The following is a 144179-nucleotide window of genomic DNA, read 5'->3' on the forward strand; positions in this document are numbered from 1 at the left end:
TACTATGGTATACAGAAAAGTGGGGTAGAGTGATGCATACACATAAGTCAGTGGCGCATTAGCATTCCCTTTGCTGCACACCATTCACATTCAGAATGTTGCTACATTGGAACCTACGTGCGGCTAGGGCGGGATGTACTATATCAAAGTTAAAAATGTGGTAAAACTTCTAAAATCAACTTTCAGAGGTTTACTGCAACACATATGGCTCACAGAGATATCCACTGCGGAACAGCAGTCCCCATAGAATATTCTTTGGGCTGCACTGAACTGTGGGTCTGAACTGAAGCACAACTTTCCGGAGCTTCTGCGTTATAGGCCATGCCATCTATGGAGAGAGCCTTCTGATCCCCCTCCCTCCCCCTTCTGATGGTACATGCGCAGGTTGATAGTCACATGTACAATAGGACTCCTAGGTTATAACCCAAAAGTCTTCTCAATACAAGTGAGAGCTATTATCGGAAGAGCTGTCATGGCATGTAAGTGTAGCTGCATACTGGCAACCACATATGCCATATGAAGGCGAAAGTGAGTGGGATGCATCATAATTTTCATTTGTGTGAAGGTGATAAAAATATCAAATTCATTGTGGATAACCAAACTTTATCAGAACAGAAAGCATATTCCTTGGCTACATTCCTTCCTATATTCCTAACTACAGTATCTATCAACTTTTCCTATTTGTAGCCGGTCTACTTCCCGTCTATAGGCCATATCTCTCTCCCCTTTATCTCTCTCCAAGGCTTAGTAAATAAATCCCTTTGTACCTTAACCATGAGAATTACTTTATTGGAAACCACATCTGAAAACGTGTACTCTTTCAAATAAACACATTGCAAACAGGAAGCGCACTTGCAGGATATAAATGCTTTAGTGCATATACACATTCCATTATGTCTCCATAGTATAACCTTGTCACGATTGTATCCACACTCAGAACACCTTCTAAGTTGGATGGTCGTGACGTTGGTGCATTGCAAATTATCCTAACAATAAAACATATCGGTCTGCCACCATCAAAGGAATTCTGGGAAGTAACTCCAACAATGGCCTTTCAGTTCTGCTAACAGTATATACGCTTTAAAAATCAGAAGCTTGTGCTTCACAAGGCCATAGGTCTGAGAACACCTTCGAAATGCTTCTCACTAAGGTGAAAAGCATCCTGGGAGATCTATCACATCAAAATCTTGGGATGTTCTCTATGTTGACATCTAACAAGTGATATTGATCTACAACTTGTTAGATTAGCCATCTGAGAGGTAGTTTTTTCCGACTGCAATAGATATGTTAAATAGGACAAATCTTAGGTAATGGAGACATTTTGAAAAGGACGTACTTTTATTCTTATGATTTCTGTACTTGGTCATGTTTAAATTTAATTTGTTGTTCATGCATGTGAACCATTGATGACAATAAAGTATTACAGGTTGAGTATCCCATATCCAAATATTCCGAAATACGGAATATTCCGAAATACGGAATATTCCGAAATACGGGCTTTTTTGAGTGAGAGTGAGATAGTGAAACCTTTGTTTTTTGATGGCTCAATGTACACAAACTTTGTTTATTACACAAAGTTATTAAAAATATTGTATTAAATGACCTTCAGGCTGTGTGTATAAGGTGTATATGAAACCTAAATGAATTGTGTGAATGTACACACACTTTGTTTAATGCACAAAGTTATAAAAAAAATATTGTCTAAAATGACCTTCAGGCTGTGTGTATAAGGTGTATATGAAACATAAATGCATTCTGTGCTTAGATTTAGGTCCCATCACCGTGATATCTCATTATGGTATGCAATTATTCCAAAATACGGAAAAATCCGATATCCAAAATACCTCTGGTCCCAAGCATTTTGGATAAGGGATACTCAACCTGTATTAATAATAATAATAATAATAATAATAATAATACAGTTTTATTATTAACACAGAAAATCAGAACTAGAAATTATGATTTAATATCAAGAATTACTTCAGAGCTTACAGTTACAAAAAAGGATACAAAGAGTATATGAACATTTTAAAAGTACACACAGATTTCAGACAATTTCAGAGAAAATAAAAAAGTATAAAAACAAACCCACACATTACATAAGTTAAGAACTCTTCTTGTGAAGGAGTTAAGTTAGAAGCGGTTTATACATAACCAGTAACTCAGGACTCTCCTCGGGTAATGCACACACAGAGCAAATTCTCCTCAGACTTTATCCCTTAGTCCTGCCCTTGTGGATTTTTAACCCTTGCAAAACCAGAATTGTTTTTGCCTAGATACCTGAAGGTCCTTTGTGTGCTCATAACCTAGGATTTTCTCGTTCAAACAAGCAGGGGCCCTTACTTATCTTGTTTTATTCTGTTTGAAGACTAAGACCTGTGAATTATCAATATACTGTACTTTGCAGTTTTATTAACTTGGTTAGGAAGAAATTCCATGCCAGATGCCTTCTTGAGGAAGTTCTATTACCTTTCTTGAAAAGAATTTGACACCTCTTTGGATGGCCATGAGACAGATACTAGTTACTCAGGCCCTCCTGCTGGGTAGAGTACACATACATTTCCTTTTACAATCCAAATGTCCCCTGACCCAGTTCATACAGTTTCACAAATTACATTTTCCATATAGAAGGTACACTGATACAACATGCAATTTGAATAATCTGATAGTTTGGGATCAGATCATGTGATGGATCCCGACACCTCCCCCTTCAAAATGGTGCACAATGGGGGTGACACATGCACTGTCTCATCTACTGACTACCTGTTTATCTTGCCAAGAGTGCCCATCAGCATTACTGTGCTTTGCTCCCTTTCTGTGCTGCATGGTAAAGTTGTACTGCTCCAAGGTAAGGCTCCATCGTAGAAGTTTACCATTATCTACAGAGACTTTATTAAGCCATATGAGTGGATTGTTATCAGTTACCATGGTGAGGTCTCTTCCATACAGATTTCGCTGTAGTTTTTGGAGAGACCATACAATAGCCAATCTTTTTCAATGGTGACAAAGGCCACTTCTGGGGGAACCAATTTTATACTTAAGAAAATTACAGGATGATCTTCCTGATGCTCATTGAGCTTACTGAGCACAGCGCCTAACCCATAATTAGAGGCGTCAGTATGTACAATGAACCTTCTTCTAAAATCTGGGCCCTGAAGCACAGGAGACTGAGCTGAAGCAGACTTTAGAGGTAGGGAGACCCTCTCACAGTCCTCTGTCCAAATTACCACCTGTGGCAATTTCTTGTCAAACCTGTCAAGTGCTTGACTATGGTGCTGTAGTGAGGTACAAATTTTTGGTAGTACCCTGCAGTACCTAAAAAATACATGACATTGTTTTTAGTCTTAGGGGTATGCCATGCAGCAATAGCTTCTACTTTGTCTGGCTTTGGGTTGAGGGTAACACATCTTATACAGTGCCCTAGATATTGCACCTCTATCATGCCAAGCTGGCATTTCTCGAGTTTGATCATCAGACTTGGCCCAGTGGTTTAGCCTGACATACAGTACTATTCAGACTTCTCCCAGGTCCGGCTGAACACTGCAATGTCATCAAGGTAGGTAACTGCACGGCCTTAATGGCCTTCAAGTAGGTCATTATTCAGGCGCAGGAAGAAATGGCTTTCACAGAAATTGTCCAAAAAGTGAAAAACTCCTAGGGGTAAATTTACTAAGATTCGTATTTTCCCGTTTCAGGTCAAAGTTCAATCACGAATGACATCGAAAGTGTAAAACTGCAACTTTTTGAATTGATTACGACTAATTTACTAAGCTGTCGTATTCGGGTTTTTCTTTTGTTCCGATGTCGATGTCATTCGTGGTTTTTTTTCTATTTTTACGGCAGTGATTAGCAAAACACTGCCGACTTTTTTTACAATCAATCTCGGCCGGATCTGTGTGATCCGTGCTGGGGTTTATTTATTTTTATTTTTTAATTAAACACTGTAAAATAATAAAAAAAAATGCGTGGGGTCCCCCCTCCTAAGCATAACCAGCCTCGGGCTCTTTGAGCCGATCCTGGTTGCAAAAATATGGGGAAAAAAATGACAGGGGTTCCCCCATATTTAAGCAACCAGCATCGGGCTCTGCGCCTGGTCCTGGTCCCAAAAATACGGGGGACAAAAAGAGTAGGGGTCCCCCGTATTTTTAAAACCAGCACCGGGCTCCACTAGCTGGACAGATAATGCCACAGCCGGGGGTCACATTTATATAGTGCCCTGCGGCCGTGGCATCAAAAATCCAACTAGTCACCCCTGGCCGGGGTACCCTGGGGGAGTGGGGACCCCTTCAATCAAGGGGTCCCCCCCCCCAGCCACCCAAGGGCCAGGGGTGAAGCCCGAGGCTGTCCCCCCCATCCAATGGGCTGCGGATGGGGGGGCTGATAGCCTTTGTTGTAAAAGAAAAGATATTGTTTTTAGTAGCAGTACTACAAGTCCCAGCAAGCCTCCCCCGCATGCTGGTACTTGGAGAACCACAAGTACCAGCATGCGGCGGAAAAACTGGCCCGCTGGTACCTGTAGTACTACTACTAAAAAAATACCCAAAAAAAGACAAGACACACACACCGTGAAAGTATAATTTTATTACATACATACACACATACATACATACTTACCTTAAGTTCCCACGCAGGTCGGTCCTCTTCTCCAGTAGAATCCAAGGGGTACCTGTTGAAGAAATTATACTCACGAGATCCAGGGGTCCAGGCTCCTCGGGAAATCCAGGGGTAATCCACGTACTTGAAAAACAAAACAAAACGGTGTCCCGACCACGAACTGAAAGGGGACCCATGTTTGCACATGGGTCACCTTTCCACGAATGCCAGAAACCCACTTTGACTTCTGTCTAAGTGGGTTTCTTCAGCCAATCAGGGAGCGCCACGTTGTAGCACTCTCCTGATCAGCTGTGTGGTCCTGTCCTCACTGACAGGCAGCACACGGCAGTGTTACAATGTAGCGCCTATGCGCTACATTGTAACCAATGATGGGAACTTTCTGCCCTGCGGTTGACCTAAAGTGACGTCACCGCTGAGCAGAAAGTTCCCATCATTGGTTACAATGTAGCGCATAGGCGCTACATTGTAACACTGCCGTGTGCTGCCTGTCAGTGAGGACAGGACCACACAGCTGATCAGGAGAGTGCTACAACGTGGCGCTCCCTGATTGGCTGAAGAAACCCACTTAGACAGAAGTCAAAGTGGGTTTCTGGCATTCGTGGAAAGGTGACCCATGTGCAAACATGGGTCCCCTTTCAGTTCGTGGTCGGGACACCGTTTTTTTTTTCAAGTACGTGGATTACCCCTGGATTTCCCGAGGAGCCTGGACCCCTGGATCTCGTGAATATAATTTCTTCAACAGGTACCCCTTGGATTCTACTGGAGAAGAGGACCGACCTGCGTGGGAACTTAAGGTAAGTATGTATGTATGTGTGTATGTATGTAATAAAATTATACTTTCACGGTGTGTGTGTCTTGTCTTTTTTTGGGTATTTTTTTAGTAGTAGTACTACAGGTACCAGCGGGCCAGTTTTTCCGCCGCATGCTGGTACTTGTGGTTCTCCAAGTACCAGCATGCGGGGGAGGCTTGCTGGGCCTTGTAGTACTGCTACTAAAAACAATATCTTTTCTTTTACAACAAAGGCTATCAGCCTCCCCATCCGCAGCCCATTGGATGGGGGGGGACAGCCTCGGGCTTCACCCCTGGCCCTTGGGTGGCTGGGGGGGGGGACCCCTTGATTGAAGGGGTCCCCACTCCCCCAGGGTACCCCGGCCAGGAGTGACTAGTTGGATTTTTGATGCCACGGCCGCAGGGCACTATATAAAAGTGACCCCCGGCTGTGGCATTATCTGTCCAGCTAGTGGAGCCCGGTGCTGGTTTTAAAAATACGGGGGACCCCTACTCTTTTTGTCCCCCGTATTTTTGGGACCAGGACCAGGCGCAGAGCCCGATGCTGGTTGCTTAAATATGGGGGAACCCCTGTCATTTTTTTCCCCATATTTCTGCAACCAGGATCGGCTCAAAGAGCCCGAGGCTGGTTATGCTTAGGAGGGGGGACCCCACGCAATTTTTTTTGAAAAAATAAGCACTTTCCCACCCCTTCCCACTGATATACATGCACGGATCTCATGGATCCGTGCATGCCTATCCAATCACGAATAAAAAAAAAGGTCTGGTTTTTTTAGCACTTTTTTACGAGTTGTAATTTTTCACGGCAGTGTTTGTTTGGTTTTTGCTTTGCACTTCTTAGTAAATGACCGAGATTCATACTTAAACAGCCGCGTTTTGACCGATGGTGTATTCATTCGTAATTTTTTACTTGGACTTGCAAAAAATTACGAATGCCCTCATCTCTGCCGTGATTAGTGTTTAGTAAATTACCGAGATGACACTTTGATGAAAAAACGGCATTTCGGTCAAAATCGGGAGCTTAGTAAATTTCCCCCCTAGTGTATTTGTTTTTTTGACTAGCATCTGTTTTTTTGACTAGCTTGCGTGGATGTCTATGATTGCTCAGCAAAACTAATTTTACAAAAACAGCAGTGCCATCTAATATTGTGTATATTTTACATTGTACAGATTGTTCACTACAATTATTTGTAAACAATATTTGCAGTTTCTCCTTCAGGGATTAGCACAAAAAGATGCTTGGGGCTACTTACTGAAGCCACATAAAGCTTCCCAAGGGGCAATCAATATCTCAGTCCCGTATAAATTCACTTTAGTCAAACAAATATTATCTTATAGATCAAAAATCTGTTGCTATATTAACTAACACCAAAAGGTTGCAAATAACATGACCAGCGACTCTATGATACAGTATATATCAACTCACATTGTGTGTAACCATAGAGTGTAGTATTTGTCTTGGTGTGTCATCTACTGGATTGACGTGTAAACTGAATCTTCATGAGTCAAGATAACCTGCCTGATTAGTGATTAACATATTGGGATTGAGTACTTCCAGCCAACTTGGACGTTTTAGTAAACCAGCAATCAAGTACAAGGCAAAACCATGCCTTGAGCTATATAAAAAAAAGGAGTTTGGCTGGAAACCGGCACCTCCGGGCAAACTTGTACTTTATTACATCCGGCCCATAATTTGCTTTTCATGCGAAACAGATCTTGTACATTTATAGTATTTATATTTATATATGCACACATATGGTATATATATATATATATATATATATATATATAAAAATATATATATATATATATATATAAAACTCTGTGTTTGGAATGTGCAATGTATGTATATATTGTATGTATAACTATATATATATATATTTATTCACAAGATGAGTATATATATATATATATATATATATATATATATAAAGCCAAATTAAAGGGGCACTCACCAGAAAAAATTTTGCACTTAAAAAAACATTGATTTTAATTCATACTTATCAGGACATCTCAAAAGAATAGTTCAATCGACGTTTCGATCCATCCGGATCATCATCAGGATATACAACAGACACAGCTCTTGCAGCGAACTATATCTGTTAGCATATAAAAATATATTTATAGACACCGCTAAAGCCCGGCACTCTCCATGGGTATTAATGATTACTCGCTGCGGTGCCTTCTGCAGACCATATATATATAAACACTATTCGACGGCACTCACCTTTTCTTAGATTTGGGGTGTAACACGGTTTGTGACCACTTTGTTTAAATATACATCACAGGAGCCCATGATAACTACATGAACTAAAACTCCATTGTTTATTATTGTTAGTTAATATAGTGAGTGCAGAGCTCCTGTGATTTCTATTTAAACAATGTGGTCACAATCTGTGTTGCACCCTTAAATCTAGGAATAGGTGAGTGCCGTGGAATAGTGTTTTTTGTTTATTAGATACATTTTAATTAAGCTTTTTGTGATCACATTTTCTCATGCACCTTGTTTTAACTTAATTAGTGTCAGCTGTTCACCTACAGTAGGTGCTTTACAATAGGTGGTAACTGTCTCGCCTATTTAAGCACAGTTGCTGGGAGCTTTAGACCAGATAGCATACCTAAAGTTTAACACTAATGTGATAGCTGTTTTCATGATAATTATTTTGAGCAATAGAGTAGTACCTGCAGTATAGTGGGGTCCCTTGCCGGTGGCTGCAGGCTTAAATGGATTGATCAATACATAAACTAAAACTCCACTGTTTACCATTGTTAGTTAATATAGCGAGTGCAGAGCCCCTGTGATTAATATAAATATATATATATATATATACACTGTATATATATATATATATATATATATATATATAGAAATATATAATATGTATATATATATATATATATATATATATATATATGGTATTTATCTTCAAGATGAAGCAGTCACAACACCAGGTTTGCCACTCTGGCTCATAGACAGCATGCATAATATTTGTGGACTATCCCGATCCTGGCATCCTAACGCTAGTTACCGCCCCCAGTCTATCGCCTGGCCAGCTAATCCGCTGCAGGAGCCCTGTGCTCTGCTTCCAGCAAAGCCTTAAGCCCAGCTCATAGGTGGTGCTGATTGCTTGGTTGTGAACCCCAGCACACTGCAAAACCTGGACTGGACAACCAGCCTGCACCCAGGTAATAAAGTGGAAAGCATTGCCTCTGCCATGCGGCACTGTGGCCTCCCTGTCACTAAAATAATAAATATATATATATATATATACAGGTTGTGTATCCCATATCCAAATATTCCGAAATACGGAATATTCCGAAATACGGACTTTTTTGAGTGAGAGTGAGATAGTGAAACCTTTGTTTTTTGATGGCTCAATGTACACAAACTTTGTTTAATACACAAAGTTATTCAAGATATTGTATTAAATGACCTTCAGGCTGTGTGTATAAGGTGTATATGAAACATACATGAATTGTGTGAATGTACACACACTTTGTTTAATGCACAAAGTTCTAAAAAATATTGGCTATTATTACCTTCAGGCTGTGTGTATAAGGTGTATATGTAACATAAATGCGTACTGTGCTTAGATTTAGGTCCCATCACCATGATATCTCATTATGGTATGCAATTATTCCAAAATACGGAAAAATCCGATATCCAAAATACCTCTGGTCCCAAGCATTTTGGATAAGGGATACTCTACCTGTATAGTCATTTTGTACTTGAGTAGCCTGCACACTGCACATGATGAAGTCCTTTGCATTGGGACGAAACGCGTCGGGAGTTACCCTGTACCCTCTTTTGATGGACAGATAAGCTTTTATATCTATTGTTTCTTGTACGTGTGATACCTGCTCGTTTTAAACCATGGTTTAATTTATGTGCTAAAGTAAATGTGAAGGGAGATATCCTGGACCCTATTTTTATGGACAGATAAGCTTCTATATCATTTGTTTCTTGTACGTGCGATACCTGCTCATTTTAAACCGTGGATATATTTTATGTACTTAATTAAATGTGAAAAATTATCTTTCTACTACGCTATTGTGGAGTGTGATATTCTGGGAGCATTTCCAATTAACACTCACTAAGTAGAAAAATGCTATAAGTACATATAGGTTTAAACGGTACACACTATTGGTTGTTTCTTTTTCTCTTTTGCATATTACTGTGATGATATTGGTCTGAGGACTGAAGATTCCTATCTGAGATAAGTGCTTGTCCCATTTTTTAATATCATTCTATGTCCCCACCGTCATTTTCTAGGCATTATTAGGCGCTGATTAGTTCTATTTTTTACACATTCTAATCGCCTTAATTTGTTATCAGCTGCCACCCACGTTTGTGAGGAATGCATGTGAAAATATTTTAATTATAAGAAAATATTTTAATATTTTACTACAGATTATATTTGATCCACATGAGCGCACACTTATACATTTTGACGATATATATATAATACTTTTTTCAATATCCATTTCCACTGAGGGCACCGGGGCATGTAATCCTTTAAAGGAGTGCCGGGCTAATCTTCTACAATATCCATTCAGGAGTCATCTTTTTGGCTCACTGCCAGAGCCAAGGCACCCCAGCATTTTTATCAACTATTACCATTTTCCCTGCAGCAGGATGACAGAGTAGCTGCCTCACGCAGTTGCGGAGGAGCCCTTTCCACTATTACCTTCACGGGCTGGTGCACTGGGAACACTTGTTTTAATGGCACAAGGCACTTCTTTATTGCAGTAAGCACTTTACAACACATTTCTGCACTTTATTGGACACTGCACGCCGCAGGTTCAGTGTCTGCAGCCCCGCACGAACTATCAGCACTTTTGAGAATATCATGGAGGATGTCCGTGGATTCAAACACCTTGATATCAAGAAAGGGGACGTCTACAGTTTCACGGACGAGGATGCCGACCGACTACGCTTTAAGGAACAACTCTCCTCCACCGACCAGCAGCAGGGTCCCGATGAGCTGTACCAACAATTATTTAAACTGAAACGGAGAGAGATAGACTTTTTGCTGCACGGTATCTCTCTGTCCGACTATCACAGAGAATGCATGATCCCTAGGGGTTTCAGGGTTAGAAACTCACCCACTATTGGGAGATATAACCCCGACTTCTGCAAGAAGTGGATCGGCATCACCAATAAATGCAGCCTGGACCTAATGCTGCTGGTGATAGAGGAAGCAGGCAGGGAACTCAGGGTGGTCAAAGAAAAAATCACCACCTTCGAAGTGGACCACTTACCCACCCTACAGCAAGATGAATCACATGACTGGCTTCTGAAATTACGCTCTCAATGCGATAACTATCGCAGAGACCTTATTAAATTCAAGAAGAACAAGCTGAGCACAGTCCAAGATGACTACGATAACAACAGAGTCTACAGGTGGTTGATGGGGAGTGGCACCGACAATTCCCAAACCTCTCGTCCCAGACCTAGACAGGGCTGGCGCCGTCGTAGGGAGAATGCATCCAAACCAACAGCATCGTCAAACAGCGACAGCGAATTCGCTGTAGCGGATTCAGATGGGTCGCAGGGAGCCCAGGCTGCCCCTTTAGGTCAAACAGTCGCAACCAGCTCCAAAACCAAAGGGCGCCCACCCGTCGGGGTGGGCAGAACACGAGACTCAATAGAACGAGCTGCAAAAAACAAAACTTGTTCTTTAACCTTTCCAAACGCATCCTTACTCCTGTAGAATTAGATGTGTTGAACTATGGCCTTTCGTTCGTCCCTACTAACCAGCATAAAGAACTTGACTGGAAGATTGATCTCTACCAATTCGCCAGGAAATTACGGAGACAAGAATATTTTGCTCTCCATCCGAAGCAAGTCTCTACACCCAATCTTACTTTTCAACCCTTTTTAAACAAGCGCAGTCAGTCTTCCTTCGATCCTCCATCTACCAATCCATCTATCAAATCTTACATCCGTTTGGTCGATGAAGCTGCAAGCAAATACACCAAAGCTAAACCACAAGTCCATCGTAACCTTTCCAAAAAGGAATGGACAGCTCTCAAGAACTTAGGAACATATACCGACATCGTTATCCGCCCCGCCGACAAAGGGGGCGGGGTAGTTGTTCTTGATATGGAATACTATCGATCGGAGACCCTATCTCAACTGGCAGACACCAATACATACAGCCTTTTGGAAAATGACCCCACTTCAGCATATAAGCAGGAACTCGATGCCATTCTATCGACAGCTCTCTCACAAGATTTAATCTCTGATAAATTACACAAGGCACTCACACAGAAATTTCCATTGGTCCCAGTGTTGTTTACCGTGCCCAAGATTCATAAGAACCCACATACACCCCCCGGACGCCCGATTATTTCAGCTTGCCAGTCACTATACCAACCAGTCTCTCAGTTTTTGGACTGTATATTACAACCCTTAGTGTTAAAACAGCGTACTTGTCTGAAGGACACTACCTCTTTTTTGAAGCTGCTGGATGGATTTGGCACGGTTCCGGAAGGTGCGATCTTGTGCACGGTTGATATCTGTAGTCTTTATACCAGCATCCCACACGCAGGTGGCCTGGAGGCAATGAAGACCTTTTTGACTACAGAGAGGATGTCTGATGTTGATTTGGACCTATTTTTGACCTTACTGGAGCTAACACTAACAAGGAACTACTGCCTATTCGACGGCCGGTTCTACCAACAGAGAACCGGATGTGCGATGGGAAGTAATGTAGCCCCTTCCTACGCCAATATCTACATGCTCCAAGAGGAAGCACAGATGTTCTTCCAAGATCACAATACGGCAAGGCATATAGCCCTTTTTTCAAGATATATTGATGATCTATTTATAATCTGGACCGGAGGAGAATCAACTCTACAAGCACTGCTGGAGTCCATTAACTCCAGGCCCTCTCCAATCAAGATTACTTTTCAGTGGTCCACCATAACCATCCATTATTTGGATGTCCAAGTCACCATCTGCAATGGAAAACTACAGACAGGAGTGTACAGCAAACCCACCGATAGAAACACTCTTCTACGGGCCAATAGTCATCATCCACGCTCATTGAAACTTGGACTCCCTAAGTCACAAATGATCAGAGTTGCCCGGATCAATAGCCAAGCGGAATGCTTAGAGAGCGAACTAGACAAGATGGTGTCAAAGTTCACAGCTAGAGGATACGACTGTACCTCTTTAAAAACCATCAAGCGCGAGGTGCTCCAAATGTCACGCAGCGATTTAATGCATACGAAAGAAAGATCAACTGACAATAGAATTACCTGGAACACGACCTTTGACACCTCCAGTCCGGTGCTCAGCAGAGCCAACAGGGCCCTTTGGCCCATAGTTTCCTCAGATATCCATCTTCCTTTCAAGCAAAAGACCCCAATGATGTGTTACAGGAGGGGACGTAACATCAAGGACATGGTTGTCCATGCAGATATAACCAACATCGTTAGGACTTCTCCTCAATCGCAGACCGATATGTTTTTGAGAAAAAAACCCGGCTGCTACCGTTGTCTGGGCTGCACTACGTGCAGCCACATGATCACGGGAACAGTATTCACCGTACCTCTAACCAACAAGAAGATCTACATTCGCCACACATTAACTTGCACGTCTTCTTTCATCATCTATGTAATTGTTTGTCCTTGTGGCTTGTGCTACGTGGGAAAAACTATTCGAACCCTACGGGAGCGTATGGCCCTGCACCGCTCGGCAATAAAAGCGGCTATCTCTGGCAATTCCTCCGACCAGCCTGTAGCCAGGCACTTTCAGGAATCCCGACACCGGCTCTCTGACCTTAAACACATCATTATAGACCATGTACCCAGATCCTTGCGAGGAGGAGACCGGGAGGGCCTGCTCCTTCGCAGAGAGGCGTCCTGGATATTTAAGCTTAACAGCATACACCCGGCTGGTCTTAATGAGAGGATAACATGGAGCATCTTTGGGTAGCTTACAGTGGAGGACTTTACTACATTTACCGTTCATAGACAATACCATTCCAGATATGCAACCGGGACCACGCTCTCTGTCACATTGCGGCATATGTGGCCAGCAGGTATCTGTGCAGCATAAGTGACAGATAGAGTGCAGGTCCCTAATGTGGACATGGCACGAGGAATACCCATCTGGCGTTTTTTATTACATTTCTGTATTTATGTATCGATATATTTATATTGCATTAGTTGCATGCATTTTCTGTTTCCCTTCAATTTTTTCCTTGACCTCGTTCTTTGTTTCAATGGCTGAATAGGGGTTTGGGTGAGGCTTTTCTTCATGATCTCCATACACATACTTAGCTGCAAGTCTCCTAACAACGCATATGGCTGATTCACTACCTGCTGAACGGCCCCCAATTTAGTATATATAGTAGTACACATGGGGTCGCCCAGTTCATGTAGTCTATATTTGCTCTTTAATGTCCATAGCAGTCTGTCCCGTTAGTGCATGTTTCTTCTGTATAGTTCACTAGCGGTGTTAATACTTTGCTTTTTGATCTGCACAGCCGCACTATTCCGGGTTCTCGCGCTTGGTCCGTTGCCCAGCAACGAGACAACACAGATACTTCCTATGACGCGTATACGCGTCATCAATCAGCGACACGCAGCGCGCACGCCGGGTCCGTAGGCGGCTTTCCTCCTGGTTTGGCGGGTTCTGTCTCTACAAGGGTAAGTAGTTTCTTTCTTACACACACTCTCACATCTTGACAACGGGGCTAGACACCCCGAAACGTTGGTGTTTTATTTTGTGATGCAAATACACATTTGACTGTTTTACAAGACCCTGAGTGCCGCAGCCTACTTTTTTCAATATATATATAATATATATATATATATATATATATAGTATTTTTCTTCAAGATGAAGCAGTCACAATACCAGGTTTGCCACTCTGGCTCATAGACAGTAGAGATGTGCACTTGAAATTTTTCGGGTTTTGTGTTTTGGTTTTGGGTTCGGTTCCGCGGCCGTGTTTTGGGTTCGACCGCGTTTTGGCAAAACCTCACCGAATTTTTTTTGTCGGATTCGGGTGTGTTTTGGATTCGGGTGTTTTTTTCAAAAAACACTAAAAAACAGCTTAAATCATAGAATTTGGGGGTCATTTTGATCCCAAAGTATTATTAACCTCAAAAACCATAATTTCCACTCATTTTCAGTCTATTCTGAATACCTCACACCTCACAATATTATTTTTAGTCCTAAAATTTGCACCGAGGTCGCTGGATGACTAAGCTAAGCGACCCTAGTGGCTGACACAAACACCGGGCCCATCTAGGAGTGGCACTGCAGTGTCACGCAGGATGGCCCTTCCAAAAAACACTCCCCAAACAGCACATGACGCAAAGAAAAAAAGAGGCGCAATGAGGTAGCTGTGTGAGTAAGATAAGCGACCCTAGTGGCCGACACAAACACCGGGCCCATCTAGGAGTGTCACTGCAGTGTCACGCAGGATGGCCCTTCCAAAAAACACTCCCCAAACAGCACATGACGCAAAGAAAAAAAGAGGCGCAATGAGGTAGCTGTGTGAGTAAGCTAAGCGACCCTAGTGGCCGACACAAACACCTGGCCCATCTAGGAGTGGCACTGCAGTGTCACGCAGGATGGCCCTTCCAAAAAACACTCCCCAAACAGCACATGACGCAAAGAAAAAAAGAGGCGCAATGAGGTAGCTGTGTGAGTAAGATAAGCGACCCTAGTGGCCGACACAAACACCGGGCCCATCTAGGAGTGGCACTGCAGTGTCAAGCAGGATGGCCCTTCCAAAAAACACTCCCCAAACAGCACATGACGCAAAGAAAAAAAGAGGCGCAATGAGGTAGCTGTGTGAGTAAGATAAGCGACCCTAGTGGCCGACACAAACACCGGGCCCATCTAGGAGTGGCACTGCAGTGTCACGCAGGATGGCCCTTCCAAAAAACACTCCCCAAACAGCACATGACGCAAAGAAAAAAGAGGCGCAATGAGGTAGCTGTGTGAGTAAGATAAGCGACCCTAGTGGCCGACACAAACACCTGGCCCATCTAGGAGTGGCACTGCAGTGTCACGCAGGATGGCCCTTCCAAAAAACACTCCCCAAACAGCACATGACGCAAAGAAAAAAAGAGGCGCAATGAGGTAGCTGTGTGAGTAAGATAAGCGACCCTAGTGGCCGACACAAACACCGGGCCCATCTAGGAGTGGCACTGCAGTGTCACGCAGGATGGCCCTTCCAAAAAACACTCCCCAAACAGCACATGACGCAAAGAAAAAAAGAGGCGCAATGAGGTAGCTGTGTGAGTAAGATAAGCGACCCTAGTGGCCGACACAAACACCGGGCCCATCTAGGAGTGGCACTGCAGTGTCACGCAGGATGGCCCTTCCAAAAAACACTCCCCAAACAGCACATGACGCAAAGAAAAAAAGAGGCGCAATGAGGTAGCTGTGTGAGTAAGATAAGCGACCCTAGTGGCCGACACAAACACCTGGCCCATCTAGGAGTGGCACTGCAGTGTCACGCAGGATGGCCCTTCCAAAAAACACTCCCCAAACAGCACATGACGCAAAGAAAAAAAGAGGCGCAATGAGGTAGCTGTGTGAGTAAGATAAGCGACCCTAGTGGCCGACACAAACACCGGGCCCATCTAGGAGTGGCACTGCAGTGTCACGCAGGATGGCCCTTCCAAAAAACACTCCCCAAACAGCACATGACGCAAAGAAAAAAAGAGGCGCAATGAGGTAGCTGTGTGAGTAAGATAAGCGACCCTAGTGGCCGACACAAACACCGGGCCCATCTAGGAGTGGCACTGCAGTGTCACGCAGGATGGCCCTTCCAAAAAACACTCCCCAAACAGCACATGACGCAAAGAAAAAAAGAGGCGCAATGAGGTAGCTGTGTGAGTAAGATAAGCGACCCTAGTGGCCGACACAAACACCTGGCCCATCTAGGAGTGGCACTGCAGTGTCACGCAGGATGGCCCTTCCAAAAAACACTCCCCAACAGCACATGACGCAAAGAAAAATTAAAGAAAAAAGAGGTGCAAGATGGAATTGTCCTTGGGCCCTCCCACCCACCCTTATGTTGTATAAACAGGACATGCACACTTTAACCAACCCATCATTTCAGTGACAGGGTCTGCCACACGACTGTGACTGAAATGACGGGTTGGTTTGGACCCCCACCAAAAAAGAAGCAATTAATCTCTCCTTGCACAAACTGACTCTACAGAGGCAAGATGTCCACCTCATCATCATCCTCCGATATATCACCGTGTACATCCCCCTCCTCACAGATTATCAATTCGTCCCCACTGGAATCCACCATCTCAGCTCCCTGTGTACTTTGTGGAGGCAATTGCTGCTGGTCAATGTCTCCACGGAGGAATTGATTATAATTCATTTTAATGAACATCATCTTCTCCACATTTTCTGGAAGTAACCTCGTGCGCCGATTGCTGACAAGGTGAGCGGCGGCACTAAACACTCTTTCGGAGTACAGACTTGTGGGAGGGCAACTTAGGTAGAATAAAGCCAGTTTGAGCAAGGGCCTCCAAATTGCCTCTTTTTCCTGCCAGTATAAGTACGGACTGTGTGACGTGCCTACTTGGATGCGGTCACTCATATAATCCTCCACCATTCTTTCAATGGGGAGAGAATCATATGCAGTGACAGTAGACGACATGTCCGTAATCGTTGACAGGTCCTTCAGTCCGGACCAGATGTCAGCATCAGCAGTCGCTCCAGACTGCCCTGCATCACCGCCAGCGGGTGGGCTCGGAATTCTGAGCCTTTTCCTCGCACCCCCAGTTGCGGGAGAATGTGAAGGAGGAGATGTTGACAGGTCGCGTTCCGCCTGACTTGACAATTTTCTCACCAGCAGGTCTTTGAACCCCAGCAGACTTGTGTCTGCCGGAAAGAGAGATCCAAGGTAGGTTTTAAATCTAGGATCGAGCACGGTGGCCAAAATGTAGTGCTCTGATTTCAACAGATTGACCACCCGTGAATCCTTGTTAAGCGAATTAAGGGCTCCATCCACAAGTCCCACATGCCTAGCGGAATCGCTCCGTGTTAGCTCCTCCTTCAATGTCTCCAGCTTCTTCTGCAAAAGCCTGATGAGGGGAATGACCTGACTCAGGCTGGCAGTGTCTGAACTGACTTCACGTGTGGCAAGTTCAAAGGGCAGCAGAACCTTGCACAACGTTGAAATCATTCTCCACTGCGCTTGAGACAGGTGCATTCCACCTCCTATATCGTGCTGAATTGTATAGGCTTGAATGGCCTTTTGCTGCTCCTCCAACCTCTGAAGCATATATAGGGTTGAATTCCACCTCGTTACCACTTCTTGCTTCAGATGATGGCAGGGCAGGTTCAGGCGTTTTTGGTGTTGCTCCAGTCTTCTGTACGTGGTGCCTGTACGCCGAAAGTGTCCCGCAATTCTTCTGGCCACCGACAGCATCTCTTGCACGCCCCTGTCGTTTTTTAAAAAATTCTGCACCACCAAATTCAAGGTATGTGCAAAACATGGGACGTGCTGGAATTTGCCCAGATTTAATGCACACACAATATTGCTGGCGTTGTCCGATGCCACAAATCCACAGGAGAGTCCAATTGGGGTAAGCCATTCCGCGATGATCTTCCTCAGTTGCCGTAAGAGGTTTTCAGCTGTGTGCGTATTCTGGAAAGCGGTGATACAAAGCGTAGCCTGCCTAGGAAAGAGTTGGCGTTTGCGAGAGTCCATACATCTACCCAGTGGGCTGTTACAGTCATATAGTCCTGACCCTGCCCTGCTCCACTTGTCCACATGTCCGTGGTTAAGTGGAAATTGGGTACAGCTGCATTTTTTAGGACACTGGTGACTCTTTTTCTGAGGTCTGTGTACATTTTCGGTATCGCCTGCCTAGAGAAATGGAACCTAGATGGTATTTGGTACCGGGGACACAGTACCTCCAACAAGTCTCTAGTTGGCTCTGCAGTAATGATGGATACCGGAACCACGTTTATCACCACCCAGGATGCCAAGTCCTGAGTTATCCGCTTTGCAGCAGATAAGTTATTATTTAACTGGTTCCAGCCAGTATCCACTCCGTACCAACAACAGTCTGGTTCCAGCCAGTATCCACAGCAGCCGTTTTACCTTCAGCAGCCCAGCCTTTCCTGGAACATCAGCTGGTACGATCCTGGGTTCTCTCCATTGCTACAGTCAGGCCTGGTAAGGACTTTCCATCTAGAAGATTATAAGAACTGTCTCACTCTACCAGTGCCTGTGGCCCTTGCCACCCTGTAGTACCCAGGAATTGTATTTATCCTCTGTTGACTTTTATGTTTCCTTTTACTGCTGCTGTGTTACGGAGTTTGTCATAATAAACATCATTGACTTTTATCCTGGTTGTCGTGGTCACGCCTTCGGGCAGTTATTCTACATGTTACTTACATGTCTAGGGGTCTGATACAACCTCCCAGGTTCCGTTACATCTCAGCCCCTACAACTGAGGCTGCCTCCCGTCAGCTCAGGCCCTCAGTTGTGACACCTCCTTGTCAATTTCCTCCCCAGCGCCAGCAACACCCATATCCTCCTCATCCTGGTGTACTTCAACACTGACATCTTCAATCTGACTATCAGGAACTGGACTGCGGGTGCTCCTTCCAGCACTTGCAGGGGGCGTGCAAATGGTGGAAGGCGCATGCTCTTCACGTCCAGTGTTGGGAAGGTCAGGCATCGCAACCGACACAATTGGACTCTCCTTGTGGATTTGGGATTTCGAAGAACGCACAGTTCTTTGCGGTGCTTTTGCCAGCTTGAGTCTTTTCATTTTTCTAGCGAGAGGCTGAGTGCTTCCATCCTCATGTGAAGCTGAACCACTAGCCATGAACATAGGCCAGGGCCTCAGCCGTTCCTTGCCACTCCGTGTGGTAAATGGCATATTGGCAAGTTTACGCTACTCCTCCGACAATTTTATTTTAGATTTTGGAGTCCTTTTTTTACTGATATTTGGTGTTTTGGATTTTACATGCTCTGTACTATGACATTGGGCATCGGCCTTGGCAGACGACGTTGCTGGCATTTCATCGTCTCGGCCATGACTAGTGGCAGCAGCTTCAGCATGAGGTGGAAGTGGATCTTGATCTTTCCCTAATTTTGGAACCTCAACATTTTTGTTCTCCATATTTTAATAGGCACAACTAAAAGGCACCTCAGGTAAACAATGGAGATGGATGGATACTAGTATACTTATGGATGGACGAGCGACTGCCGACACAGAGGTAGCTACAGCCGTGGACTACCGTACTGTGTCTGCTGCTAATATAGACTGGATGATAATGAGATGAAATCAATATATATATATATATATAATATCACACTAGTACTGCATCCGGACAGGTAGATATATTTATTATGTAATGACTGATGACGGACCTGCTGGACACTGTCAGCTCAGCAGCACCGCAGACTGCTACAGTAAGCTACTATAGTAGTATGTATAAAGAAGAAAAAAAAAAAAAAAAAACACGGGTAGGTGGTATACAATTATGGATGGACGAGCGACTGCCGACACAGAGGTAGCTACAGCCGTGGACTACCGTACTGTGTCTGCTGCTAATATAGACTGGATGATAATGAGATGAAATCAATATATATATATATAATATCACACTAGTACTGCAGCCGGACAGGTATATATATTTATTATGTAATGACTGATGACGGACCTGCTGGACACTGTCAGCTCAGCAGCACCGCAGACTGCTACAGTAAGCTACTATAGTAGTATGTATAAAGAAGAAAAAAAAAAAACCACGGGTAGGTGGTATACAATTATGGATGGACGAGCGACTGCCGACACAGAGGTAGCTACAGCCGTGGACTACCGTACTGTGTCTGCTGCTAATATAGACTGGATGATAATGAGATGAAATCAATATATATATATATAATATCACACTAGTACTGCAGCCGGACAGGTAGATATATTTATTATGTAATGACTGATGACGGACCTGCTGGACACTGTCAGCTCAGCAGCACCGCAGACTGCTACAGTAAGCTACTATAGTAGTATGTATAAAGAAGAAAAAAAAAAAAAAAAAAACACTGGTAGGTGGTATACAATTATGGATGGACGAGCGACTGCCGACACAGAGGTAGCTACAGCCGTGGACTACCGTACTGTGTCTGCTGCTAATATAGACTGGATGATAATGAGATGAAATCAATATATATATATATAATATCACACTAGTACTGCAGCCGGACAGGTAGATATATTTATTATGTAATGACTGATGACGGACCTGCTGGACACTGTCAGCTCAGCAGCACCGCAGACTGCTACAGTAAGCTACTATAGTAGTATGTATAAAGAAGAAAGAAAAGAAAAAAAACCACGGGTAGGTGGTATACAATTATGGATGGACGAGCGACTGCCGACACAGAGGTAGCTACAGCCGTGGACTACCGTACTGTGTCTGCTGCTAATATAGACTGGATGATAATGAGATGAAATCAATATATATATATATATATATATATAATATCACTAGTACTGCAGCCGGACAGGTATATATATTTATTATGTAATGACTGATGACGGACCTGCTGGACACTGTCAGCTCAGCAGCACCGCAGACTGCTACAGTAAGCTACTATAGTAGTATGTATAAAGAAGAAGAAAGAAAAAAAAAAAAAACGGGTAGGTGGTATACAATATTATATATATATTATATACAATTATATATATATATATATATTAAACTGGTGGTGATTATTAAACTGGTGGTCAGGTCACTGGTCACACTATCAGCAACTTGCAAGTAGTACTCCTAAGCAGACAATCACAATATATATTATACTGGTGGTCAGTGTGGTCACAATGGCAGTGTGGCACTGTGGCAGCAAAAGTGTGCACTGTACGTTATATGTACTCCTGAGTCCTGCTCTCAGACTCTAACTGCTCCCCACTGTCAGTGTCTCCCCCACAAGTCAGATATACATTATACAGTCACACTATCTATCTATCTATCTATCACTTCAGCAAGTAGTAGTACTCCTCCTAATGCTCCCCAAAATTACTACTGTGTCTCTCTCTACTCTAGTCTCTCTTCTCTATAAACGGAGAGGACGCCAGCCACGTCCTCTCCCTATGAATCTCAATGCACGTGTGAAAATGGCGGCGACGCGCGGCTCCTTATATAGAATCCGAGTCTCGCGATAGAATCCGAGCCTCGCGAGAATCCGACAGCGGGATGATGACGTTCGGGCGCGCTCGGGTTAACCGATCAAGGCGGGAAGATCCGAGTCGCTCGGCCCCGTGTAAAAAAAAATGAAGTTCGGGCGGGTTCGGATTCCGAGGAACCGAACCCGCTCATCTCTAATAGACAGCATGCATAATATTTGTGGACTATCCCGATCCTGGCACCCTAACGCTAGTTACCGCCCCCAGTCTATCGCCTGGCCAGCTAATCCGCTGCAGGAGCCCTGTGCTCTGCTTCAAGCAAAGCCTTAAGCCCAGCTCATAGGTGGTGCTGATTGCTTGGTTGTGAACCCCAGCACACTGCAAAACCTGGACTGGACAACCAGCCTACACCCAGGTAATAAAGTGGAAAGCATTGCCTCTGCCATGCGGCACTGTGGCCTCCCTGTCACTAAAATAATAAATATATATATATATATATATATATATATATATAGTCATTTTGTACTTGAGTATAGGGAGGCCAATCCCGGGATCGGGATTGGCGGGATCCCGGGATTTGGGCCCAAAAATGCCGGGATTTGAATCCCGGGATTGGAGCATCCAATCCCGGGATTCACGGGATTATACTGCGCATGCGCGGCGGCAGGAGGGTGGTTGTGTAAGTAATAGTACTTACTAATATTAGGCGGGCGGCAGCCATGAAGAAGTTGAACGCGGCGGCATTTCAATTGTAGCGCCGGCCGCCAGCCAATCAGAGCTGGTGGACCGGCAGCCAATCAGGGAAGCTGCAGCGGCAGCCAATCAGGAGCGACTGCTGCGGCTGCTTCCCTGATTGGCTGCCGGTCCGCCAGCTCTGGTTAGCTGGCGGCCGGCGCTTCATTTGAAATGCCGCCGCGTTTAGTGTGTTAATGGTTGCCGCCCGTCTAATAGTAAGTACTATTACTTACACCCACCCTCTCTCTATCCGTGCAGTCAGTGCTCCCTATACGGCCTTCCTCCCTCCCGTGCCGCTACCAACCCTCCCTGCCGTGACCTACACCCTCCCTCCTGAGTCCTGCATCGCTACCTACACTCTTCCTTCCTCCCGCACCGCTACCTGCACCTTCCCTACCTCCCGCACCGCTACCTACACCCTCCCTACCTCCCGCACCGCTACCTACACCCTCCCTCCAACGCTGCTCCCTACAACTTTCTCTGATCCCTACTGCAATCCCGGGAACCCGGGAATCCCGGGATTGACCATTTTTCAATCCCGAATCCTGGGATTGAAAAAATGGCCCGGGATTGGCCTCCCTACTTGAGTAGCCTGCACACTGCACGTGATGGGAGTCAATCATCAGTTTTTTTCCTTTATTGCTCCTCTCCCTGGTATCAATTGGAGATAATGCTGTACATACCTCCATTTCTTTCTAGGTCACTAAGCTATACAGTGAAAACGCAATCCAAAAAAACCCAAAACATTTATTTGTAGACACGACCCTTACAGTTTTATTATATGTATAGATATTTATTTTTCAAATAAATAAAATTACACTTACAATAAAAAATTTAACATTATCGGTATATCAATAAAAAATTCATGTATCTGATCACAGATGACTTCTTAACTGATTCAAATGAAAAGACCCCTATTGCTACAAAGCATTTCATCAAGACAGCATAGCAAATAATGACCAAAGTGGTTGAAATGTGCCAGAGGGGAGTGACTCAAACTAGCATGTTGCAGGCTCAATCTAGCAGGTTGCTCACTTCAGCGTTGTGTGAAGTGAGCGGCTTCCTGTCCCCCACCCCCCACCACTCGCTCAGCACGCATTGCGCTGTGCTGAGCGTGGGGAGAGATGTGTGCTGAGCGTTCCGTGACAGATCCCTCAGCACACATCTCTAGGTGTGTACCCCCCTTAAGAAATTCCCAACTGCTTCTCCTCATGTTAGCAGCCAGCACATTCAGGGACGTATTAACAGCAGTGTTGGCCCCTGGGCAAAGCAATGCACTGGGACCCCTACCCATTCTCCAGTGGTAGGGATGGGGTAGGGATGGGGGGTGCTGTCAGCGGCAGCTTTGATGTCCCATGGGCGGTAGGGGGTATTCTATCTTCTATCCAGCATGTACAGATGGAGCTAAGCGATCAGGCGCCTAGCCCCGCTATGGGAGTGCACAGAGACACTCCCATTATTGTGAATTGGACACGTGCGCAGATGGAGCTACAATTAGCATCGCTAAATCTGAAGGACCTGGGGCAGTAATTTCTGCTAATTATTCCTTTACTGCACAGATGGTGGGAGATTGGGCTGGAGGGAGAACACTAAACTGTAGAAGGGTGCATTGGGCTGAATAAAGGGGCCCTGGTACATGATTTCCAGGGTGGTTCGGGGTGTTTAATATACAGGGGAGGGGTGGATAGTGGAGTGGGCTTAATATTCATCATTTTCTGGTGGGTGGGCAGATTGCTTGAATGCAGATAGCTCCAGTTCCTGGAAATAGATTTCTTAGTTTTCAATGGTATAAAGAACTAGAGAGTGCCACCTTTCAGGAGATACTGGGGACTTGGGGACCAGAGTTCAGGAGCCAGAGCAATCCACCGATGAAAATCATTTTGAATGCAGCTGCGAGGCTAATCTTCCTTGCCAGACGTTCATCGTCTGCAGATCCGCTCTGTCAGTCCCTCCATTGGTTACCGGTATTCTACCGTATTAAATATAAAATACTTTTACTCACATACAAGGCTATTAACCAAACTGCACCAACATACATCTCTTCACTCATCTCAAAATATCTCCCTACCCGACCTCTCCGCTCTGCACAAGATCTACGTCTCTCATCCACACGCATTACTTGTTCACACTCAAAATTAAAGGACTTTATCCGGGCTTCACCCACTCTGTGGAATGCCCTCCCACGCACAGTAAGACTCGCCTCAAGTCTCCAAACCTTTAAATGTTCCCTGAAAACTCACCTCTTCAGACAAGCCTATCAAATTCCAGACCCACCCACATAACCTTCAGTGCTTCCCTATCTAATTACATCCTCTGTAGAGTATTTATAACATCACATATCTTGTCTTTCTTTAGTCTCACACCCTCCTGACACTTGGATAACTTTGTGGGGTATCATCATACAACCCATTAAGAACCTAGCAATCTGGTGGACCATTATGCAATAGGTAGCATCTATCCTTGTGTATCTATGCCTATTTCCCTATAGATTGTAAGCTTGCGAGCAGGGCCTTCCTACCTCTATGTCTGTCTGTTTTTACCCAGTTTTGTTCTATTACTGTTGTTCTAATTGTAAAGCGCAACAGAATATGCTGCGCTATATAAGAAACTGTTAATAAAAAAATAAAAAAATAAATAAAATATAAAACTGTATACCAGACGTGTGGAGCTGGAGAAGGGACCAGCTATTGGTAGACTGATATCTCTAGTTCTGGCCATAGTAAAAACAAGCTGCCAATGTCCACTGAAAGGGGAGAGTCCCGACTTTTTGGAGTATACCTTCAGAACCCAAGATATCTGGCTGGGAAGAGCAATTAACAGGCTCAGATGGGGACCACTGCTTTGAAGTCAGATATCTCTGGTTCCCCAGGGCCGGGACCCTCAGCTATCAGCCTGGTGCCCTTATACTCCTGGGGCCCTTGGGTAAGAGCCCATTGAGCCCATACGAAAAGACGGCCCTGAGCACATTGCTACATAGTGGATCAGTGACTCAATCAGTATTTTAGGCGCATCCTAACCAATAGGTGGCAGTGTAGATTCACCTAATGGTATCACTGGTGCTGCTCTTAGGGGGTCATTCCGAGTTGTTTGTTCGCTAGCAATATTTTGCAGCACAGCGATCATCTCAACCGCAGCAAAACTGCGCATATGTATGCACCGCAACGCGCAGTACAAAGCGGTTTGTTGCTGAGCGATGGATTTAACGAAGAATCCATTCGCACAGCTGACTGCACGGTGATTGTCAGGAGGAGGGCGTTTATGGGTGTCAACTGACCGTTTTCAGGGAGTGGTTGGAATAACGCAGGCGTGTCCAGGCATTTGCAGGGCGGGTGTCTGACGTCAAATCTGAACCAGACATGCTGAAATGATCGCAAGAGCTGAGTAAGTCTAGAGCTACTTAGAATCTGCACAAAATTTTTCAGCCTGCTCGGCAGCACACGCGTTCGCACACTTACAAAGATAACACTCCCCCATAGATAGCGACTATTTGATTGCAAGCCAGCAAAAAGTTGCTAGCGAGCGATCAACTCGGAATGACCCCCGTAGCCCTCTTTGTTTCATCATTGTTTTATGTTTGTTATCGCACCACGCATTCAGGGGGCAGCTCGTTCCCCCAAAACTTGAAAGAGGCGCCAATTCACCCGGACCTGCATGCCAGTGTGTAGCCGCAGTGTCCAGCTTTAGCGCTGCCCGCGCTGCTGTATTAGTATCGTGCATCCGGCACTGTTACTGTAACGTTACACGGAGGGCAGCGCTGAAGCTGCCTTTCCCGTAGAGCCGATCTGCGGTGCTGCACTCCCATCCCCACTGCAGCGGCGTGCGGATAGGCACAGCAGAGAGCACAGCCAAAGACAGGTAGCTGAGCGATGCCGTCAGTATTTTTGCGGCTGGCAGGACTCCGGTGTCGGTATTACGGCTGCCGGGATCCTGAATGCATACTGTATGTATGTGTGTACATGTGTCAGGGCCGGTTCTTGCCCTTGCGGCGCCCCGGGCAAAAGTTAGGGGCGTGGCTTAACATGGGGGCGTGGTCAGTCACGCCCCCCATTTGTAGCGCCGCTGAAAAAAAAGAGAAAAAAAAAAAAGTATACTTACTGTACCCCGCTCCTGTTTCCAGACCCTGCAGACCGGCGCCGCTCTTCTCCTCAGATCTATGGGAGAGACGTCAGTCATGACGTCTCTCCCATAGCACAGCATAAGCGCTAGAGGTCAATTATGACCCCTAGCGTCTATGCCACAATGCTGTGCGGTGCGCGATGACGTCATCGCGCACCGCACACCAAAGGTCCTCTCCATGAAGGGAAACTAGACGCTTAGCGTCTGATTCCCTTGAGAGCGGGGGAGGACCAGCGCCACGAAGGGAAACCAGACGCATAGCGTCTGGTTCCCTTCTCACAGCGGGAGGGGGGGCACAGCGGGGGGACACTGCTGGGGCGCACACTGACAGTGGAGGATCTTGCCATGGTGCAGCGCCCTCCGGATGGCGCCGGCGCCCTCCGGAAGGCGGCGCCCCGGGCAAAAGTCCTGCTTGCCCGTGGCAAGATCCGCCACTGACATGTGTATATATATTTATATATATATATAGTCCCAGAAGAAAAGAAACCAGCACCTCCAAATTACTGCATAATAAAATCTTTATCAAAAAATAAGATCTTAAAAGCACCAGAGGCAAGAAACATTAGTAGAAGCACATGGGGTGTCAAAAAACTGCATAATATCATATCACCATTTCAACGTGGTAAGTAGTGCAAGCCTCCAGCAACAAACAGGTAGGTCGACAGCTGTTTCGGTGCTCAGAGGCACCTTCCTCATGGACCAATGGTGGGAACTTTGTGGTCAGCGGTGAGGTCACTTTTGGTCAACCGCTGACTACAAAGTTCCCACCATTGGTTACAATGGAGCGCATAGGCGCTACATTGTAACACTGCCGTGTGCCGCCTGTCAGACAGTACAGGAGCACACAGCCGATCAGGAGGGTGCCACAACGTGGCGCTCCCTGATTGGCTGAAGAAACCCACTTAGACATCAGTCAGAGGGGGTTTCTGGCATTCGGGGAAAGGGGTCCCATGTGAAAACATGGGTCCCCTTTCAGTTCGTGGTCGGGTGTCCCGTTTTTTTATTTTTACAAGTACGTGGATTACAAATGGATTATCCGAGGAGCCCTCTACACTGGATTTGGTGAGTAGGATTTTTTCAACAGGTACACCATGGATTCTACTGGAGAAGGGGACCGACCCTCGTGTGAACATAAGGTAAGTATGTGTATATGGTGGTGTGTATGTATGCATTAAAGTTATACTTTCAAGGTGTGTGTGTAATGTCTTTATTGGGGTATTTTTTTAGTAGTAGTACTACAGGTACCAGCGGGCCCGGTTTTCTGCCGCATGCTGGTACTTGTGGTTCTCCAAGTACCAGCTTGCGGGGACTTGTAGTACTGCTACTAAAAACAATATTCATTACTTTCAACAAAGGCTATCAGCCCCCCATCCGCAGCCCATTGGATGGGGGGACAGCCTCGGGCTTCACCCCTGGCCCTTGGGTGGCTGGGGGGGGACACCCCCTGATTGAAGGGGTCCCCACTCCCCCAGGGTACCCCGGCCAGGGGTGACTAGTTGGATATTTGATGCCATGGCCGCAAGGCACTGTATAAAAGTGACCCCCGGCTGTGGCATTATCTGTCCAGCTAGTGGAGCCCGGTGCTGGTTTCAAAAATATGGGGGACCCCTACGCTTTTTGTCCCCCGTATTTTTGGAACCAGGACCAGGCGCAGAGCCCGGTGCTGGTTGCTTAAATATGGGGGAACCCCTGTCAATTTTTTCCCCATATTTTTGCAACCAGGGCCGGCTCAAAGAGCCCGAGGCTGGTTTGGCTTAGGAGGGGGGACCCCACGCAATTTTTTTTTAAATTGTAAACATTTTTTTTCTCTGACGTCCTAGTGGATGCTGGGGACTCCGTAAGGACCATGGGGAATAGCGGCTCCGCAGGAGACTGGGCACAAAAGTAAAGCTTTAGGACTACCTGGTGTGCACTGGCTCCTCCCCCTATGACCCTCCTCCAAGCCTCAGTTAGAATTTTGTGCCCGAACGAGAAGGGTGCACACTAGGTGGCTCTCCTGAGCTGCTTAGTGAAAAGTTTAGTTTTAGGTTTTTTATGTTCAGTGAGACCAGCTGGCAACAGGCTCACTGCATCGAGGGACTAAGGGGAGAAGAAGCGAACTCACCTGCGTGCAGAGTGGATTGGGCTTCTTAGGCTACTGGACACCATTAGCTCCAGAGGGATCGAACACAGGCCCAGCCATGGAGTCCGGTCCCAGAGCCGCGCCGCCGGCCCCCTTACAGAGCCAGAAGCAAGAAGAGGTCCGGAAAATCGGCGGCAGAAGACATCCTGTCTTCACCAAGGTAGCGCACAGCACTGCAGCTGTGCGCCATTGCTCCTCAGCACACTTCACACTTCGGTCACTGAGGGTGCAGGGCGCTAGGGGGGGGGGCGCCCTGAGCAGCAATAAAAACACCTTGGCTGGCGAAAATACATCACATATAGCCCCCAGGGCTATATGGATGAATTTTAACCCCTGCCAGAATACACAGAAAAACGGGAGATAAGGCCGCCGAGAAGGGGGCGGAGCCTATCTCCTCAGCACACTGGCGCCATTTTCCCTCACAGCTCCGTTGGAGGGAAGCTCCCTGGCTCTCCCCTGCAGTCACTACACTACAGAAAGGGTTAAAAAAGAGAGGGGGGCACTAATTAGGCGCAGTATTAAAAATACAGCAGCTATAAGGGGAAAAACACTTATATAAGGTTATCCCTGTATATATATAGCGCTCTGGTGTGTGCTGGCAAACTCTCCCTCTGTCTCCCCAAAGGGCTAGTGGGGTCCTATCCTCTATCAGAGCATTCCCTGTGTGTGTGCTGTGTGTTGGTACGTTTGTGTCGACATGCATGAGGAGGAAAATGATGTGGAGACGGAGCAAATTGCCTGTAATAGTGATGTCACCCCCTAGGGGGTCGACAGCTGAGTGGATGAACTGTTGGAAGGAATTACGTGACAGTGTCAGCTCTGAAGACAGTGGTTGACATGAGACAGCCGGCTACTCAGCTTGTGCCTGTCCAGACGTCTCATAGGCCGTCAGGGGCTCTAAAGCGCCCGTTACCTCAGATGGCAGATACAGACGCCGACACGGATACTGACTCCAGTGTCGACGGTGAAGAGACAAATGTGACTTCCAGTAGGGCCACACGTTACATGATTGAGGCAATGAAAAATGTTTTACACATTTCTGATAATACGAGTACCACCAAAAAGGGGTATTATGTTCGGTGAGGAAAAACTACCTGTAGTTTTCCTGAATCTGAGAAATTAAATGAGGTGTGTGATGATGCGTGGGTTTCCCCCGATAACAACTGATAATTTCTAAAATGTTATTGGCATTATATCCTTTCCCGCCAGAGGTTAGGGTGCGTTGGGAAACACCCCCTAGGGTGGGTAAAGCGCTCACACGCTTGTAAGAACAAGGGCTCTACCCTCTCCTGAGATGGCCGCCCTTAAGGATCCTGCTGATAGAAAGCAGGAGGGTATCCTAAAATGTATTTACACACATACTGGTGTTATACTGCGACCAGCAATCGCCTCAGCCTGGATGTGCAGTGCTGGGTTGGCGTGGTCGGATTCCCTGACTGAAAATATTGATACCCTAGATAGGGACAGTATATTATTGCCTATAGAGCATTTAAAAGATGCATTTCTATATATGCGTGATGCACAGCGGAACATTTGCCGACTGGCATCAAGTGTAAGTGCGTTGTCCATTTCTGCCAGAAGAGGGTTATGAACACGACAGTGGTCAGGTGATGCGGATTCCAAGCGGCATTTGGAAGTATTGCCTTATAAAGGGGAGGAGTTATTTGGGGTCGGTCTTTCAGACCTGGTGGCCACGGCAACAGCTGGGAAATCCACGTTTGTACCCCAGGTCGCCTCTCAACATAAGAAGACGCCGTATTATCAGGCGCAGTCCTTTCGTTCCCAGAAGGGCAAGCGGGCAAAAGGTTCCTCATTTCTGCCCCGTGACAGAGGGAGAGGAAAAAGGCTGCAGAAATCAGCCAGTTCCAAGGAACAGAAGCCCTCTCCCGCCTCTGCCAAGCCCTCAGCATGACGCTGGGGCTTTACAAGCAGACTCAGGCACGGTGGGGGCCCGTCTCAATGAATTTCAGCGCGCAGTGGGCTCACTCGCAAGTAGACCCCTGGATCCTTCAGGTGATATCTCAGGGGTACAAATTGGAATTCGAGACGTCTCCCCCTCGCCATTTTCCTAAAGTCGGCTTTACCGACGTCTCCCTCTGACAGGGAGGCAGTTTTGGAAGCCATTCACAAGCTGTATTCCCAGCAGGTGATAATCAAGGTACCCCTCCTGCAACAGGGAACGGGGTATTATTCCACACTGTTGTGGTACCGAAGCCGGACGGCTCAGTGAGACCGATTCTAAATCTAAAATCTTTGAACACTTACATACGGAGGTTCAAATTCAAGATGGAGTCACTCAGAGCAGTGATTGCGAACCTGGAAGAAGGGGACTACATGATGTCTCGGGACATTAAGGATGCTTACTTTCATGTCCCAATTTACCCTTCTCACCAAGGGTACCTCAGGTTTGTGGTACAGAACTGTCACTATCAGTTTCAGACGCTGCCGTTTGGATGGTCCACGGCACCCCGGGTCTTTACCAAGGTAACGGCCGAAATGATGATACTCCTTCGTAGGAAGGGAGTTTTAGTTATCCCTTACTTGGACGATCTCCTGATAAGGGTAAGATCCAGAGAACAGTTGGAGGTCAGTGTAGCACTATCTCAGGTAGTGTTGCGGCAGCACGGTTGGATTCTCAATATTCCAAAATCGCAGCTGGTTCCGACGACTCGTCTTCTGTTCCTAGGGATGATCCTGGACACAGTCCAGAAAAAGGTGTTTCTCCCGGAGGAGAAAGCCAGGGAGTTATCCGAGCTAGTCAGGAACCTCCTAAAACCGAGCCAAGTCTCAGTGCATCAATGCACAAGGGTTCTGGGAAAAATGATGGCTTCCTACGAAGCAATCCCATTCGGCAGATTCCACGCAAGAACTTTCCAGTGGGACCTGCTGGACAAATGGTCCGGGTCGCATCTTCAGATGCATCAGCGGATAACCCTGTCACCAAGGACAAGGGTGTCCCTCCTGTGGTGGTTGCAGAGTGCTCATCTTCTAGAGGGCCGCAGATTCGGCATTCAGGACTGGGTCCTGGTGACCACGGATGCCAGCCTGCGAGGCTGGGGAGCAGTCACACAGGGAAGGAATTTCCAGGGCTTATGGTCAAGCCTGGAGACATCACTTCACATAAATATCCTGAAGCTAAGGGCCATTTACAATGCTCTAAGCTTAGCAAGACCTCTGCTTCAAGGTCAGCCGGTGTTGATCCAGTCGGACAACATCACGGCAGTCACCCACGTAAACAGACAGGGTGGCACAAGAAGCAGGAGGTCAATGGCAGAAGCTGCAAGGATTCTTCGCTGGGCGGAAAATCATGTGATAGCACTGTCAGCAGTGTTCATTCCGGGAATGGACAACTGGGAAGCAGACTTCCTCAGCAGACAGTAGACGCTCTGGTAACACCGTGGGTGTACCGGTCAGTGTATGTGTTCCATCCTCTGCCTCTCATACACAAGGTACTGAGAATTATAAGATGGAGAGGAGTAAGCACTATATTCGTGGCTCCGGATTGGCCAAGAAGGACTTGGTAACCGGAACTTCAAGAGATGCTCACGGAGGATCCGTGGCCTCTACCTCTAAGAAGGGACCTGCTCCAGCAAGGACCCTGTCTGTTCCAAGACTTACCGCGGCTGCGTTTGACGGCATGGCGGTTGAACGCCGGTTCCTGAAGGAAAAAGGCATTCCGGATGAAGTCATCCCTATCCTGATCAAAGCCAGGAAGGATGTAACCGCAAAACATTATCACCGCATTTGGCGAAAATATGTTGCGTGGTGCGAGGCCAGTAAGGCCCGACGGAGGAATTTCAACTGGGTCGATTCCTACATTTCCTGCAAACAGGAGTGTCTATGGGCCTGAAATTGGGGTCCATTAAGGTTCAAATTTCGGCCCTGTCAAATTTTCTTCCAAAAAGAACTAGCTTCAGTCCCTGAAGTTCAGACGTTTGTAAAAGGGGCACTGTATATACAGCCTCCTTTTGTGCCTCCAGTGGCACCTTGGGATCTCAATGTAGTTTTTGGGTTCCAAAAGTCACATTGGTTTGAACCACTTAAATCTGTGGAGTTAAAATATCTCACATGGAAGGTGGTCATGCTGTTGGCCCTGGCCTGGGCCAGGCGCGTGTCAGAATTGGCGGCTTTATCCTGTAAAAGCCCTTATCTGATTTTCCATTCGGACAGGGCGGAATTGAGGACTCGTCCTCAGTTTCTCCCTAAGGTGGTTTCAGCGTTTCACCTGAACCAACTTATGGTGGTGCCTGCGGCTACTAGGGACTTGGAGGACTCCAAGTTGCTAGACGTTGTCAGGGCCCTGAAAATATATGTTTCCAGGACGGCTGGAGTCAGAAAATCTGACTCGCTGTTTATCCTGTATGCACCCAACAAGCTGGGTGCTCCTGCTTCTAAGCAGACTATTGCTCGTTGGATTTGTAGTACAATTCAGCTTGCACATTCTGTGGCAGGCCTGCCACAGCCAAAAATCTGTAAATGCCCACTCCACAAGGGAGGTGGGCTCATCTTGGGCGGCTGCCCGAGGGGTCTCGGCTTTACAACTTTGCCGAGCAGCTACTTGGTCAGGAGCAAATACGTTTGTAAAATTCTACAAATTTGATACCCTGGCTGAGGAGGACCTGGAGTTCTCTCATTTGGTGCTGCAGAGTCATCCGCACTCTCCCGCCCGTTTTGTGAGCTTTGGTATAATCCCCATGGTCCTTACGGAGTCCCCAGCATCCACTAGGACGTCAGAGAAAATAAGAATTTACTTACCGATAATTCTATTTCTCGTAGTCCGTAGTGGATGCTGGGCGCCCATCCCAAGTGCGGATTGTCTGCAATACTGGTACATAGTTATTGTTACCAAAAATCGGGTTATTGCTGTAGTGAGCCATCTTTTCAGAGGCTCCTCTGTTATCATGCTGTTAACTGGGTTTAGATCACAAGTTATACGGTGTGATTGGTGTGGCTGGTATGAGTCTTACCCGGGATTCAAAATCCTTCCTTATTGTGTACGCTCGTCCGGGCACAGTATCCTAACTGAGGCTTGGAGGAGGGTCATAGGGGGAGGAGCCAGTGCACACCAGGTAGTCCTAAAGCTTTACTTTTGTGCCCAGTCTCCTGCGGAGCCGCTATTCCCCATGGTCCTTACGGAGTCCCCAGCATCCACTACGGACTACGAGAAATAGAATTATCGGTAAGTAAATTCTTATTTATTTTTTTACAAGGTGCACAATGAAGCCCTGCACGGATCTCTCAGATCCGGCCTAGATTCATTGTATTAAAGTCGGCAGTGTTTTACAAGTCACTCACGTAAAACACTGCCTAAAAAAACGAATGACATCGACATCGGAAAAAACGAAAATACAGAATACGGCAGCTTAGTAAATTAGTCGTAGTCAATTCAAAAAGTTGCATATTTACACTTTCGATGTCATTCGTGATTGAACTTTGACCTCAAACGGAAAAATACGATACTTAGTAAATTTACCCCATAGTGTCCCTTTACACATATGTTGCACATTATTAATGCATTTTTACATGACACACATAATGCTCCTTACACATATTCTGAACACTACTGCACAACCAACCCACTCACATGCACACAGCACTCACACTGCCACTAACACTGTTACCTCTGCCTCTGCTTAAATACAGATGTGTCCTGATAAATTTTGCCTCAATGCTAACGTCGGGCACCTTTTTTTTATGAAAATGCATCTTATTTGCATTGCTATGTGGCTAGGATGCACAAGCAGCTTCTGCTGATTAAACTGATATGCAGCATGCCTATATACTGTGTATGACTGTTGCTGTATCTGTATATGAAATGTTACATACAGAATATAGGCATGCCGCATATCATTTTAATCAGCAGAAGCTGCTGATGCCCCTAGGCATATCAAATGCCCTCGACAATTGCCTAGTTTGCCTATGCCTATGACCGGCTCTGTGTACCACGGATTTACCTGAGGGGGAAGTTTTAGCTACTGGTTCAGGCACTATGTGTCATACATTTCCAGCGAGCCCGCAGCACCTGTGGCTACTCAGGAACCACCCTGGGAAGCATTTTCAAATATGCTATCTGCATTGTATCACGTCTCACGCCCCCTGTGGGCCCTCCTGTGCCATTACAGCCACATATTGTCCCTGTGGTGAACCCGCCATGGGCGGATTCACTATCTACACAGGTGCAAAAATGATATCAATCTTTGATTGATCAACCTACCCCTCGCCCCTCGAAAGGGGCCAAGGGGTCCTCTAAGCAGGCCATTTCTTCCTCCCAATTCACTAATATGTCGGATAATTCTTCTGATGAAGATGGTGAATAAACTGATCCGTCAGACACTGATACAGTTGCTTCTGATGAGGATTCTATAACACAGGTTGATGTTCCTGTCCTAGTGGAGGCTATTAAGCTGAATCTCCAAATGGAGGATGACGCTGAACCCACTTCTATGTCTAAGAAACCTGATAAATTCAAATGTCAGAAGGTTGCTAAGGTAGTCTTACCACATTCTGACCATTTAATTGACATACGTCAGGAATCCTGGGCATCTCCAGGAAAGAAGTTTTCCCTGCCCAAGAAGATGCTAGCTCATTACCCTATCCCTGCGGAGTTGAGTAACAGATGGGTGACTCCACTGCCGGTGGACTGTCATGTCGCCCGTCATGTGGTGTCCTCGACTCTGCCTGTCACCACCATCACCTCAGTGAAGGAACCGATGGATAAGCGTGTGGGGGGTTGCCTGAAGTCTATTTACACTCATAACGATGCTGTGCATAGACACACTATGGCAGCCTCTTGGGATGCAAAAGGAATTGAAGCTTGGGTTCAGGTAATTAAGGATAAGCTGCCCCTGGATTTTTCTGTCACTGCCAGACAATATCGGTCATATTACCACAGCCTCCTATTATATTCAGAAGGCGGCCTCTGGCTGCCAAGGCATCTACTACGTCTATCCTGGCTCGTCGAATTATGTGGTTGAGGTCCTAGAAGGTGGACCTGGACTCCAAAAAGACCTTGGAGGTGCTCCCTTTTAAAGAAGACATCCTATTTGGGGAGAATCTGAACAAGATCGTAACTGACTTGGCTACGGCCAAGACTGTGTGTCTCTCAAATATTAATCCTTCTGCTCTGTAGGCTAAAATCACCACCTTTCATTCCTTTCGACCTCCAGGGAAAGCAAAGGGTCAAGTGTATCGGCGAGAGGCTCGTGCTTCCAAAACCACTAAGCCTAAATCTAAACAATCCTGGGCCGCCCGTCAGCCTGCTTCCAAACAAGACAAGCCTGCTGCATGAGGGGGCGGGCCTCCTTCTGGGGGACACCAAGGTGAGAGGCTGACTTCTGGAATTCTTCCAAGCCTGTTTAAAGACCACTTCAGACACCTGGGTGTGGGAAGTTGTCTCTCACGGGTACGCAATCTCTTTCAAGAGATGTCCCCCTTGCCAGTTCTGTGCAACGGTATTCCCCTTAGATCCGTTGAAAGCGCAAGCTCTACACCTGGTTGTACAATCCCTGATATAAACAGGAGTGGGGAGTGATAGTACCGGTACCTCTGTCCCAGAGAGGCAGGGGATACTATTCGACCATGTTTATAGTCCCGAAACCAAATGGTTCTTTCCAGCCTATCATCAACCTCAAATCATTGAACAATTTTGTGAGAATGTACAAATTCCATATGGAAACCCTGCACTCTATTGTGCTGCCCATGGAACCCGAGGACTATATGGTATCCCTGGACATACAGGATGCTTACCTGAACATACCTATTGCCATTTCGCATCAACAATATCTGCGATTTGCTATTGGCAACCTTCATTTTCAATTCCAGGCTCTGCCATTTGGACTGGCCACGGCACCTCAGATTTTCACCAAAGTCATGGCCGTGATGACGGCTTTCCTCCATTGTTAAGGAATCAGGATCCTGCCGTATCTGGATGACTTGCTGATTCTTGCAAACTCCCAAGATGTCCTCCTCAGTCAACTGGAGATGTTGGTCCAATTCCTACAAGCCCACGGGTGGCTCATCAATTGGAAGAAGTCCTCGCTGGTCCCTACTCGGAGCATGGTGCACCTGGGGGCGCTGCTGGACACACACAGCCAAAGACTGTTTCTGTCTCCAGAGAAGATACTGAAACTTCAGGACAAGATCAGATACTTCCTCTCTTGCCAGAGAGTGTTGATACACTCGGCGATGCAAGTACTAGGCCTCATGATGTCGGCTTTCGACATGGTAGAGTACGCTCAATTTCATTCCCGCCCTCTGCAGAGGTTAATCCTTTCCAAGTGGGACGGTCTGCCTCATCGGATCAGATCTCAAATCATTTTCTTGACTCCGGAGTTTCGTCTGTCACTGAGCTGGTGGCTACAGGACCAACAGTTGAGCAGTGGCCGTACCTTCTGGATCTCCATCTTGGTTCTTCTGACAATGGACGCCAGTCTGCGAGATTGGGGCGCGGTGTTGGAGCAACACTCTCTCCAGGTTTTGTGGACCAGGGAGGAACCTCTCCTCCCGATAAACATTCTGGAATTGCGGGCAGTGTTCAATGCGTTGACACTGGCCCTGCCACTGATACAGAACAGGCCTGTTCAAGTACAAGCGGACAACGCCACCACGGTGGCGTACATAAATCATCAAGGCGGCACTCGAAGCCGCATGGCAATGATGGAAGTGTTAAAAATCCTCCAATGGGCGGAACGCCATCTATCAGCCTTATCGGCAGTGTTCATTCTGGGAGTCCTCAACTGGGAAGCGAACTTCCTCAGTCGTCAGGACGTGCATGCCAGATAGTGGAGTCTTTATCCAGAAGTCTTTCAACTCCAAGTGACCAAGTGGGGCCTACCAGATGTAGACCTGATGGCATCTCGACACAGTCACAATGTTCCGGTCTTTGGAGCAAGGACAAGGGATCCTCAAGCAGCATTCGTGGACGCACTGGCAATTCCATGGAACATTCGGCTTCCATACGTGTTCCCTCCAGTGTCACTCCTGCCCAGGGTAATACAGAAGTCCATGCTAGAAGGAGGAAAATTACTTCTAGTCGCTCCAGCGTGGCCCAGACGGCATTGGTGCTCAGACCTGCAGGGTCTCTTGATAGAGCATCATCTTCTACTTCCTCAATGCCCAGACCTCCTCGTTCAGGGCCCTTGTGTCTACCCGGTCCTGGCCAGACTGGCTTTGATGGCATGGCTCTTGAAGCATCACTCCTGAGAGCAAAAGGTTTCTCTGAGGCGGTCATTCAAACTGTTGAAAGCCCGTAAACCAGCTTCGGCTCGGATTTATTACAGGGTCTGGAATTCTTACTTTACCTGGTGTGCTGCTAAGAATTATGATGCATTTACTTTCAAAACTTCCAGACTTTTGGCTTTTCTACAACAAGGCCTAGACTTGGACCTTCATCTGGCCTCCCTGAAGGTCCATAAATCTGCCTTGTCGGTTCACACTTTCACTCAGAGTGTTCTCCGTATTCAGCCTCCCTATGTCCCTCCTGTGGCTCCATGGGATCTGTCTGTTGTTTTCAATGCCCTACAAGAGTCTCCATTTTAACCTTTTGAGTCTGTGGACCTTAAATGCCTTAAGCTTAAGGTCGTGTTTCTGTTGGCTATTGCCTCTGCTAGGAGGGTGTCGGACTTAGGCGCTTTGTCCTGTCGTCCACCCTTTCTGATTTTTCACCGTGACCGGGCAGTTCTTCGAACTCGCCCAGGTTATTTACCTAAGGTGGTATCTTCTTTTCACCTTAACTAGGAAATTGTGGTTCCGGCCTTCATCTCTTCTGGTTTGTCCTCCAAAGAAAGATCTTTGGATGTGGTACGGGCTCTCCGTATTACATGGAAAGGACTGCCTCTATCAGTAGGTCAGACTCCCTTTTTGTACTTTTTGGCTTTCACAAACGTGGCTGGCCTGCGAATAGGCAAACCTTGGCCAGATGGATTAGAATGATGATTGCACAAGCCTAAGTGCAGGCTGGGCTCCCAGCTCCTGCTGCTATCTAAAGCCATTCTACTCAGTCTGTTGGACCTTCTTGGGCGGCCCGCCATGGTGCGTCAGCAGAACAATTGTGCAAGGCGGCTACGTGGTCCTCAGTGAACACTTTCATCAGGTTCTATGCCTTTGATACTTCCGCCTCCCAGGATGCTTCCTTTGGACGCCGGATTCTTGCGCCCGCTACAGTGCATCCCCTCCCATAAGGAACTGCTTTTCGACATCCCCGATGTTATTCCCTGTGGAATACCAGTTACCCCGCTGCAGAAAAGGAGATTTATGGTAGACTTACCATTATTAAATCTGTTTCTGCGAGGTACACTGGATTCCACAGGGCATCCACCCTGATGCACTTAGCTTCTTTGGGTTTGTATGGCATTAGCTGCTAGTCCCTTCTCCTGTCGTGAGAATGTGGTTCTATGTGACTAAAATCTACCGTCTCTCTTACCTGCTACTGCTTGCAATGGTTAACATTCCAGTGCCAGTAGGCGGGGCTATAGAGGAGGCGGTGCAGTGCATCCTGGGAACAGTCAAAGCCTGTTGGTGCCTCGGATAAAGATCCAACTCCACACCCCAATGTTATTTCCTGTGGAATCCAGTGTACCTCGCAGAAAGAGATTTAACAATGGAAAGCCTACCATAAATCTACTTTTATATATATATATATATATATATATATACTGTATTTATTGCTATATATATATATATATATATATATATATATAAAAATAATACATCTGCCTGCTCTTTATTAGGGGCCGTCCTGTCTAAAGTGCCATGGGCCCCCCATTGCCTTAATCCGGCTTTGCTTCCCCATGTGCTCCGCTTCCCCACCTCGTAAACCTGCAGTGTCTGCGCTCTGCTTCCCATGACAGCAGAGGTAAGCAGCAGCATAGCTGCTGGCTGTGGGTAAGGAGTAAGGGGAGGAGCAATGAGGAGGAGGTGCTCTATCTAGCAGATGTGCATAATGGGCTTTACCAGGCATAATGTGTAACGTGTAATGTGTAATGTGCTCTACCAGGCGTAATGTATAACATGTGTAATGGGCTCTACCAGGCGTAATATGTAACATGAGTTATGGGCTCTACCAGGCGTAATGTGTGTAATGGGCTCTACCAGGGATATTGTGTAACATATGTAATGGGCTCTATGAGGCATAATGTGTAACATATATAATGGGCTCTACCAGGCGTAATGTGTATAATGGTCTCTACCAGGTGTAATGTGTATAATGGTCTCTACCAGGCGTATTGTGTGTAATGGGCTCTACCAGTTGTAATGTGTGTAATGGGTTCTACCAGGCGTATTTTGTAACATGATAATGGGCGCTACCAGGCGCAATGTGTATAATGTGCTCTACCAGGTGCAATCTGTATAGTGTGCTCTACCAGCATAATGTATATAATGGGCTCTACCAGGCGTAATTTTTATAATTGGATCTACCAGGCGTAATGTGTATAATGTGCTCTACCAGGCGTATTGTATAACATGTGTAATGTGCTCTACTAGGCGTATTGTGTAATGTGTAATGGGCTCTACCAGGCGTATTGTGTAACATGTGAAATGGATTCGAACAGGCGTAATGTGTAACATGTGTAATGGGCTCTACCAGGCGTAATGTGTAACATGTGTAATGGGCTCTACCAGGCGTAATGTGTAACAAGTTTAATGGGCTCTACCAGGCATAATGTGTATAATGGGCTCTACCAGGCGTAATGTGTAACATGTGTAATGGGCTCCACCAGGCATAATGTGTATAATGGGCTCTACCAGGCATAATGTGTATCAAGTGTAATGGGCTCTACCAGGTGTAATGTGTATAATGGGCTCTACCAGGCTTAATGTGTAACATGTGTAATGGGCTCTACCAGACGTAATGTGTATAATGAGCTCTACCATACGTAATGTGTAACATGTGTAATGGGCTCCACCAGGCGTAATGTGTATAATGGTCTCTACCAGGCATAATGTGTATCAGGTTTAATGGGCTCTACCAGGCGTAATGTGTATAATGGGCTCTACCAGGCGTAATGTGTAACATGTGTAATGGGCTCTACCAGGCATAATGTGTATAATGGGCTCTACCACGCATATTGTGTAACATGTGTAATGGGCTCTACCAGACATAATGTGTATGATGGGCTCTACCAGGCGTAATATGTATAATGGGCTTTACCAAGTGTAATGTGTATAACGGGATCTACCAGGCATAATGTGTATAGGGGCTCTACCAGGCGCAATGTGTAACATGTGTAATGGGCTCTACCAGGCGTAATGTGTATAATGGTCTCTACCAGGCGTAATATGTACAAGTGGCTATACCAGGTGTAATGTGTACAAGCAGCTTTACCAGGCATAATGTGTATAATGTGCTCGACCTAGTATAATGTGTGTAATGGGCTCTACCTGACATAATGTTTATAATGGACTCTACCAGGCATAATGTGTATATTGGGCTATATCTGGCGTATTATGTTAAAGGGCTCTACCTGGCATAATGTGTATGGGGCTCTACCAGGCATAATGTGTACAATTGGCTCTACCAGGTGTAATATGTACAAGTGGCTCTACCAGGCGTAATGTGTATAATGGGCTCTACCTGGCATAATGTGTGTAATCTGCTCTACTTGGCATAATGTGTATAAGGGGCTCTATCAGGTGTAATGTGTACAAGGGGCCACTCCCAGCTACTCTATAGAGTTCCATACAGGTGCAAGAGACCTGTCTAAGGTGGCCACGAGCTAGGGCCGCCAAACTGAGATTTATCTTGGCCGCCCAACCAAACAACGTTCTGATGCCCCTGAATATGTATATGAGGTTTGGTGGTCCAGACAGAGAAGGGAAATAATTAGCAATCAGTTCACTACTTACAGATCACAGAGATGGAGTCCCTGCCCCTGTGTGTGATTAATAATACATTCAGGTGATTCATAATTTCTTATTGCTGTGAATAGCAGCAATAAGAAACTATAATTCTCAGGTTTAATACACAATAATAATAATAAATAATATAGCCCATTTATGGTTTATATAGTGACGATAGTACAAAAAGTGGCTTCACTGTGTAAAGTATGGGTGTTCAGTGCTGTGTATATTATTACTGATGTAGAAAGAATGTATTATAGTATGTTCAGATCAAGCAATGTTTGTGGAATTATTGTTTTATGTAAGGCTGTTATTGTTTTAGTGAGGTTTAGTGGTATAGGCCACTAAGACATTTCCTGGGCACCAGTACTAGAGAGTGGGCATAACCAAATACAGTGGCATGGGCATGCCTATTTGTGAAAGTGTCAGTCGAGGACAACAGTGTGTAGTACTATGCACCAATTTGTTAGTAAGCAGAGAATGAGGATCAAAGAGTTGTGTTTATGTGCGCAGGAAGTAGCAGAGGTGATGGGATGGCATTGTTAATAATAGAGGACACAGTATACAGTGTGGTATAATAAGGGATTTATAAAAAGTTTTAAAAGGGATTTAAACTTTCTTTAAATGTTAATGTATAAGCTTTATTATACACAGTACATATAAATAATGATTTTATGGGCTGTATAAGGACATTCATGTAAACAGTAGGTGAACTAACATATGGTTGTAGGGATGCGGTCTATTTACCTACAATTAAAGTCAAAATCCAGACAAGATCAAAATCCTGACATGGTCAAAATACGACATTTAAAATGTCGACAGGTCAAAAAGTTGACATGAGTTTTCTTGATTTTTTCATTGAAACCGACTTGTTCATACTTTACCATCCCAGTGGACCTGGAGGGGGAATACAATAGCGCAGCAAGCCATGTGAGGTGAAACGGTACACTTATACAGTGTCCATATCGACCTATGTTGACATACCCCCTCCCAAAAGAGAAAAATGTGTCGACTTTTTGGCCTGTCGACATTTTAAATGTTGGTATTTTGACCTTGTCAGTATTTTAAATGTCGGTATTTTGTCCGTCGGTCAGTTGTCGGAATTTTGACAGTTGGGATTTTGATTGTAGATGTTTCATACTAAGCCCCCAACAGCACAATTTAACATGCCCGCTCCATACTAAGATGCCTAAATGTACCATAAAACCATACACGTGATATTGGTGGTCATTCCGAGTTGTTTGCTCGTTGACGTTTTTCACAATGGAGCGATTAGGTGGAAAATGGGCATGCGCATGGTACGCAGCGCGCATACGTTCACTAATTTAACACAAAACTTTGGAGATTTACACAAGCTCGAGCGACGTTTTTTCAACGCTCGAGTGATCGTAGTGTGATTGACAGGAAGTGGGTGTTTCTGGGCGGCAACTTGGCGTTTTCAGGGAGTGTGCTAAAAAACGCAGGCGTGCCAGGTAAAAACGCAGGAGTGGCTGGAGAAACAGGGGAGTGGCTAGCCGAACGCAGGGCGTGTTTGTGACGTCAAACCAGGAACTAAACAGACCGAGGTGATCGCAATCTAGGAGTAGGTCTGGAGCTACTCAGAAACTGCAAGGAATTATTTATTAGCAGTTCTGCTAACCTTTCGTTCGCTATTCTGCTAAGCTAATATACACTCCCAGAGGGCGGCGGCCTAGCGTTTGCAATGCTGCTAAAAGCAGCTAGCGAGCGAACAACTCGGACTGAGGGCCATTGTGTTTAACATTTTCTATACTAATACTTCAAGATATACTGTTAGACTTCAAGCATTGCACTGACTTCCATGTTGCCTAAAATTATATATTTAAAGCAATAAACTACAACCATGGGTATACAATATCACGTGTATGGTTTTGTGGTATATTTAGGCATCTTAGTATGGAGCAGGCATGTTAAATTGTGCTGTGGGTGCTAGATTCATCTTTTAAGACTTCCAACCAAATGCATCCCTAAACTGTGCTATCTACTGTATGTAGTATGAAGGGACTTCCTTACACAAATGTGCTTAATACTACACTAATAGGCATATGAAGGCTGATTCAGAGGTGTGTCTATTAGCGCTCGTCCGCCTGCAACTTCATGCAAATGCCACTACAGAGCCCTTCCCTGGTGTTCAACCATACATCTGAATGGTCTGAGGCACCCACAGTCAATATCCATAGGCAGTGAAATACTGATTGATACATTATTAGGTGCATCATTGGTTGTACCATCAAAATTTGCCTCAGCCCTATGCAGGTGTAGTTTCTCAATCTGCGTGTAACCTCCCAGAGAAATTGCACATTACTTTTCCTAGACATTTCTGATACTGTGCATCCCGATTGCCTCATGTGTTGTATGAGTCTTTAGGGATTTACACACACACACACACACACACACACACACACACACACACACACTAGCAAGAAATAGCTCAACAATGCATAGTTGCCTACCCTCCCGGAATGGCCGGAAGGCTCTAAAAGTCGGGTAGCACTCCCGCCCCCTGGAAAGTCAGAAAAGTTTCCCACATCCAAATACAGCTCCCGCACCTCCTCTCAGTCGCCCACAATAGAGCACAAGTGGGCGGGCCGAGTGGACCCGATGATGCAATTCATGCTGAATCCTGCCATCGTAGCTATGCAGTGTCTGTCTTCTCAGAACTGTAGAGTTGAGGGTGGAGCCACGATGATGCAATTGTGCCACCATACCCCTGGGCAGCCCATCTGTGGTCTTTAATACTCTCTGCGTAAAGGGGACCCCATATGGCACCTGGAATAACTAATAACGACTTGCTGCCCTCTCCAGATCACCAATCTCCAGTCCCTGGGTGCAGGTAAGTATTACTTTTTTTATAACTTTCGTTTTTACACAGTGATCAGCCTTCACTGTCAGCAGGCAGTGAAGGCTGTGCAGGAGTCAGGGAACCTGGATAACACTATCTCAAGATAGTGTTATTATCACAGGGCTCCCTCCAATTTTTTTATTTTTTATTATTGTTTTAGTAAATTCAAGCACTTTGTATTTCCCATTACAAGTATTGGAAATGCAATATGGTTACTAAAAAAATGTGAATTTAAAGACTTTGGGAAATTCTCCTCCAAATGTCCATTAGTACATTCGGGTGGTACTAAAATAATGTGAAAAGTGTGTAACGCTGAATATAATGACATGTCAAAAAGTGAAAGTAGCAGAATGTTGTTTTAATATATTCCACATATTGATGAATACTAATGAAGGATATTACATACTATTGTGTATTAAAGTATATAAGATAGCATTAATTTCAAAGAATGTAGATGTACATCACCTGGTAACAATGTAAGAGGTTTGTTACCAATACTGTAAGTGCATGTTTTGCATTATATTCAACCTAATTCACACAATGTTCCAGTGTACTCCCAAACTGTACCATGCCCTGAACCACACTGGATGCCATCTATTTGTCATAAATCCTTCCATCATGACATTACCTATCTCTAGTAAACTGCTCCTGTTATCTCCTCCCTGTCTGACAGCTCAGTGTCTCTCCAAGCTTTCTACACCCCTACACACAAGGGCAACTTAGAGTGCCAGAAATGACTGCAATCCTGATGTTTGGCAGTTGTATAGAGAGGAACGCAGGGTCTGGCATGAGATTGATGATAACATTACATGGCAATAACAACAGTACTTTATCCACATGCATTCTGGGCACATTTTTTGTGTTCATCAGAACAATAAAACCTTTGTGCCTAACAGCTTACAATCTAATCGGCTGTAATGGAACGATGCCTTGTTCAAACACTCATCTTCAAAACCATTATTTAAAGTGATGTATGGCCTTATTGTCCATTACCCTTTACGTCAGGCATGTCCAAACTGCGGCCCTCCAGCTGTTGAGAAACTACACATCCCAGCATGCCATGACACAGCTTTAGCATTCTCTGACAGCAAAACTCGGTCAGGGCATGCTGGGATATGTAGTTTCACAACAGCTGGAGGGCCGCAGTTTGGACATGCCTGCTTTACGTGCTCTTTCTAGTGTTAAAGCTATTTCACCTCCATTATTTCTATTAATTTTAAATTGTTTAACTTTCCTCAATGAAATCTAACCTTCCCTTTATTATTACCCTATGTATAGCTTTTATTGTAAAATACTATCATCTATCCAGTGTGCAGGGTTAACAAGTATACTTTTGAAAAAAAAAAAGTTGGTCAGCATTGTTATCTAATTCTAATAATAAACAAATGTTTAAATATATGTATTGGTTATAAATTAGAGATGAGCGCCTGAAATTTTTCGGGTTTTGTGTTTTGGTTTTGGGTTCGGTTCCGCGGCCGTGTTTTGGGTTCGACCGCGTTTTGGCAAAACCTCACCGAATTTTTTTTGTCGGATTCGGGTGTGTTTTGGATTCGGGTGTTTTTTTCAAAAAACACTAAAAAACAGCTTAAATCATAGAATTTGGGGGTCATTTTGATCCCAAAGTATTATTAACCTCAAAAACCATAATTTACACTCATTTTCAGTCTATTCTGAATACCTCACACCTCACAATATTATTTTTAGTCCTAAAATTTGCACCGAGGTCGCTGTGTGAGTAAGATAAGCGACCCTAGTGGCCGACACAAACACCGGGCCCATCTAGGAGTGGCACTGCAGTGTCACGCAGGATGTCCCTTCCAAAAAACCCTCCCCAAACAGCACATGACGCAAAGAAAAAAAGAGGCGCAATGAGGTAGCTGTGTGAGTAAGATTAGCGACCCTAGTGGCCGACACAAACACCGGGCCCATCTAGGAGTGGCATTTTTGTTCTCCATATTTTAATAGGCACAACTAAAAGGCACCTCAGGTAAACAATGGAGATGGATGGATTGGATACTAGTATACAATTATGGACGGGCTGCCGAGTGCCGACACAGAGGTAGCCACAGCCGTGAACTACCGCACTGTACTGTGTCTGCTGCTAATATATAGACTGGTTGATAAAGAGATAGTATACTCGTAACTAGTATGTATGTATAAAGAAAAAAAAAAAAACCACGGTTAGGTGGTATATACAATTATGGACGGGCTGCCGAGTGCCGACACAGAGGTAGCCACAGCCGTGAACTACCGCACTGTACTGTGTCTGCTGCTAATATATAGACTGGTTGATAAAGAGATAGTATACTCGTAACTAGTATGTATGTATAAAGAAAGAAAAAAAAACCACGGTTAGGTGGTATATACAATTATGGACGGGCTGCCGAGTGCCGACACAGAGGTAGCCACAGCCGTGAACTACCGCACTGTACTGTGTCTGCTGCTAATATATAGACTGGTTGATAAAGAGATAGTATACTCGTAACTAGTATGTATGTATAAAGAAAGAAAAAAAAAACACGGTTAGGTGGTATATACAATTATGGACGGGCTGCCGAGTGCCGACACAGAGGTAGCCACAGCCGTGAACTACCGCACTGTACTGTGTCTGCTGCTAATATAGACTGGTTGATAAAGAGATAGTATACTCGTAACTAGTATGTATGTATAAAGAAAGAAAAAAAAACCACGGTTAGGTGGTATATACAATTATGGACGGGCTGCCGAGTGCCGACACAGAGGTAGCCACAGCCGTGAACTACCGCACTGTACTGTGTCTGCTGCTAATATATAGACTGGTTGATAAAGAGATAGTATACTCGTAACTAGTATGTATGTATAAAGAAAGAAAAAAAAACCACGGTTAGGTGGTATATACAATTATGGACGGGCTGCCGAGTGCCGACACAGAGGTAGCCACAGCCGTGAACTACCGCACTGTACTGTGTCTGCTGCTAATATAGACTGGTTGATAAAGAGATAGTATACTACTAATATTATATACTGGTGGTCAGGTCACTGGTCACTAGTCACACTGGCAGTGGCACTCCTGCAGCAAAAGTGTGCACTGTTTAATTTTAATATAATATTATGTACTCCTGGCTCCTGCTATAACCTATAACTGGCACTGCAGTAGTGCTCCCCAGTCTCCCCCACAATTATAAGCTGTGTGAGCTGAGCAGTCAGACAGATATATAATATATATATTATATAGATGATGCAGCACACTGGCCTGAGCCTGAGCAGTGCACACAGATATGGTATGTGACTGACTGAGTCACTGTGTGTATCGCTTTTTTCAGGCAGAGAACGGATATATTAAATAAACTGCACTGTGTGTCTGGTGGTCACTCACTATATAATATATTATGTACTCCTGGCTCCTGCTATAACCTATAACTGGCACTGCAGTAGTGCTCCCCAGTCTCCCCCACAATTATAAGCTGTGTGAGCTGAGCAGTCAGACAGATATATATAATATTATATATAGATAATAGATGATGCAGCACACTGGCCTGAGCCTGAGCAGTGCACACAGATATGGTATGTGACTGAGTCACTGTGTGCTGTGTATCGCTTTTTTCAGGCAGAGAACGGATTATAAATAAAAGTGGTGGTCACTGGTCACTATCAGCAAAACTCTGCACTGTACACTACTGAGTACTCCTAATGCTCCCCAAAATTAGTAAATCAAGTGTCTCTCTAATCTATTCTAATTCTAAACGGAGAGGACGCCAGCCACGTCCTCTCCCTATCAATCTCAATGCACGTGTGAAAATGGCGGCGACGCGCGGCTCCTTATATAGAATCCGAGTCTCGCGATAGAATCCGAGCCTCGCGAGAATCCGACAGCGTCATGATGACGTTCGGGCGCGCTCGGGTTAACCGAGCAAGGCGGGAAGATCCGAGTCGCTCGGACCCGTGAAAAAAAACATGAAGTTCTGGCGGGTTCGGATTCAGAGAAACCGAACCCGCTCATCTCTATTATAAATATAACAATTTTTTAATCATCTTATTCAAAGTGTATAGGTAAGTCTATGTAAACGAGATCTCCACCAACAGAGAACTCCCTCCTTATGTTTGTATTCCTCTGTATACAAGTGTCGATTGTTTTGTTCCTTGGACCCTCGCTGTCCCCTTGACTGCTCGAAAGTTCTTAAAGCAAAAATGCATGAGGCAGTGCCACACTAGGGAGTAAATTTACTAAAGTGGAGATGTTGCCCATGGCAACCAATCAGATTCTACTCATCATTCATCTAGCACCTTTTAGAAGATAATAGCTAGATTCTGATTGGTTGCTATGGGCAACATCTCCACTTCTATAAAACTCCCACCTTAGTAAATTTACCCCTGAGTATCCATAGCAAATGTCTGATCAAATGTTGTTTGGACTTAAGTATTAATTTAACTAATTTTGGAGAGGGCTATACATTATTTAATGACCAGTTGTCCCCTTCATCTGTAGGAGGAAATATTCTACACTGTTAAGATAAAACCGATAGAGGGATATCTAGCGTTCTACTAGAGGTAGCTGACGAACAATATATACATCAACCCTTATCACTTTTAAATCATTTATTACCAAATGTTGACAAAATAAACTTATATCACATAGAAAGATTAAATTATTATACAGCTATGATTACCCAGATCTTGCAGCAAGGATAAGCCCAAAAGTATAGCAGTCATTCATAGTGATCCTAGCAAAATTGGGATGATCATTATTTTGTTTGCAGGAAAATGCACCACTGATAACCTTTCTGAGCAGTCAGGTCAGCTGCAAATGGACTTGGAAGTCATCTGGATTTTTGGCTTGTGGCACCAATGCCAGATATTGTCTGATTTTGCCAACCATGTGTGGAATGATGTTCCCATTGCTTGGCCCTGTGTAATACATCACAATGGGAAGGCAATGTTGATGGAGACAATGTAATAGCTGATCATCTTAATAATTATTTTTGTTCAGTGTTCACTACTGAAAGAGAGGGGAAGGGGCCACAGTTAAGTTGCAGGGATATTCAGGAAAATGTAACAAGTACATTTACAGAAGAGAAGGTCCTAACAGAACTCTCAAAGCTGAAAGTAGACAGATCTATGGGGCCAGATGGGATACATCCAAGGATACTAAAAAGAACTAAAAAAACTTTTAAGAGCTGCTGGTAGCACCATTGACAGAATTGTTGAACCAGTCATTAGCTACAGGAGTAATTCCAAAAGGACTGGAAAAGAGCGAACGTAGTCCCATTGCACAAAAGTGGAAGCAAAAGAAACAGTTGTAGATTATCTCAAATCCAGCAATTTACAGGATCCCAAACAGCATGGATTCACCTGGGAAGAGGGGGGGGGAGATCATGTCAAACAAACCTTATTGACTTTTTTGACTGTGTGACTAAAGTGATGGATAAAGGTGAAGCCGTGGATACAGCTTATCTAGACTTTAGTAAAGCTTTTGACACTGTTCAACATCGCAGACTGCGAAATAAACTTGAGATTTTAGGATTGGATACTAGGATTATTGAATGGATAAGATCTTGGTTGCAGGATAGAAATCCAAGGGTTGTGGTGAATGGAGTGCATTCACAGGAGGGAAATGTTACCAGTGAAGTACCCCAGGGATCTGTACTTGACCAGTGCTTTTTGATATCTTTATTGATGTCATTGCAAATGGAAAAGTATGCCTTTTTACAGATGACACAAAGGTATGCAACAGGGTAGACCCACCAGGTGGGGTAAAACAAATGATTGATCTAGGTAGACTAGAGGAATGGGCAGGAGTGTGGCAATTACAGTTCAATGCCAAAAAATGCAAAATCATGCACTTGGGTCTCAAAAATCCAAAGGCTAAATATAGTATTAATGGCACTATACTGGAAACTACTGAGGAGGAAAGGAATCTAGACGTCGCTATTTCAGGTGACTTAAAGGCAGGTAAGCAATGTAACAAAGCAATGAGGAAGGCTAGTCAGATGCTTGGCTGCATTGGGAGAGGAATCAGCAGCAGAAAGAAAGAAGTAACAATGCCACTGTATAGGTCATTGGTAAGGCCTCATCTAGAATACTACTGTATGTTCAATTCTAGAGGCCATATCTTCAAAAGGATATTAATACTGTACATTAGAGACTGTACAAATAAGGGCAACTAAAATGGTGCATGGTCTAAATCACAAAATATACCCAGAAAGACTAAAAAAATCTCAATATTTATTGTTTGGAGCAGAGAAGGGAAAAGGGGGACATTATCGAAACTTTCAAATATATCAAGGGTTTTAACAAAGTCCAGGAGGGAAACATTCTTCAAATAAAGAGAAGCAATAGGACACGAGGACATGCACTGAGACTGTAGGGGAGAGGTTCAGGGAAAATTTGAGGAAAAATTACTTCACAGAAAGAGTAGTGGACAAATGGAATAGCCTCCCATCAGAGGCCATTGAGGCTGAGACAGTAGAGCAATTTAAACATACATGGCGGTGAGGAACCCAGGTCCAGAAGCCGGAAGTAAGCCGCGGCTAGCGGCTTACAAGGTAGGGTTAGCAGGGTCAGTTAGGACGGGACTGCTGCACGGAACACTAACATCTGTTCCCGGACTCTTTACATTTTGGAATCCTCAATACTCCACAATCTAATCCTCCACTAACACAACCTCAAAAAGGGGCTGTAAACATTTTAATTAACCTATAATTTTTATTCACAGGTATGAGCGGTACAGTTTACATTAAGCGTTTCTATGTTTAATTCCTAAACATACATGGGATAGACATAAGGATATCCTTACAAATAAATAAGGATCAAATAAGGTTTGAGATAAAAATATGGTAAAAAAAAGGTCCAGACTAGATGGGCCAAGCGGTTCTTATCTGCCGTCAAATTCTATGTTTCTATATTTCATGCATGATTTTTCTAAAGATGGAATTATCCTTCACAAATATTTAACAGAATTCCAATTTTGTATTAAAAAGTACAATATATACAGTTGCATAAAACATGCAAGTGTTCTGGGCCTCTTCATGAATATTTGTTAAATACTTCACAATGGTCAATCTTACAACCTACAGTTATCACTATACTTCTGATGTTTTTTATGGTCAGCAGGAGCTGATTCAAAGTTGCACAAATGGTGGCGCAATTAAATTTGAAAAGCATACGAGGAACGAAGGGGCAGATGTATTAAGCCTGGATAAGTTATAAAGCGGTATGTGGAAGGTGATAACGCACCAGCCAATCAGCTCCTAACTGTCATTTTCCAAACATGTAATGATTGGCTGCTGCGTTATCACCTTCCACTTATCACTGCTTTATCACTTCTCCAGGCTTGATACATCTGCCCCTAAATGCAGATATTTGACTGTATGCTGAGTTGTGTGAGTCCATGCTGCCACACTGCCACTAGCCTCACAGCTGGATCAAGGCTATGGGAGGCCAGGGGTAATAAAAATAAGGAGGGCCTTATAATTTATACATACAATGTGAGATATCTCACTGTGTAATGCGCATGATATCTGATGGTGTCAGGCTGTCAGATAAAATGTCTGTCGGTCTGATAGGAATTTCTTTATGACAGTGTATGTTTAGCTTTCAAGATAAAGCATTAATCCATATTAACAATCATAAAGTGGATTAGCAAGAGCTACTGTTTTATCTATTGCTGTCAGCCATTATTATTCTAACATCAGTCTGAGTCTCCAAACCAGCTCATACATTTTCTCCGGTCATATAATCATTGTGTAAAGCTGTCTAAAGTACTGGCAGAAAGGTAAATGATAAAAATAAACACTGAGAGCAAACAAGGCAAAACAGGCAGCAAATTAAATTCTGCCTTACTGCAAACAGATGGAGTAATCATATAAGATTTGGACAATAGAAAAGACAACAAAACACATGAGCACTTGACTGAGATATGTCCCAGATTGATCTCGAAGCAATACCACAGTCATTGTACAGATTATATACATACAATGGACATATTGCACCATACATTGCATATGGGGTGTGAAGTCTTTTATATGTTTACAAATATACAGTAAACTCAAATATTACCTGTATTTGAATATTTCAGATGTTGGATAATGTACCCCTAGTACTGTATATATTACAAGTCACCAAAAACTTACATGACCATATAATGAATGGAAGCTGAAACCCATTAACAATAACTTCCCACTAAAGAAATGGACCCACTGGGTATAAGTTAATGGGAGACTTCCCTTACCTCACAATGCGCCTAATTCAGATCTGATCGCAGCAGCAAATTTGTTAGCTAATGGGCAAAACCATGTACACTGCAGGGGTGGGGGTGGGGGGGGCAGATATAACATGTGCAGAGAGAGTTAGATTTGGGTGGGTTATTTTGTTTCTGTGCAGGGTGAATACTGGCTGCTTTATTTTTACACTGCAATTTAGATTTCAGTTTGAACACACCCCACCCAAATCTAACTCTCTCTGCACATGTTATATCTGCCCCCCTGCAGTGCACATGGTTTTGCCCATTAGCTAACAAATTTGCGGCTGCGATCAGATCTGAATTAGGCCCAATGACCATAGGAACTATGTGATTTACTCGTATGTCCCAATAACCAACGTAGTCAAAAAGGGTTTGGGGGCCTGTCTGTGTTGTTTGTGTGTGAGCCGGAAGGAGAAGTGTAGTGGCCCAAGGCGAGCCTGGTAACACACACGCTTTTTAGTCCACATGTGGGTCAGTTAGTATTATGAGCACATCTCTGAAGAGATGATTGAAATTGTAAAAAAATATCTTCCTCATTCTGCATACAAACACAACATTTTGCACAACGTGTGCAAATTCCGTAAATTGTAAAATAAAGGGCAGAATGGCATTCCATTGAATGATAACACAAAAGCAGAACTAGAACATTGTGTTGCTGGAACATCACACCTTTGCAAACATTAGTGTGAAATATCACAGTAACTTCCCTCATTTCTATATAATAAAGGTGTAAGGTACAAATCAAGCAAAGCCAAATGTCCTTTTCAATTTGCATATAAAATACTACAAACTATTCAAAACAGTTCGCAATATTACTTAGCCATACTGTAAACCATCATCATCATCATTTACTTGTAAAGTGTCACAGACTCTATAGTGCCAAAAAGTTAGCATACATAACATATGGATAAGTTCAAATATTTAAACCAATAAATACAATAACAAAATGCGGGAGTAGCGATTGTAAATAAAACTAGATACTTGGACCCTCCCTTGGTGGACCGCACCCATACTTAATTTTATAGGTTTTGCTATATTTGTTTTTGTCTATTTGTACTTTTGTATATGATTATTGAATCTGTTACTGTCACATTAGTCTGTTATGTACTCATATGTTCATTATACAGGGGTATATCAGAGCTGGATTAAGGGGGGTGGGGTCCTGGGGATAAGTACCAGCGTTTAGGTCTGAATCACTCCCTTAGAACTTTGCTTCCGGGATTGTTCTGCAAAATGATTCATGTTTCTCCTATTGCTTCTACAATAAAAAAAAAAAAAAAAAAAATATATATATATATATATATATATATATATATATTAAAAAAAACATATCAAACAGAAAATAAACATAAATAGGCTGATTGAGTTGGGAGTAAAGCAGAAAGTAACTGTGCGCTTCGGTAAAACCAGTATATTTATTTTTTGCATATAGGATAAATATTGGCTGCTACTCAACGTAGTCACCAAATCCTGAACAGCTCTGTTTACAGTACACTACTATTTAGATTTGAATTTGGAAACACCTTCCCAAATCTCTGTACCATACATCTGCCCCCCTGCAGTGCAGCATGGTTTGGGTGTGTTTTCTTAGATCTATTATTATTATTATTATTATTATTATTATTATCCTTTATTTATATGGTACCACAAGGGTTCCGCAGCGCCCAATTACATAGTACATATGCACATATTCAAAACAGGAAAACAGTGACTTACAGTTGAAGACAATATAGGACAAGTACATGGTAACTAAGCATAACTACACCAGTTAACGACATAGAGAAGTTCCAAGGTAGCCAAAAAACTGCGTGATTTGGGCAATTGAGGATTATTAAAGTAAGAAAAGGATAAGCACATGAGGGAAGAGGGCCCTACTCGTGAGAGCTTACATTCTAAGGGGAGGGTTAGACAGACAGGGGTGACACAGATGGGGTAAACTAGATCTACACTAAAAAGGTCTACAGTCAATAGGTCTACCACTAATGGAAGACATGTATTAGGTCGACAGGGTCAAAAGGTTGACATAGAATAGGTAGATAGTAGAAAATGTTGACAGGGTCAAAAGGTCAACATGGAAATGGTCAACACAAAAAAGGTAGAAACAATTATTTTTATTTTTACAAGCCCCAATAGTGTACCAAGTCCCCTCGCATAGCTCGCGGGCGAGGTGCCTCACTCTGCTACCACTGTGCTCAGCACAAGTTACTGTTCCCAATCATTCCCAGCCCATCATGTGGATGTTAAAGTATGAAAAAGTAGAATTTGTAAAAAAAAAAAAAACTTGTGTCGACCACTGTCATGTCGACCTTTTGACTAGGGAAGCCAATCCCGGGCCATTTTTTCAATCCTGGGTATCGGGATTGAAAAATGGCCAATTCCGGGATTCCCGGAATACCCAGGACTTGCTTTGAACTGTGTGGCCACCCCTTTGCCCCACCCTGCCCGCTCCGCACACATTACTAACCATATACCGAGGACGAATGGGTGGGGATCTCTTCCTGCACTCACTCAGTACACGGCTGATGGCACAGAGTCACCTCACGCTGCGCTGGAGGAGCCGGAAGGAGGAAGCCGGGCAGTGTCTGAGCGTGTCTGAGCGTCCTGTGGACGCTCAACGCTGATCCCTCAATCCCTGGGATTGGACCTTCCAATCCCGGGATTGAATCCCGGACATTTTTGGTCCTAAATCCCGGGATCCCGCCGATCACGATCCCGGTATTGGCCACCATACTTTTGACCCTGTCGACTTTTTGAATTGTCTATCTTTTGACCCTGTCAACCTTTAAACCTTGTAGACCTTCTTAGTGTAGATCTATAGACCAGATACCTATATACAGTATATGCATGCATTGAATTGAAACATGGTTCATAAGAAGCTGCAAAGTTGCTTTTTTTTTTAACACATGTAACAGCTCAATAATTTGTATGTTAGCATAGATTTTATTTTTCTATTGTAAGTTAGACAATTATATTAAATGTGTGGCTGGTTGTTATGGTTATGTGAAGATTTGCTTACTCACCATCAGTGTACTATATAAAAAAATAATAATAATAATTACTTTCAAAAACAGTGTAGTTTTGCAATGTGTTTTTTGTGATATTTGAAAAATGTGATAATAAGATGGTCTTATTGCATTTTGATTATCTGTATTCCGCATGCAGAGTTTCTACTTTCTATTGATCAAATACATTTTACGCCTTCTACAGCTACCATTAAATATATATTATATTTTGCGATAAAAATGTGCCTGGAGTACTTTATACATTCAGTATGATTTATATGGCATTCAATATACTCCAATGGGTCTGGAATGCTTTCTGTGATAAAAATTAGATAAAAATCTAATTTACAGCTTGTTACGTAAGACCCCAAAAAATATTACATTAAGCATGCTTACCGTGAAAAATTACTGCGGAAACACCTCGATACATCAGCCCTTTAGACTGGCGCACAGGTGTACAGGGGAAATCCCTGGTGAGCCCCACTGTCTGGGAGCCCCACCCCCTCCTTTAGGGGTGGAGCAGGATCATGGATGCATGGAGTGTACTTATGTGCTTGGTTTGTTTCTTTGGAAATGACACCAATTTTAGTCCTCCTGCTTATCAAAGTGGGTTGTCCTCAAACACCCCTGTCACCACATTGAAAGTGACATTCAATGGGGGAGATGTACTAACTACTAAGCCTTGAAAATTGATACATTTCACGGTGATAAAGTACCAACCAATCAGCTCCTAACTATCATTTTTTCAAACCCAGCCTGTACCATGGGAGTTAGGAGCTGATTGGCTGGTACTTTATCACCGTGAACTGTATCACTTTTCAAAGCTTAGTACATCTCTCCCATTGTTCTTGGTTCCCTATAGTATGAATTCCATTTCTGACAACAGAATGTCAGCCCTACTTACATTCCACAGGAGTGTATGGTATAGAAGATCTACAGTAATTAGATAGACAGTCAATAAGTCAACACCATATGGTCAACAGGAATTAGGTTGACATGGTCAAAAGATCAAGAGGTAAAAGGCAGACAGTACAAATGGTTGACGTGGAAATTGTCGACACAAAAAAGTCAAAACAGTTGGTCAATTTTTTTATGTATGTATGTTTCATCACCTGTGACCCCAATTAGTGGTAACGTAGACCCTCGTGGTCTCGCTATACTCACCTTGCTTCAGGCATGGTGCCTCGTTCCGCTGCAGTTTACTACTAGTAATCGTAGTCTACGTGGATTGTAAACCAAGCAAAAATGTCAGAAATAATGATAAAAAAACCCTTGTGTCAACCATACTTGTGTTGATCATTGTCATGTGGACCTTATTGAATATTTCGACCTTGTGACCTGTCTACCTTTTACCTTTGGACCCTGTAGAGCTTTTCAACCCTGTCTACCTAATGCCTGTCGACCATATTGTGTCGACCTACCGACTGTCTATTTAGATGATGTCTACCCATAGTCAGGATACCCCAGAGGATGCTCTGTAATACTCTTATTTATACAATTTATAGTTTTCATTTTGTGCAATGGTATAACTGCTTTTTGCTTCACTTGCTTAGACATTTTTGGCAACAGAACAGTTAAGCTGACATCCCAGATCAATGAAAAGATTGTTTTGGCCAGGGGATTTACCACATCTGACCCTCAAATTGCAGGTTTACACTTGTTCTAACAAGCTGTCCAAATATGGTCCTGCTGGGGATTAACTCCCTGAACCACGTCATACTTCCACAACATGCATTAATCTGACGTACTGGACAATTCCCTAATCTTCTGAACAGCCCCAAACCTGATACAAATAGCAACTCTTAACTCCTCCACTGCTGGTGAAATTTTTTCAGTCAGTAGATTTTAGATCATTTTCTATAGATCAGGGATGGGTAAAGTACAGTACCACATTTTTATGATATAACTGGAACATATACCAGCATGCATGGGTATCCTGTTGTCAGTAGCGGATCTTGCTATGGGCACACAGGATTTTTGCCCGGGTCGCCGCCTTCCGGAGGGCTCCGCCGCCGTGGCAAGATCTGCTACTGGTGGTGCCCCACAGTGCTGTGCTATCACTGCTGTGCGGTGCGTGATGATGTCATCGCGCACTGCACGGCATTGTGGGACCGGCACATAGACGCTAGTGGTCATAATTGACCTCTAGTGTTTATGCTGTGCTATGGGAGAGACGTCATGACGTCTCTCCCATAGACCAGAGGAGCGGCGTCGGGGATCGAGACGGAGACGAAGGTCAGCAGCGGTCGGGAATCAGGAGCGAGGATGGTGAGTATTAAGTAATATTTTATTATATTTTATTTTTGGTAAGCGGCACAAACTAGGGGGCACAGTACTGGGGGCAGAAACGGGAGCACAGTACTGGGGCAAAAATGGGGGCACAACTCTACAGTGGGCATACCTGACCATGCCCCTTTATGAAGCCACGCCCCTATTTTCACCCAGGGCGCCACAAGGGCTAGAACCGGCCCTGCCTGTTGTATAGATGAACAAATAAAAACAGGATACAACTGCACAAAACCAAATATTTTGATAGGTAGGTAGTGAGGATAAATAGTGAAGATTAATGCCGGGTACACACTAGAGCTACGGGGATTCGTTCCGTCATCGGAACAAATCCCTGTCAGGCCAGATCGTGTGTACACACTGAGGCGATGCTAATGAAGGTCGGAGCAAACATGTTCAGTCCTTCATTAGCATACTACAGGATGCTAGTTGCAGCACATCCAACCAAGCGTCCATCGCTAGCGGCTGCGGGATCGTGAAATCTCCCGAACACACTGAGCGATGTAGGCAATATGTCATTATGAAACTGCATATCGTGCCAACATCACTCTAGTACAGTGTTTTTCAACCGCTGTGCCGCTGCACACTAGTGTGCCATTAGCGGTTGCCAGGTGTGCCGCTGTCCGTCAGGGATGCCCGCTGCCACCCACCAGAGGGACCTGCGCCGCCCACCGGAGATGCCTGCATGGCTGCCGCTGCAATCAGTACCTGGCTCGGGCAGCGCTGACACTTACACAGGCCACCCATGACCTATGGTGAGTCATAGGTCACGCACGATACATCTTATTCCCGCCTGGAGTGCCCGCCCAACCACTACTGCTCTATGCTGCTGCTGCCTGGTCCATCCCTTTTCAGTGCTCCTCACTTCTCCAACCACTAAAAGGAAAAGATTTCACAGCTACAGGTTATATATATATATATATATATATATATATATATATGTGTATTTTTTAATTATGTATGTGTGGAATTACTGTGGGGTGGGGGCAGACATTGCGTGGAATTACTATGGGGGGACAGTATGTGGAATTACTAGGGGGGCAGTGAGTGGAATTACACAGGGGGGGGGGTTTAGTGTGGCATTACTGTGGGGGACAATGTTTATGTAATATGGAGTTATGCATATATGAAGTGGCAATTTTTTACTGCTGGTGGGGAATTTTATAAATAAGGAGTAAATAGTGACCAGGTTAAGTTTGAGGTGAAATTGTTTAGGGGGTGGTGTGGGGTGGGGGGCAGTGTGGGGTGGAATTACTGTAAGGACAGTGTGGGGCATTATTGTAAATCTGTTTTATTACTGTGGGGACGAAAACATTAATTTGATTACCATGGGGTCCAATGTGTTTGTGTGTTTGTACTTCTGTGGGGCCAATGTGTTTGTACTTCTGTGGGGGCCAATGTGTTTGTACTTCTGTGGGGGCCAATGTGTTTGCACTACTGTGGGGGCCAGTGTGTTTGTTTAATTGCTGTGTGTATTAGTTTTTTTTATTTTACTGTGGGGCACTGATGGTGTGGCTTGGCAATTTAAAAGTCTTGTCGGTATATCGTGAGTTGAAAAAGGTTGAAAATCACTGCTCTAGTGTGTACCTAAGGGATGGGATTAGAAATTAATCTACTACAATTTACTGAACTCATTTAGCATGAATCTAGGAACAATGACAAAGTAGAGAAACATATTAAGTACTAACTTAAACCCCTTTCACATCTCCAGTGCCGGATCTCACCCTGGATTTGGAAACGGGTCCTTCCTGGGTGGGATCCAGCATTGGACCCTAACAGCAGGCTTCCCGACCCAGCAATATGCCGGGTCGGTTGCCATAGCAGCTGAGGTGGAGGTGGCGCTGGGAGATGATCTCATCCCTGTGTTGCCTCTCCCTATGTAGTGAACAGGTGCTGGGTCAATGTGACTCGGGAACCCGTTCACACTGCCACTGACCCGGTATTCAACTCGGGAAAATAACCCTTCTTATTACCCTTGTTGAATTACCAGGTCAGGCGACCCGGGAATTCTCCTTGGCCCCTTTCACATCACACAGCGACCCGTGTCGACCCGGAAATATACCTGGTTGATACCGGGTTATTTGTGCGATGTGAAAGGGGTATTAGCCAAGCAGCAACTGTATGTGATGTTTTGTTTTTATTGAACATGAAGACATGTCTCATTTATGCTTTGACATCGATTAAGTGTGTGGCACCTTAAGATCATTATTAGTAAATGATGGGTCTGGGGAAACTGTGGAAGTTATATCCTTATGAATGTATAGGCTTACCATACTATCCCTTTAAACCAGGACACTCATGAATTACACAGGTTCTGTGGCTGGCTGACTTTAAGCCTGCATTTCACCTGGTTTTAATCAGTCACAGAACCTGTGTAATTCATGAGCATCTTGGTTTAAATGGAAGCCTGGTTTAAAGGTAAGCCTATGAATGCATAATAATATAGTAATTCTTTTTTTTTACATCTTTATGTTCCTATTAGCATACCTCCCAACTGTCCCGATTTTCGCGGGACAGTCCCGTTTTTTGGGGACTGTCCCACCCGCGGGCCACAGTGTCCCGCGGTGGGGGGGTCAGTTGGGAGGCTCTGTCAATCGCTGCTCTGTGGTGAATAGACGCTGTGCGCATGCGCACAGCGTCTATTCAGTGGAGTCAGAGGGAGAGGGAGCATGCCAGCGGCTCACAGAGCGCTGGGCATGCCCCCTCAGTGACGAAAACAGGGGCGTGGCTCGCGATCGCAAGTCCTCCGTGAAGACATGCCCCCTTTTCACAGGCCACGCCCCCTTTTCGGGAGCGCGCCGCGAGTGTCCCGCTCCACAACACAGCAAAGTTGGGAGGTATGCCTATTAGTAACCAGCCCATCAAAATGACGGAACAACATAACAGTAATGTCAGCTCCGGCGCCTGAATGGAGCAACACTTGAATTGCTCTGTCGGGCGCCATCGAATGGCCGCCAGCACGCCAACACTTGAATTCCCCCCATGGAGGTGAGGAGAAGTGTTAGCCTTTTATTATATAGGATTACTACAGACTCTAGCAAGGCCATTTATGACATATCTGTGCCTTTTTGTAAATCAATCTGCATGGCATAAAGGGGCAGATGAGCTAAGCCTTGGAGAGTGATCAAGTGGAGAGAGAGATAAAGTAAAGACTAATCAGCTCCTAGCTGTCATTTTCCAAACAGAGCCTCTAACATGGCAGTTAGGATCTGATTGACTTTATCTCTCTCCACTTTATCACCATCCAAGGCTTAGTATATTTCCCCCACTACCCCTTAGACACATAAGGCATTCTTCAATTGTTTTGCGCCCCCGATCTCCCGCCTGAATTGACAATTAAATTGTTTGTTTTTTCACGCTGATCGCACCCCATAAAGTCGGGTTCAGCCGCGTAAAGCAGTTAAACCCAACCAAAGTGCTTGGCGTGATCGCAAAAAGTGCCATTTGGGCACCCAAACGGGTCACTTTTTGTGTATTTCAGCTGGAAAATATACATACGCTCATTATTTTGTTTTTTACTAAATAGAAAACTGAACAATTATATTAAATGTGTGGCTGGTTGTTATGGTTATGTGAAGATTTGCTTACTCACCATCAGTGTATTTAAAAAAAAAATTTTTTTAATTACTTTCAAAAACAGTGTAGTTTTGCAATATGTTTTTTGCAATACTTGAAAAATGTGATAATTAATAAGATGGTCTTAAAAATAAAAAAATAAGAATTTACTTACCGATAATTCTATTTCTCGTAGTCCGTAGTGGATGCTGGGAACTCCGTAAGGACCATGGGGAATAGCGGCTCCGCAGGAGACTGGGCACAAAGTAAAGCTTTAGGACTACCTGGTGTGCACTGGCTCCTCCCCCTATGACCCTCCTCCAAGCCTCAGTTAGGATACTGTGCCCGGACGAGCGTACACAATAAGGAAGGATTTTGAATCCCGGGTAAGACTCATACCAGCCACACCAATCACACCGTACAACCTGTGATCTGAACCCAGTTAACAGCATGATAACAGAGGAGCCTCTGAAAAGATGGCTCACAACAACAAAAACCCGATTTTTGTAACAGCAACTATGTACAAGTATTGCAGACAATCCGCACTTGGGATGGGCGCCCAGCATCCACTACGGACTACGAGAAATAGAATTATCGGTAAGTAAATTCTTATTTTCTATGACGTCCTAGTGGATGCTGGGAACTCCGTAAGGACCATGGGGATTATACCAAAGCTCCCAAACGGGCGGGAGAGTGCGGATGACTCTGCAGCACCGAATGAGAGAACTCCAGGTCCTCCTCAGCCAGGGTATCAAATTTGTAGAATTTAGCAAACGTGTTTGCCCCTGACCAAGTAGCTGCTCGGCAAAGGTGTAAAGCCGAGACCCCTCGGGCAGCCGCCCAAGATGAGCCCACCTTCCTTGTGGAATGGGCTTTTACAGATTTAGGCTGTGGCAGGCCTGCCACAGAATGTGCAAGCTGAATTGTACTACAAATCCAACGAGCAATAGTCTGCTTAGAAGCAGGAGCACCCAGCTTGTTGGGTGCATACAGGATAAACAGCGAGTCAGATTTTCTAACTCCAGCCGTCCTGGAAACATATATTTTCAGGGCCCTGACTACATCCAGCAACTTGGAGTCCTCCAAGTCCCTAGTAGCCGCAGGTACCACAATAGGCTTGTTTAGGTGAAACGCTGAAACAACCTTAGCGAGAAATTGAGGACGAGTCCTCAATTCTGCCCTGTCCGTATGAAAAATTAGGTAAGGGCTTTTATAGGATAAAGCCGCCAATTCTGACACACGCCTGGCCGAAGCCAGGGCCAACAGCATTACCACTTTCCATGTGAGATATTTTAAGTCCACAGTGGTGAGTGGTTCAAACCAATGTGATTTTAGGAACCCCAAAACTACATTGAGATCCCAAGGTGCCACTGGAGGCACAAAAGGAGGCTGTATATGCAGTACCCCCTTGACAAACGTCTGAACTTCAGGAACTGAAGCCAGTTCTTTCTGGAAGAAAATCGACAGGGCCGAAATTTTAACCTTAATGGACCCTAATTTTAGGCCCATAGACAGTCCTGTTTGCAGGAAATGCAGGAAACGACCCAGTTGAAATTCCTCTGTAGGGGCCTTCCTGGCCTCGCACCACGCAACATATTTACGCCAAATACGGTGATAATGTTGTGCGGTTACATCCTTCCTGGCTTTGATCAGGGTAGGGATGACTTCATCCGGAATGCCTTTTTCCTTCAGGATCCGGCGTTCAACCGCCATGCCGTCAAACGCAGCCGCGGTAAGTCTTGGAACAGACAGGGTCCCTGCTGGAGCAGGTCCCTTCTTAGAGGTAGAGGCCACGGGTCCTCCGTGAGCATCTCTTGAAGTTCCGGGTACCAAGTCCTTCTTGGCCAATCCGGAGCAACGAGTATAGTTCTTACTCCTCTCCGTCTTATAATGCTCAGTACCTTGGGTATGAGAGGCAGAGGAGGGAACACATACACTGACTGGTACACCCATGGTGTTACCAGAGCGTCCACAGCTATTGCCTGAGGGTCCCTTGACCTGGCGCAATACCTGTCTAGTTTTTTGTTGAGGCGGGACGCCATCATGTTCACCTTTGGTTTTTCCCAACGGTTCACAATCATGTGGAAGACTTCTGGATGAAGTCCCCACTCTCCCGGGTGGAGGTCGTGTCTGCTGAGGAAGTCTGCTTCCCAGTTGTCCACTCCCGGAATGAACACTGCTGACAGTGCTATCACATGATTTTCCGCCCAGCGAAGAATCCTTGCAGCTTCTGCCATTGCCCTCCTGCTTCTTGTGCCGCCCTGTCTGTTTACGTGGGCGACTGCCGTGATGTTGTCTGACTGGATCAGCACCGGCTGACCTTGAAGCAGAGGTCTTGCTAGGCTTAGAGCATTGTAGATGGCCCTTAGCTCCAGGATATTTATGTGAAGTGATGTCTCCAGGCTTGACCACAAGCCCTGGAAATTTCTTCTCTGTGTGACTGCTCCCCAGCCTCTCAGGCTGGCATCCGTGGTCACCAGGACCCAGTCCTGAATGCCGAATCTGCGGCCCTCTAGAAGATGAGCACTCTGCAACCACCACAGGAGAGACACCCTTGTCTTTGGTGACAAGATTATCCGCTGATGCATCTGAAGATGCGATCCGGACCATTTGTCTAGCAGATCCCACTGGAAGGTTCTTGCGTGGAATCTGCCGAATGGGATTGCTTCGTAGGAAGCCACCATTTTTCCCAGGACCCTTGTGCATTGATGCACTGAGACTTGGCCTGGTTTTAGGAGATTTCTGACTAGCTCGGATAACTCCCTGGCTTTCTCCTCCGGGAGAAAAACCTTTTTCTGGACTGTGTCCAGGATCATCCCTAGGAATAGAAGGCGTGTCGTCGGGATCAGCTGCGATTTTGGAATATTGAGAATCCAACCGTGCTGCCGCAACCCTATCTGAGATAGTGCTACCCCGACTTCCAACTGTTCCCTGGATCTTGCCCTTATCAGGAGATCGTCCAAGTAAGGGATAACTAAAACTCCCTTCCTTCAAAGGAGTATCATCATTTCGGCCATTACCTTGGTAAAGACCCGGGGTGCCGTGGACAAGCCAAACGGCAGCGTCTGAAACTGATAGTGACAATTCTGTACCACAAACCTGAGGTACCCTTGGTGAGAAGGGTAAATTGGGACATGTAGGTAAGCATCTTTGATGTCCAGAGACACCATATAATCCCCTTCTTCCAGGTTTGCAATCACTGCTCTGAGTGACTCCATCTTGAATTTGAACCTCTGTATGTAAGTGTTCAAGGATTTTAGATTTAAAATTGGTCTCACCGAGCCGTCCGGCTTCGGTACCACAAACAGTGTGGAATAATACCCCTTTCCCTGTTGCAGGAGGGGTACCTTGTGCTGCAGCCTTTTTCCTCTCCCTCTGCCACGGGGCAGAAATGAGGAGCCTTTTGCCCGCTTGCCCTTATGGGGCCGAAAGGACTGCGCCTGATAATACAGCGTCTTCTTATGTTGAGAGGCTACCTGGGGTAAAAATGTGGATTTTCCAGCAGTTGCCATGGCTACCAGGTCTGATAGACCTACCCCAAATAACTCCTCCCCCTTATAAGGCAATACTTCCATATGCCTTTTGGAATCCGCATCACCTGACCACTGCTGCGTCCATAACCCTCTTCTTGCAGAAATGGACAGCGTGCTAACTCTTGATGCCAGTCGGCAAATATCCCTCTGCGCATCACGCATATATAAAAATGCATCTTTTAAATGCTCTATAGTCAGTAATATACTGTCCCTATCTAGGGTATCAATATTTTCAGTCAGGGAATCCGACCACGCCACCCCAGCACTGCACATCCAGGCTGAGGCGATTGCCGGTCGCAGTATAACACCCGTGTGAGTGTATATACATTTTAGGATATTCTCCTGCTTTCTGTCGGCAGGTTCCTTTAGGGCGGCCGTATCAGGAGAGGGTAGTGCCACCTGTTTAGACAAGCGTGTGAGCGCTTTATCCACCCTAGGGGGTGTTTCCCAACGTGCCCTATCCTCTGGCGGGAAAGGGTATGATGCCAATAACCTTTTAGGAATTATCAGTTTTTTATCGGGGGAAACCCACGCCTCTTCACACACTTCATTTAATTCCTCGGATACAGGAAAAACTACAGGCAGTTTTTTCTCACCAAACATAATACCCTTTTTAGTGGTACTTGTATTATCAGAAATATGCAAAACATTTTTCATTGCCTCAATCATGTAACGTGTGGCCCTACTGGAAGTCACATTTGTCTCATCATCGTCGACACTGGAGTCAGTATCCGTGTCTGTGTCTGCCATCTGAGGTAACGGGCGTTTTAGAGCCCCTGATGGCGTTTGAGACCCCTGGACAGGCACAAGCTGAGTAGCCGGCTGTCTCATATCGTCAACTGTCTTTCGTAAAGAGCTGACATTGTCACGCAATTCCTTCCATAAGCTCATCCACTCAGGTGTCGACTCCCTAGGGGGTGACAACTCTATTATAGGCAATTGCTCCGCCTCCATCTCATCTTCCTCCTCAAACATGTCGACACAATCATACCGACACACCGCACACACACAGGGAATGCTCTGATAGAGGACAGGACCCCACTAGCCCTTTGGGGAGACAGAGGGAGAGTATGCCAGCACACACCAGAGCGCTATATATAGACAGGAATACCACTATATAACGTGCTTTTCCCTTTATAGCTGCTGTTATTATCAAAACTGCGCCAAATTAGTGCCCCCTCTCTCTTTTTTACCCTTTTCTGTAGTGCAGGACTGCAGGGGAGAGTCAGGGAGACGTCCTTCCAGCGGAGCTGTGATGGAAAATGGCGCCCGTGTGCTGAGGAGATAGGCTCCGCCCCCTTCTCGGCGGCCTTTTCTCCCGCTTTTTGGTGAATTCTGGCAGGGGTTAAAATACATCCATATAGCCCTGGGGGTTATATGTGGTGTATTTTCGCCAGCCAAGGTGTTTTACATTGCTGCTCAGGGCGCCCCCCCCCCTAGCGCCCTGCACCCTCAGTGACCGGAGTGTGAAGTGTGCCTGAGGAGCAATGGTGCACAGCTGCAGTGCTGTGCGCTACCTTGTTGAAGACTGATGTCTTCTGCCGCCGATTTTTCCGGACCTCTTCTTGCTTCTGGCTCTGTAAGGGGGCCGGCGGCGCGGCTCTGGGACCGGACTCCGAGGCTGGGCCTGTGTTCGGTCCCTCTGGAGCTAATGGTGTCCAGTAGCCTAAGAAGCCCAAGCTGGCTGCAAGCAGGCAGGTTCGCTTCTTCTCCCCTTAGTCCCTCGATGCAGTGAGCCTGTTGCCAGCAGGTCTCACTGAAAATAAAAAAACCTAAAACTAAACTTTCACTAAGAAGCTCAGGAGAGCCCCTAGTGTGCACCCTTCTCGGCCGGGCACAAAAATCTAACTGAGGCTTGGAGGAGGGTCATAGGGGGAGGAGCCAGTGCACACCAGGTAGTCCTAAAGCTTTACTTTTGTGCCCAGTCTCCTGCGGAGCCGCTATTCCCCATGGTCCTTACGGAGTTCCCAGCATCCACTAGGACGTCAGAGAAATGAATAAATCTTAACGCTCAATAAAAATTCTAATTCTAAATTGTCACCTAAATATTGGTGTAATATATTGGCTTTGTGTACTACAATTCCATACCTTCTGTGAGGGGGTACGACTGAGGCACCACCCAGGGTACAAGGCAAAGGCACTGCTGCCAGTCTCCGGTACCTGAAGGCTCCTGACACCCTGCTCCCCGCAGTTCACAAGTCCCAATGCTTTCCACACAGAGGGTCAACAGAGTTAAATAATTATAGGAAAAACAGTGGGCAAGTATAGGGTGTGAAGATGCGGGGGCACTGGGAGTTATAGGCGGCAGAGGTGGGGGTGGTATTCTTGGTGGCAAAAAGAAGAAAAGGAGGTGTATTGCACGCCTGGCGGGGGTCACAAATCTGTACAGAAACAACACTGCCTCTAGTGCAGTTTGTGGCCTGTGCTGTGCATTCTCTAACTTAGACCAAAGAATGACAATTCTGCAAAACTACGCAAGCCGAGAGAGGAGGATAGGACTTCAGTGCTGATGGGCTAGTGCCTGCCAGCAAATGCTGCCCAGGGGCTGGCCATCGCTGGGTTATCTGGAATGGATCCATCTATGGTTTACGCATCGATGGTCATCCCTGATTTACGTTACAAATGCAAACCAGGAGGCATGGCTTAGTGGGTATCAGGGGGCGGAGCTAAGCTCTATGCCCTGACACTTTGATAAAAAATAAATAATTGGTAGCACTGAACCATAGATGGCGGGAAACCATCTGGTTCTCCCCCATCGATGGTAAAAGTATTCAACATCGGTCATAGGCCATCAATGATTTTGAATCATTAATGGTCGATGGCCATCTCTAGCTACCCCTAGGCAACAAGCAGTCCCTAAGGCAACGAGCATTCCCCGTGGCAACGAGCATGGATCCCAGAGCAGAAACCCCTGGCAACGCGCAAGAAAACCCGGGGAACGTGCATGAAAGCCATGGCAATGCGCAGTTAAAAAAATGTAAAACCTGCCCTGGGAGGTGTGACGAAATTCCAAAAACCCGCCACTGAAGGGGTTAAAGGACCCCTCTGTACTTCCAGAGGGGAAAAATGTATATAACACATGTTTCTGTGACAAGGAAGGAGTCAGCTGTGGGCTCCATACTCCCTGCACCTATAGTAGCTACGCCCTTGCCCCTGATGTTTACTGTCAAAGGCTGCGGCTGTTTGGTAATTTATTGCACAAACATAATTTATCACATGGGGACCTGTAGCAGGGTAGAAGGTAAATGAGAAAGAAAATGCAGATCAAACATTACTACCTTTGCACTATTATATGCAACCTGCTGTTATCACAGTATATTCCCTTCTAAAAGAAAAAATACTACAGAGTTTTATCAGTTTTACAAGTCATAAAGAAATGGGTGCTCCATGCAGATTGGGATATTAATGTGTACAAAGAAAGAAAAAATACAGTGCTGATGCACAATCTACAATAGCAAGCACTGCTAGTCAGAATAATTAAATATAAATAAACTCTGCACTCTAAGGGGCCCTACACATTTGACGATGCGCCGCCGAGGTGCCCGACGGCCGAAACGGCCGACGAGCGACCCGGCGGCGGGGGGGCAGTGACGGGGGGAGTGAAGTTTCTTCACTCCCCCCGTCACTCGGCTGCATTGAAGTGCAGGCAAATATGGACGAGATCGTCCATATTGGCCTGCATGCACAGCCGACGGGAGACCAGCGATGAACGAGCGCGGGGCCGCGCATCGTTCATCGCTGGAGTCTCCACACTGAAAGATATGAACGAGTTCTCGTTCATTTATGAACGAGATCGTTCATATCTTTCAGAAAATCGGCCAGTGTGTAGGGCCTATAACAGAGAGCAAAATCGAGGTTCTTGGTATACTTTTTGGCAAAAAAATACCGTCCACCAACCAACGTCTAAGTAACCTCATCTCTTGTGAGTCCCTAATACTAGGTTTAAGTCTGGGGCAAGGAACCCCACAAAGCTGGCAAAGGCCAGCCACCCCAGGGCAGCATACTAGTGAGAGGCTAAAGTGTTAATTAGTTTTAAATAGAAAGAAGAAAAATCTGTGTGTTAAAAAGTGTTACAGAGGTGAAAGGTGTTAATTAAAATGCTAAAAAGAGTAGTATTAGTAAAAAAAAAAAATCAACCCATTTGAAAGTGTTAGAAAGTGCTAAATTAAATGTTATAGTGTACCACCCGCAAGCAGCCCAGCCGCACCAACCTAGGGGTGCTGCACCCTAAACTCATACCTAAAACTGACAAATTGTACAAATTTGTAAGAATAATCTTCATTGTGCCTTTCAATATGCAGTTGGGAAATTAGGGACCAATACTAGTTCAGGGCAGGTGGGAGGGGTGCCACTTCAAGCTAAAGGAGCCCCGGCTCTCAGATGTAACTATGCACACAATATAGAGTATGGCGGAGGGGGAACTTGGACTGCATATAGTAAGAGGTGCTATCATGCTGAGGCTTGTAGTTTCACAAAGAAAGAAAAAATATAGTGCTGATGCACACTCTACAATACCAAGCACTGCTAGTCAGCAGGCCCGACGACAGGACGGGTCAAAGGGGACACCCGTATCGGGCCTTGAAGTTCAAGAGGGCCCCGAGAATCAGGAGCACAAAAACGGGGCTGACACGCTTAATATTGGTTTTAAATTGTATGCTCCAGCATTCTGCAAATTAGGTTGAAAAAAACTTACTAATAACGAAACTGCGGAGACTCAGAACACCGGAAACAGAAACTGGAAGTAGCACACAGCGGCGCCGGGCAGAGTGAAAGCAGCGGCAGCTGTACCAATATGCAGATGTGTCCGCTCCCAGCGCCAGGCGATCAACGGCATGTGGAGGAAGTGTGGTGGTCATTCCGAGTTGATCGCTAGCTGCATTTGTTCGCAGCGCAGCGATCAGGCTAAAAAACTGCAGTTCTGCGCATGCGTATGTGGCGCAATGTGCATGCGCACCGCACGGCCACAACAAACGATGTAGTTTTGCACAGGGTCTAGCGAAGCATTTCAGTCGCACTGGTGGCCGCAGAGTGATTGACATGAAGTGGGTGTTTCTGGGTGTCAACTGACCGTTTTCAGAGGGTGTTCAGAAAAACGTAGGCGTGCCAGTAAAAACGCAGGCGTGGCTGGGCGAACGCTGGGCGGGTTTGTGACGTCAAAACAGGAACTGAACAGTCTGAAGTGATCGCAAGCGCTGAGTAGGTTTTGAGCTACTCTGAAACTGCACAAAAAAACTTTTTAGCTGCTCTGAGATCTTTACGTTCGTACTTCTGCTAAACTAAAATACACTCTCAGTGGGCGGCGGCATAGCGTTTGCACGGCTACTAAAAACTGCTAGCGAGTGATCAACTCGGAATGACCACCTGTGTCCGCTGCAGGACACGACGGAGGACAGTGCTGGGATCAGACACCTGATCCCAGCACTGTCCTCTGCTGTGTCCTGCAGGACACAGTTCATCTGCATGCCGCTGGTCTCCCGGTGCTGGGAGTGGACACACCATCCCAGCACCAGAGTATATCTCCTCACAATTACGACTTCACAACGGACCATAAACGACTGCAGAGAAGACATCAGCAAAGTTTACCTATTAATCGTCCCAGCTAGATATATATATATATATATATATATATAAATTATTTTTTTGCCCAATATCACGTTCCCCCCCCCCCCCCCCCACCCATATCATTTGCACTTTGATCTAACCACATCTTCTAATGAACAGGCTTGGTGCCTTCAAACATTGACGACTTGCAGTATGGCAATATTTTGTTGATTACTTTGCAATACACTTTGCATTTTCTAATTTCTAGAGGGAGCTGTCTAGCTTTATCTTGGAGCAATACACCTGTACGAACACACACACACATATAGTTGTATGTGCTGCCTGACGACGGGCGAATGCAGCCCGAAACATTACAGAAATCCGTGATGTGATTATTTGAACTCTAGATAAGACGCCTTAGTGCCGGTAATCACAAGTGTATGACACTACAAGTATCAGGCACCGCGTCTATAATTTATTACCATGAGAGTGCCAGCTAATCAGTGTTTATACATACATTATATATATATATATATATATTTATTTTGTATGTGTGTGTGTGTATATATATGTGTATATATGTATATGTGTGTGTGTGTTTTTATATATATATATATATATATATATATATAACTATCTATCTATCTATCTATCTATCTATCTATCTATCTATCTATCTATCTATCTATCTATCTGTCTGTCTATCTATCTATCGAAAAAATAATAATACATACACACACACACACACACACACACACACACACACACACACACACACACACACACACTATTTTTTAAAGCCACCTTCTGCTTTAAAAGTGGGGGGTTGAAAGTGGCCCAGAGATATCAGTGTACTGGGCCCCAAGATTTCTGTTGCCGGCCCTGCTAGTTAGAATAATTATATCAAGTACTGCAATCTTACACTGAGGTTTTTCGCATGCTTTTTGGCCAAAAAATTAGAGATGAGCGGGTTCGGTTTCTCTGAATCCGAACCCGCCAGAACTTCATGTTTTTTTTCACGGGTCCGAGCGACTCGGATCTTCCCGCCTTGCTCGGTTAACCCGAGCGCGCCCGAACGTCATCATGACGCTGTCGGATTCTCGCGAGGCTCGGATTCTATCGCGAGACTCGGATTCTATATAAGGAGCCGCGCGTCGCCGCCATTTTCACACGTGCATTGAGATTGATAGGGAGAGGACGTGGCTGGCGTCCTCTCCGTTTAGAATTAGAATAGATTAGAGAGACACTTGATTTACTAATTTTGGGGAGCATTAGGAGTACTCAGTAGTGTACAGTGCAGAGTTTTGCTGATAGTGACCAGTGACCACCACTTTTATTTATAATCCGTTCTCTGCCTGAAAAAAGCGATACACAGCACACAGTGACTCAGTCACATACCATATCTGTGTGCACTGCTCAGGCTCAGGCCAGTGTGCTGCATCATCTATTATCTATATATAATATTATATATATCTGTCTGGCTGCTCAGCTCACACAGCTTATAATTGTGGGGGAGACTGGGGAGCACTACTGCAGTGCCAGTTATAGGTTATAGCAGGAGCCAGGAGTACATAATATATTATATAGTGAGTGACCACCAGACACACAGTGCAGTTTATTTAATATATCCGTTCTCTGCCTGAAAAAAGCGATACACACAGTGACTCAGTCAGTCACATACCATATCTGTGTGCACTGCTCAGGCTCAGGCCAGTGTGCTGCATCATCTATATATATATTATATATCTGTCTGACTGCTCAGCTCACACAGCTTATAATTGTGGGGGAGACTGGGGAGCACTACTGCAGTGCCAGTTATAGGTTATAGCAGGAGCCAGGAGTACATAATATTATATTAAAATTAAACAGTGCACACTTTTGCTGCAGGAGTGCCACTGCCAGTGTGACTAGTGACCAGTGACCTGACCACCAGTATATAATATTAGTAGTATACTATCTCTTTATCAACCAGTCTATATTAGCAGCAGACACAGTACAGTGCGGTAGTTCACGGCTGTGGCTACCTCTGTGTCGGCACTCGCAGCCCGTCCATAATTGTATATACCACCTAACCGTGTTTTTTTTTTCTTTCTTTATACATACATACTAGTTACGAGTATACTATCTCTTTATCAACCAGTCTATATATTAGCAGCAGACACAGTACAGTGCGGTAGTTCACGGCTGTGGCTACCTCTGTGTCGGCACTCGGCAGCCCGTCCATAATTGTATATACCACCTAACCGTGTTTTTTTTTTCTTTCTTTATACATACATACTAGTTACGAGTATACTATCTCTTTATCAACCAGTCTATATATTAGCAGCAGACACAGTACAGTGCGGTAGTTCACGGCTGTGGCTACCTCTGTGTCGGCACTCGGCAGCCCGTCCATAATTGTATATACCACCTAACCGTGGTTTTTTTTTCTTTCTTTATACATACATACTAGTTACGAGTATACTATCTCTTTATCAACCAGTCTATATATTAGCAGCAGACACAGTACAGTGCGGTAGTTCACGGCTGTGGCTACCTCTGTGTCGGCACTCGGCAGCCCGTCCATAATTGTATATACCACCTAACCGTGGTTTTTTTTTCTTTCTTTATACATACATACTAGTTACGAGTATACTATCTCTTTATCAACCAGTCTATATATTAGCAGCAGACACAGTACAGTGCGGTAGTTCACGGCTGTGGCTACCTCTGTGTCGGCACTCGGCAGCCCGTCCATAATTGTATATACCACCTAACCGTGGTTTTTTTTTCTTTCTTTATACATACATACTAGTTACGAGTATACTATCTCTTTATCAACCAGTCTATATATTAGCAGCAGACACAGTACAGTGCGGTAGTTCACGGCTGTGGCTACCTCTGTGTCGGCACTCGGCAGCCCGTCCATAATTGTATATACCACCTAACCGTGGTTTTTTTTTCTTTCTTTATACATACATACTAGTTACGAGTATACTATCTCTTTATCAACCAGTCTATATTAGCAGCAGACACAGTACAGTGCGGTAGTTCACGGCTGTGGCTACCTCTGTGTCGGCACTCGGCAGCCCGTCCATAATTGTATATACCACCTAACCGTGGTTTTTTTTTCTTTCTTTATACATACATACTAGTTACGAGTATACTATCTCTTTTTCTTTGCGTCATGTGCTGTTTGGGGAGGGTTTTTTGGAAGGGACATCCTACGTGACACTGCAGTGCCACTCCTAAATGGGCCCGGTGTTTGTGTCGGCCACTACGGTCGCTAATCTTACTCACACAGCTACCTCATTGCGCCTCTTTTTTTCTTTGCGTCATGTGCTGTTTGGGGAGGGTTTTTTGGAAGGGACATCCTACGTGACACTGCAGTGCCACTCCTAGATGGGCCCGGTGTTTGTGTCGGCCACTAGGGTCGCTAATCTTACTCACACAGCTACCTCATTGCGCCTCTTTTTTTCTTTGCGTCATGTGCTGTTTGGGGAGGGTTTTTTGGAAGGGCCATCCTGCGTGACACTGCAGTGCCACTCCTAGATGGGCCCGGTGTTTGTGTCGGCCACTAGGGTCGCTAATCTTACTCACACAGCTACCTCATTGCGCCTCTTTTTTTCTTTGCGTCATGTGCTGTTTGGGGAGGGTTTTTTGGAAGGGCCATCCTGCGTGACACTGCAGTGCCACTCCTAGATGGGCCCGGTGTTTGTGTCGGCCACTAGGGTCGCTTATCTTACTCACACAGCGACCTCGGTGCAAATTTTAGGACTAAAAATAATATTGTGAGGTGTGAGGTATTCAGAATAGACTGAAAATGAGTGTAAATTATGGTTTTTGAGGTTAATAATACTTTGGGATCAAAATGACCCCCAAATTCTATGATTTAAGCTGTTTTTTAGTGTTTTTTGAAAAAAACACCCGAATCCAAAACACACCCGAATCCGACAAAAAAAATTCGGTGAGGTTTTGCCAAAACGCGGTCGAACCCAAAACACGGCCGCGGAACCGAACCCAAAACCAAAACACAAAACCCGAAAAATTTCAGGCGCTCATCTCTACAAAAAATACCAGCCCACCAGCCAACATCTGGCGCAAGGCCAGAAGTCTGGCGCCGGAATCTTGACATCAGTCAAAATGCTGATGATGGAATCCCAACAGCTGGCATCCTGATCATAAGTATGATTGGGACTTTTAGGGTTAGGCAACGGGGTGGGAGAGTAGGTTTAGGCTTGGGGGGAGGTTAGGCTTAGGCTGCAGTAGGGGGGTTTAGGGTTAGACTGCGGGGAGGGGGGTTTAGGTTCAGACTCCACTGGGGAGGGTCAGAGATAGGCTGCAGGGGGGGTGGGAGGATTAGGGTTAGGCTGGGGGAAGGGAGGGTTGGGAGGAGGGTAAGTATACTTTCCGAACTCCTCCTGGTATTCTCACCATTTGAATGCCGCTGTCGGTCTTCTGACCGTTGACATACCGACCACCGGTCATGTGTATGTATTCCGTTACCACAGTATATTCCCTCTCAAGAGAATTTTTTTTAATCAGTTTTACAAGTCTTAAAAAAATGGGTACTCCATGCAGATTGGGATATTAATATGTAGACAGAGCAGTATGAGATCACCTATGATCACTTTACAAGAAGAGATAATTATGTTCATAAGGGAATCTGATGAATTAATCACTGTCAGTTGGACTTTTGCAGACTGTAGTCTGATGAGTAAGTTTACCATTGATAAAGAGACTATGGGGGTGAAAATTCCTTCTGCTAATGAAAACAGATATTTTCACAGTGCTTCTTTCTAAATTCCAGTCTGATTGCTTTCTATAGCACAGGCCTGCTACAATGTAATTTCTGTTATTGCAATTGTTTTAATGAATAAAGATTTGTAAGTATTTTTTCAAATAAATAAAATATTGTTAAATAATATTATTTGGAGGATATCTCATGTTTTGTGAGTGCCACAAAAACGCCCTTATTGAGTGCATCTAGCGTGTGCCACAATTTACAGCCCTGGCACTGAATTTTACTTGCTTTATTTACTTTAGCGGGTGGTGATAAATAAGGGGTGTAAAACTAGAAACTACAGTTAGCATTCCCAGAATAATCAGTAATCAGGAAATAATTAGTTACAAATACACAAGTTTTTTAAACGACAAACAGGCATCCTAGATGTGTTGAACTGAGTGTATGAGCTAAGGAACGTTCTATACCCCATCCAACATGTTCTGTTGGCATTTGTATCTTATGTAAAGTGAAGTCAGTTATCTGTCTGTCTACCTAGCACATTTTGGACATCTGTTGGTACACTGGTTTGCACAACAAAGATTGTTTCCTTAGTGCACAGCAACTCATTTGCTTGTCTTTTTGTTTGGGGTACTTCCCTATGCTACATTCTCCTGGGAGCGGCTCCTATTTCTGGATTACTGAAATGTTTCCCAATATAACACAAGTGTTCTCTTGTAACCAGCTCACTCAGCTCCATGACGTTATTCCTTAATTTACACTTAAAGTACAGTAAGATTACTTCAAGTATTCAAAGGATGCTTGTCCAAGTAAAATACTGGACTGAAGAATTAAAATACCTTAAGATTAGAGTACCACCCACTAAAATAGTAAATTAATATATTTTTTAAAGACATCACAAGTATAATTTGAAATCACGTGGCATGCACTATCATTGGCCTCTCAGTTAAAGGTGATTTTCAACTACTGAATTAGCATGTCGACATTCACAATGTTGACACTGTCAGAATGTTGACATTGGAAATGTAAACAGCTAATTTTAGTTAGATCTAAGTTACAGTAAGTGTAGCGTTAGTTCAAATGCCTCAGGGAAAAAAACACTGTCAACGTGCCAACTGTCGACAGTCAAAATGTTGACCTTATACACACAGAATTTAATAGCAGATAAGAACCACATCCAGTCTTCCATTTAGGGTTAGAGTGCTAGGTAGAGATGTGTGCTTGACCATTTTTGCTGGTTTTGGTTCTAATTCATCATCCGGGTTTGGTTTTGCCTAAACGCTGTGACTAGTTTTGGTTTTGCAATTGTTTTTTAAAAATGACAAAAAAGCTAAAATCACATTTGGGCCTTTTTTTTGTTTCTACAGTATTATTAATCTCAATAACATTAATATCCAGTCAATTTTGACCACCTCATAGCTCACAATATTGTTTTCATCCAGTTTAGGCTAAAGGCTGCAGCGAGCTGGCTGGTTACTAAGCGACAGAGAGGCGGCACGAAAACACGGCAGTTTATAGCACATCTGTGAAACTGCCACAAATCAGTGCCAGATGGAATGGTCCTTGGATCCTCCCACACACCCGTATGTTGGATATTAAAACAGACATGCACAGTTTAACAATCAAAGCACTTCAGCAACAGTGACTGCCACTTTTGTACCTAAAGTGGCAGTCACTGTCGCTGAAGTGCTTGGATTGTTGGTTAGGGCCCCAACATAACAATTTTTTGGAAGGCCTACCTCTGATCACTAATGAGAAGGTTGATGATGAGGATGTTAATTACATTATAATCTTGTAAAATAAATTTCATGAAATGAAATGACGTAACATGGAGGAGGTGTCTAGTGTCCCTACATTTACTTACTTTGGCCTCACAAATAGAGCCGATGCCTTCACAAAAGTTGTCAGGATTTGGGTAAAAATAATTCCACACCCATGAGGTGGCTTTTTTGGTCTTATACCCAGGCATCACAATGGCTTTCTTTTTCTCACAGGCTGTAACCGCAGCCACTGGTAGCTGAATTACACAAACAACACCATCAACATCATCATCCTCAGTGACAGATAGTAATGTACACACATATCCCTCTCATCTTCCTGTTCCACTTCCAACAAGCATCCTCAATTTCTATTATGTCTTTACTTGTACTGCTCCCCAGATGTGCAGATAGGGCAGAAATAGTGGAGGACAGTGGGAGAAATGTCAGACTCACACATAGCTAACATGGACACCCCTACACATTCCTCAGGAATGTGTAGCCGTTCTGAACGCACAGTTTGTTCTACTGCCTTAGTGGTTTTCATTTGACACCAGTTCTACACTCGGAGTGAAAAGTGCTTGCATCGTCATATGCAGAAGATGCCTCACTGACAATTGTAGAACCGCCACTTATAAATAAAGGACAGACCTGAGTCTTTCCTTGCCACTGCATGTGGTGAATGGCATGTTGCCAATTATATGTTTTTCTGCATTACACTTTCCCTGTAATAGAGATGTTTTTGGCTTTACTCTGTAAAAATAAAATATCTATTTTTTTTTTTATTTCAGATGCCCTGCCTTAAACCCTCTATGGCTTGATCATCAGCTTTAGATGAGATTGAAGGACCAGTATCGTCATTGTGTGGATATGGGGCTCTTCAATCACCCAGACATCAAGCAAATGAAACCAAAATAATGGTTTATTTTTCACAGCACAATAAATTATTATCTAGAAATAGATAATATATAGGAAAAATAAGTATATGTAGTGCAAAAGCAATATGCAGGTAGCAGTACAAATGGCCTGCTCTTCGCAGCTTTGCATAAAGATCTTTAGCAATGCAAATGCAGGAGGACGTGCATGCCACCTCCTTCCTCAATTTGCGATTACTAAAAACTGCGATGTTATTGCAGTTCAGGATGAACATCGCGATCATCAGTTGCGATGTTCATCTGCGACGGCAGTCTGAGTAAGTCTAACCTTACCAAAAGGGTTAATGGTCGCACAAGCTACTTGATACTAATTATATGACAAAAATAATGTGCCCCCCAAATTTGTCATCATACTATATGTATATCACTTATAATAAGTGAGGGTTGCTACCACGGACATATGTAAAGTACATCAAATAATTGAGAGAGAAGAAGAAATATCCAATGTGTGGTGCACCAAGTAATTCTCATGTTTAAAATATAACTTTTAGTAGAACTTCATTTTTAAAAAAAAAAGCAAAAATTGAGTTTAAAAATATAGACGTGTTAAAAAGAATAGAATAAGTGTAATAAAAATTGTACTTTGTTTGAAATGTACACACATAGGGGGTCATTCCAACCCGATCGCACGCTGTGCTTCATCGCAGCTGTGCGATCTGGTCGGAACTGCGCATGGCTGCATTACGCAGGCGTGTCGACACTTGTTGACGGCCGTAGCCAGGCAGTGATGCCGCTAGCGAGTAAAGTGGTCACATGGCGACTGCAAGAAGATTGCCAGGAGGAAGGCGTTCTGGGACGTCAACTGACCGTTTTCTGGAAGTGATGTAGTGAACGCAGGCGGTTCCAGGCGTTTGGAGGGTGGATGTCTGACTTCAATTCCGGGACCTTCAACGCTGGATTCATCGCACAGGGTAAGTAACTCATACCCTGGTCTTGTTCTGCAAAAAACTTTTTTTTGCATAGCAGGGCTGCACAAGCGATTGCAGTGATAGACCCTTTCAATACACAAATCATACAAATTGTGTCAGTCTGAATTATGAAGGGTATTTTCTCTCCTCAACCCTGACGCGTTTCGTCCTATAAGTACTTCTTCAGAGGGATGGTCTGTGCAGCTATACAATCAATCCAAATGACAATCACAGGAATAATCACTCATAGCCTGGTTTGTGGAACAGTTTATGAACTTATAAAACCTCAACCCATAATGTGTGAAGATCCATTCATAATAAAAAAATTAAATACCCCACTCCAGGTGAGCATCAGAATAGTTCAGACAGGTAGAATATGCAAGTTCCTGTGTGAAACTGTGAAAATGGATCACTAGGAATCGAAGATGCAAGCCTAATGAGAAGGGAACTCTGAAGTTGCTGAGCAAATGGTTAATATTTATATTAGTGCACTACTACCGTATGTTGCCACTGGTCATCAAGATGTGTGGCTGGAATTATAAATTGTAAAGACCGACGCTGGAATCCCGACAGCTGGCGAAATGCCACCAGTTGGAATCCTGACCAAAGCCCCAAGTTCCCATTTGGGTGGAATATAATAGTGTGGCGAGCAAAGCTTGCCACTAAGCCTGAAGCATGGCGACCGTAATGAGCCCGTGAGTGGACTCGCTGCACTCGCCACCGGTATTCCGGATGTCGGGATTCCAGCGTCGATCTCCTGACATACCGGACCCATTGTAAAATATTTTAGAACAAATAAAGGGCTGATCTGGTATGCTGAAGGAAGTCGGAGCACATAGTGATAGGTGCAAGACATGTAGGAAACACCAGTGCATATTTACACTGAATTATTCTTGTAACAAAATTCCATATACTATTATGCCACTTATTAAAGAACAACCACCCTCATTAACTACTCATGGGCTCATGTAGAGTAGGATAAAAAGGGATACAGTCATTAGGTTGATCACACTCAGGTCGACAGTCATTAGGTCAACCACTATTGGTCGACATGCATTAGGTCGACATGATCACTAGGCCGACGTGGTCATTAGGTTGACATGGAAAAATGTCGACATGAGTTTTTCAAAATTTTTTTTTACTTTTCAATACTTTACGATCCACGTGGACTACGATTGGGAATGGTAACCTGTGCCGAGCGGAGCGGTAGCGGAGCAAAGCACCTTGCCTGAAACATGCGAGGGAACATGGTGCACTAATTGGGGTTCCCCGTCACTTTACGAAGAAAACGACAGCAAAAAAGTAAAAAAACTCATGTCGACCTTGATCATTACGATCTAATGCATGTCGACCAATAGAGGTCGACCTAATGACTGTCAACCTAATGACCTATACCTGGATAAAAATGCTTTTGCTAAGTGTTTCCATGTGTGCATCAGAATGGAGTACTCCTCCGCATGCCACTCTCTGCGCTTAAAGAGGCGGAACGGAGAGGGAAGGAGTGGGCTGCCGTAGCAATTTGGTGCAGATGCGCAAAATGTGTTTGTGTCCATCTCTGCATGGGTCATGCTGTGGACAAGCTTAGGATACATTGGGGGTCATTCCGAGTTGATCGCTAGCTGCCGTTGTTCGCAGCGTAGCGATCAGGCTAAAAATTGGCATTTCTGCGCATGCGTACGGGCCGCAGTACGCACGCGCAAAGTACTTTCACACAAAACTATGCTGTTTTACACAAGGTCGAGCTACGCTTTTCATTCGCTCTGCTGATCGTTGAGTGATTGACAGGAAAGGGGCGTTTCTGGGAGGTAACTGAGCGTTTTCTGGGAGTGTGCTAAAAAACGCAGGCGTGTCAGGTAAAAACGCAGGCGTGCCTGGGTAAACGGGGAGTGGCTGGCCGATTGCAGGGCGTGTATGTGACGTCAAAGCAGGAAATAAACTGTCTGCAGTGATCGCAAGGAAGGAGTAGGTTTGGAGCTACTCAGAAACGGCATGAAAATTTTTCCGAGCAGTTCTGCTAACCTTTTGTTCGCACTTCTACTAAGCTAAGATACACTCCCAGAGGGCAGCGGCTTAGCGTTTGCACTGCTGCTAAAAGCAGCTAGCGTGTGATCAACTCGGAATGAGGGCCATTGTGTAAAGTGATGCACACCCCTTGCTTTAATCAGCTGTCAAAAGGAATATACTAGTACTGTAGATTCACTGAGGGGCAATTTCAATTAGCAATAAGTGAAAACTTAAAACTTTAAATTAGTGCATCTTCCACATTTTTAAACTTATTGCACCTAAAGTCTCACCAAATACAACTGCACAAAATTAGATGTTCAGTTATGTGTTCAATTCAAAGACCCATTATAAATTTCCTGGTAACAAGACAGCCATGTATACATTCCTGGCAGTTCAGCCCTGCAAATCAGCCCTTTAGCACAGCAATGCAGACTCATCAAAATCAGCCGACTACATTATTTACAGAAAGCAACATGGAGAACCTTGTGATCTTTGCTATCACTGATAAGCCAAAATGTCATACTATGGCATTATGGTTTAGTCACTGAAGTGTTAAAGCTTCTTTTCCATATCATATCAGTCCTATCAGTTTGTTCCACAGTAATGTGAGTGTTTTGCTCCTTGATAACATTGAGTCATGTTTAGAAGTCACTTTGAGAGAGGCCTTCCTAGAAAATAGTTTTGCTAAACTATCAAAGGGTAGAGGAGGCAACCTGTATGTGTATGGATTTCTGTGTCCTCGGTTTTCTGCATTAGAAAGAGGAAAGAGATCTGAATTCTGATGTGTGCATACTAGAAGGAGGTGAGAGGTCTCTGTCCTGATGCCTACAAATTAGGCGGGAAGAGATTTATTCCCTAATGTCTGTATATTAGGAATTAGTGACTTGTCTGGGCCCTGATGTTCATGTTTGAGCTGTAGGCATATCTGCATACTTTTTACCTCTCCCTTTCAGTAGACCTTAAACGGAAGGTCCAACAGGAAATGCAGGAGGGCATAGTGTTGCAATTTGTCATCCTGGTCCTACACACTGTACAAAATGGAGCAATTTGCTTTGTGCAGTGTGTCTATCGTGTTATGATGGCCCTGACCACTTGATATGGTAAGTGGATGGGTTTCAGAAAGGGTGGTTTAATCTCAGGGCCGTCTTAACAGCATTGTGTGCCCTGGGCAAAGCGATGCTCTGGGGCCTCCATCCACCCGTTGACGGGAATAAATAATAATAAAATAAAATCATAACTTACCCCTCCTGCAGCCAAGCGCCACTTCTCCACGTTTCCATACAGTGATTGGCTGTCAGCACTCTGATTGGTGCATAGATCCAGCCACCCATCAAGAAATGTTGGGCCCTGGGCAGTTGCCCAGTATTCCCATACATTAAGAAGGCCCTGTCTACTATCATGGGAGTCCAGGAGAACATCCTGAAATTTGTGAATCTCCCTCGCTTTCCGAGAGAGTAGGTAGGTGAGAGGTCTGTAGAGCTATTGTATACTTTTTAACAAGAAGGTGATGACAGGTATGTGTCCTAATGTCAATGTATTAGAGAGGACTTTGGAGCTGATCTATTCCTGGGTGAAAAGCCTTATTGCAATGAAAATTTGTGATAGGATTGCGGTGGTACTGTCAGGGCTGTCTTAACAACAGTATAGGCCCCTGGGCAAAGCAATGCACTGGGGCCCCTACCCATCCTCCAGTGCTATGGATGGGGGGTGCTATCAGTGGCATCTTTGATGCCCTGTGGGCGTTAAGGGGTGTTCTATCTTCTGCTCAGCATGTAGGACCTGGAGCAGTAATTTCTGCTAATTACTCCTTTAATGCACAGATGGTGGGAGATCGGGTGGGAGGAAGAACATTAAAATGTAGAAGGGGGCATTTGGCTGAATAAGGTGGCCCCGGTACATGACTTCCAGGGTGATAAGGGCTTTTAATATGCAGGGGAGAGGTGGATAGTGGAGTGGGCTTAATATTCGTCATTTTCCGGTGGGAGGGCAGCTTGCTTGACTGCAGATATCTCCAGTTCCAGGAAATAGATTTCTTAACTTTTAATGGGAAAAACTAGAGAGTCCCACCTTTCAGGAGGTACTGGGGACTTGGGGATCAGAGTTCAGGAGCCAATGAAAATATAAAACTGCATACCAGGCGTAAGAAGATGGAGCAGGGACCAGCTGCTGAAAGGCTGATATCTCTGGTTCTGGGCATAATAGAGACAAGCTGTCAGTGCTCACCAAAAGAGGAGAGTCACAGCTTTTTGAATATACCTTCAGAAAAACTCTAAGTCAAACAGAACCCAAGATATCTGCCAGGGAAGATTAATTAACAGGCTTGGATGGGGACCGCTGCTTTGAAGTCGTATATCTCTGGTTCCCCAGGGCCAATTTTCAAAAAGCTGGCACCCCTGGAAAAAGGGGGCCCTCAGCTATCAGCCTAGGGCCTTATACTCCTGGGGGCCTTGGGTAACTTCCCAATGAGCCTATATGAATAGACGGCCCTAAGTACTGTGTTTTTATAACCGGTGAGACCCAGTAAAACTTATCGCTGGGGATAACTATGCTTTAGGAGATGAGAGGTAATGTACTGTAAGTGTACTGTATTAGAAAAGGATGGACTTCACAATCCCTAAAGGTCATACAGGTAAGTGTAGTAAAGCAACAGCAAAGGGCAACAAGTGGGTCCATGACTGCAGTGGAGAACCATGTCTATGGACCTACCACTGTTTGATGGTTGGACTAGGAAATCTTACTGTCCTTACAGCTGAACCTCTGAGACTCTGGCGGTTTAGGAGATGGGACATAGTGGCTTTGCATATTTGAGGTCAGGAACTCACAATTGGGACATTTTTTGGAGGCTTCTGGAAGAAGGTCTAATGAGTAATTTGTGTCTATCACTAGATCTGAATGTCATGTGGGGGAACATGTTAACTATAATGCTTTATGAGGATTTGGAATGGGCATGGTATCCATGTCATTACAGTTTGATAATTGCACTGTATCCATGACATGCAGTGATGTGTGCCAACGCCCTTGTTTTGGTTTTAGATCTGAATTAGCTTCGTGTACTGGGTTTGGTTTTGACAAAACTGCTCTCATGTGTTTTGGATCTGCATTTTTTGTTTTCAAAAATGTATAAAAACAGCTCCCATAATTTGATGTCCTTGAAGTTCAGGTGGGCTCGTTTCTCTGAGAACCAAGACCTCTCTTCTCTATTGACTTGGTATCCATATCCCCAGTGGTATTGAGTTGCCACCCTTCCAGTCAAAAGCAATACAATAAAAAGTTATGGTATTTTCTGTACATTTATTGTCAAATATATATATCTTGTAACATTTTACTTTTGGCACAGCACAATCACACCTAAAAAAAGGTGTGATTGCGTCACACTGGAGATAAGCACCAAAGGTCATAGCCTCCAATTTGTCCCGAGGTCCTGTGCGCACAGGACCTCGGGACAAATTGGAGGCTATGCCAAGTTGTTCCAGTAAGGCGAGGATTTAGAGGATTTCCGGGATCCCCTTAAACAAAAACCCGCACGCTGGTTAAGAACTGTTTGACGCAGTTCTTAAAAATGTGGTCATTATTATCCACCACTCTTTCCCTATTTGGGATTCCTGTGCAATAGGATATGCTTCTATAATTTATTACGTTTTTATAAATTTTTTATGAATTTCTGTAATTTTTATGTATATATGTGTTCATTAAATTGTGCTTCACTATATACCTCTTTAACTTTTTTTCATGTTCAAAAAAAGTATATTGAACATATGATAACTTGAATGTTATCAATAAAAAGAACAACAAGCGCATGATAAGTCAAGCTTTCCATTATTTTTCTATTGTTGCACTTACGGTGAAGGGAGAGGGATCCTTCAGGAAAGTGTTGTCTCTTCCAGCTGCTATATTGCGCACAAGTTTTTCCTTATTCTTTCTAATTACCAAGGGTCATATTCATCATGAAAAAAAATGTGAACTGAGAATTTTTAGTTTTCAATTCTCACCCATCTCAATCATAATTTTTTCAATATTCATCATTCCTGTCTAGTAAATTTATCACTTCCGAAAAACTGCTCCTTTTGTTTAGACAGTTTTTCGAAAAGAGATATTTTACTCTTTATTTTGGCGGTCTGTCCCGACTGCAGCCTCCAACCCCCCCTCCTCCTCCCTGCAGTGGCCCCCGCACAACCCGCAGGTATGTTATTGCCGGGGCAGCCGGCGGCTCAGCAGGCACCCCGGGGCAGCACTTTATTGTCTGCCGGAGCTAGTACTGGAGGATCAGGCCAGTCTCCCCCCCCCTCCCCACCACCATATGTAATTTCAGGGGCTTCCCAGCTGCTGCTGGAAGGGTTGTTGCAGCGGTGGCCCCCGCACCCTCCTCACGGCATGTAATTGCCGGGGCTGGGGTTACTGCAGCGGTGGTCCCCCTGCATACGCACCCATGTAAACGCAGCTTGTATAGAGATTCTGGGGCTGTTCCCAATCACAGGAGGCGCACAGATTCACATTAAAACCCTGAAAATAAAGCATTTTCGGAGTTTGATGAATGTCACAATTTCTACATCCCATGGTGAGTGTAGAAATTGTGACATTTTAAGGATGATGAATATGCCCCCAAGTGTGTGATTAGTGCTAGAGTGCACTAACCGACATCCTCTCTCCTCCACTAAATATACCTCTGCACTGACCTGCACATCCATCAGAAGACCTGACAAGAGAACAATGGGATAGTTCAGTGATGGCTAACCTTGACACTCCAGCTGTTGTTGAACTACACATCCCAGCATGCCCTGCATCAGTTTTAGCATGGCCAAATAGCAAAACTGTAGCAGGGCATGTTGGCAGGGCCGTAACTACGTGTGTGGCAAGTGGGCTTGGCACATAGCGCAGTTGCCCTGAGGGCGCACGGCCAGCGGCATGTAAATAGACCGCGCCGTGCGCCGCAGCCGCGCTGAAGGAGAGAGAAGCGCCGGAGGCAGCTGAGAAGGAGGAGGAGGGAGGGGGACTGGAGCCGCAGCAGCGCTATTTCATTGGTAGTAAGCGCCGCTGCAGCATCCCCCTCTCCTTCCGTATAGGCTGCCCGGCGCTGCTGTGGATGCTGGGATGCGGTTCCTCCATCCCAGCATCCACAGCAGCGCCAGGCAACCAATACGGAAGGAGAGGGGGATGCTGCAGCGGCGCTTACTACCAATGACATAGCGCTGCTGCGGCTCCAGTCCCCCTCCCTCCTCCTCCTTGTCCGATGCCTGCACACTGCACAGAGGGAGATGCCAGCACGAGGAGCCTGTCAGCGGGGAGAAGGTAAGTATATCCCTCTCTCTCTCTCTCTCTCTTTCTCGCTCTCTCTCTCTCACACCGTCTGCCATAATGTGTAAAAAGGGGTCCTGGCTGCCGCAATGTGTAAAAAGGGGGGCCTGGCTGCCGCAATGTGTAAAAAGGGGGACTGGCTGCCGCAAAGGGGGACTGGCTGCCGCAATGTGTAAAAAGGGGTCCTGGCTGCCGCAATGTGTAAAAAGGGGGACTGTCTGCTGTAATGTGTAAAAAGGGGGATGCTGTCTGCTGTAATGTATAAAAGGGGCTCTACCTGGTGTAGTGGCGCTACTGTGCAGCGTAATTTGAATAATGGAGACTACTGTGCACCGTAGTATGAATTGCTATTATTTTGTGGCCACGCCCCTTCCCCATGAAGCCACGCCCCTATATATTTTTCACGCACCTACGGAGCGCACTGCCCTTATCTTGCATGGGGGGCGCCAATGTCGTTTCTTGCACACAGCGCTAAAATGGCTAGTTACGGCACTGCATGCTGGGATGTGTAGTTCAACAACAGCTGGATTGTCAAGGTTAGCCATCACTGGGATAGTTCATTACCTATGGAATTGTCTTCTCTAAATCTAGATATTTGGGAGCTATGGATATATCAGATATGTGTATCAATGTATTTGAATTTGAGTATGTATCATGTACGTATCATGATTTATGTGCTTTAAGACAAAAATAAAGTAATGCCTTTCACACATGCGGTCATTCAGGTCAAACAGCATTATCAGTGCATGTGTGGCTTGCACTTCTGTTAACTATGAATTTAGATGGATACTAATACTAATGTCTGCGTTTTACATTTGGCAAAGGTGGTACTGTTATATATAGACACACCGGAGGTATATATAATGATGATAGTTTGTTATGTGTTTGTTTTAATGTAGGTAAAAGGTGTATGCTTTGATACCCATACATTAGAAGGAGGTAAAAGGTCTGTGATCAGATATCTGTTAATTTTAAATCGTTTATATATTTGTGTCCAGGGGTGTAGGTGTAGGGAGGGTGGAGCACTCAGAGCAGGTGCTCTGGGCATCTACAACAATAGAGGGCGCTGCCCATAGTCCGGGCGGGTGCACAGGTGGCCGCTGAACACAAACACCCACACTGACTGCTATCAGTGTGCATCATTAAAAAGTAATCCTGGTGAGTGGTGTCAGAGTCGTTGACCTGATGCTGGCCACCAGGATCACCGCGGCTCAAGTTACAAGTTGGGCTACTTTTCAGGTAAGTGACACACATTGCCTTCTGAAGCCTGTGGGGCAGCTGTCTCCTCTCCTCGACAGCCTTCCTTCTAAGCGTAAGTACGAGCTGCCGCTGCTTAGGGGTGTGGCCATCAACCACAGAGGCTTGGCTAATGATTAGAGATTGTATGATTTGAGTCCCTTTATAAATAAATATAGTAAATACTGCTAGTGCATGCATGACACTGTAGCAGATTAATAACAGCAATGCAGTGTAGTGAATACACCATAGTCCTGTGCAGTATAAAGTAACTTATGCATAATGTATAATCAAGTGCACAGTATAAAAGCTGATCCCTAGAGGAGGGGGTGGGCCCCTATGGGCCAGTCTGACCCTGCCTGGCAGTGAGGTTGGGCACTGGCTCTAGGATAAATAATAACTGGGGGGAGGACGGACCACTGGCTATAGGATAAATGTATCAGGGGGGGGGGGGGGGGGGGCGGTAGAGGAGGCACTTTTTCTAGGATAAACAACTGGGGGGGGGGGGGGGCTACTGGCTATAAAATAAATGTATGTGGGGGAGAGAGGCTACTAGCTATAGAATAAATGTAACTTAGGGCTCGGTACCTGTCAGTTGACTGTTTTAATCATTTTAACATGTAGGGGTAAATTTACTAAAGCTTCTAAAACAGAATTGGTGATGTTGCCCATAGCAACCAATCAGATGCTGTCTGTCATTTCTTTATTGCCTTTTAGATAATGATAGACAACATCTGATTAGTTGCTATGGGCAACATCACCAATTCTCTGTTTTAAAAGTTTTAGTAAATTTACCACGTAGATTCCTTCTGCCACAAATTAACTATTTGTTATCTCCTCTGTGGCTGACTCTCCCTCCAGTGTCTGTACGTTCAGTCAGATTCTCTGTATTTAAGACACACACAATACTATCATACTCACGTTTCAAAACCCACCACCTGTTATACTGGAGGTAGACAACTTACAGATGGAGCTATTTGCTCCTGAATAGGAAACATGAAAATTCTAAAGGGGGGTACTCACGGAGCGATATTCTAAGCAATCTGACTAGATTGCTTAGAATATCGGCAGGATCGCTCCGTGTGTAGCCCCCTCGGCGATAGCGATGCGCGGCCCCGCACATCGCTATCGCCGCTGCTAGATTGGCCTGCATGCAGGCCAATCTAGCGGGTCGCTCACTTCACCCGCTGGGTGAAGTGAGCGGCCCCCCCGTCTCCCCCCGCACGCTCAGCACAGATCGCGCTGTGCTGAGCGGCAGGAGAGATGTGTGCTGAGCGGTTCGCTCAGCACGCATCTCTCCTTGATCGGCCCGTGAGTACTGGGCTTTACTGTATGAAAGTACTAGTTGTAATTGTTAGAGAAATGATCAGCATTGTGACTGAGAAGATCTATGTAGTGTGTGGCTGTAGGGCAGGCATGTCCAAACTGTGGCCCTCCAGCTGTTGTGAAACTACACATCCCAGCATGCCCTGACACAGCTTTAGCATTCACTGACAGCAAAACTGTGTCAGGGCATGCTGCGATATGTAGTTTCACAACAGCTGGAGGGCCGCAGTTTGGACATGCCTGCTGTAGGGTATTAGATGTGTGTCTGCATACTACATATTGTAGCTCTGCCTAGTTGCAATGGTTTTGAACTGAAAATTTAAGTAGCTTCATACAGTTACAATTTGTAGGCTTCCTATGCTAGAGTAAATAGTTCAATCACTAAGATGTGCGCCTACAATGTAACAGGCGATGTGTTCAAATCCTGACTATGATAGAATTTTGAAGAGCATGACTGCTAAGAAATGTGTGATTTAAAATAAAGGAAAATGTAAATGAATGTGGTATTAACAGGATTGGTTTCCAAAAACATTTTTTTGGAGTACACCAAAGTATTGTTAATATAGTCAAAATACTTACATGGATATGTATTATATGTCTGTAAGTTTCTATGACTAAATTACGGGTGGTCTTCAGTATGCCGGCTGTCGGGATCCCGGCGCACAGTATACCGGCGCCGGGATCCCGACAGCCGGCATACCGACACTTATTCTCCCTCGTGGGGGTCCACGACCCCCCTGGAGGGAGAATAAAATAGTGGCGAGTTCAGCGAACCTGCAAGGGGCTCATTTGCGCTCACCACACTGTCGGTAAGCCAGCGGTCGGGCTCCCGGTGCCGGTATGCTGGGCGCCGGGAGCCCGACCGCCGGCATATCGTAGAGAACCCCTAAATAACAAATGCTCTATATATAAGCCTTTTGTCACACGACAGATAACAATTGTAATCCAATTCAATCCATGCAGAAAGAATGACGGAAATTTGCTGTCATTACTTAAACTTTGCAGCAACTGTACCTTATATGGAAACATTTGTAAATGCTTCTGCAAAATATTCCATACAGTCTGTGGTGAAATCTGGAATTCTAAACTTGCATGTGTTGTCGATTTCTTAGGGCTAATCACGTAGATCTCTGAGACACGAGCCCACCACCCAAGTGGGAATTCCAGCCGGTGGTCAGGAATCCGACTGCCGGAATTTCACCGGATGGCGGGATTCCGACTTCGGTATCCTGACAGCCGGTAAATTGATTGCCTCCCATAGAAACTTAGATATATCCATGTAAGTATTTTGACTATATCAATAATACTTTGGTTTATAGAAAACGTTCAAAGTGTCTTTCTCTTTTGTAGTAACTGTGTGTATCGCTGTCTATCTATCTATCTATCTATCTATCTATCTATCTATCTATCTATCTATCTATCTATCGGTATCTGGACTCTAGGTCGACACCAATTAGGTCGATGCCCATTGGTCGACAGTGGATATGTCGACATACCCATTAGGTTGATATGAACAAGGCCGACATGAGAAAAGGTCGACATAAGTTTTTCCCTTTTTTTGTGTGACTTTTTCATACTTTACGATCCACATGGACTACGATTGGGAACAGTAACCTTGCACGCAGCATGGCAAGCGAAGCGAACCAATGCAACGGGACGCTGTGCACTAATTGGGGTTCCCGGTCACTTGATGGAAAAAAACGACACAAACCCCCCCATAAAAAACTCATGTCGACCTTATTTCATGTCGATCTTGTTCATGTCGACCTATTTCTAGTGTCAACCTACCCGCTGTCGACCAATGAGTGTCAACCTAATTGGTGTCGACCTTGAGTACCATATATCTATTTATCTATCTATCTATCTATCTATCTATCTATCTATCTATCTATCTATCTATCTATCTATCTATCTAAGCTTGGTTATAGGATAAAGGCAACAGGGGAGGCGGAAGGGGCACTGGCTATAGGATAAATATATCTGGGGAGGAGAAGGGGCACTGGCTATAAGATAAATGTATCTAGGGGAGAGTAGGCACTGGATATGGGATAATTGCAACTGGTGGGAGGAGGTACTGGCTTTAGGATAAAAGTATCTTAGGGAATTGGGGCACTGGCTACAGGATAAATGCAACTGGAGGGGAGGGGGCACTGGCTATAGGATACATGTGTCTGGGGGAAGAGGGGACAATGGCTCTAAGATAAATGTAATTGGGAGAGAGTAGGCATTAGATATGGGATAAATGCAACTGGGGGGAGGGGGCACTGGCTATAGGATAAATGTCTCTCAGGAATAGGGGGCACTGGCTATAGGATAAATGCAACTGGAGGGGAGGGGGCACTAGCTATAGGATAAATGTTTCTGGGGGAAAGGGGGCACTGGCTTTAAGATAAATGTAACTGGGAGAGAGTAGGCACTGGATATGGGATAAATGCACCTGGGGGGGGGAGGAGAGGAGGCACCAGCTAAAAGATAAATGTATCTGGGGAATAGGAGCACTGGCTATAGGATAAATGCAACTGGGGGTAGGGGGCACTGGCTATAGGATAAATGTATCTGGAGAATAGGGGGCACCTGCTATAGGATAAATGCAACTGGGGGGTGGGGGCACTGGCTTTAGGATAAATGTATCCGGAGAATAGGGGGCACCTGCTATAGGATAAATGCAACTGGGGGGAGGGTGCACTAGCTATAGGATAAATTAATCTGGAGAACAGGGGCACTGGCTATAGGATAAATGCATCTGGGTGAAGGGGGCACTGGCTATAGGATAAATGTATCCGGAGAATAAGGGGCACTGGCTATAGGATAAATGCAACTGGGAGCCACTGGCTATAGGATAAATGTATCTGACGGGAAAGGGAGCACTGGTTATAGGACACATGTAACTCGGGGTAACAGGGGGCTTTGGCTATAGGATAAATGTAACTGGGCGTTTCAACAGAGGAGGGGGCCCATGTGCAGGCTCCCGGTGGGCCCCCTCCTCTTAGCGGCGCAGTAGACGCTGCCATTATCCCAAAGTCTACTGCGCATGTGCGGACTCCGGAAATATGGTGCCCGCCATGTTCCGGAGTCTTAATTTCTACTGCGCATGCACGGTGGCCATTTTGGTGTCAATTTTTGCACCACGGCTGCAGCTCCGATGCAGGTCTCCGGAAAAGTAAGTAATAAAAACAGGGATGCAATGTGTGTGGTGTGTACACCTCCTGGACCCGGTGTGCACTGGACACATTGCACCCATTATAGAAATGCCAATGATTGCGTGGAAGAGGTGGGTTATTACCCAGGGAGCTGTGATCTAATGGTGCACTCAATCATGTTGCAGCTAAGGGGTGCAGCCACGGTCACCCCACAGGCACCATCTAGTCTGGTGTAGCTGCACTTAATAAATGATTGATTGCTCAGATAGCACACTCCCATCCAATGACCGGCCGTACTGCTCAACGGGGGCCAGGAAGTCTTCATCCAAAGATGCAGGCCCCGGGATCAGCGTGCCTACAAAACTGAGGTGACATGGCCCCATTTTGTATAACGGTTCCCATTGCAACCCCTGCTCCCTCCCTAAATGCCGCAGCATGTCAGTCATATTGCGGCTAAGTGGGGACTGCAAGAGTACAGATCCTGCTTACGTGCTGATCTCTAACAATCGGAGATGTAGGCAAACCATCTCTGAACGAGGCCCTGTATACTGATGAAGTGCAGCAATGAAGGAAGTCAATTTATTTTTCAGTGACAGCCATAATTAGCAAGAAAAGCAGAGTGATTAAAGAGTTATTTGTCACCTTACTGCTCTACCCTAATCACCAGTGTGTTCATGGCTTTCACCACACATTATTTTGTCTACAACTTCCAGGACTGTGTTAGTGTTACATGATAAAATTCCAAGATAGTATAGTGTGGCCTGCCTTTCACTCTTTTGTTGTTGTATGTGTCCGTATGTATATATTTATACAGGGTAATTCAAAAGTCGCAGTACACCCTTTTGTTTAAAAAACTGTGCAGGAAATGTGAAAACTGAATACTCCAGTAAGGTATGGGTGAGGTAGGCTATCTGTTAGGATATGTACCGAACATGGGCGCCATCTTGACTCTAAGTCAGTTTTCCCATTTTCTGCACAGTGTTTGAAACAAAAGGGTGTACTGCGACTTGAAAGGGGCTGCAGTGGCGACCACATAGTGCTCTGGATGTATTACAAGCACCGTGTGGCACCCGGAACTCAGCATCACACACTCCATCTAAGGGAATACATACTATATCACATTGTATCCCGATATTGAAGATCCCAACATCAGAGGGGGTAAGTATTTCTAGCCCCCCTGCCCCCTACCCTAACCCTTGGGGGTGGCGGCTAGGGCTAACCCTCCGGGGGTGTCAGCTGTGACTAACCCTTGTGGGGTGGCAGCTAGGGCTAAACCCCCTAGTGCATAACCCTAATCCATCCCCTGGGTCCTAACCCAGATGGGCGTGACTTCATGGGAAAGGGGCGTGGCCACATAATAGTACCAATTCACATTACACGACACAGTAGTGTCCGTTATTCACATTACACGACACAGTAGTGTCCGTTATTCACATTACACGACACAGTAGTGCCACTTGTACACATTATGCCAGGTAGAGCACATATACACATTGCACCAAGGACAGCCCCTCAGACACTTTGCGCCAGGTAGAGCCCCTTAGACACACGGCACCAGGTAGAGCCCCTTAGACACACTGCGCCAGGTAGAAAAAGAGAGAGAGGGAGGGAGGGAAGGGGTGGTGTGTATGTGACTGTATGTGTGTCTAATTACCTTGCAGGGGAGAGAGAGTGTGTTAGAGTGTGTGTGTGTCTAATTACCTTGCAGGGGAGAGTGTGTTAGAGTGTGTGTGTGTCTACCTTGCAGGGGAGAGAGAGTGTGTTAGAGTGTGTGTGTGTGTCTAATTACCTTGCAGGGGGAGAGCCCAGAGAACGGGAGAGCCACCACTCTTCTGGGGAGCCGCCACACCTCACTATGCAGCAGCCTGACGCTGATGGAGCAGCAGCCAAGTGCTTCAGCTTGGGAATCCAGCTACCATTGAGCGTGCAGCCAACAAGCTGCAGTGCCCCTCAACCAATCAATGCAACACACCGATAACGAGGTTGCCGGGCGCTGCATTACTTGTGTGGCGTGGCCCTATGTCACATTTTAGGATAAACTGTGGGTGTGGGCACTGAATTTGACCAGGACACTACTTATAGGTTAAATGTGACTGGAAAGGGCACTGTTGATATGAAGAATATTGCTGGGTGCGTTATTGCTAAAAATAAATATACTGTAGGGCCTACTTCAGACCCAATCGCACTATGTCTAGGGCAATCTATGTCTAGTTTCTCTGTCATGCGAAAGCATCTCATTGCTGCAATCAGGCAGAGGCGGTCACGGGGCGGGAGGGGTCGTACCAACAGTGTTAGATCGCCATTAGGGGGCGCGGTCCAGACAACACAGACGTGTCCGTACCTTTGCTGGGGCAGGCCGCGGCGGCTGCGTGTGACATCATTTTAGCACATCTAAGATCAGGTCTGAATCACCCCCATAGTCTGGGATAAATGTAAATGTGGGACACTGCTTATAAATATTGCTAGTATAATGTGGCTGGGAGCACTGCTCTTGTAAAAGCAAATCTGCCTGTGGTACTGCATATGTAATAAAAATATTGATGGGCTGCTACTGGCATAACATTCAACAGGAACATTACATGGTATCCAGATGGTAGATCAACAGTAAGAAAGTAGACAGTCAATAGGTCGACACCAGATGGTCAACAGTAAATAGAGTAGGTCGACAGGACCAAATGGTCAATGTGGACATTAGATCAACAGGTAATTGGCCAATAGTGACTTAGGTTGACAAGGTTAAAAGATCAACAGGTTTAAAAGGTCGATATTCAAACAAAAAAGTTGACCTAGACATCCACGACGTGACCCTAAAATGGATGGACGGGGGCCATGCACAGAAGACTGAAGGGTTGTCACTGATGTCCTGGTGCTGTATGTGGGCCCTGGTCGCCCCGCCATTAGTCTGGCTCTGCGATGTTTCATGATCCATGACTGGACACTAGGGGAGGCATCCTGGTGCAAAGGGCAGGCACAGGCAGACAGCTACTAGGTTGGGCAGACTGTGGGCTACAGCATGGCCATAACTAAGGGGGGGCTAGGGGGGCATGTGACCTGGGCGCCGTCTTGGAGAGGGCGCCGAGACTGGCACTTTAACCCCCCTAACGCCACCTTCCTATACGGCAGCGTTCGCTTAGAAGACAGTGCTGCGCCGCCTATGAAGAAGCCGAGCACCGCATCGCTGAGATGAAACTGTAAATAAACTACATCTCCCAGCAGCCCATGCTGCCGGGAGCTGTAGTTTACTTTCAGTTTAATCTTTGCAGCGTGTGATGATGTGCCCGGCAGAGCAGGATTAAAGACTGAGCACAGGGGATGTTACCCCCCTTCCTCCCACCCCGCCAGTGCATTTAATCATTGCATACAGTGCATTGCTGCACTGGTAAGAAGTATCCTGGGGTCCGAAAAGGGGGCGGGGCTAAACGGCACTTTACACAGTGCCATGCCAGCCAGGTTGTGTCTATGTTACCTTTTGACAGCCAGCCAGCAGCATGGGAAAGAGGAGAGGAAGAGAGCAGCAGCACAGCCTAAATAGTGAGTATGACTCAGGGAAGGGTCACTATATGTGTGTGTGACTACTATATATGTGTGTATGAATGTGTGCTTGCGTGTGACTACATATCTGTATGTGTGCTCATGTGTCAGTGTATGTATACATACATGTCACTATATATGTATGGGATGTAGTTATGTAACCGGGTCACAACAATACCGGCACCTACATCCCGCCCCCTGAACATCCCGACAGTCAGCATGCCGACTAACAGAGACTATTTCCACCCATGGGTGTTCACGACACCCATAGAGTGGTAATAGAACCTGTGTCGAGGGAATAGAACCTGTGGAAATAGAACCTTTGTTGCGCTCATCCCCTCCCACCGCCGCCATCTTACAGCTGGGATCCCGGTGTCGGGATGCTGACCGTCGGTGAAACAGCCCCAACCCATATGTATTTAAACAGGTGTGTGATTGTATGTATGTATGTATGTATGTAAGTGAACGTATGTGTGCGTGTATGTGTTTAGGTGTGTGATTTTATGTATCAATGTATGGATTGTTACTTTATTTTTTCTTCATTGCAGCCCATATAAATTAAAAATAAAAAGTATGAAAATACCTAGCTATCCCCTTTGCCCTTTTATATATATATATATATATAAACACTGACACGGGAGGGGGGCGCCAAGTTAATGCCTCGCCCCGGGTGACAAAACTCCTAGTTTCGGCCCTGCAGTGACATACTGTGTGGGCCCGGGAAGAGAGAGATAGTGTAAAACTATAAAAACAAAGCCACAGGGAGGAGAGGGGCAGGATACAGGTGGCTAAGAGTTGATATGGGTGGGGTAAGGGCAGCACATGGTGGACCGGGTAAGGTTGACCGCAAATAATCTTAGATCAATTAAGCTGCTGCTTTTGTTCTGGATGTTAACCATGCTCTGTAGACCAGTTATGATTTCTCTTACGTCCTAGAGGATACTGGGGTCCATTTAGTACCATGGGGTATAGACGGGTCCACTAGGAGCCATGGGCACTTTAAGAATTTGATAGTGTGGGCTGGCTCCTTCCTCTATGCCCCTCCTACCAGACTCAGTTTAGACAAAGTCCCCGGAGGAGCCGGTCACGCTAAAGGAAGCTTCTGAAGAGTTTTCTGCATTTATTTTATATGTTTTTTATTTTCAGGCAGAGCTGGGTGGCACCAGCCTGCCTGCCTCGTGGGACTTAGGGAGGGGGATGGGGGGGTACACTGAGATGCTCCTGAGGGAACTATTCGCAAGCCTCACCACGGCGAGCGTACATTCCTGCAGCACGCCGCCACCCCTAACAGAGCCAGAAGAATGAAGAGTGGTGAGTACTGAGCCGGCGTCCCAGTTAGCGGGGTGCCGGCCATTATGATGGTATGAGGGTACAGAGACGCACGGCTTCTAAATGGGGTGGAATGCGTCTCCAGACACAGTACACAACTGCATCTCAGTACACTGTACATGGTACACAGCCTTAAAACGGTTTCTGTCCATTTATAGCACCAAATTCCTCAGCGAGTATGAAAAAGCGGGAAGACCGTACGCCATTGAAGGGGCGGGGCTTCACTATGAGAGGATACAGCAGCTCACCAGTGCCATTTTTCCTCTGCAGTGGACACAGACGCTGACTGACAGCTCCTCCAGTGTGACTCCAAATTACCTTAGCGGTACCAGGGAGTCATAGCAGGGGGGGAGTGATTACTAGTGTACTAAGTTCCCTATCAGGGTACTTAGTCTGGGACTTGGCTAAGCTTGGCATTAGCGGTAAGGTTGCGCCCAATTGCTAACTAAATTCCTGCTGCGATCAACTTGGAATTACCCCCTAGAAGCATAAGGTGTGAGAAAAAGGTCTCACAAAGCCTTCGGATAAGAAGCAGGAACGGAGTGGAAGGTACTAAGAAGCCTTTTTATTAGAAGCAGGAGGTGAGAGTAAGGTCTCACAGCTGGCATATAAGAAGCAGGTGTTTAGTGGAAGGTATCAGAAAGCCTGTGTATAAGAAGCAGGAAGTTAGTTGAAGGAATCAGGAAGCCTGTGAATAAGAAGCAGGGGGTGAGAAGAAGGAATCAGGAAATCTGTACATACAGTAAGAAGCAAGAGGTTAGTGGAAGGTATCAGGAAGCCTTTCTCTAAGAAGGAGGAAGTGAGAAGAAGGAATCAGGAAACCTGTCTAAAGGAAGCAGGAGGTGAGAGGAAAGTATCAGGAAGCCTTTATATAAGAAGAAGGAGGCAAGAGGAAGGTATCAGGAAGCTTTTGTATAAGAAGCAGGAGGTGAGAAGACGGATTCAGAAAACCTTTGTATAAGAAGCAGGAGGTGAGTGGAAGGTATCAGGAAGCCCGTATATAAGAATCAGGAAGTTAGTGGAAGTATCAGGCAGTCTTTAAAGGTGCAGGAGGTGAGAGGAAGGTATCAGGAAGCTTTTGTATAAGAAGCAGGAGGTGATAAGAAGGGATCAGGAAATCTTTAAATAAGAAGCAAGAGGTTAGTGGAAGGTATCAGGAAGCCTTTCTCTAAAAAGCAGGAGGTGAGTGGAAGGTATCAGGAAGCCTTTGTATTAGAAGCAGGAGGTGAGAGGAAGGTATCAGGAAGCCTTTGTATTAGAAGCAGGAGGTGAGAGGAAATTATTAGGAAACGTTTGTATTATTTATTTATTTATTTTATTAACTGTTTCTTATATAGCGCAACAAATTCCGTTGCACTTTACAATTGGATAAGAAGCAGGAGGTGAGTGGAAGGTAACAGCAAGACACTGTATAAGAAGCAGGAGGTGAGAGGAAGGTATGAAAAACCTTTGTATACGAAGCAGGAGGTGAGAGGAAGGTATCAGGAAAGCTTTGTATTAGAAGCAGGAGGTGAGTGAAAGGTATCAGGAAACCTTTGTATAAGAAGCAGGAAGTGAGAGGAAGGTATCAGAAATACTTTGTGTAAGAAGCAGTAGGTGAGAGGACGGTATCAGGAAACCTTTGTATAAGAAGCAGGAAGTGAGTGGGAGGTATCAGTAAGACTTTGTATAAGAAGCAGGAGGTGAGTGGAAGGTATCAGGAAGCCTTTGCATAAGAAGCAGGTGGTGAGAAGAAGGTATCAGGAAGCCTTTGTATAAGAAGCAGGTGGTGAGAAGAAGGTATCAGGAAGCCTGTCTATGTATAAGAAGCAGGAGGTGAGAGGAAAGTATCAGGAAACATGCATGTGTATAAGAAGAAGAAGGTGAGAGGAAGGTATCATAAACCCGGGATCTGGGCCCACCGGTCTCCCAGCCTCAACCCATAAAACCTTTGTATAAGATACAAAAGGTGAGTGGAAGGTATCAGGAAGCTTTTGTATAAGAAGCAGAAGGTGAGAGCAAGGTATCAGGAAACCTTTGTATAAGAAGCAGAAAGTTAGTGTTACACAACAGGAAGACTTTGTATAAGAAGCAGGAGGTGAGATGAATGTATCAGGAAGCCTTTATATAGGAAGTGGGAGGTGAAATGAAGGAATCAGGAATCCTTTGTATAAGAAGCAGGAGGTAAGTGGAAGGTACCAGGAAGCTTTTGTATAAGATGCATACAGTGAGTGGAAGGTATGAAAAGCCTGTCTATAAAAAGCAGGTGAGTGGAAGGTATCAGAAAACCTGTGTATAAACAGTAGAAGGTGAGTGGAAAGCATCAGGAAGCCTTTGTATAAGAAGTAGGAGGTGAGATGAAGGAATCAGGAAGCTTGTGTGTAAAAAGCAGGAGGTGAGTGGAACACAACAGAAAGACTCTGTATATGAAGCAGGAGGTGAGAGGAAGGTATCAGTAAACCTTTATATAAGAAGCAGAAGGCGAGAAGAAGGAATCAGGAAACCTCTGTATAAGAAGCAGGAAGTGAGAGGAATGTATCCGTAAGCTTTTCTATAAGATGCAGACAGTGAGTGGAAGGTATCAAGAAGCCTGTCTATAAGAAGCAAGAGGTGAGTGGAAGGTATCAAGAAGCCGGTGTATAATAAGCAGGAGGTGAGATGAAGTTATCAAAAAGCCTGTGTATAAGAACCTGGAGATGAGTGGAAGGTATCAGGAAGCCTGTGTATAAGTAGCAGGAAGTGAGTGGAAGGTATCAGGAAGCCTTTGTATAAGAAGCAGGAAGTTAATTAAATGTATCATTAAGCATTTGCATAAGAAGCAGCAGTTGAGAGTAAGGTCTCAAAGTCATTGTGTTAGAAGCAGGAAGTGAGAGGAAAATATAAGGATGCTGTGTATTAGAAGCAGGAGGTGAGAGAAAAAGGTCTCATGAAGCCTTCAGATAAGAAGCAGGAGGGGAGTGGAAGGTATCAAGAAGACTTTTTATAAGAAGCAGGAGGTGAGAAGAAGGTCTCAAAGCTGGCATATAAGAAGACGGAGGTGAGAGGAAGGTATCAGGAAGCCTTTGAATATTAAGCAGGAGGTGAGTGGAAGGTATCAGGAAGCCTGTGTATAAGAAGCAGGAAGTTAGTGACAGGTATCAGGCAGCCTTTAAAGAAGCTGTACATCAGTGGAAGGTATCAGGAAGCCTGTGTATAAGTAGCAGGAAGTGAGTGGAAGGTATCAGGAAGCCTTTGTATAAGAAGCAGGAGGTGAGAGTAAGGTCTCAAAGTCATTGTGTTAGAAGCAGGAGAAGGGAGGAAAGTATCAGGATGCTGTGTAATAGAAGCAGGAGGTGTGAGAAAAAGGTCTCGCGAATCCTTCGGAACAGAAGCAGGATGGGAGTGAAAGGTATCATGAAGCCTTTTTATTAGAAGCAGGAGGTGAGAGGAAGGTATCAAAGCTGGCGTATAAGAAGCAGGAAGTTAGTGGAAGGTATCAGGCAGCCTTTAAAGTGAGAGGAGGTATCAGGAAGCCCGTGTATAAGAAGCAGGAGGTAAGATGAAGGTTTCATGAAGTCTTTGAATAAGAAGCAGGTGGTGAGAGGAAATGATCAGGAAGCCTTTGGATAAGCAGGAAGCGAGAGTAAGGTTTCTAAACTGGTGTGTTAAAAGCAAGAGGTGAGAGGAAGTTATACAGAAGCTGTGTATTAGAAACAGGAGGTGAGAGTAAGGTTTCATGAAGCCTTTTGTGTAAGAAGCAGGAGATGAGTGGAAGGTATTAAAAAGCCTTTTTATAAGAAACAGGAGGTTAGAGGAAGGTTTCAAAGCTGGCGTGTAAGAAGTAAGAGGTGAGAGGAAAGTCTCATGAAGCATGTTTATTAGAACCAGGAGATGAGAGGAAGGTCTCATAAAGCCTATGTATTAGATGCAGGAGGTGGGAGGACATTTTCACGAAGCCTGTGTATTAGAAGCAGGAGGTGAGAGCAACGTTTTACAAAGCCTGTGTATTGAAAGCAGGAGGTGAGAGGAATGTTTCATGAAGCCTATTTATTAGTAGTAGGAGGTCCCAGGAAGGTCTCATGAAGCCTGTGTAATAGAAGCAGAAGGTTAGAGCAATATTAGAAACAGGCAGTAAGAGGAACATCTCATGAAACCTGGGTACTGGAAGCAGAAGGTCAGTGGAATATTAGATTAGAAGCAGGAGGTGAGAGGAAGGTGTCACAAAGCCTGTGTATTAGTAGCAGGAGGTCACAGGAAGGTCTCATGAAGCCTGTGTATTAGTAGCAGGAGGTCACATGAAGGCCTCATGAAGCCTGTGTATTAGAAGCAGAAGGTCTCTTGAGACATATTTATTTATTATAACCAGTAAGTGAAAAGTTTCCTGAAACATGTGACTTTAGATAAAATGAGAATAAAGTATCCTGAAGTATTAGGAAAAGGTGGCAGGAGTAGTTTTGGGGGCATATCCAACTGAAGGGTAGATACTTTCCCTGAAACATTGATGCGCCTATTGCGCCTATTTTTCAATTACCATGAGTTTGAGTGCTCCTCATTCTCAATCTATCCAATAAAAAAAAAAATGGGTGTGATTTTTACAGGAAAAACAGTGAGAAATATATATTTTTAAAAGCTATAACTATTTAGCTTCTAAAATGCATCATATGGCTAATTAGTGCATTTGAAAAAAAATATATAATAAGCAGACTTTTTCATTTGAAGAAATACTGTAGTTAAATTTGAAGGGGAAAAAAATGAAAAAGTTGATTTTGGTGTAAAAAAAAAAGCTACTTTAAATGTAAAAAACATAAAAATAAAACAGATGTATCTTTCACCTGCAATCTTAAAGATACCTGTCCCATATATATATATATATATATATATATATATATATATTTATTTATTTTCATTTCTTTTTTCTTTCATTTTTTTGTAAACACCCCCATATCCCTGTCACATATTTTTAGACCCATTATTCTGCACTTTGCAGAATTTGACCCCAATAACACCATGTAATTATTGGCCCAATTAACCTAATTGAAAACTTCCAATTGCCTAATTGGTCATTTGGGTAGTGTCCAAGGAGTTCTGAACCATGTCCCAACATTTTTTCTTTAAATTAAAATAACGATTTCTCCTAAGTTTACACTGTTCTGAAGCTGCAATAAAAAGGTTGAACTGAATACCAAAAGTCTGTCTGCCAGAAATTTCCCGTGCCACAGGAATTTTTCTTTTACCGCATTCTATTGAATATGCCCCTTAGTGTCTGTATCTTAAGAAGCAGTCTCAAAAAACATGTTCTGACTTCTTCTAAATATGAAGAGAGTTAGATGCTTATCTACTATGCGGAGATAGAAGTAGGTGTTCTGCAATAGTGAGATATTTTCAAAAGGTTCAAATATTTGGCAGAAACATGAAATCTATAAACCAGCCTTTTATATATTTAAAACATTGTATACTATAGATAAACATAAATCAAAGAATTACAAAAACACAAATTATCCTCATTGTCCATGATTTCAAACAGTCAAAACAATTTACCAGCCTATAAGATTTTGCAGTCACAAAATAAATTTAACAAATCAATCTCTCTTTTTTACTACTTAGCATCCTAAAAACAACAGGTAATTCTCTCCCCAGCACTCAGATGGAAACATGTAATGCGCTGAATATAGAATACATGCTAAATTAAAGAGGACAGATTCTGACAGAATTATAAAGAATAGTTGCAAACAGCAGGAAATTGATTTGTTTCTATAACAATATACTTGAAAAAAAAAAAGGATTTTTAAATTTCCTTATGCATTTACCATGTTGTATCAATGGCAGAGAATCTTACAGAAGTCTGTTGCTGTAAATGTATCACAGAATAATAATGCAGCTGACTGATCTCTTACCTTGGAGCTTGGTATCCAGAGTGTGATCTCACCAATAGGTCTCAAGGTGTGCTAGAGGTAACTGAAGTGGAGGCACTTGAAATAGAGGGAGAAAGTAAATGAAATCACTCTCCTCTCTAATCTCAACTAACTCATTTATAAACAGTGGCAAATAGGGAGGAGGGAGGCAGTGAGAGGCTGTGGATTGGCTGCACATGCAAAGTGATTATAAATGGTACAACAGGGCTTAAGCCAGAAGATAGGAAAAACTGATAAGAAAAGACAGGAGGTGGGATAGTGAACGGAGGGGGGGAAATGGAAAGTACAGAACAGCCCTCTTTTTGTTCCTATTTTAACCCACCCACTCTTTTGCTTCCTTTTCTGCCTTGATCTGTTCTGAAATTTCCTAAATACAATCTAGGACAATAGACCACATTGAGTACTCCAAAGGTTTCCCAAGAATTGAACTCCAAGTAAAGAGAGAGAGCGGTAGGGAAAAAAGCTTAGAGGGGGTGCTGTCAACTAGCTCATCCCCTGCCTCATTTGGCTGTGAATACACTTGAAATTCATCTTAATCTCTCTATAACCAAAAGAAGGCATTGTGGTCAGACCACCCCCAGCCCTGTCATGATGCTAGGAGTCATCTGCAGTGAGTACAGCTACCGAGAGGGGGATGCTGGCTACTGGTGGATAATAGACTGTTACCGTTAAGACATACTGGTCCACCCTGCTGCGTAACACTACTTCTTATTCACATAATTATGCTCAATCTGAGAGTTGTGTGGGTTTTTTCAGGTAGGTCCATAAAAAATCTCACACTTTGTCTAGAATAGATAATAAATGCAATTCTGAGCCCAGTGACAATTCTGTTACCTGACTTTCAATTATCTTGTCTTATTATATAATTATTCATATTATTATTTGTATAATAAGATAGTAAATAGAATACAAGAGCTTAAAAATTAACTTTTGGCATTTCAGGAAAGGTATAATAATATTGTTTCTTCAGAGTTAAGGCCCCCATACATCCACCGCCGTTTCCTCGATTTTCCCGACCTGACCAAAACCACGATCCTCCGATCATATCTTCCAATCAGGGGTCATTGGAGGTTGGGGATCCGCTGGGGGAATTGGAGGAATTCTTAACATTAAAAAATTCACAATTTGCATTAGGTCGACCACTGTTGGTCGACAGTGACTAGATTGACACCTGAAAAAGGTCAACACGGTCATTAGGTCGACATGAACAAGGTTGACATGGAAAAAGGTCGACATGAGTTGTTTTTTTAAAATTTTTGGTGTTGTTTTCTTCATAAAGTGACCGGGAACCCCAATTAGTGCACTGTATCCCCTTGCAGCTTTGGTCAAGGTTTCTATTCCCAATCGTAGTCCACGTGGATCGTAAAGTAGGAAAAAGTTAAAAAAATGAAAAAAAAAGTGAGGAACTCAAGTTGCCCGTTTTCCATGTCGACCTTGTCCATGTTGACCTAGTGACCGTGTCAACCTATAGACCTTGTCCACCTAATGCTTGTTGACCAATAGTGGTCGACTCAATCAGTGTCAACCTAAAGACCGGATCCCACAGCAATTATACACAGGGGGTTTATAATAATGCTATTCACCAATGACTTGTATCATCAAGACACCAGACTGGGGAAGTGGGCAGATCCAGGAGGCAGTGGGCAGATCCAGGAGGTCACTCTGTCTCCTGGACATTACAAAAGAAACCCGGTACGTTAAAGTGCAGTAAGCAAGTAAGAGTATTGATGGCCCTGGCCAAACAAATTCAACTATAATCTAAACAGATTGCCACTCAACTGGGTACTAGTATTTATTTATTTTTACGTTTTTTTCTCCTTTAGGGGCCCATTTATCAATAAAAATTTGCGGCGGATAACCGCAAATATTTAGTATCACCTACATGTACAGTATCACAGAGGGACCACAGCAGATTATCTCCGATATCTGCTCCAATCTCTCCATTCCTGCCTGCAGCTGCAACCTCCTTAGGTTTTTATAGGGGATGCATTGCTGCCAGGTTTACCAAGCTCTGGAACGTGAAGCATTCCCAAGCTCGGCACATGCAGCTAACGCTATGTAAGGATGGCGTTAGCCCACTGTAGTGTATGGGCTACACTTCACATAATTCCTGGGAGAGGGCCCAGACCGCATTGCTAATGCGATTATTACTAATGGGCCCCTTGGTACTATAGTTTTACTGCTTCAGCAGCTTGACAGCAGTAACACTGCATGTGAGTAAAAGACTCACTTTGCCAGGGTTTCCATAGTAACTGCATTTTACGATCCATTACATGAATGGCCACCAACGTGCAGTAAGGAACCCATTTCAAATTTTCAAATCTTCGTGAGAACCATATTATCACACCTGGGACAGTGCTATTAGTGAGAGTGATAATGTATGTTCCCAGGAAAAGCAAGGTTCTAGCCTGCAAACACTGTGATTGATTGACATACCTGCATTTCATATGTGAGTCAAAATATCTTTATACACATTTTATAAAAAAATCCCATTAATAATCTTGATTCCCATTATTAATTATTGATAAAGACCTAATCAGTTGAGAAAGCAGAAGTTTTGAGATATTTCCATATAACACACTTGTGGTATATTGTCTGGTAAACACAATTAATTATACTCTTTAAATATTTATAGCAGAGGTTATGATATTAATTATGGTATCAACATTAAAAGAAAGAGGAATTACCCATAACCAGAAACAGTTATCACAGGTCACCAACCACTCAGGCTCATTAATAATATTAATTATTCTATGTTCCCAAATGTAGAAGAACTGTGTCTAAACTCATTATCCATTACATGCCAGGAGTATAAATCCTATTACAATCATCTTGTTATGTTATTAACTCAATAACCCAACAAAGTGGTCATGCTTTTCTCTACTTATATTCAAGACTTGAAACCATTTTAATGGCAGAACACATTTAGCATGCCTCCCAAACACTTAGGGGTCTATTCATGAGGCTGTGAAAAGTGTGAAGCAGTGAGCCAGTGGAGAAGTTGCCGAAGGCAACCAATCAGCTGCTATGTATAATTTTATAGAATTCATTTTATAAATTTTACCTCAACACTGATTGGATGCCGTGGACAACTACTCCACTGGCTCACTTCTTCACAGTTTTCACAGCTTCTGTACTGCGAGGCCTGGAGCATGACCTCCATACACTCTGCCACCACTGCCTCGGGGCAAAATGGGAGTAGTAGTAGTGGGAATCAGGGGCAATATATGAGCAATAGTGGAAAGCAGGGGGCAAGTTTTGAGTAGTAGTAGTGCAGATCGGGGGGCAGACTGGGAGCACCGGTAGTGTTGAGCAGGAGGACAGGATAGGAGGAGTAGTGTGGAGCAGGGGGTAGCATGGGAGCAGTAGTGCAGAGCACGAGGACAGGATAGGAGGTGGAGTAGAGCAGAACAGTGGGGCAGGATAGGGGGAGGAGTAGTGTGGAGCAGGAGGGTAAGATAGGAAGAGTAGTGGTGCGGGGCAAGGTTGGAGTAGTGGTGCAGAGCAGGGGGGGCAGGGTTGGAGTAGTGATACAGAACTGGGCGACAGGATGGGAGAAGTGGTGTGGAGTGGGGGGAGTGGCAGGATAGGAGTAGTGATGTGGAGCAGGAGTGGTATGATGTGAGTAGTGATGTGGAGCAGAATGGGAGTAGTGGTGTGGAGCAGGGGGGTCAGGTTCGTTAGTAGTGGGGCAGGCTGGGAGTAGTGCTGTGGAGCGGGGGGACAAAATGTTAGTAGTGATGTGGAGGAGAGGGAGGGGAAGGATAGGAGTAGTGGTGTGGAGCAGGGGTGGTAGAATGGGAGTAGTGATGTGGAGCAGGGGTGGTAGGATGGGAGCAGTGATGTAGAGCAGGATGGGAGTAGTGGTGTGGAGCAGGGGGGGTCAGGTTTTAGTAGTGGGGCAGGCTGGGAGTAGTGCTGCGGAGCGGGGGGAACAGGTTGTTAGTAGTGCTGTGGAGGAGAGGGAGGGGATGGATAGGAGTAGTGGTGTGGAGCAGGGGTGGTAGAATGGGAGTAGTGATGTGGAGCAGGGGTGGTAGGATGGGAGCAGTGATGTGGAGCAGGATGGGAGTAGTGGTGTGGAGCAGGGGGGGGTCAGGTTTTAGTAGTGGGGCAGGCTGGGAGTAGTGCTGCGGAGCGGGGGGACAGGTTGTTAGTGCTGTGGAGGAGAGGGAGGGGATGGATAGGAGTAGTGGTGTGGAGCAGGGGTGGTAGAATGGGAGTAGTGGTGTGGAGCAAGATGGGAGTAGTGGTGTGGAGCAGGGGGGTCAGGTTGTTAATAGTGGGGCAGGCTGGGAGTAGTGCTGCGGATCGGGGGACAGGTTGTTAGTAGTGCTGTGGAGGAGAGAGAGGGGATGGATAGGAGTAGTGGTGTGGAGCAGGGGTGGTAGAATGGTAGTGGTATGGAGCAGGGGTGGTAGGATGGGAGTAGTGGTGCGGAGCTGGGGCAGGATGGGAGTTGTGTCGGGAAGCGGGCAGGATGATGAAAGGGACTAACTCAAAATGTCATCTGCTCCCCATAGCTCCCGGGTCCTGGACATGTCGCTTCCTCTGTGAACAGTGCTCCTCGTAGTTCCCAGGTCCCGGCCGCCGTCGCTCTCTCCATGGACTGTGGCAGTATCCTCACACAGGAGCCAGGGCAGACAGCCATAGCAAGTGTACCTAGTTAAAAGCTCCCTGCCATGTCCTGCTCCTCCGGCTACTACTCATGGCTCACATCACGAGTCCATCAGCTCTCCCCTGCTCCAACAGCCTCATACCGGTGAGTGGACAGGTGGAGGCTGGGGAAGGATACACTGCACGAAACACGCACGTGCTGGTTCTGGCGATGACTGATGTGCGTTCCACACAGGCATGCAATTCCAGAAGCACGGCAGCCAGGAGCCGCCACAGAGAAACATGTGAGTCAGGCCTCCAGGTGTAGTTTCAGCCGGTGAAACAAAGACATGCATGCAGGCCTGACCAGGCGCCACGTGGGGGACAGTAATCGGCAGCAGGCGTGTGTGAGTTAGGGGTGCCGAATATTAGGGGGTGCCCACGCCTATGGAGAGGGTTCCATCACAGAACCCTTCCAGCATCCCCTGCGGCCTCTGCTGGTCTGCGCATGTACAGATGGGCTACCGGGTCATAGGCCCAGAAGTCCAGCAGCTGCATTGCATTGCAAAGGACAGCTCTTATCGGGAGAGCTGTCCTTTGCAATACTGATCACATATGTTAGTAAGTCGGGGGATGTACCGCAAACTTTTTGGTACATCCTGCCCTATATATGAGCCAAATGGTGCATGCGGGCATTATACACAGGGGCAGCAGTATATACTGCTGGAAATTTGGTGAGTTTTGATCAGAGATGCGTGGAAAAGAGAGGCACTGCCTCACCTGCCATAGACTTTTTACTCCAGAGTTTTGACTATAAAAATAATTACTATATTACAATGAAGATATTTATAATATATTCTTTGTATTTTTCATATACTTTATAAAGTCAAAACTCTGGCTTGACAGGAAAGGCCCTGCCTCACCGGTATCCAGTCTCTAGGTCGATCACAGACCACACTTAGGTCGATAATGTCTAGGTCGACCACTGTAGGTCGACAGTAAGTAGGTTGTCATGGTTTCTAGGTCGACAGGGACTCGACCGAAGTGTGGTCGACTTTACATACCAGACCCGCCTCACCTCACCACACATCACTGCCGGCTCAGATTGATGAATATTAAACATCTATTTTTACAGCCCCAGTACATTCTGTGTGTTTTAGGAACAAAACACTAGCAAAATGTGACTGGGTAATAACAAACAAACAAACAAACAAAGGACTATAATCAGTGCTGAAAGTAGGGTGGTACGGGGTAATACGGAGTACCATTAAGAAATATGGTGGTACGCAGTACCATCAGCCCACCACTGGCACTGCAGGGCGCAGGGTCTCTGTCTGCAATGAGCATGCAACCCTTGGCAATGAGCAAGAAACACCTGACAATGAGCATGTAACACCTGGCAACGAGCAAGAAACCCCTGGCAACAAGCATGTAGGGCTGTAAGTCCTACTAGTGGCATTATGTGTGTAAGCGGCACTGCAGGGGGCATTATGTGTGTAAGCGGCACTACAGGGGGCATTATGTGTGTAAGCAGCACTGCAGGGAGCATTATGCATGTAAGCGGCACAACATTGCGTATTATGGGTGTAAGCGGCACCAAAATGCCATGGGGGGGCGCAAAATGTATAATTATGCCACTGCATGTATAGCATTACCCAGAAGTGCCAGGAATGCTGGCGCCGCCAGAAGATGCAGAAAGCTGCATCTTTTGCAAAGAAACCCCTGGCAGCAAGTAAATAGAAGCCTTACTGTGGATCATAATTTGTATGGGTATTTTTTTTATGTGGGACATAAAGTGGTGTCAGTGGCATAACTGTGTGTGGCATAATATGTAATAGACATTACGGTGTGTGGTATAATATGTAATAGGCATTACATGTGTGGCATAATGTGTAATGGCATTACGGTGTCTGGCATGTGTAATGGGCATTATGGTGTGTGACATAATGTGTAATAAGCATTACGGTGTGTGGCATAATGTGTTATAAGCATTACGGTGTGTGGCATAATGTGTAATGGGCATTATGGTGTTTGGAATAATGTGTAAGGGGCATAATGTGGCCATGCCCCTATTGTCATGTAGCCACTCCCCTAGTTTTGTGTGACCACTCCCCCTCATGACATATGACTATCAGTACCACTAAGAAAAAATGTCTACTTGCAACACTGGCCATAATATAAATCATCCTAATATGTGTTCATGCAAAAATAGGCACACATGCCAGTTAACTTATAAGCTCCTTAGAGCAGGGCCATCTTCCCTACTGTTCTCACAGCCCTCTTCTCTTGCACGTCAATTACAGCTCTCTCCCACTCAGTGACTGTCTATACCTGCATTACCTCCTTCTCATGACTGTTCATCTCTTCCAACGGCTTCCCCCAGTAGTATGTCAATTATTTCTTTGCTTCCTGACATCTCAGCTGTATTGTGTACTGAGGGGGTCATTCCGACCTGATTGCACGCTGCCATTTTTCCCAGCGCAGTGATCAGGTCACTACTGCGCATGCACATGCACCGCAATGCGCAGGCGCGGCGTACGGGTACAAAGCGGATCGTTGCTGTGCGATGGATTTAATGAAGAATCCATTCGGACAGCCGATCGCAAGGATATTGACAGGAAGAGGGCATTTCTGGGTGGCAACTGACTGTTTTCTGGGAGAGCCGGAGAAAACGCAGGCGTGTCCAGGTGTTTGCAGGGCGGGTGTCTGACGTCAATTTCCGGGACCGGACAGGCTGAAGTGATCGCAGTGGCTGAGCAAGTTCAGAGCTACTCAGAAACTGCACAAAAACTTTTTGCAAACTCCCCTGCACAAGCAATCGCACACTTGCTATGCTAAAATACACTCCCCCATAGGCGGTGATTATCTGATCACATGGCTGCAAAAAAACTGCTACCGTGCGATCAACTCGGAATGACCCGCTGAGAACTGTGGTGTTAATTGTTTATAGTACCTGTGCTCTGTTTTAGTTTTTTGTGATGTTAACTTCTATGTACCCTGTATTGTTCTAATGTGTGTTTTATGTACGGCGCTGCGAAACACTTGTGGCGACTTATTGTAATAATAATAATAATAATAATAATAATAATAATAACTGTTTGATTCAAATGTAAGTACTTATACACAGTGAAAATGCCAACAAGTTGTCATATATCTGTTTGATACTGTATTTACCAAATAGTAGCCAGACACTTTTGTGAGATAATCACGGAACATTAGACATCGAACCCCATAAATTTGGAATTTGGAAAGTGTGATGTGGGTTAAAACCATTAAAAGAGAAGTCAAAGCTGCTGAAATGTCCATATTCAGAGAAGACTGTTTTTGACTGAGGTAAATTTACAGCACCATCTTATCTGAATTACTTTCAAGCAAGAGTCAAAAAAGCCAATTTAATTTGCTGTAACAGTTTTCCATATTTAACGAATATCTGTAATAAACAGTGGTAACTTTTTATTATTATTATTATTATTATTATTATATGAAAGTTAAAACCCTAAAGGGATTTATGTATTGGTATGTAAAATATGGTTAGTGTAGCACTGTTACAGGGCTTACTAGTGCCTTGTGCTGCAGAAGGGGCAGAGCCCCCATCGCTGGTAAGCACTGAATTGCTGGGGGGGCAGGGGGGGCTGTTTCACGCTGCAACCGGAATGTCTGGAGCTCAGGGAAGGCGCTGCAGCAGTGATCCTGGCTACAGGGTGCCATTCCAGCAAGCAGGATGCAAGAACCATGGGGCAGCGATAATGAACCCTGTACTCTGTGTGGCAGCACCCCTTGCACACCCCTAGTTACAGGCAAAGCTGGCGCAAGGGAATGCAAAGCAGGTAGGCGCCAGGATGCAGAGGCGCTCTTCCTGCTCTGCATCCCTATGCTGTACAAGACCGTTGCTGTCGGCTGCTGCTGCGCCTGTCACACTGTATGACAGGCAGCAGCGCCAGCAGCTGTGTGTGTGGACACGGTGCGGCATCAGTTTCCCCCTCCCTCCCCTAATGAGACTGCAGCAAGATGTTCCCCCCTGTCACCCCGCAGCACCTCATATTGCTGCCGCGGCTGCCAGCAATCCTCCGGAGTCATCACAGCCGCGCTCTCCGGCCCAGTGACCAGCTATACATGGCAGCACTGTGGCTGCCATGGGCAAAGACGGGCAGCGCCAAAGCCACAAACACGGCATCCCCAGCGGGAGGGCGCGGTCTTGAGCGCTGCACTTCTCTTCAGGTCACTGGGCAGGGGAGGGCATGGCGGTGCAAGCAACCTGGTTAGCATAACCACAGAGACTCTGGGATCTCGCACTAGGTTACAACGCCAATCTGTACTTCAACATGCACCAGATTGAGGCAGCAGCAGCGGAGAGTGGGACGCAGGAGAGGGATCCATTTAAGTTCCTGGAGGTGAGATCACAAGGGACTTATTGGTAATTCTGTGTTCTGTCCCATGCCCCAATGTTCTGCCAAAGTCAATGTGTCACTCCCCCTGTGTTCTGTCATTGTGTCCCCCTCCATGTTCTTTCATTGTGTCCCCCTGTGTTCTGTCATTGTGACCCCCCCCCGTGTTCTGTCATTGTGTCCCCCCTGTGTTCTGTCATTGCGTCCCTCCCCATGTTCTGTCATTGCGTCCCTCCCCATGTTCTGTCATTGTGCGTCCCTCCCCGTGTTCTGTCATTGCGTCCCCACCCGTGTTCTGTCATTGTGCCCCCCCTGTGTTTTGTCATTGTGTCCCCCCTCCCTGTGTTCTGTCATTGTATGTCTCCCCTCCCTGTGTTCTGTCATTGTATGTCCCCCTCCCTGTGCTCTGTCATTGTATGTCCCCTCCTCTGTGTTCTGTCATTGTGTCCCACCCTCTGTGTTCTGTCATTGTGTCCCCCCCTCTATGTTGTATCATTGTGTCCCCCCCGTGTTCTGTCATTGTGTCCCCCCCCATTGTGCTGTCATTGTGTGTCCCCCCATCTGTGTTCTGTCATTGTGTGTGTGTCCTGTGTTCTGTCACTGTGTCACCTCCCCTCCGTGTTCTGTCACGAAGTATGGGAGGGAGGGCGCAAATTTATAGTTTGCAGGGGGGCTCTGTACACCCTAGCACCGGCCCTGGTTACAGAGTTGGGTTACTGTCCATTAAAAGATGGGTATTGTGACCAGGTGTGCCAGAACGTGTTGTTGTTGGGGGGGTCATATATAAAAATAAATTTTGGCGCTTCCCCCCCACGATTATCCACCCCCAACCCACACTTACCCTCCAGATCACCGTGGAGAATCTGATTCAAAACTCCGGCGCCGCAGCGTGCTGCCCCATGTCCTCCTGTCCTAGCCGGCTCTTAGATGCATTACTGGGACGAGGCGTGGCCATGCTGAGCCTGCTGGGACATCCCCGCCTCCTCCCAGTAATGCCTCTGTGAAGAGCCGGCTGGACAGGACACGAGCAGCACGCTGCGGTGGCGGAGTCTTGAAGTCACAGTCTCCGCGGTGATCTGGGGGTAAGCGCTCCCCCTCCCCATGCCTGCACTTCTGTCATGTTTGGGGGGGGGGGCATGCTGCCCCTCTTGCCCCCCCCCATTCCGACGCCTATGATTGTGACCTAGGGCCTAATTCAGACCTGATCGCTAGCAAGCGACTTTTGCACTGCTGCGATCAGATAGTCGCCGCCTAGAGGGGGAGTGTATTTTAGCTGTGAAAGTGTACAAACGCATGTGTAGCAGAGCTGTACAAACAGCTTACTCAGGACTTACTCAGCCGCTGCGATCACATCAGCCTGTCCTGGACCGGAAATTGACGTCAGGAACCCTCCCTGCAAACGCATGGACATGCCTGCATTTTTCCAGACAGTCCTTGAAAACGGTCAGTTGACACCCACAAACGGCTTCTTCCTGTCAAACTCCTTGCGATCACCCGTGCGAACGGATCCGTTGCTCAAACCCATCGCTGAGCTGCGATCCACTATGTACCCATGGGACACGCCTGCGCATTGCGGTGCATATGCATGTGCAGTTTGGACCTGATCGTCCGCTGTGCGAAAACGCAGCCTAGCGATCAGGTCTGAATTACCCCCCTAATTATAATAGAATATTTTATCAGTTCCCATTAATTGTTGTCTTGGCCCTAAACAGCTCTTGTTAAACTAATATATTGTTAGCTGATTCCAATATTGTGTTAGTTAGTGTTATACACTTCAGTAGTAAAAATTAGGTAGGTATAATACAGTTGTCACGTTAATTATCCAATCAATATTTGTTTAGTTGTTGCTAAAAATACCTCAAAGGTACAATTACCATTCAAAAGTGAAAAAATATCGCCGCTATTAAACAAGGTGTTACAGTATAATTATACAATGTGTACTTGTGCAATCTTATACCCATGCACAATTACAGTACCACTTGGCTGTGAAAAATTGTCAATGCTATTGATTGGAATGTATCCTAGTGTCCCAATGGTCAGCATTGATGAAATATTAATTCCCTCAAGTGTTAATTAGCAGCAGGATTACACATCCTAGATTTAAGCTGGAAGTAATTTATCTGAATTATATTATGTCCTTTACCTATTTAGTAATAGCAGGACCTAACCGACCCTTGTATAATATCTGTTCTTATTGGCTGATGTTACACTCATATAAATTGTATCAGACCATCTATCACTAATATATTTGTGGTGCTTGTGTCGAAGAACATGCCCTGTTCCTTTGGAGTTTAAGAACCATTTGTCTACAGACATGTTAGGATTAAAATCTTTAGTAGGTGGACCATTCATGTTGATCATCATCAGATCACCTAAACTTTCTTCTTGCAGTGAGATAGCTTATTTTTATCAAGATTCATTAGACTGAATCCTTTCTCACAGGACACAGTTGAGACCGGCAACACAGACAGTGCATATCAATCTTCCCAAATCTGGAAATCTCTCATTATCAGTGAGTTCTAGCTTGAGAAGGTCACTCAGATTTTTTTAAATTGCCAATAACTTTAAATATATACCACTTGTTAAGTAGAGAAGTTTCACAGAAATCACATTTTTCTCCTCCTGACAGACATTCTTTTAAAATGAGGCACTATTTTTTTCTAGAACACCTTAACTTACCATCTGCTTTCTCTTGCCATATGAATGTGTCAGAAATTGAAGTGCACTTCTCAATATCTTGCATGGACACTAATCTCTTTTTTAAGTATTTAACTGCATTTTCAATTAAGTTTTCTTTTTCCATTTGGACAGCAGATGATACTGAACTACTTATATTGTGCAGCTGAACAACTTGATACATGCCAGTCAGGAAGGCATTACTGATAAATATATCTTCATATACTCCATGCAGAGGCATCACCGGGTGTGGTGACACCTGGTGTGCACTCTGGATCACTCGCGCACCGGAGCCGCGTCAGTGTGGAAAAGAGAGAGTGGGCACACATGAAGGTGGTGTGTTCATACAAAGGGGGACATGTGTCCTCTTATTAATTAAGATTTTTGAAAAAACAACAACATTTGTTTGTAGTGGCTCAGATTAAGTACTAAATTACACTGTTGTTCGATTTTCTAATTTACCATGTGTTGTATAAATGCGTCACCAACAGGACTAGAGGCAGGGGCTGATCCAGAAGAAAATGATAGGGGGGCACCATGGAAGGGGCAAGTACATTTGCGTGCGGCTTCGGTGTATGTGAGGTGGCGCTTCTTATACAATGCCCACAGTTGTAGCGCTCATTATGCAATGTCCACTGTACTGGTAGTGCCCCTTATATAGACCCCATAGTAGTGGTGCCCCTTATGCAATGCCCGTATTGCACCCAGTAGTAATGTTGCCTGTAGTAATGCCCCCAGTCATTTAGCACCCTAGTAGTTATGCCCCCAGTGGTAATGCCCCTGCAGTTATGACCCCAGTAGTTTACCCCCCCCCTTTAGTTTAGCCTCCCAGTGGTAATGCCCCCAGTAGTTTGCCTGCTTGTAGTTTAGCCACCAGTAGTAATGCCCCCCTGTAGTTTGCCCCATTGTAGTTTAGCCCCTGTAGTTATGCCCCCAATGTAGTTTAGCCCCCAATGTAGTTTAGCCCCCAGTAGTAATGCCCCCAGTAGTTTGGCCCCTGTAGTTATCCCCCAGTAGTTTGGCCCCTGTAGTTATGCCCCCCTGTAGTTTAGCCCCCAAGTAGTAATGCCCCTGTAGTTACGCCGCCAGTAGTAATGCCCCTGTAGGATCGCCGCCAGTAGTAATGCCCTCCTGTTGTTTGCCCCCAGTAGTTAGCCCCTTTGTAGTTGCTCCCCAGTAATAATGTCCCCCAGTAGTGTGCCCCCAGTAGATGCCAGTAATAATGTCCCTAAGTAGTAATGCCCCCTAGGTGTTTGCCCCCAATAGATGACCCCCCCAGTAGTAATGCCCCCAGTAGATGGCCCCCAGTAATAATGCCCCCAGTTGTAATACACCCAGTAGATGCCACCAGTAATAATGTCCCCCAGTAGTTTGCCCCCAGTAGATTATCCCCAGTAAAAATGTCCCCCAGTAGCTGCCACCAGTAGTAATGCCCCCAATAGATGACCCCCCAGTACTAATGCCCCAGTAGATGCCCCCCAGTAATAATGCCACCAGTAGTTTGCCCCCAGTAGTAATGCCCCCCCAGTAGTAATGCCCCCAGTAATAATGCCCCCAGTAGTTTGCCACCAGTAGTAATGCCCTCCCCAGTAGTAATGCCCCTTGTTGATGCCCCCAGCAGTAATGCCCCTTGTTGATGCCCCCCAGTAGTAATGCCCCCAGTAGATGCTCCCCCAGTAATAATGCCCCCCCCCAGTAGTAATGTCCCTTGTTGATGCACCTCAGTAGTAATGTCCCCCCCATAGTTTGCCCCCAGTAGATGCCCCCCACTGCACTGAGGAAGAGAAAACAGAACATACTTACCGATCCCCGTTCCCGCTTCCAGACCGCTGCAGTCCTTCTCCCTGGGCATCCGCTCCTAAGTCAGTTCTATGAGAGAGACATCATGACTGACGTCTCTCCCATAGCACACGCCGCACAGTGACAGCGCCGGAAGCCGGAGCTCAGTACTGAGCTCCTGCCTCCGGCTGCCGCTGTGCAGGGAGACGGGCGCCCGCTGGTAACACAATCTCAGCGGGCTCCCGTCATCTCCCTCTGCGGCGCCGGCGCTGGTGGGGATGGAGGCCACAAATGACAGGGGGGGCACGGGCCCGAGTGCCCCCCCCCCTGGATCCGCCACTGACTACAGGCCCTTCAGTAAAATCTGCCACTGCAGTGAGCCAGTACTGGCTACACTGTGACTGGCACTGACTTCTTATTGGAAGTCCTACCTGCCAGTCAGCTGCAGGACAGACAGCACCATGGGGAGGTGTTTCCTCCCCATGGGACTGCCAGAGCGGCTGCGATTAGCAAAGAGCTGGCTAACTGTAGGAAGCCACTCAATACCTGATCATAAGCCTTAGTCAGTGTCTATGGGATGCAGCCGATGCAGTCCATAGAAGCTGCCAGTTTGCACTTTCGCAATCAAGCCATAGTTTGTGCGCATGCGCCCTATCAGCTCCTTTGTGCAAGTACCGGGACCCAGCCGGCAGCAGGGGCTATTTCTCCTTCTCCTCCTGACCAGGCAGCAAGGCCAGTGGCAGCCCTAGTATATATGGGCTATTCAGTATTAACTATTCAGCGAATAGAAAAGGATCTCTTGAATACATATACTGCACTAATCCTTACAACTGGGCTACTCTACAATATTGGATTTAGATTTTCCTATATGACTTTGTTTAAACCTTGGGTTTGAAATTTTGCCTTTACCAACTCCAGTTTCGGATTTGGTTACTCGCAATGTCCAGTTTCTGCCGTGTACATGACTGGTTATGCTTCGAAACTTTGAAAGCTGCTTTACACCGCTCAACTCAAGTTACCTTGCACTGTTGTGATATTTTTTGTAAATTTACACTGTTATTGTTTGATTAGTTGTACCAGTTTTAGTTCTTTGAACGCATTGTTTCTACATTAGTTCATTGGGTTCTTCCAAGACTGTTTGCACTACTCCATGAGTTGTTTTAAATATATTCAGATATTTGCCTAACTCTCTTAGCAATAGATTTGTTGAGTTAAATTTGTAATTCCTTGTGTTTCTGTTGTTCATATTACCATTGCTCGAAAGATGGGGAAATCTAACAAAATACCCCGTAAATCCAGTTTCACATGTGATGTTCTTCCTGCTTCGATACTAGCCCCCACTGATTCCTCTCCCTCCACCTCCTCCCCTGAAAGCCCCCCTATATATGTATCTACTCGGGAACTCTCCCTGGTTGCAGCACCACAGATAGAGAAAAAACTTGATGCAATTCAGTCATCAATTAACACTATTCCTGCCCATTTGAAATCCAATACAAAACAACTCAATGAAGTTGAATGACGCACGAGTGATAACGAAGATAGAATTGTAGTTCTCCAAAATACTACTTAGGGAACAGCCTCAGCATATCCCATCTATTGAATTTAAGTAGGATGATTTAGATTTTTGGTTCAGTGAAATACCTGAGCATATTAAAGGGGTCAACTTGATGGACCTCCTCAGTATGAATATCATCCAAATTGTTAATGTCCTTACAACTTCTGGTACTGTCTTAATTGAAATGGTCCTGATGGCTCATAATAGACTGGTTATTGACAAGTTTTGAAATTATTATTATTATTTACCTTTATATAGCTCCACAAGGGATCCGCAGCGCCCAGTTACAGAGTACATATATAAAAATGCAAACCAAGAAAACAGTGACTTACAGTTCATGACAATATAGGACAAGTACAGGGTATATAAACATATCTGCACCTGTATACGACACTGAAATAAGTATTAGCGTAAAGGAACCAAGGGATTTGGTGCCTTCAAAGTGAGCATGGAGTAGAAGATGGTTTAAGAAATAGAAGGAAAGGCACATGAGGGAAGAGGGCCCAGCTTGTGAGAGCTTATACTCTAAAAGGGTAGGGGGGAAGGAAAGACACAGATGGGGTTGACAGTGAAACTGGAACAGAGGGTTACGATGAGAGTTGGCTGGGTTTGCTGAAGAAGTGTGTCTTGAGAACCCGTTTAATGTTTAATGTTTTGTAGAGAGGTGGAGAGTCTGATAGAGAGAGGTACACAATTCCAGAGATAGGGAGCAGCACATGAAAAATCTATGAGGTAGGAGTGGAAGGAGGTAATCAGTAGGCAGGAGAGGTAGCATGTGGGAGTGTAAAGAGAGATAAGGTCAGATATGTGAATGGGACAGGAGTGGGTGAGGGCTTTGTAAGTGGGTGTGAGAAGCTTGTGGCAAATTATCGTGGCAAAGAAAATATTTTGTTCTCCTATTGAAAACAATGCACCCTAATGGTGCGATACTTCAACATCCTGATTGTCTGCTCACTGTCATCCAAAAAATGCAAGGAATTCCCTCCTATTTACAAATATTTGAGAATAATAGCAGGGTTGTCTTTCTTTAACCGGCTAAACTGAGAGTTATAAATGGTGGAAAATCCACTGTGTAGATCTTCTCCTGGCCAGAAACCATTTTTGAAATCCCTTCTTCTACACCTTCTAGCAATCTACCCCCAAATAGATTGAAACTTTGTATTCCATTTTTTTACATTATTATTTTTTTTTTTTTTTTTTATTCTGGTTCCACTTCTGTAGTTGAACTTAATATTGGTAACTTATACTGTATTATGTAACCTTATGAAATTTCTCCTACATTATTTTTCTGCATATTTATTTTATTGTTTCTTTTGCTTTTGCTTTCCTTCTTACCTTTTTATATTCCCTTTCCCATTTTTCCTTATCCTATATTGAGCCATGTGCGCTTTTACAGTAACTGTCATTTTGTATTACATACTGTGGCGGGACAGGGTAGTTATTGATAGAGATGTGCACCGGAAATTTTTCGGGTTTTGTGTTTTGGTTTTGGATTCGGCTCCGCGACCTTGTTTCGGATTCGGACGCGTTTTGGCAAAACCTCCCTGAAAATTTTTTGTCGGATTCGGGTGTTTTTTTACAAAACAACCTCAAAAACAGCTTAAATCATAGAATTTGGGGGTAATTTTTATCCCATAGTATTATTAACCTCAATAACCACAATTTCCACTCATTTCCAATCTATTCTGAACACCTCAATATTATTTTTAGTCCTAAAATTTGCACCACGGTCGCTGGATGACTAAGCTAAGCGACCCACGTGGCCGGCACAAACACCTGGCGCATCTAGGAGTGGCATTGCAGTGTCAGACAGGATGGCACTTAAAAAAATTAGCCCCAAACATCACATGATGCAAAGATAAATAATAAAAAAAGAGGTGCAAGATGGAATTGTCCTTGGGCCCTCCCACCCACCCTTATGTTGTATAAACAGGACATGCACACTTTAACAAACCCATCATTTCAGTGACAGGGTCTGCCACACGACTGTGGCTGAAATGACTGGTTGGTTTGGGCCCCCACCAATAAAGAAGCAATCAATCTCTCTTTGCACAAACTGGCTCTACAGAGGCAAGATGTCCACCTCCTCCTCATCCTCCGATTCATCACCCTTTTCACTGTGTACATTCCCCTCCTCACAGAGTATTAATTCGTCCCCACTGGAATCCACCATCTCAGGTCCCTGTGTACTTTCTGGAGGCAATTGCTGGTGAATGTCTCCACGGAGGAATTGATTATAATTCATTTTGATGAACATCATCTTCTCCACATTTTGTGGAAGTAACCTCGTACGCCGATCGCTGACAAGGTGACCGGCTGCACTAAACACTCTTTCAGAGTACACACTGGAGGGAGGGCAACTTAGGTAAAATAAAGTCAGTTTGTGCAAGGGCCTCCAAATTGCCTCTTTTTCCTGCCAGTATACGTACGGACTGTCTGACGTGCCTACTTGGATGCGGTCACTCATATAATCCTCCACCATTCTTTCAATGGTGACAGAATCATATGCAGTGACAGTAGATGACATGTCAGTAATCATTGGCAGGTCCTTCAGTCCGGACCAGATGTCAGCACTCGCTCCAGACTGCCCTGCATCACCGCCAGCGGGTGAGCTCGGAATTCTTAGCCTTTTCCTCGCAGCCCCAGTAGCGGGAGAATGTGAAGGAGGAGCTGTTGGCGGGTCACGTTCCGCTTGACTTGACAAGTGTCTCACCATCAGGTCTTTGAACATCTGCAGACTTGTGTCTGCCGGAATGAGAGATACAACGTAGGCTTTAAACCTAGGATCGAGCACGGTGGCCAAAATGTAGTGCTCTGATTTCAACAGATTGACCACCCGTGAATCCTGGTTAAGCGAATTAAGGGCTCCATCCACAAGTCCCACATGCCTAGCGGAATCGCTCCGTTTTTGCTCCTCCTTCAATCTCTCCGGCTTCTTCTGCAAAAGCCTGATGAGGGGAATGACCTGACTCAGGCTGGCAGCGTCTGAACTGAACGTGTGGCAAGTTCAAAGGGTTGCAGAACCTTGTACAACGTTGAAATCATTCTCCACTGCGCTTGAGTCAGGTGCATTCCCCCTCCTTTGCCTATATCGCAGGTAGATGTATAGGCTTGAATGGCCTTTTGCTGCTCCTCCATCCTCTGAAGCATATAGAGGGTTAAATTCCACTTCGTTACCACCTCTTGCTTCAGCTGATGGCGGGGCAGGTTCAGGAGTGTTTGCTGGTGCTCCAGTCTTCGGCACGCGGTGGCTGAATGCCGAAAGTGGCCCGCAATTCTTCGGGTCACAGACAGCATCTCTTGCACACCCCTGTCGTTTTTATAAAAATTCTGCACCACCAAATTCAATGTATGTGCAAAACATGGGACGTGCTGGAATTTGCCCACATGTAATGCACGCACAATATTGGTGGCGTTGTCCGATGTCACAAATCTCCAGGAGAGTCCAATTGGGGTAAGCCATTCTGCGATGATGTTCCTCAGTTTCCGTAAGAGGTTGTCAGCTGTGTGCCTCTAATGGAAAGCGGTGATACAAAGCGTAGCCTGCCTAGGAACGAGTTGGCGTTTGCGAGATGCTGCTACTGGTGCCGCCGCTGCTGTTCTTGCTGTTCTACCCAGTGGGCTGTCACAGTCATATAGTCCTGAGTCTGCCCTGCTCCACTTGTCCACATGTCCGTGGGTAAGTGGATATTGGGTACAACTGCATTTTTTAGGACACTGGTGACTCTTTTTCTGACATCTGTGTACATTCTCGGTATCGCCTGCCTAGAGAAATGGAACCTAGATGGTATTTGGTACTGGGGACACAGTACCTCAAGCAATTCTCTAATTCCCTGTGAATTAACGGTGGATACCGGACACACGTTTAACACCACCGCAGCTGCCAAGACCTGAGGTATCCGCTTTGCAGAAGGATGACTGCTGTGATATTTCATCTTCCTCGCAAAGGACTGTTGGACAGTCAATTGCTTACAGGAAGTAGTACAAGTGGTCTTCCGACTTTCCCTCTGGGATGGCGATCGACTCCCAGCAGCAACAACAGCAGTGTCAGCAGCAGTAGGCGTTACACTCAAGGATGCATCGGAGGAATCCCAGGAAGGAGAGGACTCATCAGACTTGCCAGTGACATGGCCTGCAGGACTATTGGCTTTCCTGTCTAAGGAGGAAATTGACACTGAGGGAGTTGGTGGTTTGGTTTGCAGGAGCTTGGTTACAAGAGGAAGGGATTTAGTTGTCAGTGGACTGCTTCCGCTGTCATCCAAAGTTTTTGAACTTGTCAATGACATCTGATGAATGCGCTCCAGGTGACGTATAAGGGAGGATGGTCCTAGGTGGTTAACATCCTTACCCCTACTTATTACAGATTGACAAAGGCAACAAACGGCTTGACACCTGTTTTCCGCATTTCTGTTAAAATAATTCCACACCGAAGAGGTGGATTTTTTTTGTAATTTGACCAGGCATGTCAATGGCCATATTCGTCCCACGGACAACAGGTGTCTCCCCGGGTGCCTGACTTAAACAAACCACCTCACCATCAGAATCCTCCTTGTCAATTTCCTCCTCAGCGCCAGCAACACCCATATCCTCATCCTGGTGTACTTCAACAGTGACATCTTCAATTTGTCTATCAGGAACTGGACTGCGGGTGCTCCTCCCAGCACTTGCAGGGGGCGTGCAAATGGTGGAAGGCGCCACCTCTCCCCATCCAGTGTTGGGAAGGTCAGGCATCGCAACCGACACAATTGGACTCTCCTTGGGGATTTGTGATTTAGTAGAACGCACAGTTCTTTGCTGTGCTTTTGCCAGCTTAAGTCTTTTCATTTTTCTAGTGGGAGGATGAGTGTTTCCATCCTCATGTGAAGCTGAACCACTAGCCATGAACATAGGCCAGGGCCTCAGCTGTTCCTTGCCACTCCGTGTCGTAAATGGCATATTGGCAAGTTTACGCTTCTCCTCAGACGCTTTTAATTTAGATTTTTGGGTCATTTTACTGAACTTTTGTTTTTTTGATTTTACATGCTCTCTACTATGACATTGGGCATCGGCCTTGGCAGACGACGTTGATGGCATTTCATCGTCTCGGCCATGACTAGTGGCAGCAGCTTCAGCACGAGGTGGAAGTGGATCTTGATCTTTCCCTATTTTACCCTCCACATTTTTGTTCTCCATCTTTTAATGTGTGGAATTATATGCTGGTAATATATCAATAGCAATGGCCTACTGTACCGTACTGCTATATATATAGAACTGGAGAGATAGGGGTACCGGTGACAAGTGCGGCTAAAAACAGTAGTTTGATGTGCTTAAAAGTAAAAGCCAAAAGATGTTATAAAATTATAAAAACAAGTTTTAATATATATGAGAGTAAATACAGGTTAAAAAATAGTGTAAAATACAAGAAAATGTTTTTTTTTTCCATATAAAAGACCATATGAAAAGTATAAAAGGATAGGAATTCAGACTTAACTTGAAATCAGTGGGTGGTCAGTACAGACCCAACGTGTTTCGTCTCATCATACTTCTTCAAGGGGTAGGGACAGAATGAAGCTGCATGTCTATTTATACCCATATTACTTAGTTAGGGGGTTGTGACATCATAATAGATCATGTGATATAATTATACAATAAGCGTTAAGAAAGCTCATTTGCAACATAGCTGGGGTGAGAACCAGGTCAGATATAACTATTAGCAGTAAAAATGAGTTGTTTACAAAGGTTTAAAAACGTTTAAAACAGTCCAGAGTGTGATTAGGAGTCACTTCTGCCACACTTCCGGTGACGTAGGACTCCGCTCGGCACTTCCGCCCCACTTCCGGCGGCGACTGCGCATGCGCCAGCGGCGGCTCCAGGCTTCACAGGTCCCCTTGCGCATGCGCCCACGGCCGTTCTGAGCTGCTCCTAAAACAGAGGGAGGTGTTCTGACTTCTTGAGCTCCATCAAAAAGGATCCATTTTGTGTGGGATTCTTTGTATACTTTTGAGTGAGGCTGCGGCGGCCATCTTTAAGTGGATAAGCAGACAATCCTAGGATCCAGGCACATCGGTTTCCATAGCAACGGGATTACATACATGGAGTAATAGAAACAAATGGTAATGTCAAAGTATAGTGGTATATATGCATATTAAAGGCACAGTTTCCATGGCAACAACTCTAAAATCAAATAATAATAATAATAATAGTAATAATTTTATTTATATAGCGCTCTTTCTCCAATAGGACTCAAGGCGCTTAACAGATACATAGCATAATATAGTACAGAAAATAATGAAGTACAGAACAGATTTTCATAAAATACAGAAGCATGGAGATACTAAAGGGATAATTATGGGAATGCTTGAGTAAAAAGGAAAGTCTTGAGTCTACTTTTGAAGGATTCTATAGTTGGGGCCTCTCGCACTGTCCGGGGAAGTGAGTTCCATAGAGTCGGAGCCGCATGACTAAAAGCTCGACCCCCAGATGAATTACGGGAGATTCAAGGTACTGCTAAAAGTCCTTCATCTACAGATCGCAGTAATCGAGTGGGGCAGTATGGGGTCAGTAGCTGCTAAAAGTCCTTCATCTACAGATCGCAGTAATCGAGTGGGGCAGTATGGGGTCAGTAGCTGCTAAAAGTCCTTCATCTACAGATCGCAGTAATCGAGTGGGGCAGTATGGGGTCAGTATATTATATTTAACCCTTGCCAGTGTGCTAAAATTGCTAGTGCAATATACTGGGTGAATCTATAAGTGGCCTAAATTATTAAAAGAAAAATCAACAATGATAATAATAATAATAATAATAGTGCAAATGTGACCATTAGGCTTATCTACATGATAAGGCCCGTGACTATTGTTTATTGTATTAAGAATATGTAACAGGTATATGAGAACAGGTGTGTGTAAAAGTACGTCAAAAAGACCAGTGCGTCCGAATATTATTATTCAGTGATATTAAAAAACTACCAAAATACGTGATTCTATTGGTGCTGTTATTTGGTCAGTATTCATTGGAAATCGTCTGTCATCATTACTGTACCTGATCTTCCCAGGTAGTCTCCCTCCCTGGTACTGGTCAGGCCCGGACACTGCTTAGCTTCCAAGATCAGGCGAGATTGGGCGTACCAGTGTGGTTTGACTGTACGTGAGTTTTAACAGACACCATGACACCAAAGACCAGGTTATCACCAAAATATGTGATTCTGTTTTGGTGCTGCTATTTGGTCAATGTTTATTAGACATCGACTGTCATCCTTACAGTACCCGATCTTCCCAGGTAGTCTCCCTCCCTGGTACTGGTCAGGCCCAGACACTGCTATATATATATATATATATATATATATATAAAGAAATGAAGTGCATGAGAGCGCCTAATAGTGTTTGAAAATTGTCAAATCAATTCACCATGTGAAAAAGTGCAAAGTGTAAATTTAAAAAAGAAACGACTTAGCTTCCTTGGGAAACTGCTTCAGTCTGATGACACTTTTGAGACATGTAAAATAGAAAAATCCAACATAGTGTGTACTGTTTAAATGGTATACAATGCTCCAAAAGTTTAGGGGCCTTGCTGGTCCCAATATAAATAAAAGAACTGGATGAGCAATTCCAATTCAAATAGATAGGAGCTATACACAATTATAATACATAAACAATAATTTTAATATATAATATCTCCTGAAGCCAATGTAGGTATCAAACGTACAAGATAAAAATGAATGAACAGCTTATCTATCCATAGATAAAAATTCACAAGGTGAGCAGCAGCCCAATCCTGTTAGCACGTAAACAAATGTCCTGAAGCAAATGCAGGTAGCATACGTACAGAATAAATAGTTTAAAATGGCTTATCTGTCCATTCAAGGAAGTCAAGGGTGAGTAGTGAGTCCCGGTCCCGACGCGTTTCGTCCTGTAGCATAGGACTTCATCAAGGGGATACTCAGTGGGAGAGCAGCAGGATATTTATAAGGTAGACAATTGATCACATGTCTACCAGGAAGTGGACATCACTTCCTGTGAGTACTGGAGAGTGTTTCTTATTACATTATTCCGCATAAACTGACTCTAATAAATATCATTGCAATACATGTATATACATAGGGACAAACATATATATTAACATCACACAAAAATTTTATAAATTATGGTCCCTGGAGTGGTAACGGCTCAAATGCGGTCGTGAACCGCATCTTGAACCGCAGAGACGTCACTTCCGCCCGGCGTCATGGAGGACAAAAGTACGACATGTGACCTGCGGCGTGAACCGCAGACGTCACTTCCGCCGGACACTGTGAGGAATCTTTCGGCGGTGACGCGCAGTCTTTCGCGTCACTGATGTTACACAGAGAGTTCAGGGTTCATGTGGGTGACACGCACGTTACTTCCGTTATAGCTGGAACGCACAGCCATCTTCCATCTGATTGATTCAGTAATATCTTGCTGGTATTTTCGCCGTGGAACGCACGACCATTTTAGCTCTAGCTTAACAGAGACTCAGTATTATACAGATGGTAGTACATGGATAAAAGTAGAAACTTTTTAAAAGTATATATTTGTTGAAGAGTGAATTGGTATAAATAAATAACACATAAATAGCTTAGTAAATGATCTCTGGTAGGTGGAAGGTGAAACAGTGATGGTGAATGAAGTGCAAAGATATAAATATAAAATTAAATAAATATGAACAGAAAATGACTATAAAAAGGGTGCGATCTCAAACCCCTCATTAAATCCAAGGGGAGCCATTGTCTTTAATTCAAAAATCCAGAACATTTCTCTTTTGGATAGTTTATTTAGAATGTCTCCACCCCTTTCGCCAAGATTGACAATTTCAATGCCTTTGAAGGTCATGTCTTCAGGGTTGGAGTGATGGAATTCATGAAAATGTCTATAAATTGCATGTGTGGTGATTTTATTTTTAATGTTCCTTACATGTTCTTGTATGCGTAGTTTAAGGACTCTCTTCGTTTTTCCAACGTACTTCAGTCCGCACGGACATTCCAAAAGATAAATCACCATTAAAGAGTTGCAGTTTATGAAGTGTTTAATGGTGTATTCGCGAGAATTGTCATTATTGGAAAACTTCTTCCGATTGCGGTGCACCAATTTGCAGATATTACAACTCCCACATTTATAACAGCCTTGGCACGGCTTGCTTTGTATTGATGTGGTAGATTTCAAGAGACTGGGTGCCAGAATCTCTTTGAGACTACTGGTTTTCCTAAAGACCACTTGGGGTTTTGGAGGCAAGACTTCTCTTAAGACTGGGTCCATCATTAGAATATTCCAGTGTTTATTCAGGGATTGTCGGATGATTTTTTCGTGACAGTTATATGTAGTGATGAATGGTACCGTGATAGTTCTCTCTACTCCTTCTGCTTCTGTCTTTCGTGGAGGCTTATGTGTAGTCCTGGTTTTCACAAGGGCTTTTTCAATAACATCCTCTGGATATTCCCTTTCTTTGAAACGTTCAGCATAAATTTTCAGTTGTGAGTCTTGATCCTCTTTTTGGCTACAGTTTCTTTGGACCCGGTTAAATTGTGAGTACGGAATATTGGTTTTCCAGCTCTGCTGATGGCAACTCTTAAAGTGTAAGTAGTCTGTTGACAGACCAGACTATGTGAAAGAGGCATTACGCCTCCTGAATGATACCAATTCATATAAGAAACTACAACATGATCCCACCACACAATATGTAGATGAACTAAGAACTATGCTAGTACACTATCTACGTTGTAATGTACTTAATAAAGAAGAATATCAATTTCTGATGACATCTTCCCCGGTCATTCCAATCTTCTATTTCCTACTCAAAATACATAAGAACCTTCAAAACCCTCCTGGAAGACCGATCATAGCAGGAATCGACTCACTCACGTCGCATCTGTCCGAATATATAGATGTTTTCCTAAGTAAATATGTCTCTAAACTTCCATCCTACCTTAAGGATACTAAAAGTATACTGGACGCTCTTAAAGATGGCGTATGGAAGGAGACATATTGGTGGGTGACAATAGATGTCGAAAGCCTCTACACCTGTATTGTCCATGACATTGGAGTTCAAGCTTGCAAGAAATACCTTGATAGAGATACAGAGATGACACAGGTCCACAAAGAAGCCATTTGTGACTTTATAAGGTTTATTTTAAGTCATAACTATTTCAGATTCCAAGATTCCTTTTTTCTGCAGACATGTGGGACAGCTATGGGGACAATTTTTGCCCCCAGCTTCGCTAATTTACTGATGGGGAGCTGGGAAGAAGAACACATTTACACTAACAACCCATTCCTGAGCCAACTGATAATATATAAAAGATATATAGATGATATTATCATTATCTGGGACGGCACCGAATCATCCTTTTTGGAATTCTTCAGGAAAATGTCTTTCAACCAATTTAATCTAAAATTCACTGAGAAACATGACCAAATCCAAATTGAGTTCCTTGATTTGATACTTTCTTCAAAGGAATCTAAAATCACTACATGTAACCATATCAAAAAGGTCGACACCAACAGCTACTTACACTTTAAGAGTTGCCATCAGCAGAGCTGGAAAACCAATATTCCGTACTCACAATTTAACCGGGTCCAAAGAAACTGTAGCCAAAAAGAGGATCAAGACTCACAACTGAAAATTTATGCTGAACGTTTCAAAGAAAGGGAATATCCAGAGGATGTTATTGAAAAAGCCCTTGTGAAAACCAGGACTACACATAAGCCTCCACGAAAGACAGAAGCAGAAGGAGTAGAGAGAACTATCACGGTACCATTCATCACTACATATAACTGTCACGAAAAAATCATCCGACAATCCCTGAATAAACACTGGAATATTCTAATGATGGACCCAGTCTTAAGAGAAGTCTTGCCTCCAAAACCCCAAGTGGTCTTTAGGAAAACCAGTAGTCTCAAAGAGATTCTGGCACCCAGTCTCTTGAAATCTACCACATCAATACAAAGCAAGCCGTGCCAAGGCTGTTATAAATGTGGGAGTTGTAATATCTGCAAATTGGTGCACCGCAATCGGAAGAAGTTTTCCAATAATGACAATTCTCGCGAATACACCATTAAACACTTCATAAACTGCAACTCTTTAATGGTGATTTATCTTTTGGAATGTCCGTGCGGACTGAAGTACGTTGGAAAAACGAAGAGAGTCCTTAAACTACGCATACAAGAACATGTAAGGAACATTAAAAATAAAATCACCACACATGCAATTTATAGACATTTTCATGAATTCCATCACTCCAACCCTGAAGACATGACCTTCAAAGGCATTGAAATTGTCAATCTTGGCGAAAGGGGTGGAGACATTCTAAATAAACTATCCAAAAGAGAAATGTTCTGGATTTTTGAATTAAAGACAATGGCTCCCCTTGGATTTAATGAGGGGTTTGAGATCGCACCCTTTTTATAGTCATTTTCTGTTCATATTTATTTAATTTTATATTTATATCTTTGCACTTCATTCACCATCACTGTTTCACCTTCCACCTACCAGAGATCATTTACTAAGCTATTTATGTGTTATTTATTTATACCAATTCACTCTTCAACAAATATATACTTTTAAAAAGTTTCTACTTTTATCCATGTACTACCATCTGTATAATACTGAGTCTCTGTTAAGCTAGAGCTAAAATGGTCGTGCGTTCCACGGCGAAAATACCAGCAAGATATTACTGAATCAATCAGATGGAAGATGGCTGTGCGTTCCAGCTATAACGGAAGTAACGTGCGTGTCACCCACATGAACCCTGAACTCTCTGTGTAACATCAGTGACGCGAAAGACTGCGCGTCACCGCCGAAAGATTCCTCACAGTGTCCGGCGGAAGTGACGTCTGCGGTTCACGCCGCAGGTCACATGTCGTACTTTTGTCCTCCATGACGCCGGGCGGAAGTGACGTCTCTGCGGTTCAAGATGCGGTTCACGACCGCATTTGAGCCGTTACCACTCCAGGGACCATAATTTATAAAATTTTTGTGTGATGTTAATATATATGTTTGTCCCTATGTATATACATGTATTGCAATGATATTTATTAGAGTCAGTTTATGCGGAATAATGTAATAAGAAACACTCTCCAGTACTCACAGGAAGTGATGTCCACTTCCTGGTAGACATGTGATCAATTGTCTACCTTATAAATATCCTGCTGCTCTCCCACTGAGTATCCCCTTGATGAAGTCCTATGCTACAGGACGAAACGCGTCGGGACCGGGACTCACTACTCACCCTTGACTTCCTTGAATGGACAGATAAGCCATTTTAAACTATTTATTCTGTACGTATGCTACCTGCATTTGCTTCAGGACATTTGTTTACGTGCTAACAGGATTGGGCTGCTGCTCACCTTGTGAATTTTTATCTATGGATAGATAAGCTGTTTATTCATTTTTATCTTGTACGTTTGATACCTACATTGGCTTCAGGAGATATTATATATTAAAATTATTGTTTATGTATTATAATTGTGTATAGCTCCTATCTATTTGAATTGGAATTGCTCATCCAGTTCTTTTATTTATATTGGGACCAGCAAGGCCCCTAAACTTTTGGAGCATTGTATACCATTTAAACAGTACACACTATGTTGGCTTTTTCTATTTTACATGTCTCAAAAGTGTCATCAGACTGAAGCAGTTTCCCAAGGAAGCTAAGTCGTTTCTTTTTTAAATTTACACTTTGCACTTTTTCACATGGTGAGTTGATTTGACAATTTTCAAACACTATTAGGCGCTCTCATGCACTTCATTTCTTTACATTTTATCCATATACTGGGCACGAGCTGCCACCCATAAATTCATGGGGGTGTTAAAACATTTTTCTTTCAATCAAATATTTTGTCACCTAAGCACATCCATTATACTTTAGCTTGTGTGTCATTTAGGATCAGCATTGGCGCTATTCTCTATTTTTTATATATATATATATATATATATATATATATATATAGACGCCTCGTTCAAACAGCAGCGGCACTCGTGGGATTTGTAGTCAAAACAAACGTGTATTTCACATCAAATAGGCTATTTGATGTGAAATACACGTTTGTTTTGACTACAAATCCCACGAGTGCCGCTGCTGTTTGAACGAGGCGCCTACATCATTTATTCCAGAAGGCACCGGGGTGTCATTTACTGAGGGGCGAGTGCCGGTCCGTCCAAAGTCTCTCTCTCTCTCTCTCTCTCTCTATATATATATATATATATATATATATATATATACTCGTGGTCAGCAAAATTCTGCACTGTCCTCCTACTATATACTGCGCACAACTACAATGCAGCACAGATATGGATAGTATACTTGACGACACAGAGGTAGAGCAATGGACTACTGTACCGTACTGCTATGTATATATATATATATATATATATATATATATATATATACTGGTGGTCAGCAAAATTCTGCACTGTCATCCTACTATATACTGCGCACAACTACAATGCAGCACAGATATGGATAGTATACTTGACAACACAGAGGTAGAGCAATGGACTACTGTACCGTACTGCTATATATATACTGGTGGTCAGCAAAATTCTGCACTGTCCTCCTACTATATATTGCGCACAACAACAATGCAGCACAGATGTGGATAGTATACTTGACGACACAGAGGTAGAGCAATGGACTACTGTACCGTACTGCTATATATATACTGGTGGTCAGCAAAATTCTGTACTGTCCTCCTACTATATACTGTGCACAACTACAATGCAGCACAGATATGGATAGTATACTTGACGACACAGAGGTAGAGCAATGGACTACTGTACCATACTGATATATATATATATATATATATATATATATACTGGTGGTCAGCAAAATTCAGCACTGTCCTACTATATACTGCGCACAACTACAATGCAGCACAGATATGGATAGTATACTTGACGACACAGAGGTAGAGCAATGGACTACTGTACCGTACTGATATATATATAGTGGTGGTCAGCAAAATTCTGCACTGGCCTCCTACTATATACTGCGCACAACTACAATGCAGCACAGATATGGATAGTATACTTGACGACACGGAGGTAGAGCAATGGACTACTATACTGTACTGCTATATATATACTGGTGGTCAGCAAAATTCTGCACTGTCCTACTATATACTGCGCACAACTACAATGCAGCACAGATATGGATAGTATACTTGACGACACAGAGGTAGAGCAATGGACTACTGTACCGTACTGCTATATATATACTGGTGGCCAGCAAAATTCTGCACTGTCCTCCTACTATATACTGCGCACAACTACAATGCAGCACAGATATGGAGCGTTTTCAGGCAGAGAACGTAGATATTTGCAGCACACTGAGTACAGATATTTGCAGCACACTGAACACAGAAACTGAGAGAACGCAGCCACGTCCTCTCGCTATCATCTCCAATGCACAAGTGGAAATGGCGGCGACGCGCGGCTCTTTTTAGGCAATACGAATCTCGCAAGAATACGACAATGGGATGATGACGTTCGGGCGCCTTCGTGTTAACCGAGCAAAGCGGGAAGATCCGAGGCTGCCTCGGAACCGTGTAAAATGGGTGAAGTTCGGGGGGGTTCGAATCTCGAGGAACCGAACCCGGTCATCTCTAGTTATTGATTATATGAATTTGATTTATTTTGTTCAGATGTCTAGGGATGGTAAAGGAGTGTTTGATGCCTACGTTACATCAGCCTAGGTTACATCAGCCTATTTTATAACTTACCTTCAATTTTCTTATATTTATGTCTTGGAACTTAGTGGGGTTAAACTTTGCTATTAAAAGACATAAGGTACTCAGTCATGTAAAAGGTTTCCACCCTGATATTGTTCTATTTCAAGAAACACACTGGTTGAAGGGTCCCCACGCCACTTTAAAAAGCCCATGGATACAGGAATGCATGTGTGCCCTCTATAGTAATAAGGCAAGGGAAGCAGCTGTTTTATTTAAGAAACAATTACTCTACTCTATTACTGACATGATAGCCTATCTGGAGTGCAGGTATTCATATCATAATTTAGGGTGAGAAAGTATCACTCCTCAACTTACTGTATATGGTCTTATTATCCCAATTTTTTTAATCTTTACATAACCATTATAATTTACTCATGAAATATGACACTCTTATTTAATCCTAGGTAGTAACTTTAATCGTCTGCATGACATCACCCTTAGCCAATCAAACCCGCCATTGCCTTCCATCCCCTCACCTAAGAAAGGTACAGTATACTCTTTCTCTGATCACATCATGCAGGGGTTAATGCTTGGAGATTACAAAACGCTTCCAGCTAAGCAGTTACTTTTCCTTCTAGGGTACATGACTTATTTACCAGAATGGATTATATGTTAGCATTAATCATATCTTTATAGAAAACGTTTTTTTATTTCCGACCGTGCCCCTGTGTGCATAGATTTGAAATGTCATAAACTCTTACACAGTTTCTATCTTTGACACTTCCCTTCATATCTTTCGCAAAATGACAATATTTGGACATATCTGAAACTTAAGTGAGAAGAATACTTAGATGATACATCAACCACTGTGATGATCCAGTATTATATTGCAAAGCCTCGAAGGCAGAAATGAGCAAAACGTAACTAAAAGAAAAAAAAAATCATGTAATAATATAATACCTGCTGATTATCACCACTATCTTACTTTTACAACAACTACCAGTAAATCTGCTTATCTTTAACATAAACAAGTATTGGAGGCATTTCTTATACAAAAGCTTTGCTTAAGATGGATTTCATAAAAAATAACTTATTTCTTCAGGGTCCATAGGGCTCCACAGGGGAGACATTGGAGGTGTAGGTGGTGGATAGGACTGAGCATCAAACAGTTAAAGCTTTAAAATATCCCAGTATGCTCTGGTCCTTCCCCCCCATACCCCACACACAACCTGAGGCTAATCAGTTTTGTTTGGGTGCCAGCAGGAACAGGTTCACCGTTAAACCATTCCTCCCAACATTCTTCCTCATGAAAGAGGGACACACGCGCGGCTAAGCCGCGTGCGTTCCCCCAAAGGGTGTGTGGCCTATTAAAAGGGAGCATGGCTCTGCGGGGGACCCACAATCGCGAGCCACACCCCGTTTTCATCAGTGAGGGGGTATGCCCAGCGCTCCGTGAGCTGCTGGCATGCCCCCTCTCCTCCTGTCTCCACTGAATAGACGTTGTGCGCATGCACACAGCGTCTATTCACCGCTGCTCTGCTAAGCAGAGAAGCGAGTCCAGGAGCCTCCCAACTGCCCACCCCCCCACCGCGGGACACTGGGGCCCGCGGGTGGGACAGCGGGACAGTCACAAAAAAACGGGACTGTCCCGCGAAAGTCGGGACAGTTGGGAGGTATGGTTAAACAGTGGGGCCGCTATTAAGCAGTCCAAGCTTTATTTTATGTTTTATTTTATTTATTTTTCTTATTAAACAGAGCTAGCAGTGCTAGGCAGTCCTCTGGACGCCAGCACTGTTGCTCCATCAACCCCCAGCCAGTGCTGCATCTCCAGGCTGCGGTGGGGACCTGGCTAGCATGGCTCAATGGGAGGACCCCGGACTGCAGCCAGAGCATAGGGGGACAGGTACGACGGGTTTGCTGCAGTCCTACCTCCTGTACTGGGAGACAGACGCCACTAGACCACCAGTGCTAACATACTGGCACAGGGTGTTTTCACTTGAGGCCAGGGAACCTGTTGTTGATGCCAGCATAAGGAGGTTAGCCATCTCCCTGCAGCCTCTCCCCCAGCTCAGGGCCCCATTCCACTGTGATCTTCCCACCTCTGAGCTGCTTCTCCCTCACAATCTTACCGCACAGAGACCCACGGCAGCCATTTTTTTTAAGCAGTTACAGGTCTCTGGGAACACTGGGTCCAGTCTCCCTGTATACCTCCCCTAGGAACCAGGTTATACAGTGCTATATGCTACCAACTACTGCTTTCTGTGCAGTTGATTTAGTGCCCATTGCAGTTATTTATATTCTGCATTGTCTGTTGTCTGATATTTTTCTACTGCTAGCTTCCCTTTTGCTTCTCAAACAACCCTAAGAACAGGTTTTTAGGGACTTCACAGCTACCAGTTTTTGTGAAGGTGGCCACAGTACTGTAATTGTTGCACACTGCATAGTGCCATATTGTGTGTTATACTATTCTTGTAGCTATGTCTAGCAAAGGCAAGGGCCACAAGGAGGCTGCTGCTCCTATGCTGGCCTCATGCAAGTTCTGTTTGGTGGTATTTTCCCCTCAGGACATTGTACAGGATGGTGTGCACCCTGCTATATCCCACCTAACCAGCCAGCCCCTCCAGTTCCTGTGTAGAATCCCCCATGGGCTTCTTTTCACAGTTACTAGCACAGTAAGCTGACCCCCTAGAAACCCCTGCAGTGGCTGCCCCTATGGGATTCCCCTAGCTGGTGCACCTTACTATATCAGTCACAGTTATGCCCCTTCCCTGTGATGTTAGTGTATTAGAATGCTTAATATTTGTAGACACTCCCTTACTAATCTGTGTAAGCCTGAATCTTCAGTGATGGTCCCTGGGACCAGGGGGATGCTGGGAAGTGGGTGGTCCAGTGTGCAGTGTGTCTGGAGTTGGTGATGGAATAAACAGCACAGGAGTGAACTCACATGTCTCTGTGTCCTAATGACTGGATTTACAAACACATGAACAAAACATGGTGTCAGAAGAAGTTTAACTTGGACTGTTAGTGCTCTCAGAGTGTGAAAGAATCCTGCAGCAGTCTGTGGCTGTGATAGTGTCTGCAAAGCCTGCCGTGTGCTCCTCTCTTCAAACAGTGAGTAACCATGGATAAACTAGCTCCTCCAACCGGCATGCTGATATCTGGTAACTTGTCTGAAAACTGGAAAAGATTTAAGCAAAGGTTTAATATATATCTTGCTGCATGTGGAGCTGATACAGAGGCTGACAAAACAAAGGCATCCATTTTCCTCCATGTGATAGGAGAGGATGTGCTGGACATTTATAATAGTTTTCAGTTTGATGAGGGGCAGAATATGGTGCTATCTTCTATAATGCAAAAGTTTGAAGATTACTTTGTGCCAAGGAAAAATGTGACATATGAAAGATATAAGTTTTTCACATGTGATCAGAAGTCTGGAGATGGATTTGATCAGTATGTTACAGAGCTGCAATCACTCAGTAAAACCTGTGAGTTTGGTGATTTAAAGGATTCACTGATTAGAGATCGTATTGTCTGTGGAATACCTGATAATGGACTCAGAGAGAGATTGCTGAGAGAGCAAGACCTAACACTAGACAAGGCAGTGACTATGTGTAGATCTGCAGAAATAACTAGATTTAAAGCCAAAACGTTACACAAGGAAGTTGATGCTGATGTATATGTAGTGCAGAACACAGAGCCAAGCAAACCTCCATTCTCAACAATGAAGCAGTCTAAGCCACCGTCTAATAAGGAAATGTGTAGTAGATGTGGAAATGCTCACAATCCTAAAATGTGCCCGGCTTATGGTAAAACCTGCATGAAATGTGGTAGACTTAATCACTTTGCCAAATGCTGTAAAATGAAAAGTGAAACCAAAGGTACATGCTTAGTGACACTGAAATATAAGGGACAACAGTTTAAAACATCTCTACTGATTGTGGATAAAAATGTGCAACCGATTCTAGGATTAAGTTCCTGTGAGAAATTAAGCTTGCTAAAGAAAGTTTTTATGGTGACATCACAAGTAGAAAATGACTGCAAATCGATGTTTACAGAATACAGAGACTTGTTTGAAGGTCTAGGTTGTTTGCCTGGAGAGCATAAAATAAATATAGACACGCAAGTTTCTTCAGTGATACACCCCTGTAGAAAAGTGCCGTTTGCGCTGAGAGAAAAACTGAAACAAGAGTTAAATCGCATGGAAGCCTTGGGTGTGATACAGAAAGTTGATGAGCCTACTGAATGGGTAAGCTCCTTAGTAAATGTTGAACAGAAAAATGGACAACTCAGAATATGTCTAGACCCCAGAGATTTAAACAAAGCTATTAAACGAGAACATTTCAAACTACCAACCAGAGATGAAATCATGTCGCAATTTGCGGGAGCAAAATGGTTCAGTAAATTGGACGCATCTTCAGGATTCTGGCAAATGAAGCTAGATGAGGCCAGCTCAAAGCTTTGTACATTTAATACACCAGAAGGTCGATACAGATTTCTTTGACTACCATATGGAATATTGTCTGCTCTAGAAGTATATCACAAAAAGATACACATGATTTTTGAACATATTCCAGGTGTTGAAACAATGATGGATGACATTATTGTCTGGGGATCTACAAAGGAAGAACATGATTCTAGATTGAGACAAGTAATGGAACTTGTCAAGAAAGTGAATCTAAAACTAAACAAGGACAAATGTGAATTTGGCGTGAATACACTTACCTTTATGGGCGACGTGGTCTCGGAACAAGGTGTAAAACCAGTCCCAAGGAAAATAGCAGCCATAGTGAACATGGAACGTCCTAACAACAAAGACGTCAGAAGATTCCTAGGAATGATTACTTACTTAGGAAAGTTTATTTCTCAACTCTCTGAACGAACAGCCTCTCTTAGATGGTTGTTGGACAAAGATAACGAGTGGATGTGGTCACATGAACAAGAAGAAAGTTGGCAAAACATGAAACAGATCATTACAGAGCAAACAGTGTTAAAATTCTTTGATCCTGCGAAAAGAATAAGAATTTCAGCAGATGCTTCGCAATTTGGCCTAGGCTCAGTGCTGTTACAAGAACATGAGGATACATGGCAACCAGTAATCTATGTATCAAGAGCACTGACAAGTGCTGAAACAAGGTATGCTCAGATAGAAAAATAACTTCTAGCGATCACATATGCATGTGAGCGATTTCATCAGTTTGTGTATGGTCAAACATTTACAGTGGAAACTGACCACAAGCCATTGATAGCTATCATGACTAAATCATTACATGACTATCCCATGAGAATATGATGTACACTTGCTGTACTGTCCCGGCAAATACATGTACATTGCTGATACACTTTCTCGTGCTGTGGACAAAAGTGAAGGTTCCAAAAGTCTGATGGATGAAGAGATAGAAGCCTATGTTAATTTGATCGTAGCTTCTCTACCAGTGTCTCTTGCAAGACAAGAACAGATTAGGAAACAAACTGAGACAGATGACACAATGAAAGTGTTGAAAGATATAATTCTGAAAGGTTGGCCAGCAGAAAAACATGCGTGTCCTATCTATCCATGATTATTGGATGTACCGCAGTGACCTTACAGTTGTCGATGGTATTATTTACAAAGACAATAGGTTTGTCATACCTGTATGACTAAGAAAAACTATGCTGTGCATATACATGAAGGCCACTTAGGAGAAGAAAAATGTAAGCGGAGAGCGCGTGAAGTTATGTATTGGCCAGGAATGAACCAAGACATAGCACAGACTACAGCTACATGTGAATTATGTCTTACATATAGACCGAAACAACAAGTCGAGCCACTGAGTCCTCACGCAGTGCCAGAGAGACCGTACCAGAAAGTTGGCGCAGATTTGTTTGATTGTAATGGTAAAACGTACATTGTCGTGACTGATTATTACTCTAACTACCCTGAGGTGAAGACACTACATACAACTACTAGTAAAGCCGTAATCAATTGCATGAAGTCAATCTTTGCAAGGCATGGTGTTCATATGGAAGTGTTCACTGACAATGGTCCTCAGTTTTCCAGTGCTGAATTTAGACAATTTGCTGATGAGTGGGAATTTGTCCATACTACGTCAAGTCCCCAATATCCACACTCAAATGGGTTGGTGGAAAGTTCAGTAAAAACTGTAAAGAGTCTCATGAAAAAAGCTCAAGAAGGTAAAGAAGATTTCTACAAAAGTCTTTTAATCTACCGCAGTACACCTTTACAGAATGGACTTTCTCCTGCACAAATGCTGATGGGAAGGAGGATTAGAGCAAATCTCCCGATACATGATGAACTGCTTAATACACATAACTCAGCATTGGTCAGACTGAGTAAGGAACGTCAACAGGTGAAACAGAAACTGTTCCATGACAGGCGAGCAAAAAGCTTATCTGATCTAAAATCGGGTGACCAAGTCCGTCTCAGAGATCACGAGAAAGGTATTTGGGTGCAGAAAGGTATTGTGCAAGCACAAGTAGCACCAAGATCTTATACTATACGTACAGAGCGTGGAACGGAAGTAAAAATAAATCGGGTGGATTTAAGATCTCAACCTAACCATAATGAAGACAACATGACTGAAGAATACCCTTCATCTGACATGTATGATGATCCTCATAATGGTGAACAAACCACGATTCTAGAAAGGTCCAACATGGTAAATGAAACACAGACTGTGTATGAAAGACCCAAAAGGGAAATACGCAGACCTGAGAGACTCATTGAAACGTGTTAGATGATGTTCTTAATATGACGTTGTTAATTGTTGCATTGAAGCATATAGGGCTTATCTTTAAAGAAAAGAGGATGTGATGTTAGTGTATTAGAATGCTTAATATCTGTAGACACTCCCTTACTAATCTTTGTAAGCCTGAATCTTCAGTGATGGTCCCTGGGACCAGGGGGATGCTGGGAAGTGGGTGGTCCAGTGTGCAGTGTGTCTGGAGTTGGTGATGGAATAAACAGCACAGCAGTGAACTCACATGTCTCTGTGTCCTGATGACTGGATTTACAAACACATGAACAAAACATTCCCTGGGTGGATGTGCTCTCTACCTCAGTACACAGTCTAGTTATTACCACTATCGCCTTTCAACAGATGTTACAGGGTGACAGACCTTTGGTCACTAAAGCAGTCAGGTGTGCTGCACCATCCTCACAGTCTACGTAGCTTTCAGATTCTGAGGCATTATCTGGAGAGGCAGAGGAGGCAGACATCTCTCTCACTGAGTCCCACTCAGGTGAGGAGGAGTGTCAGTCTACCTTAGATGTATCTGCACTTGTAAGAGCCATCAAATCTGTTCTTCATATTAAAGAGGAGGAGCATGCTCCTCCACTCCAGAAAGGCGTTAAGGTTGATTTTTCTCGGTCTGAGCAACTTACTGAACTCCTGCGGAAAGCATGGAGTACCCCTGCTTAAAAGTTGCCCTGCCAAAGCATCTGGCTTCGTTTTACCCTATTCCAGTGACTGATTGTTCTAAGTGGGAGGTTCTCCCATGTGGCATGTCTGGTTAACACCTGTACTTTACCTATCCCTACAACATCTTACTTAAAGGAGACTACGGATAGGAGGATTGAAGCCTGTCTCAAATCTGTCTATTCCTTTACAGGATTTATTACTTGGCCTGCTATGACTACTGCCTGGGAGGCCAAAGTCATTGACAGCTGGGCAGAGTCTTTTGAGGAAAGGCTTCCCTCTGACATTTCCTGGGAACTTCTTTACCACATCACACATATCTGGGATGCAGCCTCCTACCTAAGTGAAGCTGTTCTGGATACTGTTCTCCTGGCTTCCAGGTCATCTACTACCTCAGTGGTAGTTCACCACATCATCTGGTTATGTTTATGGAAAGCGGAAGCAGATTCCAAGAAGGTCCTTTAATTGCTGCCTTACACTGGGCAAATCCTATCTGGTGCAGAATTGAACAAAATTGTGGCTACTTTGGCGGCCACCAAAGCTGCTTTCCCGCCCTCAGCCTCTACTCTGAGGTCTGGGGCATCTACCTTTTGGTCCTTTCACCCCCAAGGCAAAGCTAAAGGACAGTCCTTCCCTTGGCAGTCGGCATCTACAAAGACCTCCAAGCCCAGGACCAAGCAGGCTTGGGCTTCCCAATGTCAAACCACCAAGTCAGAAGACAAGCACTCAGCCTAATGGGGCAGGCCTCTTCCTGGGGGATCGCAAGATGGGAGGCCAAATTCTTCAATTCGCACAGTCGCATCAGATCACTATAGATGCCTGGGTGACAACCCCCTCAGCAATTCTTTTGCACAGGCCCCTCATCGAACCCAATTAAGGCCTTAGCTCTCCAGCAGGTCATTCAGTCCCTACTACAATCAGGGGTAGTGATTGTAGTCCCTTTGTTACAATGTGAGACAGGTTTTTACTCTACTCTGTTCCTGGTTTAGAAACCCAATGGGTCTCATCGACTGATCCTCAATCTCAAATTCCTCAACAGGTTTGTCCTAGCTATGGAGCCTGGGGATTTTATGGTGACTTTCTGGTTGCTATGGTTTGCTGTTTCTCAGCAACTTTTCAAGTTTCAGGCACTGCCCTTTGATCTTTCTACTGTTCCCAGGGTCTTTACCAAAATTATGGCGCAGCTGCATTGTAAGGGGCTCAAAATACTCCCATACCTGGATGACCTGCTGATCCTTGCACACTCTCCAGAGGTCCTTCACCACCGCCTACAGCTGACCGTTCCCTTCCTGCAAAAACAAGGCTGTCTGATCAACTGAAAAAAGTCATCCCTTACACCTTCTCATAAGATGTTACATTTGGGAGCTCTCCTGGATTCTCAGGTCTTAAGAATTTTCCTGCCAGCAGACAAAATTTCCACACTACAGCAACGAGTGCGCAAGTTGCTTCACAGTCGCCGAGTGTCAATCCACTCAGCCATGCAGGTCTTGGGGTCCAGGGTCTAAATGGTGGAGTATGCCCAGTTCCACTCCAGACACCTGTAACAGCTAATCCTGTCCAGATGTAACAGGCAACCGCATCTGACCAGGTCCCAGATGATGATCCTCTCCCCGGAAATCTCTAGCTTGGTGGCTCCACATGTCCCACTTGGATAAGGGTCGACCCTTCTGGATCCCAGATTGGATACTCCTGGCCACGGATGCCAGTCTCTGTTGATGGGGGGCAGGGTCCGGTCAACACTCCTTTCAGGGCCATTGAACTCCCACCGAACATTGCTTACCAATCAACGTCCTGGAACTATGAGCTGTCTGCAGAGAACTCCCTCTGGCATGGGACATTCTCCAGGGCAGACCTGTCCAGTTCCAGTCCGACAATGTCACTGCAGTGGCCTGCCTCAACCATCAGGGAGGCACTCATAGTCGGTTGGCAATCCTGGAAGTGGCTCACATTCTCTGATGGGCCAAACGCCATCTCCCGGCCATCACGGCGGTATTCATCTCATGAATCCTCAACTGGGAAGCGGACTAACTCAGCCACCTCGACGTGCACACCGGCGAGTGGGCTCTACAACCAGAGGTTTTCCAGCTTCTGGTGGACAAGTGGGGTCTGCCGGACATGGACCTAATGGCCTCCCGACACAACCACAAGGTTCCTAGGACAAGAGATCCCGAAGCAGCCTTCGTGGATGGCCTTACAGTGAAGTTGACCTTCCAGATGGCAAATCTCCGGTTTCCCTCCTTCCTCTGGTCCTTCAGAAATTCAAACAAGAAGGAGGCACCATCCTGTTGGTAGCTCCAGCCTGGCCAAGATGCCATTGGTGTGGCATATCTGATATTCAGAGTATCTCCATAGATGCTTCTTTTCAACTTCCATTACAACCATACCTGTTGCCTCAGGGTCCCTATCTCACTCGGACCTAGCCCATCTGTTTTTGACGGCTTGGCTCTTGATTCATACCACCTAATGTACAAAGTTTCTCTCACTCTGTGGTCCGAACCATGATCAAAGTGCAAAAGTCAGCCTCCGTCTGCATCTTTTACTATGTGTGGCATACATACTTCCAGTGGTGTGCTACATGACGCTATGACCCTCTGGTTTTTGGAGTCTCTCGAATCCTTGCCTTTCTTCAAGCTGGATGGATCTCAGACTACGTCTGGTCTCTCTGATAGTTCATGTCTCTGCTCTGTCCATATGGCTCCAGCGCAGAATTACTCCACTGCAAGATGTCAGCACCTTTCGTTAGGGTGTCCTCCGTATTTAACCTCCCTTTGTTCCTCCAGTGGAATTTGCCCTTGGTTCTCCATGCACTTCAGGAGCCTCTGTTTGAACCTCTGGAATCAGTGGACCTCAAATGGCTTATGGCAAAGACTCTTTTCCTTTTGACTATTGCATCGGTCCAAAGGGTGTCAGATTTAGGGGCGCTCTCCTGTTGCTCTCCTTTTCTGAGCTTTCATCAAGACAGGGCTGTTTGAACTCATCCTGACTACTATCCCAAGGTGGTCTCACATTTCCACCTTAATGAGGGCATAGTGGTACCAACCTTCCAAAACCTGGACCGCTCAGGCGGAGGAGACCACCTTGGATGTGGTCCGTACCCTGCGGATCTACGTAGATTGTACCAGCTCCATCCGAAAATTGGATTTTCTTTTTGTCCTCTATGGATTCCACAAAAGCAGCTGGCCAGCTGACAAAAAGACTCTAGCAAGATGGATTTGAATGACTATATCACAGTCTTACACGCAGGCAGATCTCCATGTGTAAGATACAGTCTCCGCTCATTGTACTCGCTCTGTGGGTCTTTCATGGGCAGCCTGCCGTGGTGTGTCTACAGAACACATGTGCAAGGCGGCCATGTGGTCTTCTGTCCACACCTTTCTTAGGTTCTATGCCTTTGATACATTTGTCTCTAAGGATGCTTCATTTGGATGCTGGATTCTCCTCTCAGCGCAGGAGCATCCCTTCCCTTGAACAACTGCTTTGGGACATCCCCGTTGTCTACACTGTGGAGCCCTATGGACCATGAAGAAGAAAAGGAGAGTTATGGTAGACTTACCTTTATTAACTCTCTTTCTCTGAGGTCCATAGGATCCACAGGGTGCCCAGCCTGACCCACCTGGCTCCTATAGGTTTTTCCTCTCGATTACCGTATCCCTTCTCTATTGTGTGAGTGTGATTCTTGTGTATGCTAGTCTTCCTTCTGTCTTATCCTGCCTTGGGCTTATTGATAAAACTGATTAGCCTCAGTCTGTGGGTGGGGTATGGGGGGGTGGGAGGAATGGAGCATCCTATGTTAAAGCTTTAACTGTTTTGTGCCTAGTCCTATCCACCACCTACACCCCCATTGTCTCCCCTGTGGACTTTATGGACTTCGAAGAAAGAGAGTTAACAAAGGTAAGGTAGTGCATGTGCAGTACTACAATAATAGCTCAAACATTGGCATTACGAACACTTTGCGTTCATGTTTGAATCAGACAATAAGTCTGTTTTGCCTGAGTTCCCTAGTAGTTTTATCTCATCTAGTTTTATCAATATATGTTACCTCTAGGTGGGAGCTAACTGATCTACTGTTACCTTGACCCTGGTTGTGTCTACACTGCAGACCGATTTATAATTGTCAAAGGAATTTGGAATTTTGCGTTTGATCTAATTCAATTCACTCTCTGCATACCTTTTGCTTTAGGAATTAAGCAGTAGAAACCTGTTGAGACTATCCCTCCTAGCAGTCATTTATTTGGTGTAAATCAGACATTATTTGATGTAAATCAGACATATACTGTATACATACAAACTTGGTTATTTAACTAATTCCATGTTCAATTAATTATATGCATGACATCTATATTGTATGTAAGACATCTTCGCCTCACTACAAAATATATAAACTATTAATATATAAACTATTAACTGGTTAAAATTATTTTTAATATTATCTATGATATAATATTTTAATTAAATAACTAACTACATATCTGGGAACATCTCTGAGGACAAGGTCAAGTTGGGTGATGTGATGGAGATAGTGTGTTGAATTGTATTATCGCAGCCCCATCCCCTGCTGTACAATTCCATTATCAACTGCATTCTATACCCCAGCCCTCTGCCTGGACCCGTCAGTTTTTGCCTTTGGTGCTGGCAGGAGAAGGCACCTTTAAAAGGGGGTTGGTGCACAGCCCTTGGTTACATTTTTATTTTTAACTATTGAGCTGTGGTACA

The sequence above is a fragment of the Pseudophryne corroboree genome, chromosome 2 (assembly GCF_028390025.1).
Source record: "Pseudophryne corroboree isolate aPseCor3 chromosome 2, aPseCor3.hap2, whole genome shotgun sequence".
Lineage (NCBI taxonomy): Eukaryota > Metazoa > Chordata > Amphibia > Anura > Myobatrachidae > Pseudophryne > Pseudophryne corroboree.